Raw genomic sequence first — 130,399 nt, 5'->3', positions numbered from 1 at the left:
GGTAGATGCTGGGTGACCTGAGCTCTCACAGCGCCAGGCGTCGATATTAGCGGCGGAAAGAAGTACTACTCCGAAAAAGACGCGAAATACAAAATTGGACTTGCGAACATTTTTGGACTTAAACGCAATTTGCAGACATGTTCGTATGTACCGTTGTTCGTAAGTTGAATGTTCGTAAGTAGGGGAGCGTCTGTACATAGTTCACAGTCTAGCTTTGAATGCTCTGTTGACGCCAACATTTAGCGGCAGGATTTCTTTTGTAAATACAGCCGAAATGACGGCCAGCACCAAAGTAGTGTGGTCCCCGTCACACTAACTGTATTGAAGAACTGGGTGTATTCAGAACTCTATATCCCAGCAGTCACTGCGCAGTACTTTATCTACGGGAAAATAGTAGAGTCGGGGGCTAGTTTCCGTAGTTGTCCTATCGACTGATTTATTTTATTTTATCGTGATAAAATTTTTAGTATTGGTCCATATATAAAGCGCACTGGATTATACGGCGCCCTGTCTATTTTGGAGAACTTTTTTGACTTTTATGCGCGCCTTATAGTCGTGAAAATACGGTATATTATATATGGATACACATCGAAATGCAATCGCGCTGGCTACCGGAAGCAGCCTATTTCCGGGTTCCGGTGCGCAGTGACTGCTGGGAAATATAGTTCTTGCACGCTACAACCACACGCTAAAAACACATTTTTTTTAAAAGCAACGGAAGCTAAACTGAGTTCGGTTGTACTTTATTTAGACATTTTACAACTTACTCACGTCATCATCACCCACAAATCCATCAAAGTCCTCATTTTATGTGTCCGAATTAAACAATTCCCCAAATGAGTCTTCCAAAACGCCGGGTCCAGCGTTTGTAGTTCTCAAGCCTCCGGGAATGACGGCAAGCTCAGAGTTAATATATATAATATATACCGTATTTTCACGACTATAAGGCGCACCCTCAATGAATGACACATTATATTTTTTTTCCATATATAAAGCACACTGGATTATAAGGCGCCCTGTCTATTTTGGAGAAAATTTAAGACTTTTAAGTGCGCCTTATAGTCGTGAAAATACGGTATATATATATATATATATATATATATATATATATATATATATATATATATATATAGTTCGCAGTCTACCTTTGAATGCTCCGTTGACGCCAACATCTAGCGGCAGGATTTCTTTTGTAAATACAGCCGAAATGATCATACTGGGTGTATTAAGAACTCGATATCCCAGCAGTCACTGCGCAGTACTTTATCTACGGGAAATAGTAGAGTCTGGGGCTGCTTGGCGTAGTTGTATATATATATATATATATATATATATATATATATATATATATATATATATATATATATATATATATATATATATATATAGTTCACAGTCTAGCTTTGAATGCTCTGTTGACGCCAACATTTCTTTTTTAAATATAGCCGAAATGACGGCGAGCACCAAATTAGTTTGCTCGCGCGCCGTCATACTGGGTGTATTGAAGAACTGGGTGTATTAAGAACTCGATATCCCAGCAGTCACTGCGCAGTACTTTATCTACGGGAAGTAGTAGAGTCGGGGGCTGCTTGCCGTAGTTGTCCTATCGACTGATTTATTTGATTTTATCGTGATAACAATTTTAGCATTGGTCCATATATAAAGCGCACTGGATTATAAGGCACCCTGTCTATTTTGGAGAAAATGTTAGACTTTTAAGTGCGCCTTTTAGTCGTGAAAATACGGTATATACATGTATGTATATATGTATATGTTTATATGTATATATATATACACACATACATATATATATATATATATATATATATATATATATATATATATATATATATATATATATGTATATGTACACCTACACGTACATATGTATATTTATAATCCATACCACCTATCCTCGCAAGGGTTGCGGGGGCCTATCCTATCAGACTTTGGGCACAAGGCAGACTCCACCCTAAACTGGTTGCCAGTCAGCCATAGGGCGCACAGACAACCAATCACATGCCCAATTATACCACCACCAACCGAGAATGGACTCCACGCTTGCCTGCACCAAAGTCAGACGAGTGAACCCCTCATTGCGTCGATTGCGATCGACCAGTTGATCATCAAGGTACCAGTGGTAGATCGCCTGAGAGTAAGATTTGATCCAGTCTGTTAGGTTCCTGGGGGCCGGAACAAGCTTTTGTTTGTAGCGTGGCATCGCAATGTGCCCACCGCAATACTCACACTTTTCTTTGAACATGCTTATCTGACTCAATTAACAATCATTAAGCTCATCAGGATCCAACTGTGATGCCGACCGCGTGTCACAGCTACTTGTTATGGCTTCCCTTTGATGTTGAAAAGCTTCATTTTGGCGCTCTTTGTTGTTAATCACGTGTCTGAGCTGCCCTGCCAGCGAACTCAGTGCAAGTCAAATAATGAAAAAACGTGTGCCCTATAGCTCAGAAAATATGGTATTCAACAAATGACAGAGCACAAAGAAACTGACAATCATTCACGCACGCAATCATACCACCACCAAACGAAAAATGAACCCAGACTGCCCGCACCAAAGTCAGGTGGAAAAACCACTATACCCCCAGGTAGCCTCTATACACGTTATTAAAAACAATCATGCATGTAATCCAAAAAAATATGGTATATAATTACCATTCTGTCATAAATATCTGTAATTTATATACAGTCATACCTCTACTTACGAATGCCTCTAGGTGCAAAATTTCCAGGTTACAAAAGCATTTTATATGCAAATGAGTGCCTCGAGATAAGAAAAATATACAAGTTATGAAAACCCCCAAAAAGTAAATGTATTCCTTATCCGTTATTTTATTTTGAAAATATTGTCGCGGATGCATTGATTCTCGCATTAAATGCTCACTCCACCACATACAGTAAGACTTTGACATATAAGTGCCACAACATACGAGCAATTTGAGATACGAGTAAAATCTCATCTCATCTCATTTTCTGAACCGGTTTATCCCCATTAGGGTCGCGGGAGGTGCTGGAGCCTATCCCAGCTGAATCAGTGGCCAGCCGATCACAGGGCACAAGGAAACGGACAACCACGCACACTCACACCCATACCTAGGGGCAATTTAGAGTGTCCAATCAGCCTACCATGCATGTCTTTGGAATGTGGGAGGAAACCGGAGTACCCGGAGGAAACCCATGCTTTGTAGAAACTTCACACAGATGGACATGACCTGGATTTGAACCCAGGACCCCAGAGCTGTGAGGCCGACGCGCTAACCACTTGCTTCACCGGGCGGCCTTACGAGTAAAATTTCGAGCAAATATTTACCTTGAGATATGAGACAAATTTTGATATACGAGCATACAGTTTACACAAGAGGCTGCTTATCAGAACATTATCTCGCCGCAACTCCCTCGTATAAATGTCTCTACGAGCACTGGGCGGAGCGTCACGTTTTTTCAGTGTTTTTTTCCCCGTTAGTCAGTGCAGAATGGTCTCGTGTGGTGGAGCTTGCTTGCCAATACGAGAGCAGGATACTACTTCCCGTTGGCAAGGGGTCGAGCGTTATCCTGTTGTGAGGACATTTGTGCGCATCATTTTCGGAATATTTTGAAGGGAAGACAAAAGCAAACAACCCTCAATAGGTTCCTTTTAAAAACTGCAGCTGAAAGTCAGGGGGTCAAATAGAGCCAACCCGGGAGAAGAAAGATATAAAAAAAAAATAGAAAAATGTACAGTTGTGAAAATTTATTTTTGAGTGTCTGTATCGTAATCCAAGTTCATTTAAATTTATTTTATGTCTCTCTCTCTCTCTCTCTCTCTCTCTCTCTCTCTCTCTCTGTCTCGCAAAATCCGTCTAAATTTAGAACTATTGAACATCGTAACCACTAGTTATTTGTTACTCTGTTGATAGATGGCGAATTAGAACAAATAAAATGTTTTTCCATTCCAATATCCTGTTTTTTGGTGTTTTTTTTGCGACAAATTATTTAATTTTTAATTCATTTCTACGGGAAACGTTGAATTGAAATATGAGTTAATCGACATACGAGCTCAGTCCCGGAACACATCAAGCTCATATCTCAAGGTACCACTGTACAGGGCTCTCATTGGCTGTCTCACAACAACCGTCCATTTTCTTTAACCCATTGTCTGCTTAAACGTATTTATGCTTGGCGAAGCTGTGGCCGAGTGCCTTGACCTGAATCGCAGCCTTTGGTGGGCGATGCGGGGGCAGGCGATGGACTGTGTGGTTAGTAATACGGACGTTGACGAGTTAGTTGGTCGATGTGCACCCAAACGGATCTTGAGTAAATGCAACGCTCGGCAATACACAAGGAATTCAATGAGATAACACAAGCTACCACTGCTATTTGTCACTTCTTGACTCATTGCACTCTCCTGTGTTCCCAGAATTACTGTAGTGTTGGGACTCAAATATATTATTTGAAGCCAGCATTCACTGAATCAGATCTGCCCAAGGGTTTTAGAGGTTCACTCGCCTGACTTTGGTGCGGGCAGGCATGGGGTCGATTCCCGCTGGTGGTAATATTGTGAGTGTAGATGGTCGTTTGTCTCTCTGTGTATTCTATGGCAGACTGGCGGCCAGTGTAAGGTGTAGTCTGCCTTTTGCCCGAATTCAGCTGGGATAGAATTGGGCAGTGGCGGGCGGTGCATTTTCTGGTAGCGCCTTCAACGTATAAATCCAACCCTCAAAAACTATTTTATGGCTATAAAACCTCTACTGCAGCTACAGCTTCAACACATAAAAAATAATCAATAAATTAATGCACAAAATTGGGGTAAAATCCACTTCCTAGCAGCATTTCATGATTAAATACAAATACTGGAGCTTTTCAGACATTAAAACCAGGCCAGGGGGTGATTTTCCCGGGAAAAGGCAGCAATGAACGTCAATGGCGTACGGGCAAACATTGCCCGAAAATGGGGTAAAATCCAGCCGAAAAAAGCATTTATTGATTAAATACAAATACTGGAGCTTTTTAGACATCAGAACCGGGCCCGGAGTATCATTTCCCCGGTAAAAAGACAGCGATGAATGTCGATACGTCCATACGTGAAATGACAAAAAATGCACTAAAATACTAAAATTAGGTAAAATCCACTTCCTAGCATCATTTATTGATTGAATACAAATACTGGAGCTTTTGAGACATTACAACCAGGCCAGGGGGGTGATTTTTCCCGGGAAAAGACAGCGATGGACGTCAATGGTGAAACGCCAAAAATTAAACTGGGGTAAAATCCACTTCCTAGCAGCATTTTGTGATTAAATACAAACACTGGAGCTTAAATACAAACACTGGAGCTTTTCAGATATCAGAACTTGGCCCACAATTGAAATATTATTTAGGAATATAGCTATATTTTACTCACCAAAAATCATTTTTACACAATATCCATCCTCCTTTCTTTCTTCCTTCTTTCCTATCGCCATCGAAGCTAATGATGAAAGTCGAGCCTGTCCTGTCATATTTCTGGCATAGTCCGTTTTGAAAATGGCTTTAAATCAAAACAACAATATACTATTTGCTTGTGGAGCTAAGTTAGCACACTGAAAGTGCCGCACACACCATTTTCCCGGCTGTAACAGGCTTGCTAGCTTCGGAGTTGACCGCCCTTTCTTAATGATGTCCATTTTTTCTTGAAAAGTCCGTCTGGAAAATAGCTTTGTGAGAGAAATCTGCAACAGAATCCATTTGTTTTTGCCACTGTCGGCCATGTGGGTGGAGTTTGCGATCTCTGGCTGCTTTGGCCCGCCTACTAGCCAATCATAGTTTGTGAAAGCAATGACATGTCCCAGCCAGCAAAATGCTAACGCCTATGAAAAATCATTGTGGGGTTGCCATTCGAAATCTGATTGGTTAAAAGCAACAGTCTAGTTTAATGCAGCAGAGCCCGCAATAACTGATTGTGCAGGCTTTGAGGCAGATCTGATCTGGCAACAAATAATGGCTGAAATGTGATTGGTTAAATGCTTCAATATGAAAACACACATCTGGAAGCAGTGCAACCAGGGGGAAAAGCAATGAAAGGAAGCTAACAGACCATTTGGAATAATAAGTATTGATGGACAAAATATAATATGATTCAGATATTTCTTAGGCCAGCAGAGAAGGCCTTGAAGGCCCTGACGGCCCGCCACTGGAATTGGGTAACCCCCATAACCCTTGTGAAGATGCGTGGCATGGAAGATGAATGAACACAGATGTACCTCTACTCACAAATGTCTCTAGGTACGAAATGTACTGGTTCCGAAACCCTTTGATATGCAAATGACCGTGTGCTAACGTTAGCTTCCTCCTTAGAGTACTGTACCACTGCACGAATAGAAAATGTTTTGCATGCTTGTTATTCATTTTAATACTTTAATAAACAATGTTCCCTTCAAGCTGCCACTTGCGCAATTGCACACTACTCCGCGCACAGCAAACATATATGCAGCCCACAAAATAAATAATAATAATAATAATAATCGGACATAGGCCCTGTCGTCATTATCACAACACAAAAAGCCTACTTGTCATCACACGCAGTAACTGCGTGTGACGAAATTGATGGTGCTTCTCCATAAGCTACGTTTACTCGGCAAAAGACCTAAATAAGTGTAAGTTACGTACTTGTAATTTGGCATTCTGCTGTTGTGGATACAGGTCGCTTACCTCTCGCTTACCTCTCACTGTCTTCGACTTACCTTACTTCAGTCAGCTAGTAGGAGGCAGATCACCACCCAAACATCTGTTCATATTACCGCAGAAGGGTGGGTGGGTGTACAGTCGTATGTGTACAGGGAGTACAGAAGAGGACTCAGTACACAGCCTTGAGGGGAGCCAGTGCTTAGTGTAATGGAGGAAGAGAGGTGGGGACCAAGTCTAACAGTCTGTGGTCGGTTGGTCAAGAAGTTCTTTATCCAGCAGCAGATTGAAGAGGATAGTCCAAGGTGGGAGAGTTTGTCAGTCAGAATGTCCGGTTTTATGGTGTTGAAGGCTGAGCTATAGTCAATGAAGAGCATCCTCACGTAGTTCCCAGGGTGTTCCAGGTGGCTCAGTGCTGTATGAAGAGCAATGGCAATAGCATCATCAGTGGACCTGTTTGCTCTATAAGCAAACTGGTGAGGGTCAATGGAGGGAGAGATTGTATTCCTGATATGGCGGGCTACCAACTTTTCAAAGCACTTCATGATCACAGGCGTGAGGGCAACAGGCCTATAATGATTCATGCTGCCAATGGTTGGCTTTTTGGGGACAGGGATGATGGTGGCAGATTTCAGACAAGATGGAATGATGGATTGTTGCAGGGAACAATTGAAAATATTTGTGAAGACTCCAGCCAGCTGGTCAGCACAGGCTTTGAGCACCTTCCCAGGTACTCCGTCTGGGCCAGCAGCCTTCCTGGGTTATGTTAGCGCGAGTTTAGATTTCTGATGGATGTGGGGAAAAAACTGTCCTTAAGCCTATTTGTCCGTGCTTTGTGGGACCTATAGCGTCTGCCAGAGGGCAGCAGCTGGAACAGATTGTGACCAGGGTGGTAAGGGTCCCCTATGATGTTCTTGGCTCTGCTGAGGTAACGAGGGCTGGCAATGTCTTCCAGTGAGGGCAGAGAGCAGCCGACAATCCTCTGGGCAGTGTTAATCACTTTCTGCATGGCCTTTTTGTCTGCCGCCGTGCTTCCAGCGTACCACACTGTGATGCCGTACGCCAGGATGCTCTCTACAGTGGTTCTATAGAAGGTTATCAGAAGATTGGTGCCCAAGTTGTTCTTCCTAAGTACCCTGAGGAAATGGAGTCGTTTCTGAGCCTTCTTCACCACTGCCGTGATGTTTGTAGACCATGAGAGCTTGTCCGTGACGTGAACCCCCAGGAATTTAAAGGACTGAACCCTGTCTACACACACTCCATTTAAGAGGAGTGGGGCCAGATCTGTGCCGTGTTTGCGAAAGTCCAGGATTATTTCTTTAGTTTTCGTGGTGTTCAGTGTGAGATTGTTCACCGAGCACCACGTCAGGTCAGCTCTGGCAGCTCTATATTTTATCTTGTCCCCTCATCTAAAGGCGGAGTTACGGCATTTGATGAGTGCCTGTGTCTCCAAATCCAAAATCCAACCTGAATTGTGGAAAAAAAAACACATTACAAGTTTTTCTTTGCCATTTTGCAACACAACTCGGAGAGTGGCAGCCTCTCACTGACAAACGACAAGAAACGGTCATTACGGATAAAACTATGAGTAAAACTGTATCCAGCCAATGATATGATGCGGTTCACGTCAAGTGTGCTTACTTCCACGGCATGAGTAAATGTTAACGACATTGATTGACTGCCTTGGTTATGTGTTATGCCTGTGTTTAGCAGGTTAGCATATATTTAACGGTTCGTTGGAGCTGCTGCAAACCCTTTATCATGCTGGAACAACCGGGCTGTGGCAGAGCCACTCAACAAGCCAAAGTAAAAAAAAGTGCTTCTTTTAAGATGGAATGGCTGTCAGAGTATGTGCAAATAGAAGAACAAGCGGTGCAATTGGGTGGTCTCCTCTGCAAAACATGCTGCAAAGATAAAGTTGTAAGCGCGTTTTCCGATGGAAAAATATTGCTTATAAATGGAATCTTAACTATGTCAAGGGACATATTCAGCAGAAAAGTCATTTGAATGAGAATGAGAAGTGAGGACAGATGTGAAAAATGAGGTAAAATTTAAGTCAGATTTGTGCATATTCTAGGGACATTTATTAAGATGTTTTATTCATAGATATTAATCATTAAATTTTATTATGACTAGATCATTGATGGTAGTAGACATGCACCTGCTTGTAGCAGGTGTGATACTGGTGCGTGCCCATAGCGAGCAGTTATGATGTTGCTCACATTGGTCCTCAGTGTGCTCTGGGAGGTTGTCTGTATGCTCAGACATATGAAAAATTATAGGGAACATTGCTCGCAGTCGAGCCTCAACCTGAACCGCAGCCTGCAGTGTGCAAAATTGAGTCGCAGGGGCAGGCGATGGGCCTGGTGGTCAGTAAAGAGGACACTGACGAGTTGATCAAGGGGCACCAAAACGAACACTCAATTGAGCAGGAGTTAATGCAACGACCGGCACTACATGAGGAATTCAACAATAAGGCGGCTGAGGAGAAAGCAGCCACCATTCCAACAGCACAATTCAGAAAAATATGGAGAAATTTTACGAACATTTCGACTTCATGGAAAAAAAACATCCTGAAAGTTTTCACAAGTCGTGCGATCGCTCACTTTGACGACGTTTGTCTTGTGCATTTTAGAAACAGTACAGTAATACCTTGACATACGAGTGCCCCGACATACGAGAAATTTGAGATATGAGTAAAATTCTGAGCAAATATTTACTTTGAGATACGAGACAAATTTTGAGATACGAACAGATGCGAGAGGCTGCTTATGATTTTAGCGCACTATCTTTCACGTCGCATCGCCCTCGTGCAAAGATCTCTACGAGCACTGGGCGGAGCGTTGCATTTTGTCCGTGTTTTTTTGCATTAGTCAGTGCAGAATTAAGGGATACGCAATGGGTCCAAAGCAAGTCAGCGCAATTAAGGGTATTGCAAAGAAAAGGCGTATGATGACAATTGATAATAAGCACGAAATAATCGAAAAACATGATTAGTGTACGCGTGACTCAGCTGGCTCGCTATTACGTATGGAGAAGCAGGAAGTTCTCCTCGAATGATGCGGTGGATTCCTCTTTGCCTTGGCTATTGCACAAGAAGATTCAAATTTAGTGCAACGTAAGTTTAAAACTTTTTTTAAGTGTGTGTATAGGAATCTGAGTTCGTTTAAGTTAAATTTAAAGTTTATGTTACGTTACGAGCACATCCGTCAAGTCTCTCTCTCTCTGCGTTGTATTAAATGTCTTATTTTATTATTAAACATCATAACCACTAGTTATTTGTTACTCAATTAGTAGATGGTGAATTACAACCAATAAAAATATGTTTTTCCATTGTAATATCCTTTTTTGGTGTTTTTTTTCAGACGGTGGGAACGAATTAACTTTAACTTTAATTCAGTTCTATGGGAAACGTTGATTTGAGATAAGAGCAAATCGACATATGAGCTGAGTCCCGGAACGCATTAAGCTCGAATCTCAAAGTATGACTGTATTTAAAGTCGCAAAAGGCAATTGTCCTTAGATCGGATTTTCTCAACAAGAACTGCCGAAGGGGAACTCAAAGCCAAACAGATAAGAAGCACTGGCGATAAATAAAGTGGGTGAAAAATTAGACGCCATGAAAAAAACAATCATAAATCGTAAATGAAAAACATTAAAAGTTCAATGTACTAATGTTGTTTTATATTCTTTATTTTATGTTTATTTGATGTGTGCGTGTGTTCATGTGCTCTCTGTCTCCTTTGCCTAATATTAGCTTCCTGAGACTTGTGCACCTGCGCTTCAGCACGTAGTTGGTAGTTTTGTGAGGACCCTGGAATGAATTAGAGAAGTTACATATAAGATACTGCTCTACTTACGAAATTTGCAATTTACGAAAAAAGTTCTGGAACCAATTAATTTTTTAAGTAGAGGTACAACTGTAGTTACTTTCTGCTTAATTTAAATTAAAAAAAAAAGATTATTGGGACCTTTAGTCCAAGTCTTTTTCGTCACATTCGCGAGGCCTTGGATCATCGATGGAATCTTCAAGAGGCCCTGTAGGGGAGCTTTTCAGGAGGAAGATGTTGATGGGGAGTCGTGACTGGTGTCTATACTTTTGTCAAGGACATGAAACAATGACCATGTTGTGATCAATCTCTGGGACACTTTGCTTCAAACTGTGAGCCATATTAAAAGTTTCTTGCCGATTTCTCAAAGTACTAAGACCACATTCTTCATCTTTATTGGCATCATTGTTTTGGGGAAAATTAAACTTCCACTTCGCTCCTCCGTGCTGTCCAGCCGTTTTAGCCATCCAACGGGCTCTATTTCCGTTACCTCCGTTACCTCAGCAGAGCCAAGAACATCATAGGGGACCCTTACCACCCTGGTCACAATCTGTTCCAGCTGCTGCCCTCTGGCAGATGCTACAGGTCCCACAAAGCATGGACAAATAGGCTTAAGGACAGTTTTTTCCCCACATCCATCAGAAATCTAAACTCGCGCTAACATAACACACATTCCCCTCTGCGGTATATGAACAGATGTTTGGTTGGTGATCTGCCTCCTACTAGCTGACTGAGGAAAGGTAAGTGGAAGACAGTGAGAGGTAAGCGAGAGGTAAGCGACCTGTATCCTCAACAGCGGAATGACAAATTACAAGTCCGTAACTTACACTTATTTAGGTCTTTTGCCGATTAAACGTAGCTTATGGAGAAGCACCATCAATTTCGTCACACGCAGTTTCTGCGTGTGATGACAAGTAGGCTTTGTGTTGTGATAATGACGACAGGGCCTATGTCCGATTATTATTATATTATATTATTATTTTCGGACAAGGGCAATGGCATCTGCCGTAACATCGCGCGGAGCTTGCACTTTGAAACATTTCTGGGAAATTCCACCATCAGCTCCGTGACCACGAGCCTCCCGGGGTCCGCTGAGCAAGCTCTATTTCTGGTTTAAGACCACGGCTTCCACGGCTAGCATTTCTAAAAAAATAAAAATCCGCCTTCACCGAGGACCTCTGCCGTCTAGTTCACCGAGCAAGCTCTATTTTCAAATAAGCGCCACAGTGTCCGCCGCAAGGTCGCAGGGGGCTCGCATTTCTGATAAAAATCCACCCTTACAGAGGCTCCCGACCGCCGAGAAAGCTCTACTTTTGGATAAAAATGGCGGGCACTGCCCGCTGCCCACCATTTTTTTCGCAATGCGGAGCTAAGTGACAGTCCCCTGTCTTCCGCCATTTTCTTCGTGACAAACGAAAGACGGAAGTGTCTTCAACTTGCGAGTTTCAGCATGCATTTTGATATTTTGATGTACTTTTTTATACTAAAAATACGATGTACTGAAGCTGCGAGGTGGTGAAGGATCACAGAATATTGTGGCCGAATAATCCGCACGACTCTTTTTTTGCATTGCATTGGCATCTTTACCTGATTTTCAAGAACATCTTACGAGTCACAACTGTAGACTTTCTTCCTTATTTCTCTTTTAGATGAAGAAAAATACACACTTAATATAACAAACTCATCTACAGAACATCTACAGGCGAACATTTGTATTACAAGTGTTAATACCATCATGCCAGTATATCACACTGGATGAATAGACTTTACAGTCTTCCCTTGAATTTTGAGGATATTATAGACTAGACCTGGCTGCGATATTTAAAAAAACGCAAAATAGGATCACTCCTCGAAACTTCCCTTTTTGGGTCACTGTCATCATATTTTGTTTTTATTGGGCTCAGTGGATGCCTTAAATCAGGGGTGGTCATCACCATTACCATCTCAATGTGCCCACTGCAATACTAACACTTTTTTTTTAATATGCATACCTGACTCATTTAGCAATCATTAGGCTCTGATCATGATCTGAAGTGTAGTGCCGACAGCCTCGGCTAACATAAACGACCTGTCACGGCTGCTTGTTAAGTCAACTTGCCGCATCTATACTTCATTCCGGCACCCTTTGTTTGCAATGAGACGCATCTCAGCTGCCCTCCCTCCGAACTCAGTGCCAACTCCATACAGCCAGATTAAGTGGTACCTCTATCTATGAAAGTCTCTACAAACAAAACATTCAGATTACAAAACGCCTCAATGTGATTATTTTATCTCTGGATACAATAGAAATTCAAGTAACAAAACACAAATTCTCAAAAATTGTAACATACCCCGAAACAAATACTCTTGTAGCATTTTGTATTTTATTTTTATATCTCCATGATAAACTTGCTCTCCCTTTGGCTAGATCCCAACCCCTAGCTGGCTTCCCATTGGCGAGAAGGAGCTGTGTTTCCAAGATGCTTTTTGTGGGAGTGTGGGAAAAAAAATTTGTATCCTAATGCGGCTTTAAACTCCTCCACAACAGTATCTTGGATCTGGGTGGTGTGTTCCTTGGTCTTGCTGATGCTCTCTGCACTTTAAACAAAACCGCCCAACTATCACAGAGAAGGTGCATTTATACAGAGACATAATTATACACAGGTTGATTCTATTTATCAATATGAGTCAACATTAGATCATTCAGAGATCCTCACTGAACTTCTGCAGTGAGTTTGCTGCACTGAAAGTAAATGGGCTGAATAATAATAATTTTTTTATTTGTTAAAAAAAGTTTTAAAATCCAATAAATTTCTTTCCACTTTACAAATAATTTAGCAAGGCACTGTACTTTCGCACACACGCACACACCCATATATATACACACACACACATTACATACAGTCTGTTATTTCATACAAAATAAATAATTTACTTTAAAGAAACTGTTTTCTCAAACCAAAAGACCAAGTATTTACTCTAGCCAGGCTTTCTTTTTGTATTCTGTCCCTGGCTGTCGCTGGCAGCATGGTAAAGATTGAGGGTCTGGTATAAAAGAGATAACTAGATCACCTAACACCAACACATGAAGAACAATTTATACTTCGTCATAATCATATATGGTATAAAAGAGATAACTAGATCACCTAACACCAACACATGAAGAACAATTTATACTTCGTCATCATCACCTCAGCCCCCTGATGAATGCAGAGCTGGACCCTCTGCAGTTCGCCTATCGTCCAGGTATTGGTGTGGAAGATGCTACCACCTACCTGATGCACTGGTCTCTTTCACACCTGGAGAACACGGGAAGCACGCTGAGAATGATGTTTTTTTACCTCTCCAGTGCGTTCAACACCGTTCAGCCGGTCCTACTCAGAGGGAAATTGGAAGAGGCTGGAGTAAGGAACCACCTAGCCGCATGGATCATCGACTTCCTCACTGACAGACCACAATATGTGAGACTCCAGGACTGTACGTCTGATGTGGTAGCTTGCAGCACGGGGGCCCCACAAGGCACAGTGCTCTCTCCACTCCTCTTCTCCCTCTACACATCGGACTTTAAACATAATACAGACACCTGCCACCTCCAGAAGTTCTCTGACGACACCGCTATTGTTGGACGAGTGACGGACGGGAACGACCTGGAGTACAGGGGAGTCATCACAGCCTTTGTTGACTGGTGTAGGCAAAACCACCTCTACATCAACACCAGTAAGACAAAGGAAATGGTCATCGATTTTCGGAGTAATCCTCAACAGACCACTCAGGTGAACATCCAGGGTACAGACATTGAAATCGTGGAGAATTTTAAGTACCTGGGTGTTCACCTCAACAACAAACTAGACTGGTCCACAAACACAGATGCCCTGTACAAAAGGGGCCAGAGCCGCCTCTACCTACTGAGGAGTCTACGGTCCTTTGGAGTGTGCAGGACACTGCTGAGGACTTTCTACGACACTGTGGTGGCATCTACAGTGTTTTATGCAGTGCTTTGTTGGGGATGAGGGAGCACGGAGAGGGACAGGAACAGGCTGAATAAGCTGGTCAGGAGGGCCAGCTCTGTTCTGGGCTGTCCTCTGGACTCTGTGGAGGAAGTGGGAGAGCGGAGGATGCTGACCAGGATGATGTCCATCATGGACAGCACCTCCCACCCCCTGCATGAGTCTGTGGAGTCCCTCCGAAGCTCCTTTAGCAATAGACTGCGGCACCCTCATTGCAGGAAGGAGCGCTTCCGCAGATCCTTCCTCCCATCAGCTGTCAGGCTCTTTAACAAAAAAATGGCTGAGTGTTGAGACCTACCGTGTGCATGCATGTATATTTATGTGTATGTATGTATATATGTGCTAAGCAACACGCTTATTTATTTATATATTTATTCATGTATTTATTTATTAACTTACGGTTTACCTATCTATTTATGTCTAAAATGCCTTTCCTATTCCTGCATCCTCACCCTCTTGCTACTGTGACAACAAAATTTCCCAAATACGGGATGAATAAAGTTATCCAATGCAATCATCAGAAGACTGACCAGCAACGAAAAAGCAATTCCATCTAAATTATGCAAATGATTAGGTCAACACTTTCTTCTAAACAACTTCAAGCCGTGTGTTTGTCTTGCCTCTCAGATAAAAATATCACCCAGCGTGAACTTTAATAGGATTAAATGGTTAAACCTACTTCTAACTTCAATAAGTGTTAAGATACTGAATGATTATGATGATTCTCTTCACCGTGCTTTATATTTAACAGCATGGCTTCCTGCTGTATCCTCTTCTTCTTTTCTCTCAAATATACTGTATTAATGGAATTGCCACCCAACAGCAATGACGGCTTTTCTTTGTTTTTTTTTCATTCTATTTGTGTTTTTATGTGAAAGAAAATACATGTTAGGGGAGTCCATAGAGATAAAACATTGGTGTTTGAACTTAGTTTTACAGCTTAGCCCAGGGTTGGGTAAACTTTTCGGCCCGGGGGCCACATTGACTTTAAAAATTTGACTGGCGGGCCGGGTCAGCACAAGATACGATACATATAAAAAAACTGCATCCGTTAACAGTACATATGAAACATAAACAGAAAAAAAGGACTAAAGTATGAACATACTCATCACTCATCTGGGATTTATGGGGTGCTTTCTTGGTTTTCATCAGACTAAAGGTCTGTTCACACACATATGTAGAGCAAAATGAAACCAGAATCCTCTGTGCCATCTTCTGGATGTTTGGAAATTTGGCTGCACTTAATGAAGCCTAAAACTCAGAGACTTTCAGGGAGTTGAACATGTCACATTGGAGATCAATCAGTTCCAACTTTCCGGGTCTTGTGAGAAAGGAGATGACACCAGCTGTCAATTTTTCCCAAATCACAAAACCGACGGCAGAATTACTCATGCAGGTCATCCAATGATTTCCTGTATTTTGACCGCAAAAAATAAAAATAAAATAAAATAAAATAAAATAAAAAATAGAATAATTTGGACAACGTCGGCGGGCCGGATTAAAAGGCCTAATGGGCCGTATATGGCCCACGGGCCGTAGTTTGCCCATGTCTGGCTTAGCCAGTGGTAAATCATCCCCTGACCAACAAATAAATAATTAAGTTTATACATTTTGAAATTGGAAATTATCGATAAAATGATTCATTCGTTCATCTTCCATACCACGGATCCTCCAAAGCAGGGGTGGCCAGCTCCGGTCCTCGAGAGCCACTATCTGGTCTGTTTCCATATCTCCCTCCACCAACACACCTGAATCAAATAATCGGGATCGATATCAAGCTTCTGCACAGCTTTCTGATGAGCTGATCATTTGATTCAGGTGTGGTAGAGGAGGGAGATATGGAAAACAGACCGGATAGCCGCTTCTGAGGACCGGAGTTAGCCACCCCTCCTCCAAAGGGCTGCGGGGGTTGCTGGAGCCTAACCCAGCTGACTTGGAGCAAAAGGTAGACTACACCCTAGACTTGTCGCCAGTCAGATGTAGGGCACGCAGAGGGACGAACGAACATATGCCCTCACAATAAAACCGCCACCAGTGGGAATCGAGCCCGCACCTGCCTGTATCAGAGTCAGGCGAGTGAACCTCTAAAACACGAGGAACCTTCAATAAAATGATGATACCTTAATATGATAAAAGGATACGGTGTTTTTTTATTTTATTTTTATTATTCATTCTGCCTTACTCTAGATTGCTCATACAGATATAAGCATAGATACATTCATTGTACCAAATAAATAATTTCAAAACTAATCAAGCAAACTTCTTGCTGCAATTAATAATAATAATAATAATCGGACATAGGCCCTGTCGTCATTATCAACAACAAAAAAAGCCTACTTGTCATCACACCCAGAAACTGTGTATGACGAAATTGGTGGTGTTTCTTCATAAGCTGCGTTTACTCGGCAAAAGACCTAAATAAGTGATAGTTACGGACTTGTAATTTGGCATTCTGCTGTTATGGTTATCTTTTGTCTTATTTATGTTATAGATATGAAGTCAGTAGTCACTCTTGTTTATAAATTCTAAGAATATTGTAGTATATCTAGTTATATATATTAGATATATAGATGAAATATTGAACATGTCACTAGGTGTGTGCAACTGTACATTAATTTTCCCCGTACACACTATGAGCCCTAACAGAAAAATGATTTGTTTGGCAGGTTATGTTGCAACAGCTGTAGCTCTGATTTTGTTTTCTTTCTTGTTTTTTTTATGCCATTTTACTATCAAGACTCATGAAAGACAGTTATAATTCTTGTTTCTAGTTTATTTATTTTTAGTGCCTCAAAACACATTAAAGCATTACAAAACTGATTCACTTCTTGCTCGTAGCATTTAAAGTTACATGTGATGATATTTCTGGCTATTTTTCAAAGACTGATCGTGTTCACACTTCTGTCTGACCGTGGACAGTCAATGAAAGCTGTGTTATTAACTTTGGCAATATGATGCATTTAGACATGTTAAATGGCTCACTCTGGAGTCTGGATCAAGTTGCTACTTTGTTTTTCACCTGTCTTATGTGAGGGTTGGGCAATGAGGCGTTAAACTGCTAGATTCTGTGAGGAAAGTTATAAATAGTTCGCAAGGTGTGTACTACATCAACCACCATTCCGTTTAATTGTTAGCGACAGGGATTGAACTACAGTAACCTTTAAGCGCCACTGATGCCAACGTCACCACAATGTCGATCGATATTAATGAATAAAAACGTCAGGTATCTACTTTGTAGATCCTGTGACTAGTCTGTGCCTCTAGAGCCAAAGCAGGTGAACAGGACAGCTGACATTTTGCAGAGTTGTCAACAGCTGAGAACGATCACCTTATGTCCTTGCATTGATATTTTATGAACACAGTGGGCATACCTTCAACCTTTAGAGGACACCTGTGTTTTTTTCATCTTCCACGCCCTATAGCTTTCAAGCATTCTCTTTAATATTAACTCATTCGATACCACTGACGTCTGTTCCATTTGGACGGAATCATTCTCTTGTTCTATTGCTAAAATATTCCTTTAAACCAATTCTTGAAGTAAGGTTAAACCGCAACATACTTTCTATCTCCTACTGTGTTTTCTGCCTTTGCTATGGAAGAGAACAGCTCTGTGCTAATGCAATTTGTCCCCTGGGTGTTACATACAGCACAGATGGATTCTCCTAATCATTTGTTCCATTGGTTTTGAAGAGAATTATTTCTTATAATATCATGTATTCTTTAATTGTTTTCAAATAAGTACATTTTTACCTATCTTTGATTTAGAGACAGAACGCCTGTGGAATTTAAGATCCTTTGTGGGCTGTGTAGGTAAAAATAAGTCTTTTACATAGCTAATTCAATTATCTCAGGGAGGAATGGTGGCTTTGTTCCCGACTGTCGAGACAGACCGGGGCCGTCACACATTTGGCCCCAAACTAGTCTCCTTGTCTGAGGAAGGCTGGCCACAGACAGGCCTTTTGTTAACACTTAGTTGCCAAAACCAAGTTGTGGATTGGCAGAGACAGGATAAAAGAAGGAGACTAGGGTGGGACAGGGGCTTGCTTTTAGATATTACTTTTCTGAGAATTTTCAACTCCTGGGAAGAGCCCATCCTGGTCAGGCAAAGAAGAGTAAGGTTCAAAAGCAAGCCTAGTTGCCTCCCTAGTTGCATGGAATATATTGAAGTGGGATCATGTTTGTTTGTGAATCTGGGTCTGCTAAGACACACATTTGTCAGTAATTCAACATTTTAACAGCGACAAATTTCTGTCTGGTCTTAACAGACTGCAGCAGCGAACTCTTTCGGCTCCCAAATGTAAAAGACTATCTGAGCCTACTCACCGAAATAAAAGACAAAATCATTTAAAAGTACATATTGAAATGACAAAATGTACGATCAAATCAAACTTAATAATTTGGTCCAGGCAGTCCACTTATTACATTATATTATTATTGTTGTTATTATTAAGGCTTATTACTACTAGGTTTCCATTGAAAGTGTGGCAAGAGATGTTTTAGTAACCCAAACATAAAAAAATGATTTATTATCAGTTTAATATTTGTTAAGACTTTTGAACCTGTCCAAAATGACCTGAATTGTCTGGATAGTAAAAGAAATTCAAGAAAATAAAGCTGCTGCTCAATTTAACTGATGCCATGTGTAATGATCTAGATTGATGTTAGAAAGGACTTTGGGTGGAGAGGGAGAGGAAAACTACTTTGTAGAAAAGATGTGGCTGTTGTCTGAACTAACAATGCCATTCCAACCTATGTTAATGAGTTACATCACTTACCAAACACAAAAAGAAGCAGATCTGACTAAAATTTAACCTTTCATATGAAGAGTTGCGGCTTGTCAACTGAAGGCCTTAGTGTCCTGCCTTACTGCTCAACTGCGTTAGAAAAGTTCAACCAAAATAAATAAAAAAATAAAACAATTTAAGAACTAGATATTATTCATTCATTTTCCGTACCGCTTATTCCATCCAGCTACGGGCAACAGGCAGGAGACTCCCCGAATTTGTGGCCAGCCTATCACTGGGTACAAGGAGACGAACAACCATTCACATTGACACTCATTCCAAGAGATAATTTAGAGTGTTCAACCAGCCTACCCAGCACGTATTTGGGATATGGGGGGGACTACCTGGAGAAAACCCACGCAGGCCCGTGGAGAACATGCAAACTCCACACACTAGTAACCCACTTGAGAACGAATTATCGATCCCAGAACTGTGAGGCCAGCATGCTAATCACTCGTCCATTGAGCTGTCCTAGATACAGTGGTACCTCGAGATACGAGCTTAATCCGTTCCGGGACTGAGCTCGTATGACAAGATTCTCGTAACTTGAGCGGAAGTTTCCCATTGAAATGAATGGGAAACAAATTAATTTGTTCCAACTCTCTGAAAAAAACACCAAAAACAGGATATTGGATTGAAAAAAATGTTTTATTTCTTATAATTCGCCATATATTGACAAAGTAATAAATAACGAGTGGTTTAATAGAAATAAAGTGTTTAATCTAACTAAAATTGGGCGGATTTCGCCGAGGGGAGAGGGGCACAAAAGGGGCGGGGGGCTTCCTTTTTTTTTCTTCCACACAACGCACTCGTAAACGGAACAAACACTCCACCCTCACGTTCGCTATCGATGGGCTGTTTGCTGTCGTACTATTCCCTTCAAAATATTCCGAAGATGATGCACACAAATGTCCTCACAATCGGATAACGCACGACCACTTGCCAACGAGCAGCAGTCTTTTATCAGCGATCGCGCCGCTGCTCATGGGAGCTTCGGGGGCGCTGGCTAGCGGCTCCTTTTAGCTTGTAGCATCTGTGTTCGCATCCCCTCGAACGGCGCCTATGATAGAGTGCCATTGTCTATCGGCGTTGTGCGCACGAGTATACTTCATTTCCCCGCGCATGCGCGTTGTGCGTTTCCTAGTCTGAATAACTCATCCGGTGCTCGTAAATATTGTTATACACGAAAGATATGCAAAAAAAAAATGCCATGGCCACCTGGCTTGGTCGCATCACGAAATTTTGACCGCATCACGGGCGAATTATTCGATCGAAATTTCCCCCGTAAGACGAGCATTTTGTATGATGAGCGGTCGTATGACGAGGTACCACTGTATTTTATTTTTTCCGGTTCCGAAAATGAATGAATGGATTTTGAGGGCACTATTCTGGAATGAAATTGATGTAAGAATGAAAATGGAGAGATGTAAATATAGGAGGGGCTGAGAGAAGTGGAATGGGAATCATGACTACATCGACTTGTTGACCAGTTTAGCTCTCAACTTGTTGACTGCGGTCTGAGAAAACTCTAGCTGTGTATGTCTTGCACCTGCAACTTATAACCTATTCAACTGTTCTGAGAGCGTTTTAAGTACATCAATGATGTTATGATCAAGGAACTTGTAAGTTTCACTTGAGAAAACAGCCAATGAAATGTTTTATGTTCAGGCAGGCAAGCAACTATAAATAACAGAGCAACAGGAAAAAAATGGTTGGTCAGCCTTACTTGTCACAGCCAACTGTGTCATTCCTCGCTCCTCACATTACCTCTCAATCTTGGCTATAATGCACACCTCTGAGCTATTTATCTACCCCAACTTTGAAATCATTAACTGCATCATCATTTTTTAAAGACACACATTTTTACCAAGTCAAAAGTTATTTGGATACTCCATCTATTCTCGCCAGCTGGTAATTAGAGTTGTTTTTCTTAGCTCTTGTCATCACTTTTAATACAGAACTAATCACAAAAACTTGATGGCTCTTAAAAAGGGGGAGTGTTGATAAACTGTGGGAAACATTTCAGTGTGCTTTACACATAAAATCCAAGGCAAAACTGCCTTTTCCAGAATATAATACAGAATCAGCTACAGATTTGGCACATGGCCCTTTCTATTTAATTTTGTTAATCAGTGTCTTTGATGGCAGTATACGTTCAATCCATTTAGACTGGGAGAGGCGGGCAATGATCGTTCGATCAGCTGCTGGAAATCAAACCACTAGCCTAACAGAGTATATATATATCAGAGCTGCCAACTATTCTTTCTATAATTTCCAGAGTTTACCCGGAAAAACATTGTCTTATAATCAGGCCAATACGGTATGTGTATATATGTATATATTCATTCATTCATTAACTAAGTAAATAAATAAGCGTGTTGCATGATATATATATATATATATATATATATATATATATATATATATATATATATATATATATATATATATATATATATATATTTATATATATATCATCTCATCTCATCTTCTGAACCACTTTATCCTCACTAGGGTCGCGGGGGGTGCTGGAGCCTATCCCACCTGACTTCGGGCCAGAGGCGGGGGACACCCTGAATCGGTGGTCAGCCGATCGCAGGGCACAAGGATACCGACAACCATTCATGCTCACACTCATACCAAAGGGCAATTTGAAGTGTCCAATCAACCTACCCTGCATGTTTTTGGAATGTGGGAGGAAACTGGAGTACCCGGAGGCCTGGGGAGAACATGCAAACTCCACAAGGGTGGAGAATTAGAACCAATAAAACACAATTCTCTATTGTCCTGTTAAAGAATATCATACAGTTGTTCAAAAAGTGATCTTTCAAATTTTAACTTTTTTTGTTAATTTCATCTGCAGCTATTTCAAAGGAAATAAAATCAAATACATTTACAGTACTGCACATTCTGTCTAGGGAATCAATAAAAATCCTACACTTGAACCATCTACCCTAACATTCCCCCTCACATTCTTCTTTTTAACCGGGTGCATTATTATTTTTATCTTAGTTTTTCCTTATTATTTTAATTTGTCTGTACCACCACATCTTCAGTAAATATTGAAATCTGCTTTCTACTGTGAAGTGTCATCTATACAATAGTAATATGACAACATCAGCTCTAAAGGCAATAGTGGAGGGAATTCGACGTAAAAAGTTAGACAAATTCTATCATACTGATCGACTGATTCACTGTGGGGACTCCTGAGGGCATAAGGCTAAAAATGATTCATATCGCGTAGGAAGAATGCAATCCTCTACAAGTCTCTTTTAAAAAAAACATTTGAAAGTAAAACACAAATTACAACAGTGCTGTGTTATTCCATATAAGAATTCAAGGTTATACACTGGTGCGATATGGAGTATTAGAATATTCTCACTAATTAATTAATAATCATTAATTTTCCGTATCCTCACAAGGGTCGCAGGAGGTTCTGGGGCCCTAGCAGAATATTTTACACTGCCAAGGTTGGATGACGTGTGCTTCAAGCGACACGCTGGCCAAAAGCGGCTCATACTGACAAATACCTTAGTCACGGCGCGTGTTGGTTCAGCTCCCCATTCAACACACAAGCCAACCACTTGTGACTTTTCATCACATGGGTCCCCTACGCCTGTCTGCTGGTTAATAACTGAAACTCGCCGCGTCACTGGCATAGGATGCAGAACACTGCGGTGATGTTAAGCTGGTGTACATGTCTTATTATGGGGTCCACTCATGCAGCAGTCTCAGCTTCTGAGCAGAGGTCAACTCTGTTTAGAAAATGATAGCCATCTTATGTCACAACTTTAATTTGGATCATTGCTGCATCGTTTAAAGGTTTGTTTTCCGGTTCCATAGACTTGCTGGTACATGTGTGGTGGATTTAAGTGTTATTTGTTGTTCTATGTTGGAGAGCTGCAGTCAAATGACTTGCAGCTGTCGATGTAGCTACTACACCGCCTGTGGATGTTGGGGCGTGTTTGAGCATGTTTCCTTGGCTCATGCGAGGGACTTTTTTGGGTTTGGACTGTAATTCAAATGTGTTGCTTGCTTCAGTGCCTATCCTAAACTTGACGTGGAAGGAAGGAAGTGTCTTTGTCTGTAAACCTTTATAAGTCGAGACTATTTTTGGTAAAAATAAACAAATAAATAAATAAATACAAACATTCATAAAGAACTGGTGTCTACTTACGTGGACATAATTTTTTTGTCATAATATTAATATCTAGTATAGAAGTGTAGCCAAAATGTGAACTCTCAATTAAAGTTACATTATAATTTTATTATTATTATTTGCATAATGCTTCATTAATAACTAAATGTAACATTTAGTTAACATTTTAATAAAACCTTAACTTTACAATTACAATTAATACCACAGAAATAATCTCGGGTTATGGTTCCCATAATACTTTATTTTGAGTATAATAGCCAATTAATTTAAACTGTTAGGGCTGGTATAGTTCAATGCCATGGATGGAAGTAGATGCCCAGTGCATTTTGCCTGGGAGGAGTGGCAGTGATCTTTCGCTCATCCCGCCCTCTGTACACTTCACTTGGCGATAGCCAAGATTTGCGCTGCATGAAAAAATAGAGCCAATAAAGAGAAGCTTTTATTATTCTAAAATGTATAACTGACTGCATAATATTCTGAAACTTTATCATCAATAAACTGAAAAGTTGCTGTTTCCGAGTTTCAAATCCCTATGGGTCTATGCTGGTCTATTAAGGACACTGTCGTGATAGAAGAGGGCAACTCTAGTATTTATAGCTTCAGAGTAGGCTAGGGTGGTTTAAGGGTATCTCTCCATCAGCATGCACGTTCACTCACTGAATGTTTATAGCCCACCCTGTGACTGGCAATTACCTACTAATCAATGTTAAATCCATCATTATGTGAATTTTGTGATATTTCGGCACATAGATTTAAACCAATCCAAAAGTCAAATAAGTTAGAGTAAAACTGAAAAATGCTATTTGTATTTCAAATCAGTTTCTGTCAAGGTTAATGTCATGATTCTTTATTTATTATTTGTCTAAATATGGGGTATTGATATACCATATTTCCGGACTATAATTTGCACTTTTTGTATTTTGACTGGGCCTGCAACCTATACTCATGCAACTAATAGTTCTCTCTCATCTCATTTTCTGAACCGTTTTATTATCACTAGTGTCGCGCGGGTGCTGGAGCCTATCCCAGCTGACTTCAGGCCAGAGGAGGGGGACACCCTGAATTGGTGGCCTTCGAATTGCAGGGCACAAGGAGACAAACAACCATTCACGCTCACACTGATACCTAATTTAAAGTGTCCAATCAGGCTTGCATGCATGTCTTTGGAATGTGGGAGGAAATCAGAGCACCCGGAGAAATCCCACGCAGCAAGCAAACTCCACACAGGTGTACTGACCTGGATTTGAACCCAGATCCCCCACCTAGGGACAATTAAGAGTGTCTAATGAGCCTACCATGCATGTCTTTGGGATGTGGAAGGAAACCGGAGTACATAGGGCAGCAGGATGAGCATTTTGGTTTTCGGCGCACAAGGAACAGCAGGGTGACCGCCGTTTCTTTTCTTGTACAAATAGGGTTTTGTACAAGTACACTGTCAAGACGATTGCCAAATTCAATGGCTCCATGTTGTCATCATTCTCGTGGAGACGTTGCTGCAAACTGTGCTCCATATTGAAAATCTCTTGAGGATGTCTCGTCATGCTAGCTTCACGGCCATATGTACGATGTAAATCCCTCATAATGCTGGTTCATATTTTTATTCATAATGGTTACCACTCGCTTAGTGTCCTTGGAAAAGGATATTGAGGTTGTCTTCCAAATATTTGTTTCTTCTTTCTTGGAAAAACTCACAGTAGATTCATTTATGCCACAATGGCGTGCTACGTCCTTTAGCATAGAAATGTAATTTTTTCTCAGTCACTTGTCATCATGTCTTGTTTTTTCCTGGGCTCATTGTATGCCAGGATATTTAGGAGCCATTTTCAATGGCGACTCAAAATGCGAACAAAGCTAGAATAGGCTCAGTGTAGTCTTACTCCACAGATGATGTGCGTGACGGAATATTCACTCAACAAAACAGGAGAAGGCAAGATTGCCCTTCTTTGCCTTTTTAAATAATTATTCTTTTATTAGATGAGATGAGATGAGAAGAATGAGATGAAATGAGATGAGATGAGATGAGATGAAATGAGATGAGATGAAATGAGATGAGATGAGATGAGATGAAATGAGATGAAATGAGATGAAATGAGATGAGATGAAATGAGATGAGATGAAATGAGATGAGATGAAATGAGATGAAATGAAATGAGATGAGATGAAATGAGATGAAATGAAATGAGATGAAATGAGATGAAATGAGATGAGATGATGAAATGAGATGAGATGATGAGATAAGATGAGAAGAATGAGATGAGATGATGAGATGAGATGAGATGAGAAGGATGAGATGAGATGAAATGAGATGATAAATGAGATGAGATGAGATGAGAAGAATGAGATGAGATGATGAAATGAGATGAGATGATGAAATGATGAGATGATGAAATGATGAGATGATGAGATGAGATGAGATGATGAGATGATGAGATGAGATGAGGAGATGAGGAGATGAGATGATGAGATGAGATGAGATGATGAGATGATGAGATGAGATGATGAGATGAGATGATGAGATGAGATGATGAGATGAGATGAGATGATGAGATGAGATGATGAGATGAGATGATGAGATGAGATGATGAGAATTTGAGATGATGAGATGAGATGATGAGATGATGAGATGAGATGAGATGAGATGAGATGAGATGAGATGAGATGAGGAGATGAGATGAGATGAGATGAGGAGATGAGATGAGATGAGATGATGAGATGAGATGAGATGAGATGAGATGATGAGATGATGAGATGATGAGATGATGAGATGAGGAGATGAGATGATGAGATGATGAGATGATGAGATGATGAGATGATGAGATGATGAGATGATGAGATGATGAGATGATGAGATAATGAGATGAGATGAAATAAGATGAAATGAGATGATGAGATGAGATGATGAGATAATGAGATGATGAGATGATGAGATGATGAGATGATGAGATGAGATGATGAGATGAGATGATGAGATGAGATGAGATGATGAGATGATTGGATTGGATTGGATAACTTTATTCATCCCGTATTCGGGAAATTTTGTTGTCACAGTAGCAAGAGGGTGAGGATGCAGGAATAGGAAAGGCATTTTAGACATAAATACATTGGTAAAAGTAAGTTAATAAATAAATACATGAATAAATATATAAATAAATAAGCGTGTTGCTTAGCACATATATACATACATACACATAAATATACATGCATGCATACGGTAGGTCTCAACACTCAGCCATTTTTTTGTCAAAGAGCCTGACAGCTGATGGGAGGAAGGATCTGCGGAAGCGCTCCTTCCTGCAATGAGGGTGCCGCAGTCTATTGCTAAAGGAGCTTCGGAGGGACTCCACAGACTCATGCAGGGGTTGGGAGGTGCTGTCCATGATGGACATCATCCTGGTCAGCATTCTCCGCTCTCCCACTTCCTCCACAGAGTCCAGAGGACAGCCCAGAACAGAGCTGGCCCTCCTGACCAGCTTGTTCAGCCTGTTCCTGTCCCTCTCCGTGCTCCCGCATCCCCAACAGAGCACTGCATAAAACACTGTAGATGCCACCACAGTGTCGTAGAAAGTCCTCAGCAGTGTCCTGCACACTCCAAAGGAACGTAGACTCCTCAGTAGGTAGAGGCAGCTGTACAGGGCATCTATGTTTGTGGACCAATCTAGTTTGTTGTTGAGGTGAACACCCAGGTACTTAAAATTCTCCTGATTTCAATGTCTGTACCCTGGATGTTCACCTGAGTGGTCTGTTTAGGATTCCTCTGAAAATCGATGACCATTTCCTTTGTCTTACTGGTGCTGATGTAGAGGTGGTTTTGCCTACACCAGTCAACAAAGGCTGTGATGACTCCCCTGTACTCCAGGTCGTTCCCGTCCTGGAGTCTCACATATTGTGGTCTGTCAGTGAGAAAGTCGATGATCCATGCGGCTAGGTGGTTCCTTACTCCAGCCTCTTCCAGTTTCCCTCTCAGTAGGACCGGCTGAATGGTGTTGAACGCACTGGAGAGGTAAAAAAACATCATTCTCAGCGTGCTTCCCGTGTTCTCCAGGTGTGAAAGACACCTGTGCATCTGGTAGGTGGTAGCATCTTCCACACCAATACCTGGACGATAGGCGAACTGCAGAGGGTCCAGCTCTGCATTCATCAGGGGGCTGAGGTGATTGAGGAGGATTCTCTCCAATGTCTTGATCAGGTGAGAGGTTAATGCTACCGGCCTGAAGTGGCTTGGCTCCCTGGGGTACGCAGTCTTAGGAACTGGGACCACACAGGAAGTTTTCCACAAGGTGGGGACCTTCTGCAGACTGAGGCTGAGGTTGAAAATATGCAGAATCACTATACCAAGCTGATCCGCACACTCAGTAGTCTGGAGCTGAGGCCGTCTGGACCGGTAGCCTTCCTTGCCTCGATCTTCTTTAGCTGTTTTATTACCTGAACGACAGTAATGCAGAGACCGGTGGAAGAGGGGGGGGAAGGGGAGGAGCTGTTGCCTCCATGGGCCGAAAAAGTCCTCAAGCTCCTCCAGACCTCCTTGGTGTTGCCTCTCTGGAGTTGGTTCTCCAGCTTCCTCCTGTAGATAGTCTTACCCTTCCTTATCTCTCTCTTCAATGAGATGAGATGATGAGATGAGATGATGAGATGAGATGATGAGATTAGATGATGAGATGAGATGAGATGAGATGATGAGATGAGATGATGAGATGAGATGATGAGATGAGATGATGAGATGAGATGGTGAGATGAGATGATGAGATGAGATGAGATGAGATGAGATGATGAGATGAGATGAGATGAGATGAGATGATGAGATGAGATAATGAGATGAGATGATGAGATGAGATAATGAGATGAGATGATGAGATGAGATGATGAGATGAGATGATGAGATGAGATAAAATGAGATGATGAGATGAGATGATGAGATGATGAGATGATGAGATGATGAGATGATGAGATGAGATGATGAGATGATGAAATGAGATGATGAAATGAGATGATGAGATGAGATGATGAGATGAGATGATGTGATGAGATGATGAGATGATGAGATGATGAGATGATGAGATGATGAGATGATGAGATGAGATGAGATGATGAGATGAGATGATGAGATGATGAGATGAGATGATGAGATGATGAGATGAGATGATGAGATGATGAGATGATGAGATGAGATGATGAGATGATGAGATGAGATGATGAGATGATGAGATGAGATGATGAGATGATGAGATGAGATGATGAGATGATGAGATGAGATGATGAGATGAGATGATGAGATGAGATGATGAGATGATGAGATGAGATTATGAGATTATGAGATTATGAGATTATGAGATTATGAGATTATGAGATTATGAGATGAGATGATGAGATGATGAGATGATGAGATGATGTGATGAGATTATGAGATGATGAGATGATGAGATGATGTGATGAGATGATGAGATGATGAGATGATGAGATGATGAGATGATGAGATGATGAGATGATGAGATGATGAGATGATGAGATGATGAGATGATGAGATGATGAGATGATGAGATGAGATGATGAGATGATGAGATGATGAGATGATGAGATGATGAGATGAGATGATGAGATGATGAGATGATGAGATGATGAGATGATGAGATGATGAGATGATGAGATGATGAGATAATGAGATAATGAGATGATGAGATGAGATGAGATGATGAGATGAGATAATGAGATGAGATGATGAGATGAGATGATGAGATAATGAGATAATGAGATGATGAGATGAGATGATGAGATGAGATAATGAGATGAGATGATGAGATGAGATGATGAGATGAGATGATAAGATGAGATGATGAGATGAGATGATGAGATGAGATGATGAGATGAGATGATGAGATGAGATGATGAGATGATGAAATTAGGAGATGAGATGAGATTATGAGATTATGAGATTATGAGATGAGATGATGAGATGATGAGATGATGAGATGATGTGATGAGATTATGAGATTATGAGATGATGAGATGATGAGATGATGAGATGATGAGATGATGTGATGAGATGATGAGATGATGAGATGATGAGATGATGAGATGATGAGATGATGAGATGATGAGATGATGAGATGATGAGATGATGAGATGATGAGATGAGATGATGAGATGATGAGATAATGAGATAATGAGATGATGAGATGATGAGATGATGAGATGATGAGATGATGAGATGATGAGATAATGAGATAATGAGATGATGAGATGAGATGAGATGATGAGATGAGATAATGAGATGAGATGATGAGATGAGATGATGAGATAATGAGATAATGAGATGATGAGATGAGATGAGATGATGAGATGAGATAATGAGATGAGATGATGAGATGATGAGATGATGAGATGATGAGATAATGAGATGATGAGATGATGAGATAATGAGATGATGAGATGAGATGTGATGAGATGAGATGAGATGATGAGATGATGAGATGATGAGATGATGAGATGATGAGATGATGAGATGATGAGATGATGAGATGAGATGATGAGATGAGATGATGAGATGATGAGATGAGATGAGATGATGAGATGAGATGATGAGATGAGATGAGATGATGAGATGATGAGATGAGATAATGAGATGAGATGATGAGATGATGAGATGAGATGATGAGATGATGAGATGATGAGATGAGATGATGAGATGAGATAAAATGAGATGATGAGATGAGATGATGAGATGATGAGATGATGAGATGATGAGATGAGATGATGAGATGATGAAATGAGATGATGAAATGAGATGATGAGATGAGATGATGAGATGAGATGATGTGATGAGATGATGAGATGATGAGATGATGAGATGATGAGATGATGAGATGATGAGATGATGAGATGATGAGATGATGAGATGATGAGATGAGATGAGATGATGAGATGAGATGATGAGATGATGAGATGATGAGATGAGATGATGAGATGAGATGAGATGATGAGATGAGATGATGAGATGATGAGATGATGAGATGATGAGATGAGATGATGAGATGATGAGATGAGATGATGAGATGAGATGATGAGATGAGATTATGAGATTATGAGATTATGAGATGAGATGATGAGATGATGAGATGATGAGATGATGTGATGAGATTATGAGATGATGAGATGATGAGATGATGAGATGATGTGATGAGATGATGAGATGATGAGATGATGAGATGATGAGATGATGAGATGATGAGATGATGAGATGATGAGATGATGAGATGATGAGATGATGAGATGATGAGATGATGAGATGATGAGATGATGAGATGATGAGATGATGAGATGAGATGATGAGATGATGAGATGATGAGATAATGAGATGATGAGATGATGAGATGATGAGATGATGAGATGATGAGATGATGAGATGATGAGATGATGAGATGATGAGATGATGAGATGATGAGATGATGAGATGATGAGATAATGAGATGATGAGATGAGATGAGATGATGAGATGAGATAATGAGATGAGATGATGAGATGAGATGATGAGATAATGAGATAATGAGATGATGAGATGAGATGAGATGATGAGATGAGATAATGAGATGAGATGATGAGATGAGATGATGAGATGAGATGATAAGATGAGATGATGAGATGAGATGATAAGATGAGATGATGAGATGAGATGATGAGATGAGATGATGAGATGAGATGATGAGATGAGATGATGAGATGATGAAATTAGGAGATGAGATGAGGAGATGAGATGATGAGATGATGAGATGATGAGATGATGAGATGATGAGATGATGAGATGATGAGATAATGAGATGATGAGATGATGAGATAATGAGATGATGAGATGAGATGTGATGAGATGAGATGAGATGAGATGATGAGATGATGAGATGATGAGATGATGAGATGATGAGATGAGATGATGAGATGATGAGATGAGATGAGATGATGAGATGAGATGATGAGATGAGATGAGATGATGAGATGATGAGATGATGAGATGATGAGATGAGATGATGAGATGATGAGATGATGAGATGAGATTAGATGATGAGATGAGATGAGATGAGATGATGAGATGAGATGAGATGAGATGAGATGAGATGAGATGAGATGAGATGAGATGAGATGAGATGATGAGATGATGAGATGATGAGATGATGAGATGAGATGAGATGAGATGAGATGATGAGATGAGATGATGAGATGAGATGATGAGATGAGATGAGATGATGAGATGAGATGATGAGATGAGGAGATGATGAGATGAGGAGATGAGGAGACGATGAGATGAGATGATGAGATGATGAGAAGAGATGATGAGATGATGAGATGAGATGATGAGATGATGAGATGAGATGATGAGATGATGAGATGATGAGATGATGAGATGAGATGAGATGATGAGATGAGATGATGAGATGAGATGATGAGATGATGAGATGAGATGATGAGATGATGAGATGAGATGATGAGATGAGATGATGAGATGATGAGATAATGAGATGAGATGAGATGAAGAGATGAGATGAAGAGATGAGATGAAGAGATGAGATGAAGAGATGAGATGAAGAGATGAGATGAAGAGATGAGATGAAGAGATGAGATGAAGAGATGAGATGAAGAGATGAGATGATGAGATGATGAGATGAGATGAGATGAGATGAGATGAGATGAGATGAGATGAGATGAGATGAGATGAGATGATGAGATGAGATGATGAGATGAGATGAGATGAGATGAGATGAGATGAGATGATGAGATGAGATGATGAGATGATGAGATGATGAGATGATGAGATGATGAGATGATGAGATGATGAGATGATGAGATGATGAGATGATGAGATGATGAGATGATGAGATGATGAGATGATGAGATGATGAGATGATGAGATGATGAGATGATGAGATGATGAGATGATGAGATGATGAGATGATGAGATGATGAGATGATGAGATGATGAGATGATGAGATGATGAGATGATGAGATGATGAGATGATGAGATGATGAGATGATGAGATGATGAGATGATGAGATGATGAGATGATGAGATGATGAGATGATGAGATGATGAGATGATGAGATGATGAGATGATGAGATGATGAGATGATGAGATGATGAGATGATGAGATGATGAGATGATGAGATGATGAGATGATGAGATGATGAGATGATGAGATGATGAGATGATGAGATGATGAGATGATGAGATGATGAGATGATGAGATGATGAGATGATGAGATGATCAGATGATGAGATGATTCAGATGATGAGATGATGAGATGATGAGATGATGAGATGATGAGATGATGAGATGATGAGATGATGAGATGATGAGATGATGAGATGATGAGATGATGAGATGATGAGATGATGAGATGATGAGATGATGAGATGATGAGATGATGAGATGGGATGATGAGATGATGAGATGGGATGATTAGATGATGAGAATAGATGATGAGATGATGAGATGATGAGATGATGAGATGGGATGATGAGATGAGATGATGAGATGGGATGATTAGATGATGAGAATAGATGATGAGATGAGATGATGAGATGATGAGATGATGAGATGATGAGATGATGAGATGATGAGATGATGAGATGAGATGATGAGATGATGAGATGATGAGATAATGAGATGATGAGATGATGAGATGATGAGATGAGATGAGATGATGAGAATGAGATGATGAGATGATGAGAAGATGAGAAGATGAGAAGATGAGAAGATGAGATGAGATGATGAGATGATGAGATGATGAGATGAGATGAGATGAGATGAGATGAGATGAGATGAGATGAGATGAGATGATGAGATGAGATGAGATGAGATGATGAGATGATGAGATGATGAGATGATGAGATGATGAGATGATGAGATGATGAGATGATGAGATGATGAGATGATGAGATGATGAGATGATGAGATGATGAGATGATGAGATGATGAGATGATGAGATGATGAGATGATGAGATGATGAGATGATGAGATGATGAGATGATGAGATGATGAGATGATGAGATGATGAGATGATGAGATGATGAGATGAGATGAGATGATGAGATGATGAGATGATGAGATGAGATGATGAGATGATGAGATGATGAGATGATGAGATGATGAGATGATATGAGATGAGATGAGATGAGATGAGATGAGATGAGATGAGATGAGATGAGATGAGATGAGATGATGAGATGAGATGATGAGATGATGTGAAGAGATGATGAGATGATGAGATGATGAGATGATGAGATGATGTGATGATGAGATGATGTGATGATGTGATGAGATGATGAGATGATGAGATGATGAGATGATGAGATGATGAGATGATGAGATGATGAGATGATGACATGATGAGATGATGAGATGATGAGATGATGAGATGATGAGATGATGAGATGATGAGATGATGAGATGATGAGATGATGAGATGATGAGATGATGAGATGAGATGATGAGATGATGAGATGATGAGATGAGATGATGAGATGAGATGATGAGATGAGATGATGAGATGAGGAGATGATGAGATGATGAGATGATGAGATGAGATGATGAGATGATGAGATGAGATGATGAGATGATGAGATGAGATGATGAGATGAGATGATGAGATGAGATGAGGAGATGAGATTAGGAGATGAGATTAGGAGATGAGATTAGGAGATGAGATGAGGAGATGAGATGATGAGATGATGAGATCATGAGATGATGAGATGATGACATGATGAGATGATGAGATGATGAGATGATGAGATGATGAGATGATGAGATGATGAGATGAGATTATGAGATGAGATTATGAGATGAGATGAGATGAGATGAGATGAGATGAGATGATGAGATGAGATGATGAGATGGGATGATGAGATGATTAGATGATGAGAATAGATGATGAGATGAGATGATGAGATGATGAGATGATGAGATGATGAGATGATGAGATGATGAGATGATGAGATGATGAGATGATGAGATGATGAGATGATGAGATGATGAGATGATGAGATGATGAGATGATGAGATGATGAGATGATGAGATGATGAGATAATGAGATAATGAGATAATGAGATGATGAGATGAGATGATGAGATGATGAGATGATGAGATGATGAGATGATGAGATGATGAGATGATGAGATGATGAGATGATGAGATGATGAGATGATGAGATGATGAGATGATGAGATGATGAGATGATGAGATGATGAGATGATGAGATGATGAGATGATGAGATGATGAGATGATGAGATAATGAGATAATGAGATGATGAGATGAGATGATGAGATGATGAGATGATGAGATGATGAGATGATGAGATGATGAGATGATGAGATGATGAGATGATGAGATGAGATGAGATGAGATGATGAGATGAGATGAGATGAGATGATGAGATGAGATGAGCTGAGATGATGAGATGAGATGATGAGATGATGAGATGATGAGATGATGAGATGATGAGATGATGAGATGATGAGATGATGAGATGATGAGATGATGAGATGATGAGATGATGAGATGATGAGATGATGAGATGATGAGATGATGAGATGATGAGATGATGAGATGATGAGATGATGAGATGATGAGATGATGAGATGATGAGATGATGAGATGATGAGATGATGAGATGATGAGATGATGAGATGATGAGATGATGAGATGATGAGATGATGAGATGATGAGATGATGAGATGATGAGATGATGAGATGATGAGATGATGAGATGATGAGATGATGAGATGATGAGATGAGATGATGAGATGATGAGATGAGATGAGATGATGAGATGATGAGATGATGAGATGAGATGAGATGATGAGATGAGATGAGATGAGATGAGATGAGATGAGATGAGATGAGATGAGATGAGATGATGAGATGAGATGAGATGAGATGAGATTATGAGATGAGATGATGAGATGATGAGATGATGTGAAGAGATGATGAGATGATGAGATGATTAAGTGATGTGATGAGATGATGAGATGATGAGATGATGAGATGATGAGATGATGAGATGATGAGATGATGAGATAATGAGATGATGAGATGATGAGATGATGAGATGATGAGATGATGAGATGATGAGATGATGAGATAATGAGATAATGAGATGAGATGATGAGATGATTAGATGGGATGATGAGATGAGATGATGAGATGATGAGATGATGAGATGAGATGAGATGAGATGATGAGATGATGAGATGAGATGATGAGATGAGATGATGAGATGAGATGATTTGATGAGATTAGGAGATGAGATTAGGAGATGAGATGAGGAGATGAGATGATGAGATGATGAGATGATGAGATGATGAGATGATGAGATGATGAGATGATGAGATGATGAGATGATGAGATGATGAGATGATGAGATGATGACATGATGACATGATGAGATGAGATTATGAGATGAGATGAGATGAGATGATGAGATGAAATGATGAGATGAGATGAGATGATGAGATGATGAGATGATGAGATGATGAGATGATGAGATGATGAGATGATGAGATGAGATGATGAGATGAGATGATGAGATGAGATGATAAGATGAGATGATGAGATGAGATGATGAGATGAGATGATGAGATGAGATGATGAGATGAGATGAGATGATGAGATGATGAGATGAGATGAGATGATGAGATGAGATGATGAGATGAGATGATGAGATGAGATGATGAGATGAGATGATGAGATGAGATGAGATGATGAGATGATGAGATGATGAGATGAGATGAGATGAGATGATGAGATGAGATGATGAGAATAGATGAGATGATGAGATGATGAGATGATGAGATGAGATGATGAGATGATGAGATGATGAGATGATGAGATGGGATGATGAGATGAGATGAGATGAGATGAGATGATGAGATGATGAGATGATTAGATGAGATGATGAGATGATGAGATGATGAGATGATGAGATGATGAGATGATGAGATGAGATGATGAGATGATGAGATGATGAGATGAGATGAGATGATGAGATGAGATGATGAGATGAGATGATGAGATGATGAGATGATGAGATGATGAGATGAGATGATGAGATGATGAGATGATGAGATGAGATGATGAGATGAGATGATGAGATGATGAGATGAGATGATGAGATGATGAGATGATGAGATGAGATGATGAGATGATGAGATGATGAGATAATGAGATAATGAGATGATGAGATGAGATGAGATGATGAGATGAGATGATGAGATGATGAGATGATGAGATGAGATGAGATGATGAGATGAGATGATGAGATGAGATGAGATGAGATGATGAGATGATGAGATGAGATGATGAGATGAGATGATGAGATGAGATGATGAAATGATGAGATGAGATGATGAGATGATATGATGAGATGATGAAATTAGGAGATGAGATGAGGAGATGAGATGATGAGATGATGAGATGATGAGATAATGAGATGATGAGATGATGAGATGATGAGATGATGAGATAATGAGATGATGAGATGATGAGATGAGATGAGATGAGATGAGATGATGAGATGATGAGATGAGATGATGAGATGAGATGAGATGATGAGATGAGATGATGAGATGAGATGATGAGATGAGATGATGAGATAAGATGATGAGATGAGATGATGAGATGAGATGATGAGATGAGATGATGAGATGAGATGATGAGATGAGATGATGAGATGAGATGATGAGATGAGATGATGAGATGAGATGATGAGATGAGATGATGAGATGAGATGATGAGATGAGATGATGAGATGAGATGAGATGATGAGATGATGAGATGAGATGAGATGATGAGATGAGATGATGAGATGAGATGAGATGATGAGATGATGAGATGATGAGATGATGAGATGAGATGATGAGATGGGATGATGAGATGAGATGAGATGAGATGAGATGAGATGAGATGATGAGATGATGAGATGATTAGATGAGATGATGAGATGATGAGATGATGAGATGATAAGATGATGAGATGAGATGATGAGATGATGAGATGATGAGATGAGATGAGATGATGAGATGAGATGATGAGATGATGAGATGATGAGATGAGATGATGAGATGATGAGATGAGATGATGAGATGAGATGATGAGATGATGAGATGAGATGATGAGATGATGAGATGAGATGATGAGATGATGAGATGATGAGATAATGAGATAATGAGATGATGAGATGAGATGAGATGATGAGATGAGATGATGAGATGATGAGATGATGAGATGATGAGATGAGATGAGATGATGAGATGAGATGAGATGAGATGATGAGATGAGATGAGATGAGATGAGATGATGAGATGAGATGATGAGATGAGATGATGAGATGAGATGATGAGATGAGATGATGAAATGATGAGATGAGATGATGAGATGATATGATGAGATGATGAAATTAGGAGATGAGATGAGGAGATGAGATAATGAGATGATGAGATGATGAGATGATGAGATGATGAGATGATGAGATGATGAGATAATGAGATGATGAGATGAGATGAGATGAGATGATGAGATGATGAGATGAGATGATGAGATGATGAGATGATGAGATGATGAGATGATGAGATGAGATGAGATGATGAGATGAGATGATGAGATGAGATGATGAGATAAGATGATGAGATGAGATGATGAGATGAGATGATGAGATGAGATGATGAGATGAGATGATGAGATGAGATGATGAGATGAGATGAGATGATGAGATGAGATGATGAGATGAGATGATGAGATGAGATGATGAGATGAGGAGATGATGAGATGAGGAGATGATGAGATGAGGAGATGATGAGATGATGAGACGATGAGATGAGATGATGAGATGAGATGATGAGATGAGATGAGATGATGAGATGAGATGATGAGATGAGATGATGAGATGAGATGATGAGATGAGATGATGAGATGAGATGATGAGATGAGATGATGAGATAATGAGATGAGATTAGATGAAGAGATGAGATGACGAGATGAGATGAAGAGATGAGATGAAGAGATGAGATGAAGAGATGAGATGAAGAGATGAGATGAAGAGATGAGATGAAGAGATGAGATGAAGAGATGAGATGAAGAGATGAGATGAAGAGATGAGATGAAGAGATGAGATGAAGAGATGAGATGAAGAGATGAGATGAAGAGATGAGATGAAGAGATGAGATGAAGAGATAAGATGATGAGATGAGATGAAGAGATGATCAGATGATGAGATGATGAGATGAGATGATGAGATGAGATGATGAGATGAGATGATGAGATGATGAGATGATGAGATGATGAGATGATGAGATGATGAGATGATGAGATGATGAGATGATGAGATGATGAGATGATGAGATGATGAGATGATGAGATGATGAGATGAGATGAGATGATGAGATGATGAGATGAGATGAGATGATGAGATGATGAGATGAGATGAGATGATGAGATGATGAGATGATGAGATGATGAGATGATGAGATGATGAGATGATGAGATGATGAGATGATGAGATGATGAGATGATGAGATGATGAGATGATGAGATGATGAGATGATGAGATGATGAGATGATGAGATGATGAGATGATGAGATGATGAGATGATGAGATGATGAGATGATGAGATGATGAGATGATGAGATGATGAGATGATGAGATGATGAGATGATGAGATGATGAGATGATGAGATGATGAGATGATGAGATGATGAGATGATGAGATGATGAGATGAGATGATGAGATGAGATGATGAGATGGGATGATGAGATGATTAGATGATGAGAATAGATGATGAGATGATGAGATGAGATGATGAGATGATGAGATGATGAGATGATGAGATGATGAGATGATGAGATGAGATGAGATGAGATGATGATGAGATGATGAGATGATGAGATGATGAGAAGATGAGATGAGATGATGAGATGAGATGAGATGAGATGAGATGAGATGAGATGATGAGATGATGAGATGAGATGAGATGAGATGAGATGAGCTGAGATGATGAGATGATGAGATGATGAGATGATGAGATGATGAGATGATGAGATGATGAGATGATGAGATGATGAGATGATGAGATGATGAGATGATGAGATGATGAGATGATGAGATGATGAGATGATGAGATGATGAGATGATGAGATGATGAGATGATGAGATGATGAGATGATGAGATGATGAGATGAGATGATGATATGAGATGAGATGATGAGATGAGATGATGAGATGATGAGATGATGAGATGATGAGATGATGAGATGATGAGATGATGAGATGATGAGATGAGATGAGATGAGATGATGAGATGAGATGATGAGATGAGATTATGAGATGAGATTATGAGATGATGAGATGATGAGATGATGTGATGAGATGATGAGATGATGAGATGATGAGATGAGATGATGAGATGATGAGATGATGAGATGATGAGATGATGAGATGATGAGATAATGTGATAATGAGATAATGAGATGAGATGATGAGATGAGATGATGAGATGAGATGATGAGATGAGATGAGATGAGATGATGAGATGATGAGATGAGATGATGAGATGAGATGATGAGATGAGATGATGAGATGAGATGATGAGATGAGATGATGAGATGAGATGATGAGATGAGATGATGAGATGAGATGATGAGATGAGATGATGAGATGAGATGATGAGATGAGATTAGGAGATGAGATGAGGAAATGAGATGATGAGATGATGAGATGATGAGATGATGAGATGATGAGATGATGAGATGATGAGATGATGAGATGAGATGAGATGAGATGATGAGATGAGATGAGATGAGATGAGATGAGATGAGATGAGATGAGATGAGATGAGATGAGATGAGATGATGAGATGATGAGATGAGATGAGATGAAATGATGAGATGATGAGATGATGAGATGATGAGATGAGATGATGAGATGAGATGATGAGATGAGATGATGAGATGATGAGATGATGAGATGATGAGATGATGAGATGATGAGATGATGAGATGATGAGATGATGAGATGATGAGATGATGAGATGATGAGATGATGAGATGATGAGATGATGAGATGAGATGAGATGATGAGATGAGATGATGAGATGAGATGATGAGATGATATGATGAGATGAGATGATGAGATGATGAGATGAGATGATGAGATGATGAGATGAGATGAGATGAGATGAGATGATGAGATGAGATGATGAGATGAGATGATGAGATGATGAGATGAGATGAGATGAGATGATGAGATGAGATGATGAGATGATGAGATGATGAGATGATGAGATGATGAGATGATGAGATGATGAGATGATGAGATGATGAGATGAGATGAGATGATGAGATGATGAGATGAGATGATGAGATGATGAGATGAGATGATGAGATGATGAGATGATGAGATGATGAGATGATGAGATGATGAGATGATGAGATGATGAGATGATGAGATGATGAGATGATGAGATGAGATGATGAGATGAGATGAGATGAGATGAGATGATGAGATGATGAGATGATGAGATGAGATGAGATGATGAGATGATGAGATGATGAGATGAGATGATGAGATGATGAGATGATGAGATGAGATGATGAGATGAGATGATGAGATGAGATGATGAGATGAGATGAGATGAGATGATTAGATGAGATGATGAGATGATGAGATGAGATGATGAGATGATGAGATGATGAGATGAGATGATGAGATGAGATGAGATGATGAGATGATGAGATGATGAGATGATGAGATGATGAGATGATGAGATGAGATGATGAGATGATGAGATGATGAGATGATGAGATGATGAGATGATGAGATGATGAGATGATGAGATGAGATGATGAGATGAGATGATGAGATGATGAGATGATGAGATGAGATGAGATGATGAGATGATGAGATGATGAGATGAGATGATGAGATGAGATGAGATGATGAGATGAGATGAGATGATTAGATGAGATGATGAGATGATGAGATGATGAGATGATGAGATGATGAGATGATGAGATGATGACATGATGACATGATGAGATGATGAGATGAGATTATGAGATGAGATGAGATGATGAGATGAGGAGAAATGATGAGATGAGATGAGATGATGAGATGATGAGATGATGAGATGATGAGATGAGATGAGATGATGAGATGATGAGATGATGAGATGAGATGATGAGATGAGATGATGAGATGATGAGATGATGAGATGATGAGATGATGAGATGATGAGATGATGAGATGATGAGATGATGAGATGATGAGATGATGAGATGATGAGATGATGAGATGATGAGATGATGAGATGATGAGATGATGAGATGATGAGATGATGAGATGATGAGATGAGATGAGATGATGGGATGAGATAAAGAGATGAGATGATGAGATGACTACGGCAAGCAGCCCCCGACTCTATTTTCCCCATTGAAAAAGTATGTGCAGTGAATGCTGGGATATATAGTTCTTTTGTCAATGATTGACAGCGGCCGTCATTTACTCAGGTGGATTTACAAAAGATCTCCTGCCACTAGATGTTGGCTTCAACAGAGGATTCAAAGCTAGACTGCGAACAATACATATAAATATATTATATATGGATCAATATTGAGCCGCAACAGCTCTTGCTACTACGGCAAGCAGCCCCCAACTCTATTTCCGGTGCATGGTGAAAGCTGCTATATATAAAACGGCATTTCATTTTGATTGAGCTCGATACGGCACATTAATTCTATGTTCATTCCCAGTGGAAGTCTCAACTGTGGTCTGAGCTTTAAGGAAGGCAGGAATTAGTGACTCGATTAATGACGACTTTCGTGAGACGTAGCCGTGCGTGTTGGATGCCGCATTCGCCCACCTGTTCAACATGAGTTATTATGCTATTGCTGTGTCACAAAAATATTAATACTTTACCTCGGAGAAAATGAAAAAACAGTTGGGAGTGAATGGAGTTGTCCGAAAGCTGATTTGTAATCTATTAATAAAGTTTGGCTGACCTATCTGACTGTTTTGTTGACATTCCCTTTAGCGCAGCACCTTTAGTGGATGCAGAACGTAACCCCAGCCTCTACGGTAGACCCGTATAATGTGGCGCGGTTGACCAGTGTAATGCGGAGCGGTGCGCCTTTTATATGGAAAATAATTTTAAAATGTGTCATTCATTGAGGGTGCGCCTTATAGTGCGGAAAATACGGTACTAGTATTTTCTTGAACAATTAATGAATTTGTCTTGCTTATCTTTCAGATATTGAAAATATTTTATTTTTAACCTTAAATTTCATTGAATGATTTAGGGTTATTTGAATTTAGTCATTTAGAGTAATTCTAATTTTGTTCTCTCTGCCGTCAGTGCGGTGCCAGTGAACACTGTGAATAAGAAAACCCTTCAAGTGCCAGGCCAGCTGTCAGATAGTTTCCAAGTGGGTCACCAGCAGCAAAACCAGCAGCTCCCCCTGACTCCGGCCAGTCTCCAACTCGCTCAGCTCCAGGCTCAGCTTTCCCTCCATCTGACTACAGGGAGCAATACAACCACCACGGCCTCTGTACTCATTCAGGTTCTTTCCAATGTTGCCATGGCGCAGCCCCTCTTCAATCAATTGCGGAACCCCCAAACTGGTTTCCCAACAGGGGTGTTTGGCTTTTCCACTTCAAATTCAGCCTTAATGGCAGGAGGATTCAACCAGAACCCGGAAAATATCAGACTGGTCCACCATACTGCAGGGACTACAATTAGCCAACAGGGTGTGGAGTTTGGGAAAAATGTTGGACCTACGTACTCCTCTGATATTGACAAGCATCTTCAGTACAACTTAGGTGGGACAACTACAGCATCAAGCCCTGCAGCTCAAGCAAAACTGCTCAATAATGCTGGGTACAAACAAGAATTTTACGGCCGAGATATCACTAGCCTCCAAGCTGAACTCAATGTTAGTAATCATAATATTCATATGTATAACTGTACAGGACAGACAGAGCAATGGAACAGTCCTGCTAGCACAAGTAACACTGTAAATGGGTCGGTGCCCTCTGATGTTGCCGCTGTTTGGCCAGCAACTGGGCAGGCAGTACGATGTAGAAATGAACTATATAACCCCGAAGAACCCACAACTGATCATAAATTCAAGCCCAAGAGTGGGGTTTTGTCTTGTGTCACAGAGAGCACACAGGGCTTTGGGAGCTACCAACCTAGACATGGGAACGAGGAAACCTTGTGTTCAGGTGTTATGACACTTCAGCCCTATCAAGTTAATGACTACCACGCTGTCACTCCCACTCAACTGCCACACCAATGCAGTATTTGTGACAAGAAAGTCTACAACCTCAAGGTGAGTCAGTTGTGATGTAAAAACAAAAACAAAAAAAATCTTTCAACACTTAAAAAAAGGAAATAACACATTCAATCAATTTCACATAGTATACTTAAAGTTAAACCTACTTACATACGATACTGAAAAGCTTGTTGATTATATATACTATGCCAGAGGTGTCCAACCATTCTACTAAGAGCTGCAGTGGGTGCAGGTTTTTGTTCAAACTTCACAGACAGTCTAACAAAACAGATTGCATTTGAAACAGGAAGCAAAAAGTAATGTATTCTGTTCTACTCCTGCTATTCTTGGGAGCGTAGTTTGGTCTATATTACCATAGTTTAGTTTGTCGTAGTTTAAGCATCAAATGTTATGCTGCAAGTTGTGGTGTGTATACTTGTTTCCTAAATGGATTTTACTTGAGAAAAAACATGTAATAAAGAAAAGGAGAAGGAGGTGCTAATATGTTGCAACGTTTGGCTCTCTAATGCTGAATATAGTTTCCATGTGGACTTTGCTTTCACTGTTTGCCAATAAGGGACAGATGCTGGCTGCACCCAGTCAGGAGACAGGTATTCACAAAAACCCTCGAAAGTGTTTAGCACATTTCCCGTACAACTTCTGATGGTAGATGTGTACGAATCTACAATGTATTCAGGCCTGCAAAACAGCAAAGAATAGCAACGACGCAACAATAAAAAAGACTACTCCTTTAAGGATGACACATCTTTCTCAATCGCCTGACAAATAAAGGTTAGAAAGCCTTCGTCTGCATCCATGATGAAAAATGCAGGACCAGTGTGTTCATTTTCTCTGTTTAAACATTATTTTCTCCGTTATCATAGTTCTAAAAAATGTGTAATTTGCAATTTAAATTTTTTAATGCCACACGATTGTGCAGTGCTTATTCCGCCTGACTTTGGCCTTCTGGTTGGGATTTGTGAGTGTGAGCAGTTCTCTGTTTCATTGTACCCCACGAATAGCTGGCAACCAATTCATGGTCTGCCTGCCTGCTGCCCATGGCTGGCTGGGGTAGGCTCCCGGACCCCTCGCAACCCTCCTGAGGATTAGCAGTATGAAAAATGAATGAAATTCTTTCATTTTAGTCTTGTTTTTTCTTTGTTCTTGTTCTACTTACTTTGTTTTTTGACCTTTTCCTCAAAACAAGTGGTTTTGTACTTTCATAAAATTTGGAAGTCACTTAGACTGAACTCCCACCACCAACTTCAAGGTCCAGCCTTCTCTCCCACCGCCTTCCACCCTTGCACATATATGTTCAACTTTTTTCATCTACTGCAAATTGCTTTCTTATCGCTGCCTCATGGTGTAGAGGTTCACTCGCCTGACTTCGGTGCGGGACGGCATGGGCTCGATTCCCAATGGTGCCACTATGATTGTGAGTGTGGATGGTTCTTTGTCTCCCTGTGTGCCTTTCAGCTGACTGGTGACCAGTCTTGAGTGTACTAGTCTCTGAAGTTAGCTGGGGTAGGCTCTGGTAAACCCCAGCAACCCTTATAAGGATGCAAGGCATGGAAAATGAGTGAATGAATGAATGCTTTCTTATCATTGGTTGAATTTTTTTGGCATCTCTTTCTTCTTCGGGGGTAGTGGCAGTTGGCAAACCAACCAAATGGTCAGTTAGCACCTCTTCCAATTTGTCTAATTAGTGAGCATTGAATGGCAGCACTGTGGCTGTTGAGGCAGTATGCCAAGCCGGTGTTGACTCAAAAGCCATCGAGTGTTGGCTTCATTAGTGTGTCTGCAAAATGTCTCACGGGTCAAGTAACCCCACAGTAGTGTAAATCCTGCTGGAGAGCCTAGGTGAAAGCTGTGCCAATCATTTAACAAAATACGAATAAAAATGTTTTAAGTAAAATCTTTACTCTCTGTCGAAAAAGCACAGTTACAGCGGCTATAAGGTGATATGTTTGCAATTTGCTGTGTGGCCCTCAAAGTAAATTAAGCAAATCTAGCAGTGATTGCTATAGGATAGTAATGTCAATTCAAGAATTCATATATTTTTTATTCATTTACAAAATGACTTTGCCCACACTATTGTGTTAGTTAGCTGTATTCATTTTTTTTCTTTTAGTATACTTGATTAAATTTGTTGCATTCCATCTTATCTTCCCCCCTTATCCGAGGTCATTTCGCGGGGGCAGCAGCTTCAGTCGGAAAGCCCAGAATTCCCTGTCCCCAGCCTCATCAACCAGCTCTTCCGGGAGGATCCCAAGGTGTTCCCGGGCCAGCCAGGAGACATAGTCACGACAACGTGTCCTGGGATGGCCCCGTGACCTCCTCCTAGTGCAATGTGCCCGGAACACCTTACCAGGGAGGCGTCCAGGAGGCATCCTAATAAGATGTCCGAGCCAACTCATCTGGCTCCTCTTGATCCGGAGGAGGAACGGCTCTATTCCGATCCCCTCCCGGATGACCGAACTTCTCACTTTATCCAGACAGCATGCGGAGGAAATTCGTTTCAGCCGCTTGTATCCGCGATCTTGTTCTTTCGGTCACGACCCAGACCTCGTGACCACAGATGAGTGTAGGAACATTACATAGACTTCTTCACCACGACGAAGCGATGCAGAGTCTGCATCACTGTGGCCGCTGCAACGATCTGCCTGTCGATCTCCCTCTCCATTACTCGCTCACTCATGAACAAGACCCCAAGATACTTACCCTCCACTTGGGGAAGGACATTATCCCTGACGTGTAGAGGGCATTCCACCTTTTTCCGACTGAGGACCATGGTCTCAGATTTGGAGGTGCTGATTGTCATCCCGACTGCTTCACACTCTGTTGCAAATCGTTCCAGTGAGAGTTGGAGATCACAGCCCGATGAAGCCAACAGAACCACATCATCTGCAAAAACCAGGGATGCAATACTGAGGCCACCAAACCAATCCCCCGGCTGTGTCTAAATATGCTGTCCATAAAAGATATGATTAAATATGTAACAAAGATAAAAATGCAGCTTGGGTTATATAATACATAAACTGTTAAAGTTGATTACCTGATTGTGTGAGTTCTAGGATAATGGATGTTTTTGTTATGTTGCTTATCAGGAAGTACCTGGTATGTTGTTCTCTTTTCCCCAAACACTGTTTTCTTTGGGACAGTAAGACAGGCTTAAAATCCTTTATTTTTCTCCAAAATTTACAGTGCCCCTAGTAATTCAGGGCACTTCATGTATGCATTATCTAATCTTAATCATATCAAACCTATGTTGTTGCATAACCATAATATACTGTTCCAAATAAGTGCTCAAGCTACACCATAATTCGCGACCCTTGTGAGGATAAGCAGTTCAAGTAATGAATGAAGTAACAAGTCAATTACAAATAGATCCACCTAATTGTGTAGTGGTTCACTTGCCTGACTTTGGTGTGGGCAACCGTGTGATCAATTCCCCCTCGGTGGTGGTATGATTATATCGACGAATGATAGTCTTTCTCTCCTTGTGCCCTACGGCTGACTGGCGACCAGTCTCCAGTGTAGTTTGCCGTTCGCCTGAAGTCACCTTGGATATGCTCTCGCAACCCTTGCGAGGATGCGCTGTACAGATGATGAATGCATTACAAATAATTACAAGATAAAGTAGAAATGATTGGCTGATTGGCAGATTGGCACACGATTCAGGGTGTACCCCACCTACAGACCTTAGTTCGCTGAGAGAGGCTTTGCACCCCCGCTACCCTAATGAGAATAAGCAGCTCAGAAGATAAATGAATGCAAACAAGATAAATAATGCAGTACAGTAATCCCTCGATTATTGCGGCTTCACTACATCGTCTTTTTTTCTGGGGGAATTTTTTCTTTTGTTAATAATTTTTTATGTTTTAAGTTCATAAAAATTTGAAAATCCACGCTGAAATGTGCAAGCGGAAGCCATTCCCCTGTCCTCCGCTTGCTACTAGGACTCAGCACTGAAGTGATTTTTTTTTTTTAAGTAGGGGTGACCCTACTTCACGGTTTTTCGTTTATCGCGGCCATATCTGTTCTACAGTTACCGCAATAATCAAGGGGTTACTGTATACTATTGCAATTTATAACCAAGTCTGTCTTAAGAAAATTAACTTGTATATAACTAGTTTGCTTGATATTCTGAAAAATACGGTAGGTCAAAACACAATTCCTCAGTCTAAAAGTATAATGTTTTGTTGGGGTTTGGGAGTGTTTTCCCTTGTGTGTCCTGTCCTTGTATTTGCACATAAATTTCACCTACTTTGTCCTTGCGGCCCTACTTCCCTTGTGTGACCCAGGTGTATGCAACTGTCTTGTCATACCCCTGTCAATGTACTTAAACTGTTTTTGTCAGTTGGTTTGGGAGTATTGTCTTGTCTGGAGGTTATTTCATGTCATGTTAGTGTGCTTCTTCCCTCTGTGTCCTTTCCCCAGTTTGTTTCTTTGTGTAATTTTTCCCCCAGTTTTTGTTTGTAAGGTTTTATGGTAGTATAAGGTTTGGTTTCTCTTAAAGCTTTACGTTTGTGCACGCACATTTCCTATAGCTGCCTGATTCAGCACTTGGGTCCAACTCCGTTCCACTACCGAGCGATTCATCACCAAAGGTGCTAATCTTGGAGCTCCCTCACTTAAGCTTGTTTCATGAGATGACACTATGACAAAAATGCAGATTTCAAGTTATGATTACATAATACAGCAGACAAATTGATTAATGATCACTACGAAAATAAAAAAATAATGACCAATTCACTAATTAACCAAGTTATTTAAATTTATCCGTTTTATTGCTGTTCTATTGTGAGGGGAGATTCACATGTAGATGCAGTCATTTAATATTTTACCGTTCTTGACAGACAGCAATAGACTGCTGTGGTCTCTGATGTTGCCACCTCACACCCGTCACATGCAAGATAAATTAAACCACACCATATTCTAAGCATTTTCATGTTTTGCGTTTGTAATTAAGGTTCTGCTGTCAAGATTTAATGTGTGTTGACTTGTATATTTTCAGGACTGGGACCAACATGTGAAGGGTAAACTACACCTACAAAATCGAATGTTGTACAGTAACGAAAGGTCAGTATTTCAATCAGTTTTTTGGCCTTTTTTTTTCAAGTACAAGTATTGAATTCCAGTTAGCTACTTTTTCAGTGACTGTCAAATTTAAGATTGACCTGTGATTAGCTTTGTGAATTTTTATTCACTCTAGTAATACTCCCTCTAAATTGCTGCTACACACAGATTTCCGAGTGTTCTTGTGAATTCTCTGTCATAAGACATGAGGATAATGGGCAGGGCGTAGAAAGCTAAAATGAGATGTGTGTTTGTTTGTTACAGCATGACAGCTGTATCAGCCAGAGCTCCAAACTACACCCTTGGTAGGCCCGGTGATGAAGCTCTCAATGGAGGGGAGTCAATGAATTATGCTACTGCCAATAAAGGTGAGTCCAGGCTTGGTGCAGTTTTTCACATGGTAGCAGAAAGGTCGTAGAAAGTACCTGATAGTGTCATTGAAAGAGTGAGGTGACATGCTATTATAAATATATGCATATCATTAACATGATACTAGATGGCGGCGCGCACAGGTGCAGCGGCTCTCTGCTCTCCAGTTTGGTGTTTTGTTTTCTCAATCTTATCGTTATTTACTAACATCTGCGAGGCAAACTTTTTCTGCAGTTGCCAGGATTTAATTACTCTCGGGAGGACAAGCGATATATCCATCACAACAGATTACCAACGAACCTACAATATCCCCGAGGACATCTCAAGACCACCGGGATCTCCGTGGATAGTCAGCCCACTCAGAGTACGACGGAGGCGGCGAAGGCAAAGAAAGCAAAAGCGCGGATGCCGGGCGGGCCTAGTTGCTAATCTAAGGAAACAACCACACAGAGCACCGCTTCCGAGTATCTTCTTGACCAACGCCAGATCCATCACCCACAAAATGGACGATTTGGAACTTCAGCTTGCTACCAACAGCTTTGTCAGGAACTGCAACATTAATTTCATCACGGAAACGTGGCTACACCCGCAAATCCCCGACGCCGCGGTATCACTAGCTAGCCGTACGCTATACCGACATGATCGTTCGAACGAATCAGGGAAAAGCAAGGGGGGGCTTTGCGTGTACATACACAACGACTGGTGCTGCAACAGTAGGATCATTAACACTCACTGCTCCCTTGATTTAGAGCTCTTGGTAGTACGGTGCAGGCCCTTCTATCTACCTAGAGAACTAACGATTGTCATTGTAATGGATGTTTACATCCCACCGGATGCTAACGTTAGCACGGCACTTAGCCTCCTGCTAGCGACTGTAAACAAACAGCAGCTTGACCACCCCGATGGAGTCTTTATTGTCGCTGGTGACAAAGCATGTTTAAAGACTGTTCTGCCTAAGTGTATCCAGTATGTGAAGTGTCACATCAGAGGAGATAAAACTCTAGACCAGGGGTCTCAAACTCGCGGCCCGTGGGCCAACTGCGGCCCCCGTGACAATAATTTGCGCCCCCCGTCTTAGTATGAAAGATTAATGTTCGTGCGGCCCGCAAGATTGATAGAATGGCACTTGTTGTGTTCGGAGCTGAATGAACCAATCACGGTGAGGTATACGGCTCTGAAGGGCGGGACATCGGCCGGGCTGTCCAGTGCCTCGCTCACTCACTCATTCATTCCTCCAATCAGCTGGGCGGAGGAGAAGCCGTGAAGCCGATCACTCTGCTCGGCGCGCACAGTCCTCCGCTGCTCTCAGCATCGAACTGAATGAGGCGCTATGATCCGTGATCCAGCCTGTGTCTGTGTCTGTAGCCATTTCCGCGAGTGAAACTGAAACTTAACAGTAAGTGCGTTAACATGACACTTGAGAAATTCAGAGAACTGCCGTAATCCAATACGATCGGAGAGCGAAAGTGCACATGCGCCACAGACCCGCACGACTGTTAAAGGGTTAAAGTTTAAGTTCAACCCGAGACTCATTCCAAGTGGAAACACATTTTACAGAGCCCCAGAGATGTCTCTTTCAAAGCCTGCCGTGAAGAGAAAGGTCGGTGATGAGCACAGACAGTTTCAAGAAAAGTGGGGAGTGCAATATTTCTTTGCTGAGCACAGGGGCACCCCGACGTGTCTCATTTGCACTGAAAAAGTTGCGGTGCACAAGGAATACAACTTGAAACGTCATTATACTACGAGACATGCTGAGGAGTACGAAAAATACCAGGGAGATGAGAGAGCCAACCAGGTTGCCAGTCTTAAAACACGTCTTCTGAGGCAACAGGATTTCTTCAAGAAGGCTACCAAAGACAGTAATGCAGCAGTCGAAGCTAGCTACGCCGTTTGTGAGTTGATTGCTAAAGCAGGAAAGCCATTCACAGAAGGTGAATTTATCAAAAAGTGCGTATTACAGGCTGCACATTTTGTCTGTCCAGAAAAGAAAAGTCAGTTCAACCACATCAGCCTTTCTGCCAACTGTGGCAGAGCGCATTTCTGACCTGTCAAGTGACATTTATGATCAACTGTGTGAGAAAGCACAATGTTTCAGTGTGTATTCAGTGGCTCTTGATGAGACCACAGACATCACAGACACTGCCCAGCTCGCAATATATGTCCGTGGTGTTGATGACAATTTTGAAGTAATGGAGGAGTTGCTCACAGTAATTCCAATGCATTGCAGACCACCGCTAAGGAAATATTTCACCAGCTGTGTGATGCCATTGAGAATGCCAGTTTGCCATGGAAGAGCTTTGTTGGAATAACAACCGATGGAGCCCCATCAATGACAGGGAGGAAGAATGGACTGGTAGAACTTGTTCAAAAAAACTGGAAGAGGAGGTTGTGGAGGAGGCCATAGCTCTGCACTACATTATCCATCAGCAGGCCCTTTGCAGCAGATGCCTGAAGTTTGACAATGTGATGTCTGTCGTTGTGAAATGCATCAACCAAATCAGATCCAGGGGCTTAAAGCACAAAAGGTTCCATGCTTTTTTAGAGGAAATGGAGTCAGAATATGGGGATGTGCTCTACTTCTTTGAGGTTTATTTCATTATTTTTTAAAAAAAAAATAAAGATATTTGATAACGTTGGAATGTTTTATCAGCGCTTATCTTGTGGAAATCCTGATGCGGCCCAGTCTCACCCAGACTCTGCCTCTTGCGGCCCCCAGGTAAATTGAGTTTGAGACCCCTGCTCTAGACCATGTTTATTCTAATATCAAACATGCTTATAGAGCCACACCCCTCCCTCACCTTGCTGGATCCGACCATCTCTGCCTGTCCCTCACCCCCTCATACACCCCACTCCGGAGGCAAACAAGGCCACAAATAAAGATAATAAAAACATGGCCCAAGAACGCCCTTTCTCAGCTGCAGGACTGTTTTTCCCGCACCATTTGGGAACTTTTTGTACACCACAACCTCCAGGACTACACAGACACTGTACTTTCCTACATCAAAAACTGCACAGACAATGTCACTGTTAATAAACGGATACAGGTTTTTCCTAACCAAAAACCCTGGATGACCAGTGAGACACAGGCAGTCATCAAATGCCGTAACACCGCCTTCAGGTCAGGGGACAAGGTACAATACAGCGCTGCCAGAGCAGAGCTGAAGAGAGACATTAAAAAGGCCAAGGCAGCATATACAAGGAAAATTGAGGAGCACTTCACAGGAAATAACCCAAAGAAGATGTGGCAGGGAATGCGACATATTACCAATTACAAGGACAATAATGTCTGTCAACGCAGATGCCTCACTAGCAGAGGGACTGAACCGTTTCTTTGCCCGCTTTGAGACTGACAAATCAGACCGAGTCTCAACACATCCACCACCACTCTGCAGCAGTACACTGGAGCTTCAGGAACGTGAAGTGAGACAGGTAATGCGGACTGTGAACACCAGGAAGGCTGCTGGCCCCGACGGAGTACCTGGGAAGGTGCTCAAAGCCTGTCCTGACCAGCTGACTGGTGTTTTTTTTACAAAGATCTTCAATTGTTCCCTGCAACAATCCATCATCCCATCCTGCCTGAAATCTGCCACCATTATCCCTGTCCCTAAAAAGCCAACCATTGACAGCCTGAATGATTATAGGCCTGTTGCACTTACCCCTGTGATCATGAAGTGCTTTGAAAAGTTGGTCGCCCGCCATATCAGGAATACAATCCCTCCCTCAGTTGACCCTCACCAGTTTGCCTATAGAGCAAATAGGTCCACTGAGGACGCCATCGCGGTAGCTCTACACACAGCACTGAGCCACCTGGAGCACCATGGGAACTACGTGAGGATGCTCTTCATTGACTATAGCTCAGCCTTCAACACTATAATACCGGACATTCTGGCTGACAAACTCTCCCACCTTGAACTATCCTCTTCCATCTGCTACTGGATTAAGAACTTCTTAACCAACCTCCCAAAAACTGTTAGACTTGGTCCCCACCTCTCTTCCTCCATTACACTGAGCACTGGCTCCCCTCAAGGCTGTGTACTGAGTCCTCTTCTGTACTCCCTGTACACATACGACTGTACACCGACCCACCAGTCTAACTCCATCATCAAATTTGCCGATGACACCACTGTGGTCGGACTCATCTCAGGGGGATGAGTCTGCTTACAGAGATGAGGTCAACAAACTGTCTTCGTGGTGTTTGGTGAACAATCTCACACTAAACACCACGAAAACTAAAGAAACAATCCTGGACTTTCGCAAACACAGTACAGATCTGGCCCCACTCCTCATAAATGGAGTATGCGTAGACAGGGTCCAGTCCTTCAAATTCCTGGGGGTCCACGCCACAAACAAGCTCTCCTGGTCTACAAACACCACGGTAGTGGTGAAAAAGGCCCAGAAACGACTTGGACACTAAGCTTCTGATAACCTTCTATAGACCCACTGTGGAGAGCATCCTGGCATACTGCATTACAGTGTGGTACGCTGGAAGCACGGCAGCAGACAGAAAGTTCATGCGGCGAGTGATCAACACTGCCCAGAAGATCATTGGCTGCTCTCTGCCCTCACTGGATGACATTGCCAGCCCTCGCTACCTCAGCACAGCCGGGAACATTGTCAGGGACCAATACCACCCTGGTCACAACCTGTTCCAGCTGCTTTCCTCTGGCAGATGCTACAGGTCTCACAAAGCACGGACAAATAAACTTAAGGACATTTTTTTTCCCACAGCCATCAGGACTCTGAACTTGCGTTAGCACGACACACAATCCCTTCTGTGCAATAACTTCGGGGTGTGCAATAACAATGTGCAATATCTTAGATTGTGCAATATTTTAGAATTTACCTAGCCAGGATGTGACTTTGTATACTTTTATATTACTATTTATGTTTTTTTCTTACTGGGAAAACGCACTTTGTGGAGTAGCACCACCAATTCCGTTATACGCAGGTGTGTATGATGACAATAAAGGCTTTTGATTTGATTTGATTTTGCTGCCTAGAATTCAAAGTAATAAAATAATCTCTTCCCATTACACATCTTACGTCCATTGATCCATCCGCTTATCCGAGGTCACATCACAGTAGGAGTAGCTTCAGCAGAGAAGCCCACACTTCCCTCTCCCCAGCCACTTCAGGATCCCAATGCGTTCCCAACGTGTCCTGGGTTGGCCTCGCAGCCACCACCCAGTTTGACGTGTGCGGAACATCCCACCAGGGAGGCATCCTAATCAGATTCCCGAGCCACATTATTTAGCTGTTCTTGATACAGAGGAGCAGTGGCTCTACACCGAGCAACCAAGACCCCGAGATACCTCCTCCACGTGGGAAAGGGTCTCAACCCTGACTCAGAGAGGGCATGCCACCTTTGTTCGCCTGAGGACTAGAGTCTAAGATTTGGAGGTGCTGATTCTAATCCTGATTGCTTCACACTAGGTTGCGAAGCACTCCAGTGAAACAGAACTACACCATATGCACAAAGGAGAGATGCAATACTGAGGTCACCAAACGGGACCCCCTCATTGCCTCAACTTCACCTGAATATTCTGTCCATAAAAGATATGAACAGAATTTCTAATATAGGGAAGTCTTGGCGGAGTACAACCCTCCCTGGGAATGGATCAGACTTACTGAGCCTGTCTGGTCCCTCACTCTTTTGCCATTGGTGACCCTGCCAGGAACAAAAAGCCTCAAACAACATAGCTCTTGGATCATTGGGACTAAAGGTATTTTTTTTAAATCATTTGGTGATATATCACAATATTACATTGCACGGTTGCTGTATTGATTCAAAATCAGTGTGAATCAATCTTTACACATGTTTTTGGTGGAAATAAACAATAGGTAGCTCCACTACCACTAGTCAGCAGCAGTCAGCTATTTTACCCTGACATCTAGTAATCATGCTTAGACGCACGAAGGCACTGTTTGCGAGCACCATATCAAACCTTCAAGATATATATTTTTCATATTTACGTAGAATCTTACATTTGAGGCAGTTTGGGATTAAAGCTGGTATACACTAAATCAGGTCAGCACAAAAACAGAACATTTTTCAACAAAGGCCAGATGTTCTTCAAATATACAAACATAACAAAACATTTACGTCAGTGCTGAATGCGGTTTCAGATATTGGTATAAATGTACTTTTATGTCCATTTCATACATGTCAACCTTGGCCATTTGCTCCCCTTATTAATTATTGCAATTCCTCTTATTAAGAGATAAGAAACCATAAAAAACACAACACGGCACATATTTACTCACATAAGGCGCACTAGTCTAAAATTTTCCCCGAAATGGATGGGATGGCTAATCAGTCAGTCTGCCTTTTGTATGCACTAAATTCAAGATTCTGTAGATGTTGCTGTATGTCGCTGAGAGCTTGACTGTTTGGGTACATTGCTTACTCATGTGCTATTTATATTTAATGCAGTCATACCACTACTTATGAATGCCTCTAGGTACGAATTTTTCAGGTTCCGAAAGCTTTTTATATGCAAATTAGTGCCTCGAGATACGAAAAAGATCCAAGTTACAAAATCCCCCAAAAAGTAAATGTATTTCCTTATCCTTTATTTTATTTTTAAAATATCACAGCTAAATGTTCTACTTATTAATGATTGTGATACCTCTTATTAAGCGATTAAAAATCGTAGAAATGCAACGCGGCATATAATTACACATATAAGGAACCAGTGGCGGTCCGTGAATTTACTAGTGATGCCTTGAGCTATCGGAATCAATCCAACCCTCAAAAACTATTTTATGGCTATAAAACCTCTACTGCAGCTACGGCTGTGACACATAAAAAATCATCAATAATAACCTCATACAATTTAAATATTATTTAGGAATATAGCCATATTTTACTCACCAAAAATCCTTTTAACTGTACATAATATCCATCCTCCTTTCTTTCCCCCTTCTTTTCTATCGCCATCGAAGCTAATGCTGAAAGTCGAGTCTGTCCTGTCGTATTTCTGTCATACGTTTTTATTCGATTTAATGCTGAAAATGTTCGTTCCCGGTTGTGACAGGCTTGCTTGCTTTGGAGTTGTCCGACCTTTCTTAATGATGGCCAGCTTTTTTTTCTTGAAAAGTCTGTGTTAAAAATGCTTTGACAGTAAATCTGCAAACAAATCAATTTCTTCTCCTCCTTCAGCCATTGCGGGTTGACAAAATCGCTATTAAATCAACACAACAATATATTTGCTTGTGCAGCTCGCTCCAGATACTGTTTGGTAGCTCTGGCTAGTCCACTCTACCACTAGCCAATCATAGTTGGTGAAAGTGATGAGGGTTAAGGGTTCCACTGTAAGGAACATATTTGCTCATAGAGGGCACATGTAAAAATCTACATCTACAATTTACAACAAAATGCACGGCTTTCTGACGCTGACAGGTCAAAGGAGAATGCGCGTGCGCATAGCATGCCCTGTCCAACTCGGCTATTAATGAATGCAATTCCCCTTATTAAGCGCAAAAAAACGTACAAAACACACACACATACACACACACATAGGGCACATGTGAAAGTTTAAAATGTACTACAAAGTGGAGGGCTTTCTGACGCCGTCGGGTCAGGCTTTAACACGGATAGATTTTGTATTTTTGTTATCCATTTTAAGACATAATTAAATAATTGTCTTATCATTTTCCTTCATTTTTGTGTGTTTCCCACATCTTTCAGACAAAATTGGGACACAGACCGTTGTGTGAGGACCGTGGAACGAATTAGAGAATTTACATAAAAAGTACTACTCTAATTATAAAATTTTCAAGTTACGAAAAAAGTTCTGGAACCAATTAATTTCATAGGTAGAGGTATGACTGTATAGTGAAAAGGCGTAAGTGACTAATACGTGTGTTCATATCATGCTCAAAGCATGACAACATTAGCATTCGACGATGATGTTTTCGTCTTCTACCAGTGGCCACGACAATCTGGATTAGAACTGGGAAAACGAGATTGGTTTTACAAAAAACATAGGTTTTGTAAAACATTTTTTCCTGTAAAGTTGGCGTACACAATTTGAAATGATAAAAAATGTAAAAAATACGGGAAAATTTATAAATTGACATGTATGCAATTTTGATTGTTTTTCACATTGTGATATACAAAAATCGCAACACTCCTCTTTAAGTTAACTATTGGGATTAATCGTGATCGAATCACGATACGAATCGAATGGCGAGATATGAAGCAATAAATCAAATCAAATCATTTTCTGAACCGTTTTATCCTCGTTAGGGTCGCGGGGGTGCTGGAGCCAATCCCAGCTGTCTCCGGGCCAGGGACGGGGGACACCCTGAATCGGTGGCCAGCCGATCGCAGGGCACAAGGAGACGGACAACCATGCACACTCACACCAATATCTAGGGGCAATTTGGAATGTCAAATCAGCCTACCATGCATGTTTTTTGGAATGTGGGAGGAAACCGGAGTACCGGGAGGAAACCCGAGCAGGCCCGGGGAGAACATGCAAACTCCACACAGGTGGACCGACCTGCATTTGAACCCAGGACCCCAGAGCTGTGAGGCCAACGCGCTAACCACTCGCCCCACCGGGCCGCCCTATGAAGTAACCTAATTTGGACACACAACCCCCCACCCATCAACACTATTAGATAATGACTCATTGGGGGCCTGGGCAATTTACATACAGCCTCAATATTATATGGCATTGTATAATTACTGAGAAAGGCAAAACTCACAAACAAACAACTTTATTAAAAAACAATATCCTAAATGAATTAGTACTATGTTATGTTAAATATGTATGTTAGAAATTAACAACAAACTAATAATTGAAATCTTTTCATAAGATATATGTATAATTTTATCATTCAACACTTGTTACCATTGTACATATAAAGTGTAGCACTATATGCCATTCTAAAGATTAACATCCAGTATAAAGTCTAACGGCTTTGAATGGCTATTATTTTATAGCTAGGGCGGCACATTGATAGAGTAGTTAGAATTTCTGCCTCACAGTTCTGAGAACGAGGGTTCGATCCCATTTGGTTTTTGGCCTTCCTGTGTGGGGTTTACATAGTGTCCCCTTGCCTCCGTGGGTTTTCTCCAAGTACGCCATTTTCCTCCCACCTCCCCAAAACATGGATGGTAAGCTAGTTGAACATTCTAAATTGTCCCCAGTTATGAGTGTGGGCATGAATTGTTGTTTGTCCATCGATTTAAGCACAGATTGATTGTGGATGCCAGAAATATGAGGCACAAGAATTATAATAAAAAAATACAGGTCGCAATCATTATTTTGAGCAAGTAAAAAATAATAATTAAACAACCTTTTACAGCTGTAAAATGTTTAAAAACAAAACATTTAAAAAAAATGTAACCTAACAGTCATTTTTGTGGCAGTATTCTGTGGCATTATGTCAGTATTTCTACCAATTACCCTATTTCTATCTTTGAAATTGTTTTCACAGATATTTTGGTCGGAGTAAACTTCTCACACTTGCCAGCTTCAGCCATGAAGACTTATCCATTGCCCAACACAGGGTTTACTTCACACCAGCCAGAGTCAAAGGTCTGACAAACATGCACCTTGAAAAATAAATGAATACATATAGTATTTTGAACCCCCCCACACCCCCCACACCCAAAAAATAGGCTCAGTGTTATAACAAGGAAGCAGCTGTCATCGTAGAACTTAACTGCCTCCATATCTAGTTTTGAGGCAGTCATTACCACCAGTGTAATGCAATGGCAAACCGTTTGGGAATGATCCAACACAAGACTCAAAGGCAGGATATCATAGAACATTAATATTTATTAAAGAGATCACGCCAGAGAACGTAATTATAATTAGGGACAAAAAAAGCAAGAACGGGGGTGTATAAACTGAGGGAAAAGCATTACTAACAAAACTCAGGATACAAAAATTGCACAGAAGTACTCCAAGATGCACAACAGTATGTAGGCCAGAAACTGACGAAATTATAGGGCGCACATAGCAGAAGCAAGGCAATAGTCAGGAGACAGATAACAGCGACAGTCTTACTTAAATACTGTGTGCACCCAATGCGCCACGGGTGTGTTGCAGAGCTCCACCCAATTGGCTCAATCAGATGCTGGATTGAAAACACAATTACACCGCCAAGAACGCACCTGTCCCAGCTCCGCACCGTCTAGCCCGCACCTCTCTCGATTCCATGCATTCAAGCCCACAGCCCACATGCCCCGTTTGGTTCCCATCCCGGCTTCTCTTCAAGTCCCCGTCGCTTCTGCTCCAGCGCCGCCACGTTGCAGGCAGGCACAAATTGGTGACGATGACAGGGGTTAAACTAAAGGAACTAATATGGCACTAATTGCCATAAAAAGCTAAATAATAGGTATTGCAATATCTATGCAGGTAACAAATATTAGTGTTGTTCATTTCCGACCTCGTATCTACAACGCTGCATGCTTGTTTTCTGTTCTGGTTATTTTTGGAAGACAGACAAAGACATGCAAAATTACTGAGACTCATTGTCAGTTCTCACACCAGCGTGATTACTGTAAGACCGCGACAACCTCTGATATCTGACTCCATTTTTAAATCCTTTTCCAAAAGTCAAAAGTTCGAGTCAGGAACAGTTTTATGATATTGGTCTCCTGCTAAGCTTTGAAGTGTCTATTACAACTGTAGAACACAGGAACAATTGTTTAGAAATTAACACCAAATCCAACAGTCACACATACATGTGACAGACTTTGCAAACCAAGCAATAACCCACTTTGTGGAATAGCCCTGCTAAATGACCACTCTGCTTATTAATGAGTGAGTTATTTCGTTTAAGATGGAATCGAGAGGAATGTGAAATGGCAACCACCTGAGTGAGACTAAAGGGATTGCACATTTTTTGTCTTGCACTGTCTTGCAGAACCAGTAAAGAAAACTGTTGAATAAGATCACACTCTTGTTTGTTATCTCAGTATCTGATCTGCAACGTGTCACATGTCATGCTCTGAACTAACGTGTATTCTCATGTTTGTCAACATGCTATAATTTATGCAAGTGTTGTAAAAGTAATCTTTTTTTAATTAAGAATTCTGGATTTATGCTTTTATGAGTATGAAATGTAAAAAATTCAATTTTGAAACCCTACTTTTATCACAGTTTTATGTCACTGACATGTACCATTCCACTGGATTGTGGACTCGGCTGTGTGTCCATGTGTCAGGATGACTTCAGTGCTGAGGTCAAACTTCCAGAGCCTTCACAACCACATGACATATGCAGCTCAAACACCAGTAAAGTGCAGAAAGTAACGCCCAACATTCTTCTCCCAGACATTCAGAGAACATTAAGAGCCTATAATAGAATATGTTTATCGAGCCCAGTGTATATTGACCTTTAGGGGCTCTGATGACGGTGGCGCTGGCATTGAGCTGTTAATAGAATTATCGCTCTTGTACCATTCAAAATGCTAAAGGCAGTTTGCCGGCCGCAAACTATGAAGTTGTCACCTTAATGCAGACTTTTAAACAGTTTGAACTAGAAAATGCAGACAATGCAACACATTGTAACCAGGGTTTGTGAGTTTAGGTAAGCCCCACATTTAAAATTAGAGGGACAACGGGTAGATGCATAAATTGATGGGAAAGTAAATTTCAGTTGTTTGTGTAAGGTTATCTGTAAATAAATTGTATGATAACATTAATGCATGTGGTGTATGCAATGTAGGTCTTCAATAAGGTAAAGGTCCTCTGCCTTGTACATTCTTATCATGGCTTTTAGTCACAGTGCAAAGTGATTGTTCGCATTTGGATTCTCACCGATCAAATGACCCGGCTTGCTGCTCAGGGAATTTAGACCCTGGTCTGTCATCCAGATGGAACTGTCTGTCAAGTCATGAATCATGGTGAGGAGGGCTCTAAAAATTGCAGTTTCAGCACATTAGTTGCAGAAATGAGATTCAGTGTCCGTCTCCTCGTGCCCTGCGATTGGCTGGCCACCGATTCAGGGTGTACCCCGCCTCTGCCCCGAAGTCAGCTGGGATAGGCTCCAGCACCCCCCGACTCTAGTGAAGATAAAGTGGTTCAGAAATTGAATGAATGAATAGTGTATTCAATTGAATATAGGTTTAAAATTATTAGCAAATCCTCATATTCTCTTTTTATTTACATAGTATACAACAGTCTACTTCATTGGAATTGGGGTTTGTAATTTTTTATCCGCTGATCCAAGATTTGTGACTGAAACTTATTACCATGGTGTAAAATATTCTTATACACCCCAAAGCTTGTCAATATTACAACTACTTAAACATTTATTGAAGTACGCATATAACCGATCTCTGGTCTTCAGAATTCATGTTGAAAATGCAATTAAATGTTTCTCAGTGTAGTTTGCACAGTCAAATATTTGAAACATTTGAAATATAAACTGATATATGTAAATCTGCACATAAGAAATAGTACATTGTCAGTTTTGCTATTGATAGACATGCTGTGAGACAGTGTTGCATTCTACCAAACCTGTAACCTCCACCAAATGCTCTAGAGATTATATATTTCATAATTTGCTTTCCATGCAGATTGACAAAGACTAATCACATGGTTCTATGTTCTAGATCTTGTTTTGAACCCCCGCTTAAGTTACCAATTATGGTAACGTTACACTCTTTGGCTCCTCTGCAGCATTTCTTATTACACTCTGACAAGAAATGTTAGTGACTGGCTGCTGCGCAACTGTCTGTCACAGTCCTGAACAGATGGGGTTGCAGGACTCCTTTCAAGGGCCTCATGTCACAATTGCTAGTTAAAGGTCTGAGCCGCCACTGCTAATTCTTAGATGTTGATATTTTTGTCTTTATGTTGTCAGCCTTTTCTTCCAAGAAAGGCCACTATAGGACGTGTTGTTCACATCTGCAACCTCCCTGAAGGCAGTTGTACTGAGAATGATGTCATCAACCTGGGACTGCCGTTTGGCAAAGTGACTAATTATATCCTGATGCGGTCTACTCAACAGGTATGAAAAAAAAACTTTACTGATACTTTTTAACAATTTTGAGCCATTTTTTCAAACTGAACTCAAATCTATGTTTTTTAAGGTAGACAAACACCTACTTTTCGCAAATATTAATCAGAACAGCATTTGCTGCCAATGACCAGAGCCCCTGACATTCACATTGAAGGAGGCACATTTATATTTTGTATGGTTTGCCAGATTAGAAAACAGTCTTCAACCATGATTATCAGGAAAAATATAAATCAATGGTGGTATACCTTGTGGTGGAGGCATTGCTGTCTATTGTGATCCTTTACCACTTCAATACATCATGTTTTTAAAAAAAAAAAATCTTAAGTAGTATATATACAGTCGTGTTCAAAAGGTTACATACACTTGTGAAGAACATAATGTCATGGCTCTCTTGAGTTTCCAGTTATTTCTACAACTCTGGTTTTTCTCTGATAGAGTGATTGGAACGGATACTTCTTTGTCACGAAAAACATTCATGAAGTTTGGTTCTTTTATGACTTTATTATGGGTTAACAGACAAAGTGATCAGATCTGCTGGGTCAAAAATATACATACTGCAACACGAATTAGCAATTTTGGTGACTTAGAAAGTTGTGTCAGTGAAATGAGCTTCATAGCATGGCCTCTTAACTTCTTGTGAGTGATTATGAGTGACTACAGCTGGTGACTTCTCTGAGGCCATTTAAATCGGGCTCATTGGATGCAAACGCCCACAAACGCTACAATGGGAAAGTCAAAGGAGCTCAGGATGGATCTGAAAAAGCGAATCTTTGACTTGAACAAGTCAGGAAAGTCACTTGGAGCCATTTCAAATCAGCTGCAGGTCCCAAGAGCAACAGTGCAAACAATTGTTTGTAAGTATAAAGTGCATGGCACTGTTTTGTCACTGCCACGATCAGGAAGAAAACGCAAGCTATCACCTGCTGCTGAGAGAAAATTAGTCAGGAGGTTGAAGATTCAACCGAGAATCACCAAAAAGCAGATCTGCCAAGAAGGAAGCCCTGCTCCAAAAGCGGCACCTTAAGGCTCGACTGAAGTTTTCTGCTGATCACATGGAAAAAGATAAGACCTTCCGAAGGAAAGTTCTGTGGTCACACGAAACAAAAATCGAGCTGTTTGGCCACAATGCCCAGCAATATGTTTGGAGGAGAAAATGTGAGGCCTTTAACCCCAAGTACACCATGCCTAGCGTCAAGCACGGTGGTGGTAGTATTATGCTGTGGGGCTGTTTGCTGCCAATGGAACTGGTGCTTTACAGAGAGTAAATGGGATAATGAAGAAGGAGGATTACCTTCAAATTCTTTAAGATAACCTAAAGTCTTCAGCCCGAAGATTGGGTCTTAGGCGCAGTTGGGTGTTCCAGCAGGACAATTACCCCAAACACACATCAAAAGTGGTAATGGGATGGCTAAATCAGGCTAGAATTAAGGTTTTCGAATGGCCTTCCCAAAGTCCTGATAAACCCCATTGAGAACTTGTGGACAATGCTGAAGAAACAAGTCCATGTCAGAAAGCCATCAAATTTAACTGAACTGCACCAATTTTGTCAAGAGGAGTGGTCAAAGATTCAACCAGAAGCTTGCCAGAAGCTTGTGGATGGCTACCAAAAGTGCCTAATTGAAGTGAAAATGGCCAAGGGACATTTTACCAAATATTAGCGCTGCTGTATGTATATTTTATGACTCAGCAGATTTGATTGGATTGGATTGGATAACTTTATTCATCCCGTATTCAGGAAATTTCGTTGTTCCAGTGGCAAGAGGGTGAGGATGCAGGAATAGGAAAGGCATTTTAGTCATAAATAGATAGGTAATAAGTAGGTCAAGAAATAAATACATGAATAAATATATAATTAAATAAGCGTGTTGCTTAGCACATATATACATACATACATACACATAAATGTACATGCATGCATACGGTAGGTCTTAACACAGCCATTTTTTGTTAAAGAGCCTGACAGCTGATGGGAGGAAGGATCTGCGGAAGCGCTCCTTCCTGCAATGAGGGTGCCGCAGTCTATTGCTAAAGGAGCTTCGGAGGGACTCCACAGACTCATGCAGGGGGTGGGAGGTGCTGTCCATGATGGCCATCATCCTGGTCAGCATTCTCCGCTCTCCCACTTCCTCCACAGAGTCCAAAGGACAGCCCAGAACAGAGCTGGCCCTCCTGACCAGCTTATTCAGCCTGTTCCTGTCCCTCTCCGTGCTCCCGCATCCCCAACAAAGCACTGCATAAAACACTGTAGATGCCACCACAGTGTCGTAGAAAGTCCTCAGCAGTGTCCTGCACACTCCAAAGGACCGTAGACTCCTCAGTAGTTAAAGGCGGCTCTGGCCCCTTTTGTATAGGGCATATATGTTTGTGGACCAGTCTAGTTTGTTGTTGAGGTGAACACCCAGGTACTTAAAATTCTCCACGATTTCAATGTCTGTACCCTGGATGTTCACCTGAGTGGTCTGTTGAGGATTCCTCCGAAAATCGATGACCATTTCCTTTGTCTTACTGGTGTTGATCTAGAGGTGGTTTTGCCTACACCAGTCAACAAAGGCTGTGATGACTCCCCTGTACTCCAGGTCCTTCCCGTCCGTCACTCGTCCAACAATAGCGGAGTCGTCAGAGAACTTCTGGAGGTGGCAGGTGTCTGTATTATGTTTAAAGTCCGATGTGTAGAGGGAGAAGAGGAATGGAGAGAGCACTGTGCCTTGTGGGGCCCCCGTGCTGCAAGCTACCACATCAGACGTACAGTCCTGGAGTCTCACATATTGTGGTCTGTCAGTGAGGAAGTCGATGATCCATGCGGCTAGGTGGTTCCTTACTCCAGCCTCTTCCAGTTTCCCTCTCAGTAGAACCGGCTGAATGGTGTTGAACGCACTGGAGAGGTCAAAAAACATCATTCTCAGCGTGCTTCCCGCGTTCTCCAGGTGTGAAAGAGACCTGTGCATCAGGTAGGTGGTAGCATCTTCCACACCAATGCCTGGACGATAGGCAAACTGCAGAGGGTCCAGCTCTGCATTCATCAGGGGGCTGAGGTGATTGAGGATGATTCTCTCCAATGTCTTGATCAGGTGAGAGGTTAATGCTACCAGCCTGAAGTGGTTTGGCTCCCTGGGGTACGCAGTCTTAGGAACTGGGACCACGCAGGAAGTTTTCCAAAAGGTGGGGACCTTCTGCAGACTGAGGTTGAAAATATGCAGAATCACTTTACCAAGCTGATCCGCACACTCTCTCAGTAGTCTGGAGCTGAGGCCGTCTGGACCGGTAGCCTTCCTTGCCTCGATCTTCTTTAGCTGTTTTATCACCTGATCGACAGTAATGCAGAGACCGGTGGAAGAGGGGGAGGAAGAGGAGGAGGAAGAGGAGGAGGAGGAGAACGAGGGGGGAGCGTTGCTTCTGGTCTGGGGGGTCAGGGGAGTGGGGGCAGGACTGAATCTGTTAAAGAACTGATTCAGTTCATTGGCCCAGTCCCTGCCGCCGGACTCCGGGTCTCTCTCACTGTTGCCTCCATGGCCCGAAATGGTCCTCAAGCTCCTCCAGACCTCTTTGGTGTTGCCTCTCTGGAGTTGGTTCTCCAGCTTCCTCCTGTAGATGGTCTTTCCCTTCCTTATCTCTCTCTTCAGCTCCTTCTGGACCATTTTCAGGCTCTCTTTCTCCCCAGACCTAAAAGCCCTCTTCTTCTTGTTCAGGAGGGCCCCTAGATCCCTGGTGACCCACGGCTTATTGTTGGAGAAACAACGGACCTTCTTGGAGGGTACAATGTTCTCAACACAGAAGTTAATATAATCTGTGATGCAGTGGGTCAAGCTGTCAATGTCTTTACCATGTGAATTGCACAGCACCTCCCAGTCAGTGGTCTCAAAACAGTCACTTTTTTTCTGTTCACCCATAATAAAGTCATAAAAGAACCAAAGTGTATGTAAACTTTTGACCACAACTGTATGTATATATATATATATATATATATATATATATATATATATATATATATATCTGTATATATATGTATGTATATATACTATATACATATATATATATATATATATATATATATATATATGTATATATATATATATATATATATATATATATATATATATATATATATCAGTATATATCAGTGGCGGGCGGTGCATTTTCTGGTAGCGCCTTCAACGTATCAATCCAACCCTCAAAAACTATTTTATGGCTATAAAACCTCTACTGCAGCTACAGCTGCAACACATAAAAAATAATCAATACATTAATGCACAAAAATGGGGTAAAATCCACTTCCTAGCAGCATTTCATGATTAAATACAAATACTGGAGCTTTTCAGACATTAAAACCAGGCCAGGGGGTGATTTTCCCGGGAAAAGACAGCGATTGACGTCAATGGCGTACGGGCAAATATTGCCCGAAAATGGGGTAAAATCCAGCCGAAAACAGCATTTATTGATAAAATACAAATACTGGAGCTTTTTAGACATCAGAACCGGGCCCAGAGTATCATTTCCCCGGTAAAAAGACGGCGATGAACGTCGATACGTCCATACGTGAAATGACAAAAAATGCACTAAAATACTAAAATTAGGTAAAATCCACTTCTTAGCATCATTTATTGATTCAAAACAAATACTGGAGCTTTTGAGACATTATAACCAGGCCAGGGGGGTGATTTTTCCCGGGAAAAGACAGCGATGGACGTCAATGGTGAAACGCCAAAAATTAAACTGGGGTAAAATCCACTTCCTAGCAGCATTTTGTGATTAAATACAAACACTGGAGCTTAAATACAAACACTGGAGCTTTTCAGATATCAGAACTTGGCCCACAATTGAAATATTATTTAGGAATATAGCCATATTTTGCTCACCAAAAATCATTTTTACACAATATCCATCCTCCTTTCTTTCTTCCTTCTTTCCTATCGCCATCGAAGCTAATGATGAAAGTCGAGCCTGTCCTGTCATATTTCTGGCATAGAAAAATGGCTTTAAATCAAAACAACAATATACTATTTGCTTGTGGAGCTAAGTTAGCACACTGAAAGTGCCGCCCGCACACACCATTTTCCCGGCTGTAACAGGCTTGCTAGCTTCGGAGTTGACCGCCCTTTCTTAATGATGTCCATTTTTTTCTGTAAAAGTCCGTCTGTAAAATAGCTTTGTGAGAGAAATCTGCAACAGAAGCCATTTGTTTTTGCCACTGTCGGCCATGTGGGTGGAGTTTGCGATCTCTGGCTGCTTTGGCCCGCCTACTAGTCAATCATAGTTTGTGAAAGCAATGACATGTCCCAGCCAGCAAAATGCTAACGCCTATGAAAAATCATTGTGGGGTTGCCAACTCGAAATCTGATTGGTTAAAAGCAACAATCTAGTTTAATGCAGCAGAGCCCGCAAGAACTGATTATGAAGGCTTTGAGGCAGATCTGATCTGGCAACAAATAATGGCTGAAATGTGATTGGTTAAATGCTTCAATATGAAAACACACATCTGGAAGCAGTGCAACCAGGGGGAAAAGCAATGAAAGGAAGCTAACAGACCATTTGGAATAATAAGTATTGATGGACAAAATATAATATGATTCAGATATTTCTTAGGCCAGCAGAGAAGGCCTTGAAGGCCCTGACGGCCCGCCACTGATATATATATATATATATATATATATATATATATATATATATATATATATATATATATATATATATATATATATATGTACATATATATATAGGCTGCGTATTGTAACAGCTAGTCCCATGTGTATGACAGCGTAGGCATGGCTGAATGGTTCCAAAAAAGAAGTAGCAGAAAGAAGCCAGGCTAACGGAACAAGGAAAGTTGTAAAAACATTAAAGTATAAAGTACAAAGTAAAGTAAAAAGGAATGTATTAAGAAATATTAAAATGTAACTAAAAAATAGATAGAAGGGCTGTAAAACACGAAAAACATAAGAGTGGACAGAGCTACTGCCACTGGGTGCCGCGTGAACGGTGCCATCTTGGAAAAAAAGTGATGTACAATTATAAACTGGTTGTTACCGTAATCTATTTTAAGGCAATGTTAAGGGTGCAGCTTATACGTGGAGGCGGTTTATATGGGAGTAAATACGGTATTCAAATAATGACAAGGGTGCGTGCCTAATTTTTTGAATCTGTGTAATTTAGTTTTGATACGGTGCATGTTGCACATCTTCCCTCATTCCAATAAACATACGTATTATAAAAAACGTTACTCTGTTCATCAGAGTATCAAAATAAATCGGCACTCCAGACACACAGTGATTGATCAATGAATTATATTTTTAGGAAATGGCCAAACCTTTTCATACAATTGTCGTCATTGCCACTAGTGCGGATGCATTTATTACAAGCACTTTTTGCCTTGATTAACCTGATCGAAAAGATTACATTTACAAAATTACAAGTGTTTAAAATGCATAAATTCCATTTCTTTTTAGTTTTAGCAAACTCTATACGTCAGGGTTACTACTACTGATTAAGCCAACAGAGAAGGTTTTACAGGTGCATTGTTTTTATTTTATCTCTTATCAGGCTTTTCTTGAGATGGCCTATGCTGAAGCAGCTCAAGCAATGGTTCAGTATTATCAACTGACACCAGCCATGATAAACAATCAGAAACTTCTGATTCGAATGTCTAAAAGGTACCAGGAGCTCCAACTGAAGGTAAAACGTGTGTGAATTATGTTCAAAGTCAAAAAAAAATGCCATTTAAAAAATTTAAATCTGTTACTTTTACAGAAACCGGGTAAAGATGTTCAGGCAATAATCCAAGACATTGCTTCTCATTGGGAAAGAGATCAAATGCAAGAACTTGAGCAGTAAGGAAATGAAAAACATCATTGATCAAAGAATGTAGTTTAATCAAGTTTGCTATTGTTTGCTGTTTGTTTGCCTAGAAGTTCATTTGTGCATGACAGTCGCAGGATTACAATTACAGTACACAAGATATTGAAAATGAACCTCAGAATGTCCAAACAAAGCTTTAGATGGTTTATTCATATTAACCTTCCTGCAGCTACATGCCAGACCGAGCCCGCTCTCGCAGCCCGGTCAGGAGTTCCCTCAGCCCTCAATCCCACAGCCCCAGTTTCACCTCTTGTAGTTCAACCCACAGCCCCCAGGAAGCACACTGCAGGGCTCATGATAGAGACAGCAGTGGCCCAAGTCCGCATCAAGGTTCATGGGACTGGTCTTCTCATTACAAAAGAGGCGAGGATGACAAAGAGACAGATGAACCCTGTAGGTGGAACAGCTGCAGCACCAACAGCGATTGGCCTAATGAACGCCCATCAGAACAATGGAAAGCCTATGAGAAGCCCCTGGATTACTCCATCTGTAGGCCCACAGATGAGCAAGGAAGAGATAAAGGAATGCCTAGAAAAAGAGACTTTACCCGAGGCAGCCCTCTAGTCAAGTCCTTCAACTCCTACTGGAACGCGGTGGAAAGCCACTACATAAAGGTGAGCAGAGCCCCATACCCAAGACATGATAGCAAGTCGAAGAGGAGGAGTGACAGTGACCACAGCAGGCATTCGAAGCAACTAGACAGCGACATGATTGATGAGCCACTTAGAACTGCAGAAGATAAGAAGTACCGCTCACCCAGCAGGGGGAGGACTAGGAAGCCAAACAAGAGGTGCACCACTACAGAGAAACATGACAGCCCCATGAGAAATACAGTGAGTAACACGCACATCTAGATTATGGTAACAACCAGTTTATAATTCTACATCATAAATTCCAGACCCATAATGGGTGAAAAGTTGTTGAATGGAGATTACAGTATGACATCAAATACCGTATTTTATCGCATATAAGCCGCCTCCGCCTATAAGCCACACCCTTAAAATTGCATTAAAATCATTGAATTTCACAATTTCTCTCATATAAAACGCCCCCTGATTCATGAATCCAAAGGATTGTCTGCTGGATTGTACATTATTTGGGTCATTATCAATATAAAAAATAATATCAAGTTAATATGCCTGTCTTGGTAAATGCAAAATACCAAATGATTCAATTTGAAAAAAGAAATGTCTATCTCGAGAACCTTGTGCTTTTTAATGACAGAAATTACAATTTTTCTTCCTGAAGTTTATGATGTTGTGGCGGCCATATTGGTTCTAATGTCGAAATCTCTCAATTCTTTCGATTACTGCAATAGTTGTCACTTTCGAACAGGAAATAAAAAGAAAAAAATCAAAGCAGGATTTTGTTTTATTTCATCATCACAAATGTACAATCATTTCCTTTCTGTGTTCCAAAAGGGTGTTGCCTGAACGTAGACACATTCAAAAAGGAAGTAACGTGAGCAGTATAACAAGGAAGTGTGTCCGTAGCGGTCTAGTATTCACCAAGTCTCTGGGTGCAATAACAGTATGAAATACACATTACACAGGAGATGAGCATCTCATCTTCTGAACAGCTTTATCCTCACTAGGGTCGCAGGGGGTGCTGGAGCCTATCAAAGATGACTTTGGGCCAGCGGACACCCTGAATTGGTAGCCAGCCAATCGCAGGGTACAAGGAGACAAACAACCATTCACGCTCACACTCATACCTACGGGCAATTTAGAGTATCCAATCAGCCTACTATGCATGTCTTTGGAATGTGGGAGGAAACCGGAGTACCAGTAGAAAACCCACGCAGGCCCGGAGAGAACATGTAAACTCCACACAGGTGGACCGACCTGGATTTTAACCCAGGTCCCCCACTGTGAGGCCGACACGCTAACCACTCGGCCGCCTGGCCTCATACGCAGGTAGCAAGGCTGATATTTTAATGATCGAACGCAAGACCTTTGATAAGCCTTAACAACTATTGGGATGTGCTGACAGGGTAAACACTACGAACACATCTATCAAGGCTATTCGCGTCCGTGACCAGCTGTTTGGTCGCCAGACTTTTGGTCGCCGGACGTTTGGTCGCCGGACGTTTGGTCGCCGGACGTTTGGTCGCAGACTTTTGGTCGCCCGGACCCAAACAACGGGCGACCAAACGTCCGACGGCCAAAAGTCCGGCGACAAAACAAGGTAAAACAACACGGTCTACGCATCAATAAAAGCCAACAATGGCCCTGAGCAGTTTCACTGAGCGGACGTGTGAGTGTATAAGAGTTTGTATGCACATGAGTTGTCCCCTTAGGAAGGGACGTCAGTCAGGGTCTTAACAAGTTCTCCTACAAAACACAATAAAAGTACGGGAAATTTGGAGCTTTTCTTTAGCCTAATAATTAATAGGGCATTAAGTGTGACTAAATAATAATTTGCAGTTTGTATTTAGGGAATTTGAGCAACCATTTTAAATGGTAATTATCAATAACCTTCCGGGCGACCAAACGTCCAGCGACCAAACGTCCGGCGACCAAAAGTCCGGCGACCAAACGGCCGAGTACCATTTGCGTCTGGCCAGTCATTGCACGTTTAAGTACAGTAAGATGGTGACTCCCTGAGCGAGCAGTGGCAGGCATGTGAGTGAGTTTTTTCACGTTTTTCTCGAATTTCATTCATAGATGTCAAAATAAATTTTGTTTAGCATTTTATCTGTTTATCTATTCTCTATTTTGAAATTAATAATTGTATCAGCCGCATTGTCTTGCATAATGGCGTTTCATCTTTTTCACCTTGCAGTTTCATGCATGTCAAGTCTAATATATGCACATGTAAGCCGTACCCTGGATTCAGTCATCATTTTTTTGAGCGACAAATACGGCTTATATGCAAGAAAATACGGTACATTACAGTATAACAAATATCGGTTATAGCAGGGATTTCCCCAAGTGCTTTATAAACCTAACCGCCCACCAGACTTCTCTTGACAAATCTGTGTTCCAAAAACAGTCGTACAAAGGAAAGTATAAAGTATCGTCTTACTCTTTTTAATGCATGCTAATCAAATTGTCAAGTTTAGCGAAAAACTGACCCATAAAACAAGCGCACGCGTACTACAGCACACTGCATACTGAAGGCTATAACAAATAGCGCACATGACTTCTACTGGCTAATTATAGCCTACAGACAAATATAATTCCGCAATTATATCTTTAGGTTCATAAATGTTCAAACAATATCTTTTTATTTTCCTAAATTCCATTAATTTGACTCATTAACTCTTAGGTTTCTCTGATAACTTGGATGTTTCTAAGCGGTCAATATCAGTGAATAAGGAACACCAAAAATCAGTTAACCAAAATGGGATTATTTCCTACTCAGCATCAGAATGATTGTGAGTGTGAATGGTTGTCTATCACTGAGTCTGTGAGTGACCCAAGTTTACAAGTGATCAGTATACGGTGTAGTCCACCTTTCACCCAGTCAGTTGGGATAGATTCTGTGTTTCCGACAAGGATACTCAGTGTTAAAAATGGATGGCTGAATATTTTTCTAGATTCTAATTCACTTTTCTTTTCAGGATGATCAATCTAAAGAGCATGTGTCACCACAGGATGGCCACAAGCCAACAGATGCTGCTGAATGTTTGAGACATACTAGCAATGTAAGAAGGCAAAAAGGAAATCATATCCACACAAATGCTTAGCTGTTTATTAAAAGACATTTTCCTTATTTGTTTGGAAGGAAAAGGCTTTAGAAAGCGAAGAAAACACTGATGACGAGTGTTGTTATCCCAAGAACATGGAAGAATTTCTGACAGTTGATGAAGTTGGAGAAGATGATTTAGTAATTATTGAACCGGACCTTCCAGAGCTGGAAGAGAATGCGGATTATCCTGAAGTGGCAAAAAAACAAACACAAACAATGGTGGAGACTTTAAAGTCACCTTCCGTCCCTTTGGAGGAACGGGAGACATATATTACCAAGTTCAGTAAGGAACAGACATGTGAGAATGCTGAAATACCAGCAGAAACCTTTGGATCTGAAAAAACTATAATAACAGAGACAATTGTGGAGGTGCACATGCAGAGTCCTGTGACTTCTGAGCAACCTCTATCAAAGCCGAGTCATTTTCCCAATGAAGAGTTTCACTCAAAACTCGGGGAGACATCTGCAGGAGCTAAAGTTAGCGATAGTGGACCTTTGGAAGAACATCTAGTAAATAATCACATTCAAATATTAGAACACAGCAAGGTTCAAGATGTAGTACAGGTCACTGAAGCCAGCTTATATGTTCCACAGAACAAGGGGCACAGTATTCTAAAAAAAGGTACTTTACATCAGATGTTTTACATTTCAATTCTCATTTTTTCTATCTAAACTGGCCTCATTATTTAATTCTGATGATCCAAATCAAATAAAAATGTTACGTCTTTGGCAAGACGTCATGGCGAGGTAATGAGGAATTAGGACCCAATTTCAGGGAAGCAGGCCAGGACGAGGGAAGTAGTGCTCATACCAAAACTTTAATAACTTAGGCAGGATCTTAGAAAATAACAAAGACTTAGAAATCAAATCACAAAACCAAACCTGACCAGGGGAGATACGGGAAAGTGAGGAAGGAGGCACATGGAACGAGGTACTGAGGAAACGTGTCAAGGACGAACGAAAGCAGACGATCCAACAAATGACATAACAATCAGTGGGGTTCAAATAGACTGACGTGGGTTCACGAGGCATTTAGGAACACCTGGGAAACACACGACGGAGCAGGCAGGGAATACACCAGGGGCGGAGAAATGGCAGCTGAACACAATCGCCAATCACTCAGACAGGACACCAGGGAGAAAAAAAGCATAAAACCAAGCAACCCTAAAACTAAATTTCTTTTCTTCTTCTTTATTATTCAATAATAACATAGAAATCTTCCCACTGTGTTTATCCAGGAACTTGCATTTTCAAATTTTAATTTACTTTTTACAGATATTGAAAAGCCCTCATCTGTTGATCAGGAGAAGCTTGGCATTGAACACATCATCCCTTTAGGTAAGATGGATATATTTTATTAAGCCTCTGTTGGGAATAGGAAAAAAATCAATTAAGCTGTCCGACGATACCCCAAATAGAACATAATAGTTGATCCCCTTTGTAGTAAAACATTCTAGCAGCTTTACAGTCACAGACATTAGTGTCTGCTGTGTTAGTGTGAACGTGAAAGCGTTATCATGTATATTGCTAACAATGGCACTGACGAACTGTGTATTAACACTCTAATTGACGGAATAGGCCTTCCAATTGCTGACCTATTTTCGCCATTTGCTCGCAAACTGGATCTCTGAGAGATATTTATATTATTATTAGCTATGGAATGGCAGCACCCAGCACATGCTGCATAGGGACTTACATAAGCCGTTGCTGCATGGCAACAATAGATCACAGACATGAGAGCTTTCTGCTATGAGTAACATGGTTATTTTGGTTGTATGATGATTTGACAAGCTGACTTTTTATCCAAAATAAATTCAGCATGAATGAAATCAGTATTTTTAAAACGAAAAGCACTGTATATCACTACACAGCAATGAATGAAGACGATGACAATTCAATTCATTATATCAGTCTTTCAATTATTGCAACAATTCCTTTTTAAAATGGTGACGTTCATATTGTTCACTACTTTGCAGGAGTGGAGTTCATTGAGCCAAGGGCTGGTTTCTTTTGTAAACTTTGTGAGCTGTTCTATACCAACGAAGAGATTGCAAAGACAAGCCACTGTCGCAGCCCTGTCCATTATAGGAACCTACAGGTGTGTGCATTCATTGCCTGATGCTATAAGTGCAGGGGATCTCAACTGGTGGACTGCGGTCTAACAACAACAGTTTGAGTTAAGATTTATTAAAACAATATAAAGGCAAATACGTATTATAAATTTCTAATTCAGTGCCGACCCTCAGCATTGGTGGTTAGGTGGTTGCCGAGGGCTCTTATCATACCTGTCAAACATGGCCAATTGTTCCCCTTATTCATGATTACAATTCCCCTTATTGAGCGATAAAAAGTCAAAAGTTTACATATACTTGTGAAGAACATAATGTCATGGCTCTCTTGAGTTTCCAGTTATTTCTAAAACTCTGATTTTTCTTTGATAGAGTGATTGGAACAGATACTTTTTTGTCACAAAAAACATTCATGAAGTTTGGTTCTTTTATGACTTTATTATGGGTTAACAAAAAAAGTGATCAAATATGCTGGGTCAAAAATATACATACAGCAACACGAATTAGCAATTTTGGTGACTTAGAAAGTTGTGTCAGTGAAATGAGCTTCATAGCATGGCCTCTTAACTTCTTGTGAGTGATTATGAGTGACTACAGCTGGTGACTTCTGAGGCCATTTAAATCGGGCTCATTGGATGCAAACGCCCCCAAACGCTACAATGGGAAAGTCAAAGGAGCTCAGCATGGATCTGAAAAATCTGCAAATCCTTGACTTGAACAAGTCTGTCAGGAAAGTCACTTGGAGCCATTTCAAAGCAGCTGCAGGTCCCAAGAGCAACAGTGCAAACAATTGTTTGTAAGTATAAATTGCATGGCACTGTTTTGTCACTGCCACGATCAGGAAGAAAATGCAAGCTATCATCTGCTGCTGAGAGAAAATTGGTCAGGAGGGTGAAGATTCAACCGAGAATCACCAAAAAGCAGATCTGCCAAGAATTAGAAGCTGCTGGAACACAGATGACAGTGTCCACAGTCAAGCGTGCTTTGCATCTCCATGGACTGAGAGGCTGCCGTGCAAGAAGGAAGCCCTTGCTCCAAAAGCGGCATCTTAAGGATCGACTGAAGTTTGCTGCTGGTCACATGGACAAAGATAAGACCTTCTGGAGGAAAGTTCTGTGGTCAGACGAAACAAAAATCGAGCTGTTTGGCCACAATGCACAGCAATATGTTTGGAGGAGAAAAGGTGAGGCCTTTAACCCCAAGTACACCATGCCTGCCGTCAAGCACGGTGGTGGTAGTATTATGCTGTGAGGCTGTTTCGCTGACAATGGAACTGGTGCTTTACAGAGAGTAAATGGGATAATAAAGAAGGAAGATTACCTTCAAATTCTTCAAGATAACCTAAAGTCATCAGCCCGAAGATTGGGTCTTGGGCGCAGTTGGGTGTTCCAACAGGACAATGACCCCAAACACACATCAAAAGTGGTAATGGAATGGCTAAATCAGGCTAGAATTAAGGTTTACAAATTTTATGGATGAAAAAAGAAACCAGGTAACATATACATATTTATTTAACAAAAGTCACAAATGCAAGTAATTACAAATTCACTGGTGAAAATCAAGTGAGACGTCGCTGTTGTAGCTGTCGTCGTCATTCCCATCACTTTCCGCATCAGTGTCGAGTTCCTGAGTGAGTTCACGTTCATCGTCGCCAGCATTGGCTCGCGCTGCTGGAGAAGTTGCAAACCAGTCTGAATTGGGCCGTCTGACCTGAAACAATGGATCTGGCAATCCTTCAAGCCTTTGAGAGCGTTGGTCAGTCCGCATCCCTTGAACGACTTGATGATTAGATCTTTCGGCAGATGATCCCAAGCATCGACAATCCATTTCAAATAAACTTCCGTTGTTGGTGCTCGCATGTTGCCGAATTTCTAAATGCAGTTGGGATTTTTTCAAGCCAGTTATACACGCTTGTCATTGCATGTCAGTTCCCTTGCAGCATGTTCTTTGTCTTTCTTGTGGACATATAGAACTATAGAACGGCATCATCAGCATACATTTGGCAGGTGACAATCGAAGGACAACAGCTTGGCAGATCATTTATAAAAGGAGTGAAGAGCAGTGAACCTAGCACTGTCCCCTGCGGAACACCAAGAATGTTATTCTGTGAAGTAGATTTAGTATTTTGTATCCTGACGCACTGTGATCTTAGAGATATGTATGATTCAATCTAATTCAGCGTGCTTGGTGAGAAAACTACTCTGTTTAATCAGCAGGATCTGGTGGTTGATGGTGTTAAATGCCTTTGTGAGATAAATGAAAAGCCTTCATTTTGCTTGCAGTAAGCATTACAAGGCCAGTGCTTCTTATAAACAGACAGAAAAGAGAGTGATCAATCGGAGATCATCGGCTGCTCTCTGCCCTCACTGGATGACATTGCCAGCCCTCGCTACCTCAGGAGACCCGGGAACAATGTTCGGGACCCAGACCACCCTGGTCACAACCTGTTCCAGCTGCTGCCCTCTGGCAGACGCTACAGGTCTCACAAAGCATGGACAAATAGACTTAAGGACAGTTTTTTCCCACAGCCATCAGGACTCTGAACTTGCGTTAGCACGACACACAATCCCTTCTGTGCAATAACTTTGGGGTGTGCAATAACAATGTGCAATATCTTAGATTGTGCAATATTTTAGAATTTACCTTGCCAGGATGTGACTTTTCATATTTTTATATTACTCTTTTTTTTCTTTTTTTTTTACTGGGAAAATGCACTTTGTGGAGTAGCACCACCAAGCTGTGTATGATGACAATAAAGGATTATGACTTTTGACTTTGAGACAGTTGCTGTTTTAGACATGATTCACTTTTTCAGTGGGTAGCACATTGATCTCACAGTTCTGATATTGAGGGTTCAATCCAAGGTTTGGACTTTCCCATTTGGAGTTTGCATGTTCACCCCTTGCATGGATTTTCTCTGGGTACTCTGGTTTCCTCCCATATCCCAATAACATGCGTGGTAGGCTGGCTGAACACTCTATATTGCCCCTAGATATTATTGTTAGCATGAATAGTTGTCTTTGTTTTTGTGTTCTGCGAATGGCTGGCCACCAATTCAGGATGTTCCCCCGCCTGGTTCCTGTAGTTGGCTGGGATAGGCTCCAGCAGTAGTCTGGAAAATGAATGAATTACTCCTTCAAAATCAGCAACAAGAGGACAGAAAATATGTTAAGTGAAAGGACATTATGTGGGTGGAACACATCACAATATAGGTAATGATGCAGTATTAACAGCAGGCTTTAAAGTGCTCACAAGTGCAGTGGATTTGGCGCAAACGCAAAAAGCCTCATATTGACTCTGATAGGAGTGTATGGAGGCAGTGTCAATTTTGGAGAGAAAGAACCGAAGCTTAAAAAAAGTTCCACCAGATTCCCCTAACATTGTTCATAAATGTACAGTATACTTTTTGAGGTGCCATATTTATACTATATTTGAGTTGCACTTTTCAAATGAAATACAACAGTGTTTAAAAGTTTGTACATTGCACGTTTAACCCGATTCTGTTTTCTGAGTCAAGGTTAATTTTCTGGATGTACTTAACAGTCATACCTCTAGATCAGGGGTCTCGAACTCAATTTACCTGGGGGCCGCTAGAGGCCGAGTCTGGGTGAGACTGGGCCGCATCAGGATTTCCACAAGAAAAGCACTGATAAAACATTCCAACGTTATCAAATATCTTTATTTTTTAACAAAAAATAATGAATTAAATAAATTAACTTAGAGATGAATAAAAAATAAATCAATCAGTAATACAAAACCAAATAATACTAATGAGCATACAGTAGATATACACTGGCTGGCTAAGTAGAGAAAATGAATTATTTTTATTCCGTTTCAAATGTCTGTATTAACAGCTCTTTAACCTTTAACTTTCTGAACTTGAATGGAACATTGAACATGAAATATTCTGAACACGGCTTCTCTTGCCTACTCCTTGCTGCTAGAGACCTGGCAGCGCTTCTTCTCACACAGTCACATTTGGCTTGAGGGAGGAAGCAGTGGAGACCCTCAGTAGAGCTTGAAGATGCTCATCAGTAAGTCTGGACCTGTACTTGGACTTATTGAAGTTCAAGGTGGAGAAGAGCTTCTCACACAAGTATGTGCTCCCAAAAAGGCACATGGTCCGCTTGAACCTTCGGGAAAGTTCAGGGACGCTGGGGGTCAACTCTCTCAAAAATTGTCCAAGCTTGTCTGCTTCTCCACTCACCTCCCTGAACTTGGCTTTGAGTGCAGAGTTGCACTGCAGGTCAATGAGCTCCATTTGAAGCTCAGGAGGGGCATCTTGCACATCAAAGGAGAAGGGGTCCGCAAAAATTTGAAATGTGGCTTTGTGTGTCTTGAAGTCTGCAAATCTGTGATCAAATTCCTCCTGTAGCTTCGAAATGGCCTCAACATACTTCTCACCACTGAATGGTGTGCCTGCATCCACGAGAGCCTTGCATGCTGGGAAATGGCAAAGGTTTGTCTGAGAGAGCTGGGCTTTCCATAACACAAGTTTAGTGCAGAATGCTCTCACGTTGTCATGGGCAGCACTGACAAGTTGCCCCTGGCCTTGTAGCTTCTTGTTCAGTACATTAAGCTCATGTGTGATATCAACAAGAAAAGCCAAGTCCATGAGCCATTTGGGATCACTTAGCACAGGATCAATCAACTCACAAACGGCGTAGCTAGCTTTGACTGCTGCATTACTGTCTTTGGTAGCCTTCTTGAAGAGATCCTGTTGCCTCAGAAGACGTGTTTTAAGACTGGCAACCTGGTTGGCTCTCTCATCTCCCTGGTATTTTTCGTACTCCTCAGCATGTCTCGTAGTACAATTACGTTTCAAAGTGTATTCCTTGTGCACCGCAACTTTTTCAGTGTAAATGAGACACGTCGGGGTGCCCCTGTGTTCAACAAAGAAATATTGCACTCCCCACTTTTCTTGAAACTGTCTGTGCTCATCACCGACGTTTCTCTTCACGGCAGGCTTTGAAAGAGACCTCTCTGGGGCTCTGTAATATGTTTTTCCACTTGGAATGAGTCTCGGGTTGATCTTTCACATTCAGTCGCGCGGGTTTGTGGCGCATGTGCACTTTCGCTCTCCGTTTCAATCGCGGAGATGGCTACAGACACTGACAGGCTGGATCACGGATCATAGCGCCTCATTCAGTTCTATGCTGAGAGCAGCGGAGGAGTGTGCGCGCCGAGCGGAGTGATCGGCCTCACGGCTTCTCCTCCGCCCAGCTGATTGGAGGAATGAATGAGTGAGTGAGCGAGGCACTGGACAGCCCGGCCGATGTCCCGCCCTCCAGAGCCGTATACCTCACCGTGATTGGTTCATTCAGCTCCGAACCAAAGTTCCCTCTAATTTTTTGTTGGTCTGAGCAGAAAGACAACCTCCCTGAGCGCACTGAGTACCAGTGTGAGCGACATCATCGGTACTCGGATGATTCGCCTAAAGACGTTTCGCCGACGGACGTTTGACAGACGGGCAGGTCGCCGAATGGACGTTCCACCGAACGTTCATTCGGCCGAACGGAGGTTTCGCCGAAACGGGATTCGAACGCTCGCCCCGCCGGATCGTGTGTGTACAAGTTTTTCAACCTCGGCCCGCGGGCCATATACGGCCCGTTAGGATTTTTAATCCGGCCCGCCGCCGGTGTTGTCCAAATTATAGTAAAAATCAATGTTCGTCTACCATCAATGGCAGTCCGGGAATAAGCACTCTTGGGCAGGCAGATGTAGCAGAACCGAGCCGTAAAATGACAGCAATCGGGTCAAATCCATCCTAAAACAGCATTTAATGATTAAATACAAATACTGGATGATATCGCGATGGAGGCAAAAAAACGTCTATAGACGTCCATTCGCCAAACGGCTCAAAATGCTCTCAAATTCGGTCAAATCCAGCTGAAAACAGCGTTTAATGATTAAATACAAATACTAGTATTTGTATTTAATCATTAAACTAACAAATACTAGTACGACCTGTCCGTCTGTCAAACGTCCGTCGGCGAAACGTCTTTAGGCGAATCATCCGGTCACGACATCATCATTGCTCGCTATCGGCACACCAGTATCACACCTGCCACAAGCAGGTGCATGTCAATGTTCCCTCTAATTTTTCATGTAAAACATGCTGTAAAACAAGAAAAACATGAGTGGACAGAGCTACTGCCACTGGCTGCCACTTAAACGGCGCCATCATGGGGAAAGGGGTAAAAAAAAAAAAAAAAATTAAAAAAAAAAAAATCGATCTTTCATATTAAGACGGGGGCCGCAAATTATCGTCCCGAGGGCCGCAGTTGGCCCGCGGGCCGCAAGTTTGAGACCCCTGAGATTCTGAAGATGTCGCTGCATGTCGCTGACAGCTTGACTGTTTGGGTACATTGCGCTATGGATATTTATACAGTCATACCTCTACTTACGAATGCCTCTAAGCACTAAATTTTCAGGTTACAAAAGCCTTGTATATGCAAAAGAGTGCCCCGAGATACGAAAAAGATCTGGTCTTTGTTCCAACCGATCCAGTGCCGACATTTTAACCAATCAGGTGTCTTCCAAAAAAAGTAACACCTGACTTTAATTAACTGATTACACTTGCAAAAGGTATCCTCTTGTTGAGTTGGTATGAAAACCTGCACCCACTGCAGCCCTTTGAGGACCGGTTTGACACCCTTGCCCTAACCTTAATTCTAACCACTAACCTTACGAATTGTCCGCCGACGAAATGTCCGGCGACGAAACGCCGGTGACGAAATGTCCGGTCGACAAACTGTCTGGCGACGAAGTGTCCGGTGACAAATTGTCCGTCGACGAAACATCCGGTCACGCATATTCACATATACACACACATAGGGTACACGTTCATTCATTTTCTGAATTGCTTTATCCTCACTATAAAAGTCTAAAATGTACTACAAAGTGGACGGCTTTCTGATGTTGACAGGTTAAAGGGGAATGCGTGTGCGCCTACCATGTGCTGTCCACCTTGGCTAAATGCTCCCCTTATTAATGATTACAATTCCCCTTATTAAGCAATTTAAAAAAACATAGAAACGCAAAGCGACTCATATTTCCACACATAGGGCACATATTTACTCACATAGGGCACACGTAAAAGTCTAAAATGTACTACAAAGTGGACGGCTTTCTGGCGGGTCGTGTCATAGGGAAAGATTTTGTATGCTTATTATTCATTTTAAGACATTAATAAATAACTTTTAAAATAATTTTCTTTTATTGTTGTGTTTTTCTCACATCCTTTATACAAAATTGGGACACTGATCAATTTTAAAGGGTTTAGTTGGTAGTTTTATAAGGACCGTGAAACGAATTAGAGAATACATAAAAAGTACTACTCTAATTATGAAATTTTCAAGTTACGAAAAAAGTCCTGGAACCAAATAATTTCGTAAGTGGAGGTACGACTGTATAAGGCAGGGGTAGGGAACCTATGGCTCGGGAGCCATATGTGCCTCTTTTGATAAGTGCACATGGCTCGCCGCTAAACTGTAAGGTAAAAAGGTAAAATATGGGAACCGATGTGGAGAGAGCTCAGTCCTGAATAAATCAATACAAGCGTTACGTGATCATTGTGGTGCCGACACTACCTCTAGTGTGGCCTTAAGCTTTTTTTCCCCATTAGATTCTTCTGCATGCATACTCACATTGATTATCATTGATTAGCAACAGCGCGACAATGTTGTCAAAAGATCTCAGACAATGTTTGTACTTTAAAAGTGGTGACATTACTACAAATAGCACACATTAATATTTTTACTTTTACATTTTGAGTATGGCTCTCAAAGAATAACATCTGAAAATATTAATTGTTATTGGCTCTTTCCGTCAAAAAGGTTCCCGACAACTGATACTATAAGGTGTGCAATTATTTTTTTAGGATATGAAAACAAATGAAAGCTTTATATAAGCAATGTTCAGATAAATATTATAATAATAAGATAATAGTATTATTGCTAATTTAAATATAAGTTTTGAATTTAAAAAAAAGATTTAAAAAAATATGTAATAGTATAGACACCTCCCTCCCCATGTTTTGCCCCTGGGCCACTTGGCTGATCAAGTTACTACCCAATTTAGTTGGGGAGCCCTGCACTTGTGTATAGCTTTACAGTCATGTATCTACACACATTTTATGACCATGTTTGTGTGCACTATCCTTAACACTGGAGAAACTACAGGTGAAATTTGCCAATAGTAATGGCTCCAAATAAACGAACATTCCGGGGTTAATATGATCAGTGCCATTTAGAGGTAAGCTCTTGAGTTTCGGGTCGGGTCGGGCCTAAAATGTTAATCATTACTTCGGGTTTGGGTCGGGCCGGGCTTCTCTCTCGCTGAAAAAAAAGTATACTAAAACGATGTTTAGTCTCTCTCGCTGAATTTTTTTTTAAATAAATAAATGTTTATAAAAATGTATACTAAAATGATGTGTGGATACTAAACTAAGGAATACTTGTTATAAAATAAATAATTTGGGATTTTGGATAAAACAGAAGGCATTGTAATGTAATAGCAATTGGAGGCGGAGCCGCAAAGCCAGAGCATGCTCTGCGCACGTCATGTGAACGCCGCAAGAAGTTAAGGATAAACTAAACACGCCCTGGTACCGGTAAAGAGTGAATTTTTGAAAAGCTTCAAAAGAAAACTTGCTTTGCATTCGTCAGTTATTGGCATCAATTGTTGAATCTGCTAGAGAAACTTGCGTTGGCTTCGCTGAATGTAGTCAATGTGGCGCTTTGCTCTCATACGAGACTAGCACCTCAACACTGATCAGGCAGTTGAAATCGTCAAACATCTATATTATCAAATAAAAGATGTAAATGTTTATACAGTCTTCTGCAGGGCACAAGGGGAGGGAAAACCATTCACAGTCACGCTCATACCTTGAGCCAATTTAGAGTGTTCAACCAGCCTACCCTGCATCTTTTTGGTTTGTGGGGGAAAAACAGAGCACCCAGAGCGAAACCACGCATGGCGGGGAGAACTTGCACCTCCACATAGTAGGGATCCACCTGGGATCGAACCCTCGATCCCAGAACTGTGAGGTCGACGTACTATCCACTTGCCTACCATATCCTAGTAATCATCAACAAAATCATCATCAACAAAAAATTACAGAAGCAAAAATAGTGGCACACCCTGGGATAGCTGACATCCGTCCAATCAACCAAATTCGAACCATTGCCATATTTGTTTAAGTGGGCCGAGTATCTTTGCCCGTATGCCACAAAATGTCATCACTCTTGAATACGTTTATCTCTAATCAGAGTTAGGTTGTCAAGAAATTCGATTTCTGACCTCTGTGACCTTTGCCTTCACTACCCCAAAATGTATAATTAAATCTTCCATTTCAAACGTATACTGATGTTCGACAATAAACTCTTCATTCATTCTTGAGCCATCTTAAACACAAACATACTACAGATAAATTGATATATGGAACTGAATACAGTGGTACCTCGTCATACGACCGTTCGTCATACGGAATGCTCGTCTTACGGGGGAAATTTCGATCGAATAATTCGCCCGTGATGCGGTCAAAATTTCGTGATGCGACCAAGCCAGGTGGCCATGGCATTTTTTTTTGCATATCTTTCGTGTACGTATAACAATATTTACGAGCACCGGATGAGCTATTCAGACCAGGAAACGAACAACGCCCATGCGCGGGGAAAAGAGGGCTTTCTGGGTAATGAAGTATACTCGTGCTCGCAACAGCATCCCCGGTAGCAACTCTATCATAGTCGCCGTTCGAGGGGATGCGAACACAGATGCTACAAGCTAAAATGAGCCGCTAGCCAGCGCCCCCGAAGCTCCCATGAGCAGCGGTGCGATCGCTGATAAGACTGCTGCTCGTTGGCAAGTGGTCGTGCGTTCTCCGATTGTGAGGACATTTGTGTGCATCATTTTCGGAATATTTTGAAGGGAATAGTACGACAGCAAACAGCCCATCGATAGCGAACGTGAGGGTGGAGTGTTTGTTCTGTTTACGAGTGCGTTGTGTGGAAGAAAAAAAAAAACGAAGCCCCTCTCCCCTTGGCGAAATCCGCCCAATTTTAGTTAGATTAAACACTTTATTTCTATTAAACCACTCGTTATTTATTACTTTGTCAATATATGGCGAATTATAAGAAATAAAACATTTTTTTCAATCCAATATCCTGTTTTTGGTGTTTTTTTTCAGAGAGTTGGAACGAATTAATTTGTTTCCCATTCATTTCAATGGGAAACTTTACCTCGAGTTACGAGAATCTTGTCATACGAGCTCAGTCCCGGAACGGATTAAGCTCGTATGTCGAGGTACCACTGTACATAACTTCCATCTTCCATAGGTTTGACCTCTGCAGCACCTGTCTAAAAACGCTAGGCCACCGAAAAAGCTCAGCAATTATTTTTGTTGATGTACCTCACATTAGTCTTTATCAACATGTATGGAAGCGGTAGGGAACGGGAGTGAAAATCTACTTTCGATTCATGCTAAAGCTTACTGCGGACATGCCAAATTCATTAGAGCCTATCTAAGGAAACCGACAGAGGGGAGAGATCAAAAGGGTATTGTCATGCAATCTACTAATAGTACCTTGGCGAAGTACCGATAGTTCCTTGGGGATCTACCGGGAGATTGCGATCTATATAATGGGCACCGTGCTCTAGACATGTTTTCATTGAGTATTGTATTGTTTGCAATAGATGATCTGATTTTACGTGATTCGTGTAACTTGTTAAAGTTCAGTAGTGACCATACTGTATTTTATACAGGGAAGATTTAAATTGCGGGATTGTGCATTGCATACAAAGCTACCCAGGCGACTTGGTAGAGTAGTTAGCATGTCCCGCTCACAGTTCTGAGAGTCTGTAGTTTGCATGTTCTCCCTGGGCTTGCGTTGGTTTCCTCCCACATTCCCAAAACATGCACATTAGGTTGGTTGAACACTCTAAATTGCCCCTAGGTATGAGTGTGAATGGGAATGGTTTCCTAGTTCCCTGTGATTGGCTGGCAAGCAATTCTGGGTGTTCCCCGTCCGCTGCCCATAGTTGGCTGGAATAGACCCCACCACCACCCACGACATTTGTGAGGATACCAGTAGAGAAAATGAATGAATGCAAAGCAACCCAAAATACAATGAAAAAAACTAATTTAATTACAGACGGTCCAAAGACCAATGATCGATCCCCTGTGAAATACTGAAATGACAGTTTCTGCATTGCATCACTTCATTCATTCATTTATTCATTTTCTGTTCCGCTTAGCCTCACAAGGGTCACAGGGTGCTGGAGCCATTTCCCAGCTGACTTCGGGTACCAGGAATTCGGGTACCCTGAATTGGTGTGTAGCCAAATGCATGGCACAATGAGAAACCATTCACTCTTACACTCATACCTAGGCGCAATGTAGTGTTAGCCAGCTAGCCTAGCATGCATGTTTTTTAGGATGTGGGAGGAAGCCGGAGTACCCAGAGAAACCCCACCCAAACCCAGGAAGCCCATGCAAACTCAACACAGAAAGCTCCGGACCTAGGATCGAACCCTCAATCTCAGAACTGTGAGGCTGACCCGCTAACCACTCATTTACCGGGCCACCTGTTATTGGCTTTCTGCGAGGCAGTTTAAAAATCAAATCAAATTTTCCAACATGTAGCACATATGCCAGCGCCTTATTTTCAACTGATAGTGGCCTACTATCCAGAGCGATCCACTTTGCTAGTGAGTTTGTTAAATTTATGTTCCTTTAGTATTTCTGGCCGCCTCCTGGTGTAGAGGTTTACTCGTCTGACTTTGGTACGGGAAAACACGGGCTCGATTCTCGCTGGTCACAGTATGATTGTAAGTCCGGATGGTCGTTTGTCTCTCATTACAATCAGTTTTGTTGTTAGCCGAGGCAGATCGAAAAGTGTACCGTGGCTCTGCGTTAAGATGGAGAAGGCTGCATGTGGGAAAGTTTTCTGATATTCCCAAAACTTCTGCGGGTCGAGGAGGGAGAGAAACATCAGTCTTTCGTGTTCTTGAAATCTGGTCCGCCCCTGGCAAGTAATATTGTCCAGAATCCTGTCGTGGAGTTGGTGGTAGTGCGCGCGAGAATCTTGCGCTTGACCTCTTCATGCGCTTAGAGCACCCGCACTGCGTTCAGTGGCCTTGTAGATTTCCTCATATCGGCTCCTCTCTCGCTCAACTGTGTCACAAAACTCTTTTACTCTTGCAGGACAAACTGTACATCCAGTTTGTTGTTCTGTAGTATTGAAAAAAGCATGTCTGAATGCTCAAAAATGCCATTAAATGTGTGAAGCAAAAAAACAAAATTCAAAATCATCCAGATGTGCTTTAAATCCATCAGCACACCGCACAGAATCATTCACCATTCCAGAGACAAACAGTACTTTTATTTCCCTTCTCATCTCTTCCTCCTTCACTTCAGTAATAGCAGTGATCAGGTATATTTGTATTTTGGCCGACGTGCCACTAAACACTTTATTAGTGGACAGGTGGTAATATAAATCAGTGTTTCTCTCAGCAAATAGAGAAAGAAGTTCCACATAATTTCCTTTTTGGGGGGATGCAGCGCTTTCATCGAGTCCCCGAAATGAAAGTTTACAGTCTATCAAACTTTTTAAGATCTCCCTATTTTTCTTTACCTTTTCGTTGTGGCGCTCTGTTTCCCTGCGCACTTGCTCGCTGAACTGTAACTCCACTCGGGTTTCCCAAAAGGTTTTGGAGAGCACAGTTGCTTGTAAGTGTCCGGCAGTGTGTTGGTGTCTCTTTGCTGCTTTGGTTAAACAAGTCAAATTTGCGAATCCAGTCTTGCTCCAAACACCATATCGATCGGTGGCAAATAACAAGCACTCCCAGCAATACAATTTGCAGTGTTCCTCGGAGCCCGTGAGCCAGGAGTAGCGCTCGTAGTTAGCGAACTCAAAGTGGCGGACACACCCTTTTCCCGTCTAGAACAGGCTTGCTAGCTTCGGAGTTGACCGCCCTTTCTTAATGATGTCAATTTTTTTCTGGAAAAGTCCGTCTGGAAAATGGCTTTGTGAGCAAATCTGCAACCAAATCCATTTGTTTTCCTCTGTCGGCCATTGTGGGTGGAGTTTGCGATCTCTGGCTGGCTCACTTTGGCTTTAGTCCGCCTACTCTATCACTAGCCAATCATAGTTGGTGAAAGCGATGACGTTTCCCCACGACTGCGAGAAGGCAATGATGTATCCCTACTCCTGCGAGAAGGCCTTGGTGTCACCAAATCGAATTCTGATTGGTTAAAGCAACAGTCTTATCGACGCTTGTTTAATGCACCAGAGCCTGCAGAACTGATTGTGAAGGCCTTGAGGCAGATTTCTGACCCTGGCAACAAATAATGGCTGAAATGTGATTGGTTAAATGCTTCAATATGAAAACACATCTGGAAGCAGTGCAACCAGGGGGGAAAGCAATGAGAGGAAGCTAACAGACAATTTGGAATTATTTAATAAGTATTGATGGACAAAATATAATATATGATTCAGATATTTCTTAGGCCAGCAGAGAAAGCCTTGAAGGCCCTGACGGCACACCACTGCTATTTCTGCTCGGAAGGTGCCGAATTTCATTTTTTAAGAACTCAGACAGCTGGTGGTATTAAATCAGGGGTGTCAAACCGGTCCTCAAAGGGCCGCAGGTTTTCATTCCCACTCAACAAGAGGATACCTTTTGCAAGTGTAATCAGTTCATTAAAGTCAGGTGCTACTTATTTTAGAAGACACCTGATTGGTTAAAATGTCGGCACTGGATCGGTTGGAACAAAGACCAGGACCCACTGCGGCCCTCGGCGTAATCGGTTTGACTCGTGTATTAAATACTGTGCCGTCAAATGAATTTCATTGAGTTGCCTGTGTACAAGCGAAGTGGTGTGGTGGTATGCAGACTGTTTGTTGCACAATTCTTACAATACGACCAATTAAATATCACTTCAATTGAGTGTTTTTTTCTTTCCCTTGCTTTCTAATGGTCCAAGAAATTTGGTTTTGCACTGCATGTTTAGATTATGTGTGGCATACCTAATTATATTTTTTTTAATGCGTTCTTCTTTATGTAATGTACTAATTCTCTTTATCTCATGTAAGTTCCGCCCTTAATAATTTATTAAGCCACCCAGCTGGTAGTTCAGTGATCTATGCACCACGTGTGGATTGATTCCCACTTGTAGGAAGGTGAAAAGAATTTTGTGCCAATTCTATTATGCAAGGCCACTGTTTCCATGAATAACAACACAGCTTTACATGATATTAACCAGTGGTTATAAAATGATCGTTAAGAATAAAATTTTATTGAAAGCTTGCCAGCTCAGTGAGTGATCAAATATGGCTAGACGCACCCAATAGTACATGTTCGCTTGATTCTTAACTGTTGTGTGTTATATTTTATTGTCTCTTCAGGAGCAGGCCGTGTCATATTTCTGACTTGACTGTCAGCACAGCTGTTGAGTGTCAGAAGGGAAATTATTCATTAGCATTCAATGTGCATTTTGTGAAGAAAAAACTATAACACTTTTGCCTTTGCCCCTGGTAGGGTCACCCATGGCAAACTGGTCAAAGGTTTGGATTGGATTGGATAACTTTATTCATCCCGTATTCGGGAAATTTCATTGTGACAGTAGCAAGAAAAGGCATAGTTATAAGTTAGACAGTACACGCAATGGCCGCAGAACAACAAAGCAAAAGCAAAAAGCACAAAGTACAAAGCAAATCAAAGTCAATGGGATCATTAAGAATCACCAAATCATCAAGACAGAAAAGCAGCAAAAACACAAAACGAGCTACGAGTTTCGGTAGCAAAAACGTATAGACTCAAAAAGACGTAAAGTTGGACAAAAACTGGAACCACACACAGGAAGTCTTCCACGTGATGGGGAACTTCTGCAGACTGTGACCGAGGTAGAGAATATGGAGAGTCACTCTTCCAAGCTTATCCGCACAGTTCCTCAGTAGTCTGGAGCTGAAGAAGCGGACAAGCGGAGCAGACGAGCAGTGCGTTCTCTACGTACAGCTACCCGCAGACTGCTCGGCTCACCGCGACAAGTCCTCGAGCTCCCGTTCACCGATGCTGAACTGCAGACAGCGCTGTCCCAACTTAAAGCGGGTAAGGCAGCTGGACCCGACGACATAGCCCCAGACCTTCTAAAAAATCTTCCGGCAAACATCCTTCCCGAACTACTCCATATCATCAACACCAGCTGGCTAGAGGGCTGGTGTCCACAAGCTTGGCGAGTGGCCACCATCATCCCTTTCCTCAAAAAAGGGAAGTCACCAAAGGACGTTGGGAACTACAGACCCATCGCCCTCACCTCTACGCTTAGCAAAACAATGGAAAGGCTCATCGTGAACCGTCTCGCCTGGTGGTTGGAAGATAAACAGCTTCTCAGCCACTGGCAAGCCGGTTTTCGAAAGGGAAGAAGCACGACGGACCAGGCCCTGCGACTGTCGCAGTTCATCTCTGATGGCTTCCAGTCGACTCAACGGCAACGCACGCTTGCAACATTCTTTGACTTCAGCAAGGCATTCGACCAGGTATGGAGAACAGGTCTCTTACAAAAAATGGCAGACCTGGGGGTCCCCTACCGCTTCATCAGATGGATCGCCAACTGGCTCACAAATCGCACAGCCAGGGTCAGGATCAACAATACCATCGGCAGGAGCAGAACCTTCAAAGAAGGGCTCCCCCAAGGCTCGGTCCTGTCACCCCTCTTATTCATCATCTACATTAATGACCTCCTCGACAAGTTCAACGACTCCACCCTGGTCAGCGCCTATGCAGACGATCTGGCTCTTGCTTGTCGGGGTAGGAACAAAGAGGAGGTGGAAAGCAGACTTCAAGCGGAGGTGGAAAAAGTCTGGAGGTGGAGTTCCGAGGCACACCTAAACCTTAACACCACCAAGTGTGAGGCGTCATTTTTTAGCCTGGACACAGCTGAGGCCAAATGGCAACCAAAGATCTTAATAAATGGCGCCACCCTCAAGCATAACCCCACCCCCACTTTTCTTGGCGTATCTTTTGACCGACAACTCACGTTTGCAGAGCAAGCGAAAAAGGTCCGCCAAACCATGTCCAAAAGAACGAACCTCCTCCGCAAACTCAGTGGCACATCCTGGGGTTGGCAACCAAACGACCTTAGAACGGTGTATATTGCCACCCAGAGAAGTCTTGCGGAGTACGCAGCACCGGCATGGGCCCCCTGGCTGGCCCAAACTCACCTCAAATCCCTTGAAACCGCCCAACTGGAAGCAGCCCGCGCCATAACCCACCACCTCAGGTCTACCCCCACCGAAGCAGTCCTACATGAGGCACATCTCACACCCCTCTCATCCCGCCTCAAGTTACAAGCACTTCTTAAGGCGGATGCCTGGAACCAGCTGCCTCCTTCTGATCCCCGACACCGCCTCCTCCATGAAAACGTTAAAATGCGTTTGCAAAAGAAGCCAGACTGGCGATCATCGACCCTTCCCCGTCTTACCGCTCTCGAACTCCATACCCCTTGCACATACTCTTCCCATCCCTGCCCACCCTGGCTATTACCCCCCCCCATCCAAACCGCCTTTACCGCAGTCTCTAAACACATGCCGACCATCACCCAAAGAGATAAGGCTGAAGAGCTCATCAGAAGCATGGGTAAACCGGACCTACAGATCTTCACAGATGGATCCACCAAAGAAGGCACTGCGGACGGTGGTGCAGGTTTTGTCGTCATTAAGGAGACTGCAATCATCCACCAATGGCATGGTGCCACTGGCAGCCGCAGCAGCTCCTACCACTCTGAAAAAGTGGCACTGACCGAGGCACTCTCCTGGCTGAGGGAAACAGCAGACTGGCAGACATCAATTATCCTCAGTGACTGCAAATCGCTGGTCCAAGCCATGGGAAACCCCCATACGCAAGACCCCGCCATTCGGAGACTTCAGGGTGACATCGCCCTTTTCCCTCCGCCTAAGCGATTGCAGCTACTGTGGATCCCGGGCCACTGCAACATATGCGGAAACGACCTGGCTGATGCCCTAGCTAAACTTGGCTCGTTAGATGACCAAACCAATACCCCCCCGGACGCAGCCACAAGACGTGCCATCATCCAACGTGAAGATCGCTCCCCCCCCTCACCCACCCCCGCCTTCTGCAGACCTACACTACAAAAGTCACAGAGGAAGAACTTGCCCTATCGAAAGGAGACCGCACAGACCTGATTCGTTTCCGCAGTGGACACCACCCCCTGCTCCGCTGTTGGCTCCACCTTGTGGGGAAATCCGACTCGGATCGCTGCCGCCTGTGCGACGAGGAAACAGAGTCGTCTGAACACTTATGGCTCCGCTGTCCGGCCTTAATGACCGAACGCTACCATCGCGGCTTGGGCAACTCCCTGGATGAACTTATCCGTGTTCCAGTGGCAGCCCTAGCGCTGCTGAGGGTAATCCTCAGGCGCCTGAGGTGAAAAAGAAGAAGAAGAAGAAGAAGAAGGAGCTGAAGAAAACAGCAGCAGGGCAGAACTCCTCGACTCCGTTGCTGGTAAGCGCCGACAGCTCTTCCATCTTATCCCACAATGGAATGGTTGGTCAAAAGCGTTGCCTCTCCTCCCGGCACTTTTGTCCAGCTCCAAAACTCCGGCGGCACTGAGGTGTTGCTCCTTCTGCTGCGTATTGTAACAGCTAGTCCCATGTGTGTGACAGCGTAGGCATGGCTGAATGGTTCCAAAAAAAGAAGTAGCCGAAAGAAGCCAGGCTAACAGAACAAGGAATGTTGTAAAAACATTAAAGTAAAAAGTATAAAGTACAAAGTAAAGTAAAAAGTATAAAGTACAAAGTCAAGTAAAAAGGGATGTATTAAGAAATATTAAAATGTAATTAAAAAAAAGATAGAAGGGCTGTAAAACATGAAAAACATAAGAGTGTACAGAGCTACTCCCACTGGCTCCGGCGTGAACGGCGCCATCTTGGATTCTAGGGACGAGCCTAAGAATGACTCAGAAGACCTGTTATGACGAGTTACATTAATGAACCACATTTTCCCTCACGTGCCCTACGACTGATTGGCGATCGGTCTAGGGCAGTGGTCTCAAACCGGTCCTCAAAGGGCCGCAGTGGGTGCAGGTTTTCATTCCAACTCAACAAGAGGATACCTTTTGCAAGTGTAATCAGTTAATCAGTTGATTTCAGCCAGGTGCTACTTATTTTAGAAGACACCTGATTGGTTAAAATGTCGGCACTGGATCGGTTGGAACAAAAACCAGGACCCACTGCGGCCCTCGGCGGAATCGGTTTGAGACACCTGGCTAGGGTGTAGTCTGCCTTTCGCCCGAAGACAGCTGGGTTAAGCTCCAGCAACCCCCGCAAAGCGTATGAGGATGGGCGGTACGGAAGATGAATGAATTTTCTTTCGCCCAGATGCGGGTCACCGGGGCCCCACTCTGGAGCCACAGTGTGGAGAGGCTACATGGGTTCCCAACCCCATGGGATCACCACCTGTTGGAGGGGTAAAAGAGGTCAGGTGTGAAGACAGTGGGGTGGCAGCCAGAGGAGGGGTCCTTGGCTTATACACCAAGTAGCATCTCATAGTAGACCCTCTTTGGAGTCCTTGGAAGGGATGCTGGAGAGTGCTCCTCCCTCATTCTGCTCACGCAGGCAATGACAGCGAGACTGAAGGGGCGTGATTGGGAAGAAAGCTCCCCCAGATCAGAACCTAAGTGGTGTTCATTTGTTGGACTTCTGCACTCACCATGGACTGTCAATAATGAAAACCATGTTCAAGCATAATGGTGTCAATATGTGCACTTGGCACATAGGCTGCAATTTGATGATTGACTTTGTAGTCGTGGAATCGACCTGCACCCGCATGTCTTGGACACTTGGGTGAAGAGAGAAGCAGAGTTGTCAACTGATCACCATCTAGTAGTGAAGTGGCTCCAATGGTGGGAATAGATGTCGGTTCCAAATGTTTTGTGTAGGTGTGCTGGGAATGCGACTCCCCAAACAAGAGTAAAGAAGACCTGTGTATCTTTTAAGTTGGAATGGCTGTTGGAGTATGTGCAAATAGAAGAACAAGCCGTGAAACCGGGGGACATCTTTTGTTTTTTGAGTGAGAAAGGTCTGTTGTGTAAAACATGCAGCGAAGGTAAAGTTCGGAGCGGGTTTCCCGATGGAAAAATATGGACTAAATGGAGGCTCGACTACCTCAACCGACACTTTCAGCAGAAAGGGACAGACGTGAAAAATAAGGTACAGTCATACCTCTACTTATGAAATTAATTGGTTCCAGAACTTTTTTCGGAACTTGAAAATTTCCGTGGCCGGATGATTCGCCTAAAGACGTTTCGCCGACGGACGTTTGACAGATGGACAGGTCGCCGAATGGACGTTCCACCGAACGGTCATTCGGCCGAACGTTGGTTTCGCGGAAAGGGGATTCGCGCGCTCGCCCTGCCCCCGGATCCTGTGTGAACAAGATTTTCAACCTCGGCCCGTCGGCCATATACGGCCCGTTAGGATTTTTAATCCGGCCCGCCGCCGGCGTTGTCCAAATTATAGTAAAAATCAATGATTCATTTCCCTTTGCCGTTCATCACTCTCAATTTATTAGTCTACCGTCAATGGCAGCCCGGGAATAAGCACTCTTAGGCGGGCATGTCAGCCCGGGATTAAGCACTCTTGGGCGGGCAGATGTAGCAGTACTGAGCCGTGAAATGACAGCAATCAGGTTAAATACATCCTAAAACAGCATTTAATGATCAAATACAAATACTGGAGCTCTTTGGACATTAGAACCGAGCCCAGGGAAGTGAATTCCTTGGTAAAATGTCGCGATGATGTCGCGATAAGGCAAAAAAAACGTCTATATACGACCATTCCCCAAACGGCTCAAAATGCGTTTAATGATTAAATACAAATACAAGTATTTGTATTTAATAATTAAACGCTGTTTTTGGCTGGATTTGACCGAATTTGAGAGCATTTTGAGCCGTTTGGCGAATGGCCCTGTTCTTAAAATGGCCGACAAGCGACGACGTCAAGCTCCGTTGCCTCACAACGCGCATCAGATATCTAGTCTGTATACACGATACCTGTGGGAATACCAAGCAAAAAAAGGAAAACGACGAAGAATATGTGAATTTCCTTTGTCTTCTTTTAAATAAAATACAAGTAAAAAATACAATACTAGTATTGTATATACAAATACTAGTATGTGTATTTAATCATTAAACGCTGTTTTCGGCTGGATTTGACCGAATTTGAGAGCATTTTGACCCGTTTGGCGAATGGTCATATATAGACGTTTTTTTGCCTTATCGCGACATCATCGCGACATTTTACCGAGGAATTCACTTCCCTGGGCTCGGTTCTAATGTCCAAAGAGTATTCTCCAGTATTTGTATTTGATCATTAAATGCTATTTTAGGATGTATTTAACCTGATTGCTGTCATTTCACGGCTCGGTTCTGCTACATCTGCCCGCCCAAGAGTGCTTATTCCCGGGCTGACATGCCCGCCCAGGAGTGCTTATTCCCAGGCTGCCATTGACGGTAGACTAATAAATTGAGAGTGATGGGCGGCAAAGGGAAATGAATCATTCATTTTTACTATAATTTGGACAACGCCGGCGGCGGGCCGGATTAAAAATCCTAACGGGCCGTATATGGCCCACGGGCCGAGGTTGAAAAACTTGTACACACACGATCCGGGGGCGGGGCGAGCGCGCGAATCCCGTTTCCGGGAAACCTCCGTTCGGCCGAATGACCATTCGGTGGAACGTCCATTCGGCGAACTGTCCATCTGTCAAACGTCCGTCGGCGAAACGTCTTTAGGCGAATCATCCGAGTACCGAAAATTTCGTAAGTAGAGGTGTATCTTATATGTACATTCTCTAATTCGTTCCACGGTTCTCACACATCTACCAACTAAATCCTTTAAAATTGGTCAATATGTCCCAATTTTGTAAGAAAGATGTGAGAAACACACAGAAATGAGAGAAAATTATCATAAAATTATTTATTAATGTCACAAAATGAAAACACAAACCCGTGTTAAAACGCATGGGAAAAAGAAAATGCTACCGAGATGCAAGGTAGAGATATCACACAAACATGAACACACAATTTAATAAACACAGCATTAACAAACAAGAACATTAATAAACAATGAGCATTAACATTTAATGATTTCTTTGAAAGGTAATTTTACACCCATTTTATCTACTAGTTCTTACATGCTTCTGCAATGCCGGTTGACGAACATTTTGGGGAGAAAAAAACTATACAAAGACGATTGCTTTTGATGACTTTTAATGTTTCTAAAATGCACAAGACAAACGTTGTCAAAGTGGGCACGACTCAGGATGTTTTTTCCACAAAGTCGGAAAGTTCGTTTCTCCCCCGTTTTTTTCTGATTTGTGCTGTTGCGATGATGGCTGCTTCCTTGACACATGAAAATTATAGGTTTTATCACACTATACATATATACAAATATATTTTTTACAATAGGGAGGCATTTTCTACAAGTTTAGAAGAAAAGTACACCACACTTCAAGCAGACATTTGTCAGTGCATCCAAAGAAAGCGGCATAAACAATGAATTAGGTTTGTTTTGCGTTCAATTAAAAAGCCACATTTCACACTCAAATACATTTGCCAGTACAGTAATCCCTCGCCATTTCGCGGTTCAACTTCGCAGATTTATTTCTGGGGATTTTTTTAATTACTTTTTTTTAAGTTCATAAAATTGTAAAAATCCACCCTGAAACTCGTAACCAGAAGCCTCTCTTGCTACTAAGACTCAGGACTGAATAAAAAAAATAACAGGGGTGACCCTACTTTGCGGTTATTCGATTATAGCGGCCAGACTACGGCATAAACTGGTCCTTGAGATGGAATTTACTTAGACTACCCCATAAGAATGCAAGTCAAATATACACCAATGGTGACAATACACAGTACCTGGATAGAGGTACTTAATGTATTTTTGAAGAGAAGGCTTTGTTGATCTACAGAGCTACAGTAAATGTTTTTTATTGATATTTGTTCTCACTATGCAGAAATACCTGTCCGAGCTGGCACAAGAGAGCCTCAAACTTCCTGAACTTTCAACAACACAGTGACATTCTGTTTTCTCTTCATTAACAACAAGTTGCACAAATGGAATTCAACAATATTGATACTTGCACTTTGGGTTAATGCAGTGCTTCTCATTTATTTTCTGTTGCCCAGAAACAGGAAGAATGAAACGTTACACCTGCCCCCTAACAACTTCAAACTCTGCCGCCACTGTAAATAGTATAATTTTTGGGTAAATTTCTAAGTACATGTCTCCATAAGATTGTATCCTTGTTAAAATTAACAACTGTGACAGTGAACGTGGCAGTATCATCCAATGAGTGAATGTGCAATTACACTTTATTCTAGTAAAATAAGGAGGTTTTTCTAAGTCAGATCCTCACAGGTGTTGCTTCGCCCCCCAGCATTGCTTTGTGCCCCACTATTTGAGAAGCACTGGGTTAATGGAATAATGATTGGATATCTGGAATTCTCATAATGGTTGTGTTACATTTTGTACATACTCTGTATAGCAAAGATATTTATTAGTTTTATGAGGGGGAAAAGATGAAAGTGATGGATTGTATTTTCAAGGCCATTTTTCTGTTTAGAATTGTGGATATTAACACACTTTACAAGTTTAGTTGATTTGAAGATACAATTGGGCTTCAAGTTTAACCTTTTTCAATGCCCAATATACTAATAACAGTAACAGTTTTTATTATGACAACTACAAAGTAACTTAAAAAATTCTAATGAATGTTTTTACTCAATTAAAATTGAGGTACATTCTCCGGTTAGTTGTATATTGTTGAATTTCTAACTCATTGTGCATAACTTGACATTAATTGATAACTGATAAAGTTCTTTGCAAACCTTTTTATTCATTCATTTTCTGAACCGCTTTATCCTCACTAGGGCAACGGGGGTTATTGGAATCTATCTGTCAGGTTCGCCATTAGACATTGCCAAATTCACGAAGAAATAAAGAGGAAAAGAGATTTATCTGGATATTTCACTTGCAAGGTGTGATAACTTTGCACTTTATATAATTGTTAATATATCCATAACAGCAATAGATGGCGGAGCCAAGTTTCACACGTGTGTAACTCTTTTTATTGCAACACTCAGAACTCCCAAAACATCACAACATCCGGTCACGCTGTATTACACAATGGTCACTAGGTGGCGGTGGTTAAACACACTTGTATGACCTGAGGCAACTAATCAGTTATGTATCAATATATTACACTCCTCCCCCTTTAACTATGAAGTTCCTATTAAGACTTAACACTAAACTTCAAAAAATATCTTTGCCTCATTAACTTTTTTATAACTTTACTTCTCAATTTGTAACTAAATTATTACTGCTAACACAACCATTAGACTCAATATTTCAGTCTTTGACATTCCAATCTCAGGAACTCTTTTTCACATTTTTGTATGAACAGGAACTCTTTTATTTTAGGAACAACGTTCCTCACAACTGACCGATCACAAATTCAGTCGCTTCGGAGGTGCTCTATCTCTCACTGGGTACCTGCGCCCAAACACCTCTGGGGAACTGACTGCTCGGTTGTCAGGTGTAACTGTCTTGTCACAGGCCACTGAGCCTGGTGAAGGTGTTACATGTGTCTCTTCAGGTGAGTACGGGCTACCACCTACTGCTCCAGGTGTGCCTTTCCCCCCACATCTGCGTGAACCACAACAGGGTAGTTGTTTGTGACGTCCAGCTGCTCCTCCGGAAACTCCAATGTCTCTGGTCTGGACGGTTGGTTGTACAGCAGATAATCAATGTGGATCAAGCGTCAGCTCATTCCATTCCATACTCGGTAGGTGACTGGTCCGAGTCTCTTTTCCACTGTTCCTTTTGTCCACCTCTCCTTTCCTCCACAGAAATTCCGGATCAGGACTGAGTCACCCTCAGACAGATGTCTCAGCTTGGAGGCGGTTTTATCATGATAGTGTTTCTGCTTCCGTTGGTTTGCTTCCACCACTCGAGCGAGATCTGGTTTCAGTAAGCTGAACTGGTCCTGATTTGACGTTTGAGAAACAGTTCAGCTGGTGCACATCCTGTAACAGTGTGCGGTGTACTCCTGTATGCGATCAGGAAGTTAGCTAGCCTGTGCTGCATTGTTATTGTGACATTTTGTTTCTTCTCCTCGAGCACTTATTTCAGCAGTGATGCTTTCACTGTCTGAACTGCTCGCTCTGCAGCTCCATTGGAAGCGGTACCAAAATCAGTTTTATTCCATTGCTCAGCAGGAATGTCTTGTACTCCTGCGAAGTGAATTGAGGACCGTTGTCAGAAACAATCTCCTCAGGAAGACCATAGGAAGAAAAGATGTTCCGCAACACCTCAATCATTGTGGCTGCTGTGGTGGTTGCCATGGCGATGACCTCAAGCCATTTTGAATGACTGTCCACTAATACTAAAAAGTGGTGTTGATCTTTGTCTGCAAAGTCAATATGTATTCGCTGCCAAATAGAAGTGTAGAGGTGCGGCTGCAGGTAGTTTCCTCACACTCTGACAGGCTTCACATTGTTGTACTGTATGTTCTATTTCACTGTCCAGCTGCGGCCACCACAAGTAGCTCCTGGCCAAGGCCTTCATCCTTCATCTTCCAGGGTGTCCTTGGTGAAGATCATGCAGTAGTCGCTCTCGGTGTGCTGGTGGAATGATAACTCGAATTCCCCACAATATGCAACCTTGTTCCACAGACAGTTCATTTTTCCTGAAAAAGTATGGTTTCAGTCTCTTGTCCTTGTTATGACTTGGCCATCCAGACCGAGTCAGCTCCAGTACTTTACATAGCACTGTCCTTGAGAGTGCTCTGTGCGATCTCTGTAGCTTGCACTGGAAGCTCATCCACTACTGAGAAATAGGAAGATGCTGTTTTCCTCCGCTGTGTTATCCTTTTCCTTCACCGGCAGTCTAGATAACGCATCTGCGTTGGCATTTTTTGCTGACGTTCTGTACTCTATACTGTAGTCATAAGCCATCAGTCTCAGCGCCCAGCACTGCATTCACAGAGCAGCTAAAGTGGGAATTTCAGACTTGGGTCCCAAAATAGCAAGAAGGGGCTTATGGTCAGTTCTTAAACTGAACTTGCGGCCATATTTATGAAATTTGGCCACGCCAAAAATTATGGCCAAAGCCTCTTTCTCCATCTGACTGTATTTGCTTTCTGCCTCTGTCAATGTACGCGACGCAAATGCGATCGGTTTCTCATCTCCATTTTCCATTATGTGAGACATGACGGCCCCGATTCCATAAGGGGATGCATCTGAAGCTAATCTCAGGGGTTTCTTGGTGTCATAGTGAACTACTACTGAGTTTTTTACTAACTGATCTTTTGCATCTTTGAATGCTGCTGCACATTTAGGAGTCCATTTCCAATCAACTTCCTTCTTCAGCAATTGATGTAGTGGCTGCAGCACCGTCGATGGGTCTTTCATGAACCGACCATTATAGTTTAATAGTCCTAGAAAAGACCGTAGCTCTGTGACGTTTGTAGGCTGGGGTGCATTAACGATGGCTGCAACTTTTGTTTCAGTGGGGTGCAGTCCCTCCTTATCTATCAGATGCCCCAGGTATTCTACTTTCTCCTGCATGAAGTCACATTTTGCTCTTTTCACTCTCACCCCGTAGCTCTGCAGGCGGCTCAGTATCTCCTCCAGATTCCTCAGGTGTTCAGCTCTTGTTTTGCCTGTGTCCAAAATGTCGTCCAAAAAACAGGTCACGTGCTCCAAGCCTTGGAGGATCTGGTCCATCACATTCTGAAACAAAGAAGGAGCACTGGACACTCCGTATGAAAGTCTATGGTACACATACAGTCTTTTGTGAGTATTTATTGTCAAATACTTCTGAGACTTTTTCTAACTCCAGCTGTTGGTAAGCATGTGACAAGTCTAACTTGCTGAAAAGAGTGCCTCCAGCTAGGGTGGCAAAAAGGTCTTCAATATTTGGTAGTGGATAGGTCTCCTCTTCCACACTCTGATTTACTGTGACCTTATAGTCTCCGCAGATACGAATTGACTTGTCTGCTTTGGGTACCACTACTATTGGCGCGGCCCACTGACTATGTTCTTTCTTTGAGAAAATGCCAGCTTTTTCTGGGCGATTAATCTCGTTCTTAAATGCATTCTTTAATGCATACGGCACTGGTCTGGCCTTCCTGAAAATCGGTTTGGTATTTGGCTTTACTGTAATGTTGGCCTTAAAATCACGAATAGTGCCTAACTCCTCAGCAAACACTGCTTTGTGTCTCTGCAACACTGCCTTCACATCTGCGTTGTTACAGCCCCTTGCTGGTATAACTGAGAAAATGCTTGCCCAGTCCAGTTTGAAGTTTTTGAGCCAGTTACGGCCAAGTAGGGCTGGTCTGTCACCTTTTACGATCACTAGTGGTAGATCACCACTCTGGTTTCCATATTTTACCTTGACAGTCACTTGTCCCATCAAGGGAATGTTCTCTCCGGAAAAGGTTGACAGCTGCACCTTACTTACTTTCAATGGCAGATGAGAGAGATGCTTCTTATACACTTTTTTCAGAAACAAGTGTTACAGCAGCTCCTGTGTCGAGTTGCATCTCTAGAGGAGTTCCTTCTAATATGACCTGTACTGTCATTTCCTTCTTCCAATTTCCGACAGTATGTGTGGGATACACGGCATTCAAGCGATATGACCCAAACAGTTCATCTTCAACATTTCCTGTTGTCTCATTTTTATTTTCCTTTACATACTCTGTGTCCTTGCCAATTTTTAGTTTTACACGTCCTTGCTATGTGTCCTACTTTTGAACACTTGTGGCATGTCTCTATTTTATAATGGCATAATCGAGCTTCATGGTTCTTACCTCCACATCTGTAATAGGGTTGGTGATTTTCTCTTTTCTGTGGTCTGGAATTCTCACTTTTCCATTCGCTGGTGGCTGGTGGGTATTTTCATGCACTTTTGTTTGTTTTCTTCGGGTCAATCCTATTTACTGTAGCAGGTCTTTCCATTTTGCTGGCGAACTCCAACGTATTCTTTGATGCCATTTCCATGAATAACGACAGTTCGCATGTTTTTTTAAAAGTTAGATCTTGCTCCATGAGTAATCTTCTCTGAATAGCCTCCACTCTCAATCCACAAACAAATCTGTCTCTCATTGCTTCGTCTAAATGGAGTGACTGGATAGGTTCTTTAAAGCCACAACATAATCTGACAGACTCGTTTTCTTTCTGATTCCTTTTTTGAAATTTGAATCGCTCCGCGATCACCAACGGTTTCGGTTTGTAATGTAATGATAATCTTCCGTTTAGCACATCATACGGGAGGCTACTTGGCTTATCTGGTAAGCAGAGGTTTTTTAACAGTCCGTAGGCTTCAGCACCTATTATAGACAGGAAAACGTTGCCTTTTTTACCTTCCTCCATTCCGTTTACGATCATCCATTGCTCAAACCGCTCCAAATAAGACTCAAAATCTTCTTGATTTTCCTTGTATTCGCCGAGATTTCCAATGAATCTGGCCATGATGCAGTTTCGCCGTTAGCTTAGCAACTCTTGCTAATGCTAGTTTGCAAATCCACGTTACCTCCTTGTAACGCCTTAATTTCCTCGTTCTGAAACTTTGAATCCCTACCGGCTTGAAAGGGATCCCATCCTCGTCGCCACTGTGATAACTTTGCACTTAATATAACTGTTAATATATCCATAACAGCAATAGACGGCGGAGCCAAGTTTCACACGTGTGTAACTCTTTTTATTGCAACACTCAGAACTCTCAAAACATCACAACATCCGGTCACACTGTATTACACAATGGTCACTAGGTGGCGGTGGTTAAACACACTTGTATGACCTGAGGCAACTAATCAGTTATGTATCAATATGTTACACAAGGAGAACAACATTTGAGACAGCTTCCCAACTCCAATAATGATGAGCAAAGTAAGTTTAATAGTAAGGCTAAGCGTATTCTTCGTTACAGGCAAATGCGTAATAATATGAAATAAAATACTGACCTTCACCCTGTTTATTACATTCCTGCAGTGGCGGGCCGTCAGGGCCTTCAAGGCCTTCTCTGCTGGCCTAAGAAATATCTGAATCATATTATATTTTGTCCATCAATACTTATCATTCCAAATGGTCTGTTAGCTTCCTTTCAATGCTTTCCCCCCTGGTTGCACTGCTTCCAGATGTGTGTTTTCATATTGAAGCATTTAACCAATCACATTTCAGCCATTATTTGTTGCCAGATCAGATCTGCCTCAAAGCCTGCACAATCAGTTCTTGCGGGGTCTGCTGCATTAAACAAGACTGTTGCTTTTAACCAATCAGATTTCGAGTTGGCAACCCCACAATGATTTTTCATAGGCGTTAGCATTTTGCTGGCTGGGACATGTCATTGCTTTCACAAACTATGATTGGCTAGTAGGCGGGCCAAAGCAGCCAGAGATCGCAAACTCCACCCACTTGGCCGACAGTGGCAAAAACAAATGAATTCTGTTGCAGGTTTCTCTCGCAAAGCTATTTTCCAGATGGACTTTTCAAAAAAAAATGGACATTATTAAGAAAGGGCGGTCAACTCCGAAGCTAGCAAGCCTGTTACAGCCGGGAATATGGTGTGTGCGGCACTTTCAGTGTGCTAACTTAGCTCCACAAGCAAATAGTATATTGTTGTTTTGATTTAAAGCCATTTTCAAAACGGACTATGCCAGAAATATGACAGAACAGGCTCGAATTTCATCATTAGCTTCGATGGCGATAGGAAAGAAGGAAGAAAGAAAGGGGGATGGATATTGTGTAAAAAGGATTTTTGGTGAGTAAAATTACAAATATGGCTATATTCCTAAATAATATTTCAATTGTGGGCCAAGTTCTGATATCTGAAAAGCTCCAGTGTTTGTATTTAAGCTCCAGTGTTTGTATTTAATCACAAAATGCTGCTAGGAAGTGGATTTTACCCCAGTTTAATTTTTGGCGTTTCACCATTGACGTCCATCGCTGTCTTTTCCCGGGAAAAATCACCCCCCTGGCCTGGTTGTAATGTCTCAAAAGCTCCAGTATTTGTATTCAATCAATAAATGATGCTAGGAAGTGGATTTTAAATTTTTAGTATTTTAGTGCATTTTTTGTCATTTCACGTATGACGTATCGACGTTCATCGCTGTCTTTTTACCGGGGAAATGATACTCTGGGCCCGGTTCTGATGTCTAAAAAGCTCCAGTATTTGTATTTAATCAATAAATGCTGTTTTTGGCTGGATTTTACCCCATTTTTGGGCAATGTTTGCCCGTACGCCATTGACGTTCATCGCTGTCTTTTCCCGGGAAAATCACCCCCTGGCCTGCTTCCGCAGAGTGTGGTCGAGAAGCCGACGGTCGCCCAGTTCAAGAGGGCTCTGGATGATGTTTTGGCCGTGAACCAGTGACTACACCGCGTTTTGTTGCACATTTCTTGTATCTTTGTTACATGGCCCTTAGCCTTGTGCTTTTTCTTGCCAATAAATTGAATTGAATTGAATTAATGTCTGAAAAGCTCCAGTATTTGTATTTAATCATGAAATGCTGCTAGGAAGTGGATTTTACCCCATTTTTGTGCATTAATTTATTGATTATTTTTTATGTGTTGCAGCTGTAGCTGCAGTAGAGGTTTTATAGCCATAAAATAGTTTTTGAGGGTTGGATTGATACGTTGAAGGCGCTACCAGAAAATGCACCGCCCGCCACTGCATTCCTGTCAACCTCGGCCAATTGCACCCCATATTAATGATTGCAATTCCCCTTATTAAGCGATAAAAAAACATACAAGTGCAACGCGGCACATATTTACTCATATAGGGCACAATTAAAAGTCTTAAATTTTCTCCAAAGTAGACGGGGCGCCCAATCAGTATGGACTAAATTCAAGATTCTGTTGATGTCACTGTATAACGATAACAGCTTGACTGTCTGGGTACTGAAGGGTGCATTTGAAGACATAAGAAAGTTCAGTACCATGAAAAGACTTCGTGTACAGAACTCACCCTAGCTTGCAGTAGCATCAGCAAAACTGCCGATAACCACAGCCAGTGGACTCGTAGCGGGGCGGTGAGACCCCTTTTTTCCAACTCCCGGTTCATGCGTCCCATTAGACCGCGAGTTTCGCCCACCATGCTAGGAGCCCCGTCAGTCGTGATGCTAGCTAGCTTTGACCAGTCCGGGTCCAACTTCTCCATGGTTTGGCACACTTTGTCAAAAAATATCCTCTCCCGTTGTAGTTCCCCTTTGAGACTTGGAGGGCTGCCAGATCCTCGCATATCTCAAAGTTTGCTCTAACTCCACGAATAAAAATGAGCAGTTGCGCTGTGTCTTGCACGTCCGTGCTTTCATGCAGCGCTAATGAAAAAAAGTCAAATTCTTTCGTCTTCTGCTGCAGCTGGGCAATTTCTTCAACGCGTCTGGTGATTGTACTCGCCGACAGACTTACGGCATTAAATGCATCTTTCTTCTCGGGACACACCTCCTCCGCGACAGCATCCATACATTTCTTAACAAACTCTCCGTCAGAGAAAGGCTTACCGCTGCTTGCTATCAGTTTAGCAACTCGAAAGCTGGCCCGAACGGATGCCTGGTTCAGCTGAGCTTGGCGTACAAATGTATTCTGCTGAGATAGTAGTTCACTTTTTCGCTTTGAGTTTGTCTGCTCGTATTTGGCCTTGCAAGCTATCGTACTCGTCTTTGTGACGGGATTCATAGTGTCAGCGAAGATTGTATTCTTTGAATACCGCCACCGTCTCTTGACAGATGAGACAAACAGCCTTTTCTTTGCATTGAACAAAAAAATAATCGTTTGTCCACTCCAGGTTAAACACCCTGCATTCTGAATCATTTTTTCTCTTACCTAACTTTTTCGCCATTATTCCGTTCTCTCTTTGACAGGGCGGGGCCTAGGATTTTTGGGGGGGTGAAAAAAAAATTATGGATTTTTTTTTTCCAAATAGGAAAGAAATCCGATAGCATCTCTGGTATAGTTCAGAGGGCCGGGCCAAATGTGCTGACGGGCCGTATCCGGCCCGCGGGCCGTAGTTTGGTGACCCCTGGTCTAATCCGTCGCCCCACGGACCGCATGTTTCTCTGCGTTCCAATCAAATCAACAGCCGCAGCAAACAGAGCGCTTCCGTCGCAGTCGACGCATTATTTGGCAAGTCTTGAGTATGATAAAAACATTTAATTGGCCGTTTTGTATTTCTTTTCGTCTTTTCACCACCATATTCCTGCTAGCAGACGGGATCATAGAATGGGTTTTGCTATGATATAGTTATGCTTGCAGCATAAGCTGCAATAAGCCATTTCGTTCCAGTAAATTGACAGTACATTTAGGTACTATTAACACAGTACTTCTAGCACCTGGAATAATAAATAAATATCCATTTATTTATTGCTGTTTAACAAGCCCTGGTTTAATCAAATCAACTGCCAATGTCCTCATTAAATTTAGCTCAACATCCTTATATTCAAAGTCCCCACTCAAATCATTTTGAGCAGGCATGCCGGCTAGTCATGCCGATTAGGCCCTATATATAAATATATGCCCTATTTTTCCACAAACCCAGCACGCAGCACCCCTGAAAACCCGATTTCTGTTCAACTTACTCATCTCCCTTCTTCCAATCTCTTGGCTAACACCCCTACGCTCTCGCCACCTATCTCGGTAAATATTTTCCCGTGACCGGACGATTCGCCAAAAGACGTTTGGTCGACGGACGTTTGGGCGCTCATACCCCTGTTTTTGACACTATTTCTCGGTAAAAATCAGCGCAGCACCCGGATTCCTTTCGGTATGTTGACTCCCAGGCTTCGAAGGACCAAATGTTAGGTTCATTAATAGATATGCTTTAATATAAGGAAGACATCGGAACGCATATCCAGCTTTTCTTGCAAGAAGAGAATCCATCCTGACTCATCCACGTCACAGATGATTCTAAAGAAACGAATCCTCTCCTGCCCATTTAGTTGCATTAGAGTCAAAACAATTAAGGTTATCTATTAAAACAATTGCATATGAGGTAACCCGAACAACACCATTAATGTAAAAAAACAACTGCAACAACAATTGCATATCAGGTAAACCGAGCAACACTATTTTAAAACAATTGCGAGTATTTTCGGAGGTTGATTTGATATCGCCATATGCTGCAGAATCCAAGTCCAAACAATTTAAGAGTCCTTCCCAGATCTTCATTGTGAACTTGCAACTGGGTGAGGGGTCGAGGTTTAATCCAAGTCAAACAATCAACCGTCCTCGGAGCCAGCTGCAGTGGGGGGTGACCTTCGAGTTTGTTTCGGTAACAATTAAAGTAAGCGTTTGTCACATACACAAAATGATTAATATTTCACATATACATATAATGATTAATATTCCACACACATAATGATTAATATTTCTTCGTTGTACGCACATATATAATAGTACCCAAAATAACTCCAACACTATTGAAAAATCATTGATTAAGAAAGTTTTATAGGAGATGATAGACAAACTACAAATGTTAAATGTTAATGTTAATTTTTTACAAAAAAAGCTACTAGATTAGGGATTTTTTTTATTTCAAACAACTGAGTTTAATATGCAACGCGATACACATTATTGAATGAATTGGGACTTCTTGATGAGTATGCATTTTATAGTTATGTGGTTTAATTGCTGTAAAGGGCAGTTATGTAGTCAGGCTTAAAATGTTAAACCTGACGAACAGGGGGTGGTTCAATTCTATTAAGAAATATAAATGTATACATTTGTTTCTAAATATTAATTGATGTGAATATAACTATTGTGGAGAACAAGAAAGCTGTTTTCCCGAGGAGAAAGCAGCCCGGTTTGAATTCTGCATTTTTCCTATTTTTAGTATGTTTAGTTAATTTGTGTAATTGCAGAAAAGAAAAGAAAACTAATATAGTTCTCGATCTTAACAAGGAAGCAATGATCATAATAGAATACCAGCTAGTATACTTAATTTTGACTAATTAGGCATTTAGAATTTCACAAACTATAGTGATGGAATAAGATTGTTGTGATTTTTGTTTATTGGTGTATTAAGATAATTCGAATTAAGAAACACACTACATTTATTAGTGACCAGACACATTTTCACCAAAATTTTAAATGTTGTGTACTTCATTAGGATAAGTTATACAAAAGAGAAATGGATGAACGAATGAATTTACTTTGTTGTTGTGTTATTAATATGTAATTTTTGTGTAATAATGATTCGTTACATTACATGTTATAGGAATTTGAAGACAGCTGCTGTTTTGGAATCTCCAGGTGGTAAGGTCCTGAATAGAATGGAATTGGCTGACTAAATTCAGATGAATTTATTGTGCTTTGAACTTTCCCCCCTGGGGTTTCTCCCAAACATTGATTGTTTAAACAGGCAACACTTGGAGATATGGAGGCATAAAAAGCTGTGATTGTCGCACCTCAAGGGGTTCAAACCCACATCCTGGCATGGGCGGTAGAGGATTTACAACTCCTGATGAAACAGTCACAGTTTTAATCCCGCCGTGCCGTAAACCTGGCCTAAACATGCAGGCTGTTTGGCGGGGTGACAGAATCACAGCCAAGGTAACTCCAGCCTTATCACAATGAAGCACAATCTGATCTCTTCGAAATTTGTGTAGAGCATTGGACAAGAAAAAAAAGAGATTATTCTGCCTGGAGGATCTCAAACAAGCAATGGGAATTATTATAAAATTTGATTTCATTTTTGGTGTGATAATGTTATTTATGTTTAGAATCTGCATTTTTAATCATTTGCTTACTTTTATGCAGGGGTCCCCAAACTTTTTCCTGTGAGGGCCACATATCTTTTCCTTTCTCTGATGGGGGACGGTGTCAGTTTGTAACAGAAAAAGTGTGACGATCGTCGGGGAGCTTAAAAAAATTATTGTTTTCCAGAAAGCCACACAACCAAATAACCCTTTCCAGGTTCTTCACAGAAAAAAAGTCAGGAAACCAATAATAACACTATTAATGAAATAAATAATAACTAAATAACCCTTTCTGAGTTCTTCACAGAAAAAACAGGAAATAAATAAAACTATTTATGAAATAAATAATAACTAAATAACTCTCTCTGGGTTCTTCATAGAAGATATTTATTCCTAATATATAAATCCAATTCAGAGTTGCTCGCCTCCACAGCTCTGGGTCAAAAAGAACAATTCTCAAACAGGTTGCAGTTTTTATATGCTCGAATAGTCCGCGATGGTCCCAGGGCTCCGCCCTCACCTCTGATCGTCCAGATGTCTCGGTAACACTCTGCTCGTGCATGCATCACGCATGCACCGGTGGACGTGCCCGCGTGCATCAAAGGGAAACACTCTCCCCGCGCTTGTCACCAAAGAAGCAATGCAAAGCCCCGCTTCACTGGGATGATTTGTGGGCTCAGCGGGGGTGCAATGAACCAAACACAAGATTAAAACGTCCCAGTCTTCAAGGCCAAATAGGAAAAAAATCCGATAGCGTCTCTGGTATTGTTCAGAGGGCCGTCCCAAATGTGCTGACGGGCCGTAGTTTGGTGACCCCTGCTTTTATGCTTAAGGCTCAGAGGAGTGGAGGATCTTTGTGTTTTTTCAAAGATATGCGTGCGTCTTGATAAGCAGTTTGCCTCAGCAGATTGTGGATGTGGCTGAAGATTTCCTTTTTCATGGTTTATTTTTTCTATTATTGAGATTCCGCCTTAAAGTACTGTCTATTCAAGTGTGAATGTCATTCTGTTGAATTCTATCATAGGCACTATTGATTACTCATTTAGACAAAATTAGCATTGCTTTTGACAATCTTGCAAAATGGAAAATGTGATCGTTTCTTTATTGGGTTCTTTTACTACCTTTTATTCTTCTTGGTTTTACTTCTTAGTTGTTGTATTGTTGCATGTGTAAAAGCTATGATTAGATGTATTTTTAGTATTAATAACTCAAATGTTTCTGCTACTCAATCATTTGTTGTGTATGATTTTCTCATTCAGTGTTCTCCTACCAGCTCTCCTTCACATGATCGTTTTGATGCCGCTCTTAAGGAAGATTATGAAATAATGCCGGTGACCAATGGTTAATTTGCTTTGAATGTAGACTTTTTTTGCTTATGGACCTAGATTGAGATCGTGGACCGCTGAAGGTAGAAGAGGAGGAAGAATTACGAAAAGAAGAACTTCAAGTTGCGGACCATCTGGTCGAAGAGGATTTGATTATTATATTTTCTTTCTAGTTTTTTGTAACCATGATGAAGTAGTGTGTAAAGTATGTTTTTTTCTTCCTTATGTACGTCAAAATTGCAAGGTTTTTTTTACCATACTGAAAGTTTTGATGTGTTAATTTTTATTTGATTAATAGTTTTGTTGCAGTTTCCTCTGTGCAAACAGAGGGTCTGTTATGAATTATTAATTAATAAAAAATAATTTAAAGGTTTGTGTACCAAAGTGATAGCCACCAATTTGATCATTGTGTCTGGGCAGAGGCTTCACAACATTGTGTGAAAAACAGCAGGTAACTCTGAGTGTTTGTTGTATAAACAGTTTACTGTGTTCTGGCAGTTGTGAAACTTTTACTAATTTAATTCCTGGCTTGTCTAGACATCCTCAACAAATGTTTAGGTTAACGCCCACTTTGGGCGGAGGCAATGAAGGCTTTAAGAATCTCGCCTTTTCTCGAGCCAATCAAGAGAACTGATCATGGAAGCTTCAATAATGTCTTGCCTATGTTTTTATTAACACTTGTTTCACCAGATCTTTCAGAACAAAGAAAAGAACATCCCACAATACAGAGACTCCCTCTCTACAGTGACTGCTTTTTCATGACTAGTTCTTGTTGTTTGACAGCTTCTTGAGCCTCCGTCTGCATCTTCTCCAGCTTCTCAAGTGTAACAGACTTGAGTGGGAGCAGTTTTGGTTTGCAGAGAACCATAGTAGGGACATCTTCCATGGAAAGCTGCCCTGTGAAAAAAAACATGAAAAAAATATCAGCATCCATATGAACAACAAATGCTTAAATTCTAGTAATATGTTTTAAGTAAATCAATACATTATGTGTCATGAAAGATCATTTCATGCACCACATTGCTGAGTGACATCTTAGCCACAATAGCTCCACAAGTAAAGCCTTTCTTCTATTTCAAAAGTGAACCACAATTCACTGTAGATACACATTGTATTTTACAGTGGTACCTCGAGATACGAGCTTAATCCGTTCCGGAACTGAGCTCGTATGACGAGATTCTCGTAACTCGAGCGGACGTTTTCCATTGAAATGAATGGAAAACAAATTAATTCGTTCCAGCCCTCTGAAAAAACACCAAAAACAGGATATTGGATTGGAAAAAATGTTTTATTTCTTCTAATTCGCCATCTATTAACAAAGTAACACATAACTAGTGGTTTAATAATAATAAAATGTGTTTAATCTAACTAAAATTGGGCAGATTTCGCCGACGGGAGACAGAGACGTTTGGGGGCGTGGGCGGGGGGTTCCTTTTTTTTTCCCACGACAACGCACTCGTAAATGGAACAAACAAATTAACTTGGATTAATATATACAGACACTCAAACATACGTTTAATGTAACTTTACACAAAACTGAATTCTAATTTTGTTGTAATCTTTTTTTACCTTCGTTCTGGCCGGGTTAGCGGTTTGCCACGCATCCACCCTCACGTTCGCTATCGATGGACTGTTTGCTGTTGCATTGCCTTCAAAATATTCCCAAAATGATGCACACAAATGTCCTCACAATAGGATAACGCACGACCACTTGCCAACGAGAAATAGTCTTTAAAAAACGATCGCAGGAGCTTTCCTAAGAAAGAATAACAGGAAATGACATAGCTGAGCTTCCCACGTAGTGATTGTGGGTAATGAAGTTTTAATCTGAGAAAGGTTGCCATTGCCTATGGTTTTGTGTGCAGGAGTATACTTCATTACCCAGAAAGCCCTCTTTTTGCATGCGCGTTGTGCGTTTCCTGGTCGTATGAGAAACTCGTCTGAATTAATTAGTTCCGTGCTCGTAAATATTGTTATACACGAAAGATATGCAAAAAAGACCTGGCTTGGTCGCAGCACGAAATTTTGACCGCATAACGGGGGAATTATTCGATCGAAATTTCCCCCGTAAGACGAGCATTTTGTATGACGAGCGGTCGTATGACGAGGTACCACTGTATTTGCACAGATACAACATTTCATCACAGTCACGTTATTATGGGTCAAATGCATGTTTATGAAAACCTTGCTTAATTTCAGAGATACAAAACCTTGTTTCGGAAGAACTTCTCTGAGCACCACCTTGACCTCTGGCATTGTGTCCTCTTGTGATCTCCTGACAAGGGTAAACAAGGTATAGTATTTATTTTACCACGATACATGTTTAAATAAACAAATCAAAACGTGATTTATGAAACTAAACGCTTCTGCTCTTGCTTTGCATAACTCATTGCAGTTATACACAGCCATGCCAATAAGTGAATACATTTTATATTCCTAAATTCGGCTTCTATAGTTTATTGCTGTGAACGAATGTCAATTCACTGAGTCTTTGAGACACTTAAGCGTTAAAATGAAATTTAAAGCTTGACTTTATAGCCATAAATCCGTTCTTAAACAATTTACTCCCAATATCCGCGATTGAAGTGACGTCAATTTGAACAGGGAGAAGTGGCAGATCAAGAGCAGTAAACGTGTTGATGGACTATATGTGTATACCCTATTTCAGGCTAGCAGAGTTCTAGCTGGCTTAGCCCCGTCTTGAACACTGCTCCATGTGTAAGCATAGACGCCCGTTGTTTCCTGTAAGTTACAACATAAACGTGTCATAGCTTCATTGATCAATTACATCTTTCGACTACTCACCTTTAACACGGATAATACATACAGTGACCCGTCCCTTTTATTCTAAAAATAGAATCTGTAGTAGGTACATATATCCCACAATCCCATGCGTTCGACCGAGGTGGCGGTTGTCATCTTTTCAACATAAAGGCTGATGACTGTTAACAGAAGTTTTTTAAAAAAAAAATTAAAATTATATCCTTGTCAACTATTTAATCTCAATGAATATAAAGGACCGTGAAGTTTTAATACTTTCAGCCAACTCTGTGCTGTACTTCTGACACTCCGTAATGACTCATTTACAATATATGCTGTCACCTAGAGGCCAAAACGTACAATTGCTCCTTTTACCCCACCTGGAGTGGTTGTAATTCAATAAGGAAAATTAAAACATGTTAAGTCTACGTGATTGGACGATATGCATCTTTGCATCCTTTTGCGTGTCTACGAGCTGTTAATTTCTCAGTGGAGAAATTATTAAAATATTTGTATGATATTGTTCTAATACAAAATTTGTTGTCACTGATGAGGTAAACAAGTAAACAATTAAGACAACATTTCCAAACCAGGGAACACTTTCTCTTGTCCATTCATTGTTCCAACTCCTAAATTTGCAAATACCGTCAGTAGAGTAAAAAAAGACCACAAGATGCGATAGGAGTTTGAGTTGGATTTTTCTGCACCTTTTATGGTTCAAGTTACATGCGGTCTACATGGCGTTAGATTGCTGCCATAATGCCATTAGCATAATGTGAAGTGCATTACTCACATTACGCTTATGGAATTGTGGCAGCAATCGAACGCCCCAAACCACTGCGAACCTATCGACGGCATATAAAACTTACATTTCCCTGTGGTTTCATGCCAATCAAGTATTTGGCAGTGTTCTGGTGTTTGTAGCTTGTGTTTTGAGCTCTTTCCATCTTATTGGACAGTCTTTCTATCTCAAAGCAATCTAGGATGTACGGAAGTTTATTGTATTCACCTTAAACATAAAAATAAATCCCTGGCCGTTTTTCAAATTAATTTATTTTTGGGGTGGTTTTTTCAATTAATTATTTTTTGAAACCTCCATTTTTCAAATTAATTAATTTTCTAGGGTTGTTTCTCATCTCATCTAATTTTCTGAACCGCTTTATCCTCATTAGGGTCGCGGGGGGTGTTGGAGCCTATCCCAGCTGACTCCGGGCCAGAGGCGGGGGACACCCTGAATCGGTGGCCAGCCGATCGCAGTACACAAGGAGACGGACAACTGTGCACACTCACATCCATACTTAGGGGAAATTTAGAGTGTCCAATCAGCCTACCATGCATGTTGTTGTTTCTGGGGTTGTTTTTTGAATTTTTTTTTCTTCTTCATTTTTCAAATTAATTAATTTTGGGGTTTGTTTTTTTAAATTAATTTTTTTCTTCGTTTTTGAAATCAATAAAAAAAATGGTTTGTTTTTTAAATTATTTTTTCTACTTCGTTTTTCAAATTAATTCATTTTTGGGTTTGTTTTTTAAATTATTTTTTTCCCTCTTCATTTTTTTTTCCTCCTGAGCCTGACCACCAGCAGGAAAAAATATTAAATCGAAAAACGAGACAGCAGCAGTTATCTAGATACCTGGAAGTCTCGCAGGACTGTGTTCCCTAAATTCAAGACAGGAAGACCCGAGCTCGCATTCCATTCGGTGCAATCAAGTTTTATTTAGATATGGAGCTAAGACAGTATGAGAGCCCTGTCAATAAGTCACATTAATGAAGTTTCCTGTAGTCTTGAATTTCCGGAACGCAGTTCGCGCGAGATTTCCAAGTATCTCAATAACTGCCACTTGCTCGTTTTTTGTATATATTTTTTTCCCGCTGGGGGCCAGGCTCAGGGGGAAAAAAAATTCAAAATACGAAAAAGCGCAGTTATCGCGAGTATGAGATATTCTTTTGAGGTTGATTACAGACGGCTTCACCCAAGGCCAACTGATACGGAGGCGAGTGGACGGAGAGTGGAAAATCATAAAGAGGATGGCACCCTTCAAGACAGTTGTGGACCAGTCAACATCATACCTTTAATAAGCTAATGCATTATTCATATTTGTGTTATTATAAATGGGCAAACTCGGGTTTGGGCGTTGTCTCTCTCTCCATGGACACAGAGACACACAGCTGTCTTATGTTAGGGGGACCCAGAGCTCTGTATACATCAATTTGTCAGGAATGAATTATCTGTGGATTAGCCCGTTGAACCCTGGTCTGTCTCCTCCGATGCTGAATATGCTCCATTGTTAGACGGATGAGTCATAGTTTTAGCCGTGGGAGTCAGATGCTAAAACTCACCTTCTAACATCATTAATGTGACTTAATGACTGGGCTATCTCTTACTGTCTTAGATGGGAAAAAAAAAATTAATAAACAAACCCAAAAATAAATTAATTGGAAAAACCGCCAGGGCTTGAATGCAATAAATCTCCGAAATGATGTATGTGATGTTTCTGCAAACATTTTTTCTGAACACCAAAGGCATACAATAATCTCTTGACATACGAGTGGGGATTTTTTTGCCTTGAGATACGAAGCAAATTTGAAATACGAGCATACCAGATGGTTTCTGATGCGGTCGTCCGGGTGGCCGAGTATGCCAATTTCGTTATACGCAGCTGTGTATGATGACAATAAAGGCTTTTGGACTTGACTTGACTCATGAGAACAGCATCGCTCTGTCTTTGTCGCCGCATCTCCCTCGCGTAAAGATATCTACAAGCACTGGGCCGTACAGGTTGCATTTTTTACTAGAGATAGCGTGACCGAGTTGATGATCTGCGAAAAAGCCAGCGGAATTTACGTGGAGTTGAAAGCTACAAGGGCCGATCTGTGACTCCTGCGTACTCAGATGCGGCACTGGCAGAAGACTTAAACAAAGTTTTTGCCCGCTTTGAGTTCCAAGCCCACCACCCAGTCACACCACCTCAACCTCCAGTGCATCCCACACCAAGCTCGGGAAAAAGCTTCACCGCACTCATTGTGGAGGAATTGGATGTGTGTCGTGTGCTCCATGCAGTCAACCCCAGAAAAAGCCACAGGACCAGATGGAATACCAGACAAAGTACCGTATTTTCACACCTTAGGGCGCACTTAAACGTCTACAATGTTCTCTAAAATGGTCGGTGCGTTTTGTCTGTTCACTAAACTCAATTTTTGTATGGCCCTGACCGCTTGAGTGACTGGTTTTATTTCTTGCCGGCACGCTAATTATTGCGATCAACCCAGCAGACGTTCACCATAAAAATAGCCTCTCTTTATATCAGTGTACCTTTGACTTCAATAAAGCATTATCAAACTTAGTTTTGCTCGTGCTTTAAAAAACACGCTAGTTCCAAGCCAAACATATGCTAGCAGCTAGCCTAACATACGCTAGCAGCTAGCCTAACATACGCTAGCATAACATACGATAGCGGATAGCATAACATACGCTAGTGGATAGCATAACATAGGTACGCTAGCGGATAGCATAACATAGGTACGCTAGCGGCTAGCATAACATACACTAGCCTAGTGTCATGCTAGCGCCTTATCGGACGAGGCGTCCAATTTATTGACAAAAAACAGAAAATATACCCGCAAATGAGACTGCGCCCTATCACACGGTGCGTTTTATAGGTGTGAAAATACGGTACTTAAGGCCTGTGCTGACCAACTAGCACCAGTCTTCACATACATTTTCAACCTTTCACTCGGAAAAGCCTCCGTCCCAGCCTGCCTAAAATCGGCCACCATCATCCCAGTAACCAAGAAGTCACCCGTTAACAATCTGGGCGACAACCGCCCAGTAGCTCTAACACCAATCATCACTAAGTGCTTAGAAAAATTGCCACTGAAACACACCAAAAACTGTCTTTCCCTCATCCACGACACGCATCAGTTTGCATATCGGCCGAATAGATCCACCGAAGATGCAATAACCACCGCCCTCCACGCTGGGGGATGAGGGAGCCATGTCAGCATGCTTTTTATCGACTACAGCTCAGCGTTTAACACATTAAGAGCGGACATTCTTATTGGCAAGTTGGCCAACCTGGGGCTCCCACCTTCCATGTGCTCCTGGATTAAGGACTTTCTGGCCAACCGACCCCAGGAAGTGAAGCTGGGTTGCCAGCTCTCATTTGCCCGAACGCTCAGCACCGGCTCGCCCCAAGGCTGTGTGCTGAGTCCACTACTCTCTCGCTCTACAAAACGACTGCAGACCCACGCACCCTGAGAACATCATTGTGAAATTTGTGAATGATACAATGGTGGTGGGGGTGATCACGGGGGAGAATGAGACGGTCTACAGAGATGTGGTCCTTAGACTCAACGAGTGGTGCGCTCTCAACAACTTGGCGCCTAACGTCTCCAAAACCAGAGAACTCATCCTGGACTTCCGAAGGAGCAAGGCTGCTCCGTCCCCCCAGTATATCAATGGAAAATGTGTGGAGCGAGTGGAGACTTGCAATTTCCTAGAGGTCCACATCTCTGCTGATCTCACTTGGGCGGCATACACCACAGCACTCGTCTTGAAGGCGCAGCAGAGGTTACATTTCCTGAGAGTACTCAGGTAGGAGCAAATAAACACCAACCTGCTGAGGGCGATCAACTGCCCCCAGGGCCTGGAAAATATTAATTTTTGTGTCAGAAATACAGTTTTGGTCAAAAGTTTACATACACTTATGAAGAACATAATGTCATGGCTCTCTTGGGTTTCCAGTTATTTCTACAACACAGATTTTTCTCTGATAGAGTGATTGGAACAGATACTTCTTTGTCACAAAAAACATTCATGAAGTTTGGTTCTTTTATGAATTTATTATGGGTGAACAGAAAAAGTGATAAAATCTGCTGGGTCAAAAATACACATACACCAGCGCTAATATTTGGTAACATGGATGAGAAAAGGTGAGGCCTTTAACCCCAAGTACACCATGCCTACCGTCAAGCACAGTGGTGGTAGTATTATGCTGTGGGGCTGTTTCGCTGCCACTGGAACTGGTGCTTTACAGAGAGTAAATGGGATAATGAAGAAGGAGGATTACCTTCAAATTCTTCAAGATAACCTAAAGTCATCAGTCCGAAGATTGGGTCTTGGGCGCAGTTGGGTGTTCCAACAGGACAATGACCCCAAACACACGTCAAAAGTAGTAATGGAATGGCTAAATCAGGCTAGAATTAAGGTTTTCGAATGGCCTTCCCAAAGTCCTGATAAACCCCATTGAGAACTTGTGGACAATGCTGAAGAAACAAGTCCATGTCAGAAAGCCATCAAATTTAACTGAACTGCACCAATTCTATCAAGAGGAGTGGTCAAAAATTCAACCAGAAGCTTGACAGAAGCTTGTGGATGGCTACCAAAAGCACCTAATTGAAGTGAAAATGGCCAAGGGACATAACAAATATTAGCGCTGCTGTATGTATATTTTTGACCCAGCAGATTTGATCACTTTTTTTCTGTTCACCCATAATAATGTCATAAAATAACCAAACTTCATGAATTATTTTTGTAGTAGTATCTGTTCCAATCACTCTATCAGAGAAAAATCTGAGTTGTAGAAATAACTGGATATTCAAGAAGGCCATGACATTATGTTCTTCACAAGTGTATGTAAACTTTTGACCACAACTGTATATTTGTCACGAAAAATAAAAATATTTAAATTTAGGCTGCAGAAAATAAATATATTTAAATTTGCGCCGTACAAAACAATAATTGAAAATTATTGCAATATTTTTCTGAATCCAGTTTTTAATATTTTGCAAATTTACAAAAGAAAATTGGTGTGTTACTCGCTAAGTTGCAAGGAAATTGATCACATTTGGCTACCTTTATAATTGAGTTCTGACATTGAGGGGACGCACCATCTAGAACTTGCTCCGGGGCACAAAATTCCTCGGTACCCCACTGTAAGGAATTAATCAAAATATCCTTCCGAAGGAGCATTGGATGATATGATACGAAAGACGAACTCACAATCCAAAAAACGTTGGTTAGTGAGCAAAAAAGTTGCATTTCCAAATGCTCAGCGTATATCCTGTGTCTGTGGTCGTCAAAAACAATCAAAGCCGTACTGAAAAAAATGTTCAATAATATTGGAAGTGGGCAATATGAACGATGTGTCCATAAACTGGGTGCCACTGGGCTTCTGCATGCCAAGACGACGTCTCTTTGGCCGAAGGACATCTCAGACTCTCTAGATGACAAATTGTCTGTGTACAGGGCCCACAGCATTTGACCTTGAATGCATGGAGAAAGGCGAGCAATGTGCATGCAGGCGTGTTTTTTTGCGTGCATGCATTTGCGAATATCTCGCATGCTACGCAAAGTGGCCGAGGAAAATTATTGGAAATAATTTTGGTTCGGCGACCAATAATTGATATTTTTTTTAGCATAAACATAAATATATTTACATCGTGAAAGCCCAATTGAAAATATATTCATGGAAATATACTGCAATAATTTTCTACCAATTATTTATTGCCGACCCCTGACTGCCCCCTACCTACCCTGTCTAGCATCTACAAATCCCGGTGCCTTAGAAGGGCAGAGAGCATCATAAAAGACAATACGCATCCCGGCTTCCACCATTTCAACTTGCTGCCCCCTGGAAGGCGCTTCAGAGCCATAACAACCAAGACCAACAGTCTCAAGGGCAGAGTCTTCCCAAGGGCTGTCACCATACTCAACTCGAGTTCTGCACTTAGGACACAATCAAGAGATTACCACTACTTATACTACTTATTTATTATGTTGACCACTTATTTATCTATTACTATGTGTTGATTATTTATTCATCATTACTATGTGTTGATTATTTATTTATTATTACTATGTGTTGATTATTTATTTATCATTACTATGTGTTGATTATTTATTTATTATTACTGTGTTGATTATTTATTTATCATTACTATGTGTTGATTACAGTGGCAGGCGGTGCATTTTCTGGTAGCGCCTTCAACGTATCAATCCAACCCTCAAAAACTATTTTATGGCTATAAAACCTCTACTGCAGCTACAGCTGCGACACATAAAAAATAATCAATAAATTAATGCACAAAAATGGGGTAAAATCCACTTCCTAGCAGCATTTCATGATAAAATACAAATACTGGAGCTTTTCAGACATTAAAACCAGGCCAGGGGGTGATTTTCCCGGGAAAAGACACCGATGAACGTCAATGGCGTACGGGCAAACGAAAATGGGGTAAAATCCAGCCAAAAACAGCATTTATTGATTAAATACAAATACGTCCATACGTGAAATGACAAAAAATGCACTAAAATACAAAAATTAGGTAAAATCCACTTCCCAGCATCATTTATTGATTGAATACAAATACTGGAGCTTTTGAGACATTACAACCAGGCCAGGGGGGTGATTTTTCCCGGGAAAAGACAGCGATGGAAGTCAATGGTGAAACGCCCAAAATTAAACTGGTGTAAAATCCACTTCCTAGCAGCATTTTGTGATTAAATACAAACACTGGAGCTTAAATACAAACACTGGAGCTTTTCAGATATCAGAACTTGGCCCACAATTGAAATATTATTTAGGAATATAGCCATATTTGTAATTTTACTCACCAAAAATCCTTTTTACACAATATCCATCCTCCTTTCTTTCTTCCTTCTTTCCTATCGCCATCGAAGCTAATGATGAAAGTCGAGCCTGTCCTGTCATATTTCCGGCATAGTCCGTTTTGAAAATTGCATTAAATCAACACAACAATATACTATTTGCTTGTGGAGCTAAGTTAGCGCGCTGAAAGTGCCCCACAAACCATTTTCCCGGCTGTAACAGGCTTGCTAGCTTCGGAGTTGACCGCCCTTTCTTAATGATGTCCATTTTTTTCCTGAAAAAGTCCGTCTAGAAAATAGCTTTGTGAGCAAACAGAATCTATTTGTTTTTGCTTCTGTCGGCCATAGTGGGTGGAGTTTGCGATCTCGGCTGCCTCGGTACTGCTTTGGCCCGCCTACTAGCCAATCATAGTTTGTGAAAGCAATGGCATGTGCCAGCCAGCAAAATGCTAACGCCTCTGAAAAATCATTGTGGGGTTGCCAACTCGAAATCTGATTGGTTAAAAGCAACAGTCTAGTTTAATGCAGCAGAGCCCGCAAGAACTGATTGTGCAGGCTTTGAGGCAGATCTGATCTGGCAACAAATAATGGCTGAAATGTGATTGGTTAAATGCTTCAATATGAAAACACACATCTGGAAGCAGTGCAACCAGGGGGAAAAGCAATGAAAGGAAGCTAACAGACCATTTGGAATAATAAGTACGTATTGATGGACAAAATATAATATGATTCAGATATTTCTTAGGCCAGCAGAGAAGGCCTTGAAGGCCCTGACGGCCCGCCACTGGTTGATTATTTATTTATTATTACTGTGTTGATTATTTATTTATCATTACTATGTGTTGATTATTTATTTATCATTTCTATATATTGATTATCTATGTGTTTGTTTGTTTGTTTGTTGTTGAGTCCATAAATTCAGGGAGTGGTGCTCTCAACAACTTGGCGCTGAACGTCTCCAAAACCATGGAACTCATTCTGGACCTCAGATGGAACAAGGTTGCTCGGCTCTGCTGTCTACTCACTTGAACTACTTATTTACTCGCATATAAGCAGCATTTTTCAGTTAAAAAATAATGACTGAATTGAGGGTACGGCTTATATGCGCATAAAAAGACGACATGCACGAAACTGCAAGGTGCCAAAGACAAAACGCCATAACGCAAGATAATGTGGCGGATGCGGTCATTTATTTCAAACTAGAGAAAAGATGAACAGATAAAACGCTAAACAAAATTTATTTTGATGTCTCTGAATGAACTTCAAGAAAAAAAATGTATCTTGCATAAAACATGAGAAAACTCGCTTGTGTCAATGCTCGCTCAGGGCGTCGCCATCTTACCTAGGGCGCCACCGTCTTACCTAGTTAAACGGGCTCTGACTGGCCAGACGTGAGTAGCCTTGTTAGATGTGTTCGTAGCGTTTACCATGTCAGCACATTCCAATAGTTGTTAAGGCTGATCGAAGGTTTTGCGGTTGATCATTAAAATATCAGTCTTAATACCTGCATAATGAGTATCTCATGGTATTATTGCAGCCAGAGACATGGTGAACACTATACCACTACGGACACACTTCCTGGTTGTGCTTATGTTACTTCCCTTTTGAAAGGAAATGATTGTACAGTTGTGATTTTTTCGTTTTATTTCTTGTGCCAGTATTATGAACACTATTGCAGTAATATGAACCATCGAAAAAAATCGAGATATTTCGACATTAGAAGCAATTTGGCCGCCACAACATCTTAAACTTCTGGTAAGAAAATTTTAATTTCTGTCCTTAAAAAGCATCAAATTCTCATCATGATAGACTTATTTATTTTTTCAAATTGAATAATTTGATATTTTGCATTAACAAAGACAGGCATTTTAATTGCCTTATGATATTGACCTTAATAATGTGCTTTTGATTCATACAGTATCTCAGAAATTGAATTAAATTGAATAGAATTTGATGCTTTTATTGTCATTATACAAGTATAGTAATGAGATTAGAACGTCGGCCTCAAAGCTCTGGGGTCCTGGGTTCAAATCATCATGTCCATCTGTGAGGAGTCTGCATGTTTCCTGCGTGGGTTTCCTCCCACATTCCAAAAACATGCATGGTAGACTGATTGGACACTCTAAATTGCCCCGTGACCGTATGTTTGGTTGCCGGACTTTTGGTCGCCGGATGTTTGGTCGCCGGACGTTTGGTTGCCCGGACCCAAACGTCCGGCGACAAAACGTCCGCGACGAAACGTCCGCGACCAATCGTCCGGCGACCAAACAAGGTAAAACAACACGGTCTACGCATCAATCAAAGCCAAGCATGGCCCTGAGCAGTTTCACTGAGCGGACGTGTGAGTATATAAGAGTGTGTATGTACATGGGTTGTCCCCTTAGGAAAGGACGTCAGTCAGGGTCTTAACAAGTTCTCCAACAAAACACAAGAAAAGTACGGGAAATTTGGAGCTTTTCTTTACCCTAATAATTAATAGGGCATTAAGTATGACAACATAATAATTCGCAGTTTGTATTTAAGGAATTTGAGCAACAATTTTAAATGGTAATTATCAATAACCTTCCGGGTGACCAAACGTCCAGCGACCAAAAGTCCGGCGACCAAAAGTCCGGCGACCAAAAGTCCGGCGACCAAAAGTCCGAGTACCAAATTGCCCCTAGGTATGGGTGTGTGTGCATGGTTGTCCGTCTGCGATTGGGGTTAGCTGTTGTTTCCCCAGCTCCTGTCTTTCCTCCTAAGCCAGAGCCAAAAGCTGCCTTTCTCTGCCTCCTCTGCCAGCTCTTTTGTGGCCTTCATCAGGCTGCCTCCAGACACCCCTGCGTCCCTCAGGAGCCCACAGCCCAACGTAGCCTCGGCAGCCAACCTCGACTGGGTAGATAGTGCACTTCCAGCCAATTTCCTGGCACTGAGCTCCAAGTATTTGGCCTTCTTGCTTCTCTTCTCTGTCGGCATCTCTCCAGCACTTCAGCTAGTTTCTTCAGGACCTGATCAGGGCGCCCCTTAGAAAGTGCAGTCTTGCAGCCTGACAAGATGTGCTGGAGGCTAGCGTTGGGAGCGTTGCAAAGTGCGCAGCATACCTCCTTCCCGAACCATTGGTGGAGGTTACGAGGACAGGGAAGCGTGTTGTAGGTTGCGCGAATGAGGAAGCTGATCCTTGCCTGCAGGATCGCCCACAGGTCAGACTAACTGATGTTTCGGTTGACAACTCCCTCCCAGGTTGTCCAGCTTCCTTGTCGGCCCTGCGACATGGCCTTTATCTTGTACCGCTCTTACCCCATCATTGTCACCTCCATCACCACCATCTCCTTCCTCTTCTTACGGTGAGCTCTGGACAAGAATCACGGTGCTTCTCCATTGATGGCCTGGTTAACCTCGGCCTGGGCGTTCCACCTCCGGCAAGTAGGAACCGTGATGTTGGCGTTCCTTACTGACTGGTCAGTGGACTCTCTTAGCTCGAGAACCAGCCTAGACTTCTCTTGCATATAGCCCAGACTGGTAGACTGCAGTGGCAGGTGCAGTGCCTTCCTTCCAAAGACGCCCGTTTCGGAAAGGCAGACCTAACCGCTTCCTGATGAATGAATTGGCTTTTCCATTAATCTTGCTCACAGTGGATGAGGTGATCTTGCTCATTTTCAAGGGCCACATTACCCTTCTGTAGAGTTTGAACTGGTAGCACCAGATCTTGAACTTTACGGGGAGTTGGCTCTGGTCAATCCTTGACAGCCCATGACTAAATTGATAATAAATAATCCATAAATAAGAAATGAATAAATAAGTAGTCCAAGTGAGGTAAGGAGAGTGAAGCGAGCTTTTTCCGCCTGAAGTCCAGGATGAGTTCCATGGTTTTTGTAGACGTTCAGCGCCAAGTCGCACCACTCGCTGAGTCTCTGGACGCAACAACAAACAAGCAGACACAGAAAATCAATATATAGAAGAGATAAATAATCACTAAATAAGAAATAAATAGTCCAAGTGAGGTCAGCAAAGCGGAGCAGGCTTGTTCCGTCTGAAGTCCAGGATGACTTCCACGGTTCTGGAGAATTTCAGCACCTAGTTGCACCACTTGCTGAGTCTATGGACACAACAACAAATAAGCAAACACATTGAAAATCAATTTGTTGTAATAATAAATAAATAATCACGAAATAGATAAATAAGTGGTCAACATAAGAAATATAAGTCGTTGTAATAAGTCTTGATAAGGACCTAGTGCAGAACTCAAGTTGAGTATGGTTACATCTCTTGGGAAGAAACTGTCCTTGAGTCTGTTTGTCTTGGCAGTTATGACTGTTGTTTGTGCGTATGCACCAAAAAAATAGTCAGAGTTCCCACCCTTTTTGGAGTCCTTTGAGGGAGTGCTGGAGAGTGCTCCTTCGGGGGACTCCCTCGTTCTGCTGGGGGACTTCAATGCTCGCGTGGGCAATGACACATGAGACCTGGAGGGGAGTGATTGGGAAGAACGCCCCCCCCCGATCGGAACCCGAATGGTGTTCTATTATTGGATTTCTGCGCTCGTCGTGGATTGACAATAATGAACACCATGTTCAAGCATAAGGGTGTCCATATGTGCACTTGGCACCAGGACACCCTAGGCCGCAGTTCGATGATCGACTTTGTAGTCATGTCATTAGACAAAAAAAAAAAGAGCTACTGCCACCGGCTGCCACCTGACAGTGCCATTGCACAAGAAGGTTTAAATCTAGTTTAACGTAAGATTCAAACTTATTTTTAAGTGTGTATAGTAATCTAAGTTCATTTAAGTTAAATGTTATGTTACGACCGCGTTGCCGTGAAGTCTCTCTCCTGTCCTCTCTCTCTCTCTCTCTCTCTCTCTTTGTCTCTCTCTCTTTCTTTCTCTCCTTCTCTCGCTCTCATCCGCGTTAAGACGCTACCGTTTGTCTGTACTGAATAATGTCACATTTTAGTAATGAAGATCATAACGTCTAGATAGATATTTGTTACTTTGAATTAGAACAAATTAAAAGATGTTTTTCCAATGTAATATCCAGTTTTGGGTGTTTTTCAGAGGGTGGGAATTGATTAATTTGTATTTAGTTCATTGGGAAAATTGATTTGAGATACGAGTAAATTGACATAGGAGCTCGATCCTGGAACGCATTAAGCTCGTATCTCAAGGTATTACTGTACTTTCCTGCAGCTCTTGGCGGATAGCCATCCAATTGAAGGCATCAATGCAGAAGGTAAATTTTAAGTGTCTCTCTGACTGTCTTGGACACTGTCAATCTAGAAATACTAAATCTGTATGCAAGGTCTGTCATGGCTTTATGAATACAAAGTCGGGTCAATATAATAATGAGCTTTTCAAATTTGTTCAAGGAAGAATAATTGCTTTCTGACACCCAGGGGGCAATCTGGGTAAACAAAGCCAGTCCAATTATTGCTTTTGGCTGGGAAAAATATTTTTAATTTTGTTCTGCGCTCAAAAATTAAAATCAATTTACTGGGCAAGAAATATTAATTTTTGGCTCAAAAATATTTTTTTCCTAGCCCTGTTGAACACTCTAAATTGCCGTTAGGTCTGAGCGTGAGCTTGAATGGATGTACACCTGCTTGTGCCTTGTGGTTGGCTGGGCACCAATTCAGGGTGTCCCCCGCTTGGTGCCCATAGTTAGCTGCTCTCACGAAACTTTATTAACTTAGGCAGGAGTCATAGAAAATAACAAAGACTTTGTGTCAAATAACAAAATCAAACCTGATGTGGGAAACACGGGGAAGCGAGGAACTTGGAACATGGAACGTGGAAACAAGGCAGACGATCCGACAATGACAAAACAATCATGTGGAGTTATAAATAGACTGACATGGGTTGACGAGAGAATTAGGAACACCTGGGTAACACAAGCGGGAGCAAGCAGGGGATACACCAGGGGTGGTGAAACGGGAGGTGAACACAATGAGCAATCACTCGGACAGGACACACGGGGGAAAAAGCATAAAAAACAAAGCAAACCTACCAGTACCCCACCCTTAAGGGACGAATCCCAGACGACCCAAAACCAAATGTCCCTAACAAAAAAAACCCAGGTGGCTGTTGTCCGGTCCAGCCCGTGAAGAAGGGTAGGGCCTGGCCGGTGTGGCGGTCGTCCAGACCGGCCCATGAAGAGGCGTCGGGCTGGCCAGTCCGGCGGTCATCCAGACCGGCTTGTGAAGAGGTGTCGGGCTGGCCAGTCCGGCGGTCATCCAGACCGGCCTGTGAAGAGGGATCGGGCTGGCCGATCCAGCAGTCTTCTGGACCGGTCCGCGAGGTGGAGTTGGGCCGGCCGGTCCGGCGGTTGTCCGGACCGGCCCGTGAGGAGCCGTCAGCCTGGCCAGTCCGGCGATCTCCCGGTCCGGCCTGTGAGGAGATGGCCGAGCACCCTGCCGTGAATGGACTCCAGAATAATAGAAGGATTGTCGGCCGCCTTACCTGAACAAGTGAGAGGCCACCGGCCGCCCCATCCTGTACGCTCGGAGGGCCGCCGGCCGCCCCATCCTGGACGCTCGGAGGGCCGCCTTGTCCTGAGAGCTGGCCACCTTGTCCTGAGAGCCAGCCACCTTCGCCTGAGAGCCGGCCGCCTTGTCCTGAGAGCCGGCCACCTTGTCCTGAGAGCCAGCTACCACGGCATGGTTTCCAGGGCAGACAGAAACTTCAGGAGTGCAATGGAATGAGCCATCTTGGAGAAGCGATCCACCACGGTTAAAATGACAGTACTATATGCCATGGCGTGAGGAAGATAATCTAGCGCGACATGGGACTACGGGTGGGACAAGACAGGCAAGCAATTCCGCCGGAGGTCTATTCACCTAACCCTAACCAAGGGTACAGACTGCATAGGCCGAGACATCATTGCGCATGCCTGGCAACCAAAACTTCTGAGACACCAGGAGGGATGTGCAGGACACCCCTGGGTGGCAGGCAAACGTGGATCAGTGGCCCCATTTCAACACTCCGGCAGCGGGGCAGCCTCTAGGCACCATAAAATCCTTGTAATGCCCTTTGCACAAGGCGCTCAACCTCCCACCACAGTGCACCCATGATCAGGTTCCCTGGGCTCCTCAGAGGGCCCATCCTCCACTGGTTCATTTAGCCTCGAAAGGGCGCCAGGCTTTTCGTTCCTTGTGGCCGGGCGATAGGAAATTCTGAAATTGAAGCGGGTCAGGAACAACGCCCAACAGGCCTGGCGTGAGTTAAGGAGCTTGGCAGCCAGAAGGTATTCCAAGTTTTTGTGGTCCGTGAGAATCTGGAAGGGGGCACAAAAGTGTGTCCATTCCTTTTAGCCCTTGGGCTATGAAGAACAGCTCTCAGTTACCAACTTCATAATTGTTGGCTTTATTATGGGATGTTTCTATATGTTTTGTAAGCATTTTTAATAAGTAATAAGGCTATAAATTAATTCATGATAATATTATAGATGTATGCATTTTAATTACTTTTGTATAAGAGTGTCTTTAATTTGAGACTGGGGCAAACTCGAGGTCACCCTGCTGGCTCCAGATTGTTGACATAACACCTCACCCTCCAAGGACTGTTTACTGGGAGATCGACCTCGCAACCCAGACACCCAGATGCAAGTTCGATCTACAAAGGACTCATAAATTGTTTTGTCTGGGACGCCGGCAGTTTACCTTATAAAGAAATTATTATGCTTATACTGCAAATTCTTACGCAGGTGTTTTGGTTTCGATCTAATAATGGCAATTGTTTTTAATCACATTACATTAAATGTTTTCAGTTTGTCGCGACTAAATACAGAGAAGAATATAATACACGTCAGAATGCTTGTGAACGAAGCGGCGTTACGAGTATCCTCCTTGCAAGTTGTAACCAGATATGTGAAAGATGTCTTCCAATTTTAATTAAATATTACTAATAATGATTTACTGGTATTAATCATTATTCCAACAGCTTCCCCTCGGCCAGGGGTGGCGAACACAGCTCTTGAGCTGCATACGGCTCCCGGCCCAAATGAATGTGGCTCTTTTTGTATATACTGAGGCTCTTTGCCTCGATTCATGTTTCTCTTATTTTTATTCTCTCTTAAAACACACTCAAATTTCTCAAGGCCCAATAAAACAAATAATAAATTATATTTAAAAAACGATTGGGCTGATTAGAATTTTTTTATCTGCTTCCGGCACAAGTTGTGGCCCTTTGACTCTCACAGTTTCAAATTTTGGCTCTTTTTGTCTAACTTGTTTGCCAGCCCTGCCCTGGGCTAAGGGTGGGAGTAGAGGGCATAGGGGTGCAGTCTCGTGTCGACTGTGAAGCTCTGGGACAGGACTCCTGTCATGTTCTGTAGCCTACATTAACTCGCTCCTTTTCAGCAGCTAAGTAAGACAAGAAAGGCATGGAGGTGCAACACACCTGCGGCAGATTAGTGCAGTCGGCATTTACAAACACCTGCCACAAGCAGGAGACTTTATGAGTATTGCGTGCCTTACCCTTGCTTACCTTAGTTTTATTCGCTAACTTGGTCGTGCTGTTTTTGTTGTACTTTTTGATCCTTGGCTCTATTCGCCGACTCGGTCATGCCTTTGTTTTCTTTTGATAGTCGTGTGCTTGCATGTGTTGGATTTATTATGGAATGTTTCTATATGTGTTGTAAGCATTTTTAATAATTAATAAGGCTATAAATTAATTCATGATTTACTTCTGACCACGGACACTTTTTTCCCCCATCGTCGCTCAAGGCCCCACAGCTCGAGGACACATTGTTTTCAGGACTGTGCGCTTTTCGGCAAAACACAACCTGTGTTTGGACGGGACTCTGGCAGCAGATGGCGGTAATCGCATTATTGTTTGAAAATACGGCTGCTTTGTTTACCTTATAATGCTGCTTGGTTTACCTTAGAATGCTTTGTTTACCTTATAATGCTGCTTGGTTTACCTTAGAATGCTTTGTTTACCTTATAATGAAAATATTATGCAATTCCTTACATCGTTGTTTGGGTGTCGGTTCAAACTTTTATGCTTACTTCTGCAATTCAGACTGCATTGTTTACCTTATAATGAAAATATTATGCAATTCCTTACACCGTTGTTTGGGTGTCGGTTCAAACTTTTATGCTTACTTCTGCAATTCAGACTGCTTTGTTTACCTTATAATGAAAATATTATGCAATTCCTTACACCGTTGTTTTGCCTTGTTCAACTTTTATGCTTACTTCTGCAATTCTTACACAGTTGTTTTTCTAACCGTCTAGGGCAGGCATGGGCAAACCGGTCCTCGAGGGCCGGTGTGGGTGCAGGTTTTTGTTCCAACCGATATAGCACAGACAGTTTAACCAATGAGATTCCTGTAGAAAACAAGAAGCACCTGACTGCAATCCACTGATTGCACTTGTAGGACACCGGATTGGTGAAAAGGTGCCCTCTCAATGGGTTGAAATGAAAACCCGCACCCACTGCGGCCCTTTGTGGAATAGTTTGCCCACCCCTGGTCTAGGGTGTTATTCTACTGTCTAAGACAATTGTTTTGATTACATAACGATGTTCTCCGTTGTCGCGATTAAATACAATGATTCAGTTACTGCCCAGGTAGAATGCCTTGTGGACTAGACGACGTCACAAGTGTACCTCCTTGCAAGTTGGAACCAGTTATGTTGAAAGATGTCTTCTAGTTTTGATTAAATATTACTAATAATGATTTAAAAGGTTTTAATCATTATTCTATCATTTTGGTCCTTCGAGCCGGATTTGAACCAGCGACCTAAGATAAATGACCTGCATTACAATGTCCAAAAACTTGGAAATTATACTGAACAGGGATTTGTGGCAATAAAGAAACAGCTGGCAGCCACTAGTCTGATGGCATTCCAGGATCGCATAGCAGTTGATATGCTGCTCGCGGAGCAAGGGGGCGTGTGCGCAATGTTTGGAGATGAGTGTTGCACTTACATACCGAACAACACGTCACCCGGGGGGTCCCTCACCAGCACCATTGATGGCCTGCAGACCCTCAACCGCAATATGAAGAAGCATTCTGGAGTAGAAGCATCCGCCTGGGCAAACTGGTGGCATAAGTCCTTCGGGAAGTATAAGGATTTGGCCCAATCTGTTGCATTTTCCGTAGCCCTTTTTGCTATGATTTTGACATTATGTGGGTGTTGTGTTATTCCTGCTTAAGATCTTTGATAAGCCGACTTATAACCACTG

General features: G+C 41.8%; 1 protein-coding gene and 1 long non-coding RNA gene across 3 annotated transcripts; one reads left to right on the top strand and one right to left on the bottom strand.

The window, feature by feature from the left end:
• Positions 1-9,542: 9,542 nt before the first annotated feature.
• Positions 9,543-109,963, top strand: rbm20 (RNA binding motif protein 20). Of its 2 annotated transcripts, none has more exons than XM_077606378.1 (14): positions 9,543-9,775; positions 42,805-43,780; positions 48,741-48,805; positions 49,067-49,170; positions 58,622-58,722; positions 62,002-62,148; positions 68,695-68,826; positions 68,902-68,981; positions 69,179-69,842; positions 72,575-72,658; positions 72,739-73,324; positions 73,978-74,040; positions 74,679-74,800; positions 109,934-109,963. In XM_077606378.1, exons 1-14 carry the CDS (start codon positions 9,714-9,716, stop codon positions 109,952-109,954), a joined length of 3,207 nt encoding a protein of 1,068 aa, XP_077462504.1. In that variant the 5' UTR covers positions 9,543-9,713; the 3' UTR covers positions 109,955-109,963. The 2 variants fall into 2 exon arrangements, with proteins under 2 accessions (XP_077462504.1, XP_077462503.1); XM_077606377.1 differs by lacking the exon at positions 109,934-109,963 and adding an exon at positions 96,810-97,686.
• LOC144078142 (uncharacterized) lies at positions 95,753-102,722 on the bottom strand. Its single transcript, XR_013301184.1, has 2 exons — positions 101,667-102,722; positions 95,753-100,587 (listed from the first exon to the last, which is right to left on the bottom strand). It is a non-coding gene; the product is annotated as an uncharacterized LOC144078142 (long non-coding RNA).
• Positions 109,964-130,399: the final 20,436 nt, after the last annotated feature.

The sequence above is a fragment of the Stigmatopora argus genome, chromosome 7 (genome assembly GCF_051989625.1).
Source record: "Stigmatopora argus isolate UIUO_Sarg chromosome 7, RoL_Sarg_1.0, whole genome shotgun sequence".
Taxonomy (NCBI): Eukaryota; Metazoa; Chordata; class Actinopteri; order Syngnathiformes; family Syngnathidae; genus Stigmatopora; species Stigmatopora argus.
Note: the sequence above shows the minus strand (reverse complement) of the source record. Positions and strands in the feature narration are given on the sequence as shown.

Bases quoted from the DNA above. Each gene is read 5' to 3' on its own strand.
- rbm20 (XM_077606377.1), top strand. From the start codon at position 9,714: ATGATGCGGTGGATTCCTCTTTGCCTTGGCTATTGCACAAGAAGATTC. The intron at 9,776-42,804 runs GTAAGTTTAAAA...CTCTGCCGTCAG, and splicing joins AGATTCAAATTTAGTGCAAC to TGCGGTGCCAGTGAACACTG. The intron at 74,801-96,809 runs GTGTGTGCATTC...CTCACTATGCAG, and splicing joins TCCATTATAGGAACCTACAG to AAATACCTGTCCGAGCTGGC.